Source organism: Muntiacus reevesi, chromosome 2, assembly GCF_963930625.1.
Source record: "Muntiacus reevesi chromosome 2, mMunRee1.1, whole genome shotgun sequence".
NCBI classification, from domain to species: Eukaryota; Metazoa; Chordata; class Mammalia; order Artiodactyla; family Cervidae; genus Muntiacus; species Muntiacus reevesi.
This window is the reverse complement of record NC_089250.1, coordinates 10,315,434-10,437,329: the sequence shown is the minus strand read 5'-3', so window position 1 is coordinate 10,437,329 and position 121,896 is coordinate 10,315,434. Positions and strand designations below refer to the sequence as shown.

Genomic DNA, 121,896 nt, shown 5'->3' with positions numbered 1-121,896 from the left:
CTCTTGGCAGGCAAGACAAGATTCTGCAACAGGGCAAACAAGAACAACAGCAGAAAAAGGGGGGAGGATACAAGGTGGGGTAGAGGCTGAGGTCAACCTGGAGGGTCCCTTATCCTAGACGGCCTTGCCTGTCAGGTCTCTTCCTCGTGACCTCGTCATGGATGGGGTCCCTGACAGCCTTGCCTGCCCGGTATTTTCTTCATGACCTTGTCACGGGCGGGACCTCCCGTAACGGCTCCCGGCAGTTTTTCAGTTTACTGAAGGGTCTGAACTGGAAACAAACACATAGCAAATGTGAGCAGAAAAGTCAAAGGAAAACCCTATACAAATGACAAGATTAATCATGGCTATGGAATTGAGATTGACATTCCAGAAGGCCATAAAACCCATGAGGCCTATAATCACAGAAGCAATTGCAAAAGTTACCCACAAAGAACACAGGGGATGAGGAATTAACCACAAGAAAACAATGACCATTGCTGTTGATGCAACAGTCACATTTTGAACAGTGTTTTCTAATATTGCAGAATACTGATCCAAATATGTGAAAACCTGGTTGTATACCATTAGGGGAACTTCACACTTCTTGGCCATGTCTCGGAACTGGTGTAATATCAGTTTCTTATTAGTTGAAGAAGACATACTCATGGTTTGAATGAAGGCCTGGGAACAAATGATTTCCTGTGATGATGTAATATGAATGTTATACAGAAAAAGTGGAAATTCCTTTTAAAAAGTGCATTTATTGCTTAGAAAATCTGTCTTATCATTTATATCGTGATGGAGGTTTCCCATATATCTTATATATTCTCATAACCAAAATTCTGTAAGATTTATATATATATACTCACTGTTTTCAAAATCTGCCAGACATTTTGCCAATTGTTGCCTAGTATCTTTATCCCAGTAGTCAAGAATCTCAGTAATGATAACCATAACCCTGGGACCACAACTTGAAAAATAGTCTTCTTCTACATTACAATATTGTGTGGTGTAGGAGTCGTCCCTTGCCAAATTTCAGAGGTCTAAACCTTCCTGCACTCAGAAACACCCATATATACACTTATGATGTACGAAGTATAGGAGCACTGCAAAAAACTTGGACTCGGTGCTTGTGAGAAAAGGACTAAAATGTTCTCTAAAGAACAGATTCACTGGATTCCATATGTAAAATAGATAGCCAACAGGAATTTGCTGTATGGCTCAGGAAACTCAAACAGGGGCTCTGAATCAACATAGAGGGGTGGGGTTGGGAGGGAGTTTCAAAAGGGAGGTGATATTTGTATACCTATGGCTGGCTCATGTTGAGGTTTGACAGAAAACAACAAAATTCTGTAAAGCAATTATCCTTCAGTAAAAAAATTAATTGAAAAAGGAATAGATTAATTGGATGGATATCAGCTTTATGTTCATCTTGGAGAAAATTACCTGGGAGGCAAAAGGACTTTTTTAATGAGGAACAGTTTTGGTCAGGAGTTTCCTGCTTCTTCAGTCACCATAGACAGACTACTTCTCTTTTCCCATCCATGGCCATAAATGCTCCAAAACAGATGATGTTATGAAAATAACAAGGGAGCAGGATTGTTCCTATATAAATGCAAAAGTATTGTATGGACGTGAAAGAGGTCGGGTTCTCTTTATTATTATGAAAGAGGTCATAATTCCTTTATAGAAGGTCAGGACATTGGTGATGGTGGTGATTGTAATGGATACTGCCACTTTTGAATAGACATTGGACATTGGCTCGCTTATACTATCCGTGAGGCTGGTCTTCTAGCAGGCAGAAATCATGATAAACATGTCATCGACTCCAACACCTGTTAGAGAAAGAGACAGTCTCCGCATTTTTTAAACATCCCTTTAACATTAACAAGATCAACTCAAAGAGTTTTCTTTGCCTGTCAAGGTCTCACTGATCTTGCGGTGTGCTTGTGTGAATGAATGTCATGTCCTGTGCAAAGCAAGTGATGAGTCCTGCACTGGGGTTTTGTGGTGCCTTATAATGACGGAAGCCAGACCCCAAAATGGAAGCCTTGTCAGGGTTTATATACCGACTTCCCAATGCCAAGAGACACCCAACATCCCTGCGAGGGGAAGGGCCAGAAATGGGCGACGCGTCTGGACCAAATTTTCCTTTCTCGGTCACCTTTCCCTGGTCTCTTTGACCATTCCATAATTGCCCGGGGAATTAGAACTACTAACCTAACCTGTCGGATCATAAACTTTCAAGGGACTTGTGATCCATGCCGTTACTCTGTACTTTTACTTAGACCTCAAACTATATGGATGGAAGCGCCTAGCCTTGCTAGGAGCTGGAAGTTACAAGAGCACGTTTGGGAGCAAGGCGGAGCTCTAGTTCCAGGAACGTCTCTCAGGCTAGAGGTCATTCTTTTGGCTGGCTGCCTCAGGGTCCAGAGTCCTAAAAGTAAGTCTTTGTCATGGCTGTGCCTCTGATCTATGTGGGTAGAAGCCTTGCTGGTGACCATGAGATTTTTGAATACACAGATCGGGAATTGCAGGATCTGGTCAGCTTGGAATTGTGGTGGGCTTCCTTTGGTAGTGCTAGCTCTTAGCAGACCAGAGAAAGCTCTCCAACGGCTGTGTCTCAACTCCCTAGATATTCCTTTTGTGGAATCTGTGGGAATGAACTGGACGGATTGGCCCTAGTAACTTGAGGACCGAAATCACTTTTTCCTCGCTGGCTGACCCTCCACTCCCCCTTTTGCTATCACATATACTGGTGTGGTGACACTCAGAAGAGATATCTTGGATTTTTTGTTCATCTCTTTATAACTCAAAGCTTCTATTGTGGTCAGGACTGTACTCGGGAATGTGCACAGGCACGTGGAACATGGATGCCTCCCCTAGAAAACTAGCTTGGGAAACGTTCCAGGAAAGCTACTCTGCTCCACCCCAGGTGGCATCAGAGGAGGAAGGAAAATCAGACAAAGGTCTTAATGGTGAGGAACTGGACATCAGTCTGGGATGCCATCAGGTCTACCCCTGGTGCATCTCCACCCCACCTCAGTGCTTGAACCGGGAGGGACGGGTAAGTCACCTGTGTCGGTAAGGGACAGACTAAGACCAACCAGGGAAGGAAAGCTTCAACGAAACGTCTGTCTACACCTCCATCTAGAGCAGGGAGGGACACCTCCGGTGGAAAGAAGCCACGGCTGTGGGTGCTGCTTTTTTCTCTCTTACAGATGGGAGCTAGCAGATCCAGAACTACCTCTTTAAAATCGTATTTTCAAAACAGGGATAAATTTGACTCTCAGAGTTTAAAAAAGACATGCCTGGTCATTTTGTTTGATATCGAATGACCATGGTATCCTTTGGAAGATGGGGAAGACTGGTCAGCTGAAGGGTCTCAATTATAATATTCTTTTACAGTTAGATCAGTTCTGCAGAAAACAAGAGAAATGGGTAGAAGGGCCATATGTGTTGCTCTGTATCTCGCTGTGAGACGTGCCAGACTTATGTCCTAAGGGTGCAGATTTTAGTGTGAAACCTTCAGCTGCCTCCTCTTCTCTTACTTTGCCCCTGTATCTGGGGCTCCCAACTAAACAGGCTGAGTCAGGGCACCCTTCCAGAAGGGGTTGCCTCAGTCTCAGTAGAAACTGAAACAGTCCCAATTCATAGAAGCCTTTACATGACTAACTTTATGGCCTTACTCGGAGAGATGTAACATGTCTTGGGACAGATGCTGACTCCTGACTCGAGAACTCGAGTTTTGGGAGAAGCTACTATTTTTGGAGATGAATGGCTTAAGCATGAGACATGGGGAAGGAGGGAACACAAAATAGCCCTCCTCCCTCCTAGGAGCCAAGCAGTTCCCATGATGAGCCAGACTGTGACTATAGCATGCCTAAATGAAGGTGGGATCAGAACCACTTTGCCAGGTGTATTCTTGAAGGACTCAAGCGAGTGCACACTAGGACTTTAAACTATGCTAAGTTGGCTGACACAGAACAGGGAGAGAAGAAATCTCCTGATAAATTCCTAGATAGACTACAAGAAGCTCTCCGCAAGTTTGCTGACTTTGATCCCAAAAGTACAGAGGAAGGAATAATCTGAAAGATAGATTTCTCACTCAGTCAACTACAGGTTTCTGCCATAAGTTATGAAAACAGACCTTTGGACCAAATCAGTCTTTGAAAAACTGTCACAGCTGGTTCAGCTGGAATATCATGGTAAAGAATACGGGGAGGAAAGTAGAAGGAAAAAAAAAAGAAACAAACAAAAAAAAACCTGGCAAAAGATTCAAGCCCCAACAATGGCTGTTAGATCCACTCTGAAACAGACTGAAAAGTGCCCCGAGTATCTGAGGTGAGAAGGGGTGGACTTGTTATTACGGTGGAACGGAGAGGCATCTAAGCTGTACCTGGTTCCATGTCCGGGTCTATAAAATGACCACACCTGAGGAGAGATTACCCTCTGAGACATAAGCGCCAGAGGTTGGACCCTCAAGGCAATTGGGACTGAAAGTGCCTGGGGGTCCCTACACGAGCTCCCATTCTAATTACACCTGTGGAACCCTGGGGATTAATAACTCTGGCGGGGGGGGGGGGTGGAGCAGTCGATTTATTTTCTTTTGGACAGTGGGGCAACTTTCTCTGTGCTCACTGAAGCCCCTCGTCTGCTTTCCTCCTGATCCACTACTGTAATGGGACTGTCAGGATGAGCCAAATGCTATTATTTCAGTCATCTTTTAAGTTGCAACTAGGGCTCCATGCTGTTTTTCTCACGAGGTTCTGATCAAGCTGGAGTCTCCCTCGCCCCTTCTAGGGAGGCATATACTGAACATGGTCCAGGCCTCTGTTTTCATGAATATGGAGCCTTCTTAAGTGAACAAAATGTAAATCCTAGAGTGTGGGCTGATGGAAAAACTGTGAATTGAGCACAAAATGCTGTTCCTGTTGTTATCAAGCTCAAAACCCCTCACCTATTTTCACATCAAAAGCAGTATCCACTAATCCTGAGGTTAAGGAATGGGCGAAACCTTACTGTACGGACTTCTCATGATGTAAGTGGGATCTCACACTCTAAAGTTCAGAGCAACAATGCTCTGTCTTAAAGTTACTGTAACTCAAGGGGTGTCACAAGTTCTAGGAATAGAATATTACATACCCTGTTCCTGGAGACCCCAATCTTCAGGAAAGGTTGAGAAGGCTAATGCCGTTATTGAAGGACATCCATGTAAGCTAACTCAGGAAACCCAGGACAGTTGGTTTAAAGTTTTACCCATGACTTCAACGAGGGCTTGAACTGCCCCTAAGAAGAAGGGACTGTCTCTACGAGACTGTTTTCATGCACAGATATTGTCATAGATCCTGAAACCTTAGAATTAACTATGTGACTCAGCTTTCAACTTTTCAACCTCCTAGTCAGGGAAAGGCATTGCATGGTGGGTTCCTCCACTTCAAGGAAAGGAGTTTCTTCAGCTCTGCAAATACCTGCACTGACAGCAATTGTATATGATGTCTCGTCTTGATCTGATGACATCTAACAACCCTAAAATGGACTGATGTAACTATGGACATAATGTGACTTTTAATTTTGATTATGTTTTAACTTGGTTTGATGGGTATTTTGCCTTACATTTATAACTGTAAAATGGGGTTTGTTTCTAACCATCTGTAAGCTTGTAAGTTACAAATGGTTGTCCAGGCTCCTACAAGTGCCACAGCCTCCTCCAACTATTACTCGGGGCTGCTGGAGCAGAGACCCTCAATATGACGGTTAGGAGAATATATTGTCTCGACAACTTAGGGACAATGCCCCTCAACAGCAGGACGTAGTTATGGAATGAAAACGATGGCCCTTTCCCTTGGCAGCATGATCCTCCTAAAAGAAATGGGGGGAATGAGAGAGTCAATTCCTAGGTAGGTTGATAAGACGGCCAGGGCCCCCGAGGAGGAGAAAGGAGTCCAGAGCCCCCGAGAAGGAGAAAGTGGTCTGAGGCTCCCAAGGAGAAAATGACAAACGGCCTTTTCTGCATTGCATTGTCTTAGTGACTATGACAGTGCGTCTTGCTTGAGGACCTGTTTCTCCTTAACAGGAGCCTTCTCACTACTCTCGTCACCTCAAATGTGTATCATGGGAGTGGGTCTGGCAAGATCTTTCTGTTGTTCATTCTAATCTTGTTCATTTAAGATGTGTTGTGGGAGTGGGTCTGATAAAAGTATATAAGGCCTTGATAAGACTAGCTAGGGGGGCGCTCTGCCTCCCCTTCTGATGTCTATGTCAGAAGCTTTCTCTGTCCCTTTTTATACTTTAACAAAGCTCTGCCACACAAAAGCTCTTGAGTGATCAAGCCTGGTCCCTGGAAGAGAAGAAGCTAAATATTCTTTGGAGATCACGAATCCAACATCATTCACCATAAGCTATCATACAGTTAGCCTGTTCTTGTTTTTTCCTATTCTAAATCACACTGAAATGAACATCCTTATTCTATTTTGTGAGCACCTGTCCAATAATTAGGACAAATTCCCAGAAGTGGAGTTGGCAGGTCAGATTCCATTTTAAATTTTTAAGTCTTTTGATTTGTTGCAAAGTTATATTTTATTTATTTTTTTTATTTTTTTATTTTTTTTAATTTTTATTTATTTATTTATTTATTTTACTTCTTTCTTTACTTTTGGCAGTGGTGGGTCTTTGCGGCAGCACTGGCTTTTCTCTAGCTGCGGTGAGTGGGAGCTACCTTCTAGCTGCGGGGTGCACGCTTTTCATTGTAATGGCTTCTGTCTTTGCAGAGCGCAGGCTCTAGGGCACTCGGCTTCAGTAGTCGTGGCTCCCAGGCTCTAGGGCACAGGCTCAATAGTTGCAGTACTTGGGCTTAGTGGCTCCAGGGCATGTGAGATCTTCCTGGAACAGGCATCAAATCTGTGTCTCTTGCGTTGGCAGGCAGATTCTTTACCACCAAACCACCAGGGAAGCCCCAAAGTTATATTTTAAACGTGTACCAATTTACAAATTTCCCTCAGCAGAATGTGTGTTTATTTGCATACAACCTTCCCCAAATCTTCAGTCTTGCTGTAATATTCATTAATCTAATAAAAAGACAAGGTGTCTCACTTTTGGTTTAATTTGCATCCCTTGATTAATGGAAAGATCAAATATTTCTTTCTTATATTTTCAATGACTAGTGTTTTGGATTCTGTGTGTGTTTGTGCATGGGGGTGTGTGTGTGTGAACTACTTGTTCATGTCCCTGGTCTGTGTTTTCCATTTGGGGTACTAGATTTTTCCAACTCTTAAAGGCACATAAGACAGAGGATGAGATGTTTGGATGCCATCACCGACTGAATGGACATGAGTTTGGGTAAATTCCGGGAGTGGGTGACGACAGGGAGGCCTGGCGTGCTGCAGTCCATGGGTTCACAAAGAGTTGGACAAGACTGAGTGACTGAACTGAAAGGCACGCAATTCCATTTGATTTTCTTTTTCTCCTGATTCCTCATTGTGGATCTGTAGAGTCACCTATATATAACTATTTTGCCTAATCTAACACAATACCCTTCCTTTACCCACCCCACACCCCCACATACACAGTGTGCAGCCTCGTGCTTTGTTTTACTCGCCTAGAATAAGAAATGGCGAATTTGCAACTATGATCAGAAGTGGCACCCCAATGTACAACATCAGGCCAAAGCCACTCACCACTGCCAAGGCAGCAGAAATGACTCCAAAGGCTGTGGTCCACATTTTGTTTCATACACAGTCACACCTGTAAATTTGGAGGGAGAAGTCATGGAACTTGTGGTGGTAGCTTCCGTACTGAAATTCCAGCAATTCATAGCATTCTTGACTCGAACACCTCTTCAGAGGCCTCTTGCAGAATATTTCCCATACCTGCCTGCTGGAGAACTTTAATTTCCAGGAACTAACCCAGACCAACTGAACAGAAGATGGGGAGGGGGGAGGCGTGGACAGAAAAGTTGGGAATGTGTGCTGTTAGCAAGCTATACTGATTGCTTCTTATGCAGCGAGCCAAACATGAATCCACGGACTGGACTCTCAAAACCACAAAGATATACTAAAGCACTGCAAAGAGCTAATTCCACTCTGATCTTCAAAGGAGCTTGAATGGAAGTAAGCAGTATGAAAGTGCCCAATGGCTAGGTATCTTCTCACCCACTTATGAGTCCAGTTAGCCATAAACACAATCCTAAGTATCTCCTGTATGTCAAAGCTGGTTTAATATATATTGTGACTAACAAAAAGAATGAAAGCTTTCTTCTAAAAGATTTCTGTGGTTCTCCTCTGCTAGAGATGTGTGTCCTAGAAGAGAGGCTGTGTGTGTGTGTGTGTGTGTGTGTGTGTGTGTGTGTGTGTGTGTGTGTTTGTGTGCCCGCGCGCACACGCGCTCAGTCAATTCAGTCATGTCCGACTGTTTGTGACCCTATGGACCCTAGCCCACAGGCTCCTCTGTCCATAGGAGCCTCCAGGCACAATTAGTGGGGTAGGTTTCCATGCCCTCCCTCTAGGGGATATTCCCCACCCACGGATCAAACCTGCATCTCCTGCATTGAAGGTGGATTCTCTACCACTGAGCCACCGGGGAAGCCCCAGAAAGGTGACTACTAATTATGAAAAAAAAAAAAGTAACATGTACTCCATTTTGAATAACACCTTATGCTTGTTTCTTGGTTGGACCAACAAAAATGGGAATATATACACAGCATTTTAAAAAGACTGGATTCAATACTTTAACTCCCCAACAAGCACAACTTCCCGTCTTAAAATATTGACGACAATCTCTAGGTTTCTGTTTTACTTCACTGCTAACTTCTTCAAAACAAATGACTGATAACTGCCTCTGGAAACTTATACTATAAGAGCGAAATTAAGTTTGGCTTGAAGACTAGCAAAGTCAACTATGGAAGTGGAGCTAATGGTTCCCAAAGAGCAAGAATATAACTAAGACCTTGTTCGTGCAAGGCCACATTAAAATAACTAAATTTTCCTCTTATTAAAACAGCTATGTGTGTCTATATTTCACTTTTTCTCAAACTGCTGGTGTTATCAGTTAAACTCAGGGCCCCAAATCAACACACACACGCACACACACACAGAGTATTTTGTTTTGATTACAGAAAAAAATTTGATTACAACCAATACTTTCTTAAAGCAACAACCTTGGTTTACAGGCGTTTAAGTTAAAAGTACCACAGATGAACCTTGAAATCAGAAAGATTAACAGGATAGAAGCTACCTATAACATTTTTAGCTCTATTCCCTCTTTCAGGTTTCTGGATTGTTGGTATAAATTTTTCAGAGGATGGGGGGAGTGAAGTATATTATCGGCTAGAGGGATTATTTGACTTTGACTAGTTGCTGTATTGACTCTCTAAATGAACTTTATTTTAATGTTCAATAGGCAATGGAAGGGAAGACATGTATATAGAACACTAGTGAAAACAATTGCAGATTTCCTAGTCCCCAAGAAGGACTTTGGTTAAGCAGTTTATCAGAATGACTTAGGAGAATCTTAGAACTTTAGATTCGCGCAATCCTGGAACATAGCTCTGCAGACTCTGAGCTAGTTTGTAAAGAAGTTGCAGAATCCCTGTGTCTAAAAATTTGTACATGTGATTCCACTGCTCAGGCGGACTTGGGCATCGCTGGCAGCAAAATGACCAATCAAAACAGTTCACTAGAAAAACAAACTACACATTGGAGAAAGCATAAATCAGGAGAATCCTGGTGGTCCAGTGGTTAGGACTCCTTGGTCCTTTCACTGTTGGGGTCTGGGTTTGCCCCCCAAAAAAGGCATCAGTGGAGGAAATGAAGGATAATAAGCTACAATATATACATAATATAAACACCCAAACAATAGAAGGAAGTGCTTCCTTGTCAGCAATTATTTTAAATCTAAACAGATTAAACTTTCCAATCAAAAGGCAGATGTTGTCTGAATGGATAAAACAGCATGATTCAACTATATGCTACTTACAAGAGATTCCCTTTAGATCCAAAGACTTAAATAGATTGAAAGATAAGAGGAATGAAATAGATACTCCCTATGAGTACTAACCAAAAGAGGCTAGGAGTGCCTATCCTGATAACAGAAAACAAAGACTATTTGAAAAAAACTGAAAGGAAGGGAACACTTCCTAACTCTTTTGATGGGGCCCTGTTACACTGATATCAATTCGGACTAAGATATCACAAGGAAGCTACAGATAATACTTCTTATAAATATGGATACAAACATCCTCAACAAAATTCGAGCAAACACAATTCAATAAGCATATTAAAACGAGTATACATCATGACCATGTGGGATTTACCCAGGAATGGAAGAGTGGTTCAACATGGGAGTATCAATCAATGTAATATAGCACTTTCTGAACAAAGGATAAAAAACCATATAAATCTCTCAAAAGGTACAGAAAAGGCACTTGACAAAACTCAATGTCTTTTCATGATTAGAAACTCTCAAAAACAAAGAATGGAAGGAAAGTTCCTCAAAATTATAAAGGCAATTATGAAAACTGCACAGCTAACATTATACTCAATGGTGAGAAAAAGAAATCTTTCCCTCTAAGATCAGGAACAAGATAAGGATGCCCACTTTCATCAGTGATATTCAAAGATGTACTAGAAGTGCTAATCAGAGTAATTAGATAGGACGTTGAAATTAAAGAAATTCATGAAATGTTGTGAAGTAACTAGCCTCCAACTAATAAAAAAAATAAAGAAATTCAAACTGGAAAGCAAGAATTTTAACTATATCTTTTTATAGATTATATGATCATATGTATGAAAACTCCAGTGATTCCAAAGGAAGCTAGTCAAGTTAGTAAACAAATTCAGTAAAGTTGCAAGATACAAGATCAGCACATAGTTTTCAGTTGTTTCCATGTACAATGAACAATCCCAAAAAGAAATGAAGAACGTGATTTCCTTTAGTGTTTAAAATAATGAAGTACTTAGGAACACTGTTAAACAAAGAAGTGAAAGACTGGTACATGGAAAACTACAAAACATTGGTGAAAGAAACTAAAGAAGACCTAAAATAACGGAAAGACTTTCACAGTCCATGGGGAGGAAGACTTAATATTGTCAAAAATGACAACCTCGCCTAAGGTGATCTACACATTAATCACAATCTCTACCAAAATTTCAACAGCTTTTTTTCAGAAATGTATAGGTCAACATGCAGATACATATGGAATTAAAGGAGCCCTGGATATTCCAGAATAACCTTAAAAGAAAAAAGAAATGGACAACTGAGATTTCCAGATTTCAAAACACGTAACAAAGCTACAGTATTTAAAACAGAGTGGTACTAGTATATGGACGGACATATAGGCCAATGGAGTAGAACTGAGCCTCTAGAAATAAATCCATATATCTATAGCCCATTGATTTTTGACAAGGATGCCAAATCCAATCAACTGGGAAAGAGTAGTCTCTTCAACAAATGGCACTTGGATGACTGGATTTCCATATGTACAAGAATGAAGTTGGACCCCTACTTCACATCATATACAACTATGATTAAAATTCGCAACCACCTAAATATTGCAGCTAAAACCATAAAACTCTTGAAGGAAACAAAGTAAATGCACACAACCTTACTTGCTGATGGAAGCTTACATATAACACCAAAAACACAGGTAAAAAAAAAAAAAAAAAACTAAATAAGTTGAATTTCATCTTAATTAAAATCTTTGTATATTCAAGGGCATTATCAAGAAAGTAAAGAGATAATCTCGAGAGTGAGAGAAAATATTTGCAAATTATATAACTTGGTAAGGATTTTATATCTACGACATCTACTCATCAACAACAGAAATCAACAACAAAGGGACAAACAACTTCACTAAACATGAACAAAGGTGGGAATTCCCTGGTAGTCCAGTGGTCTTTCACTGCCAAGGGCCGGGGCCCAAGTTCAACCATTGGTCGGGGAAATAAGATTCTGCGAGCCTTGTGGCACAGCCAAAAAGAGGGCAAAGGACTTGAATAGACAGTTCTCCATAGAGGATATGCATGTAACCCCAGTCACTCAGCTGTCTGATTCCTTGTGACCCCTAGCCACCAAGCTCTTCTGTTCATGAAATTTTCAGACAAGAATACTGAAGTGGGTTACCGTTTCCTTCTCCAGTGCATCTGTCCAACACTGGGATCAAAACCAAGTCACTTGCATCTCCTGCACTGGCAAGCAGATTCTCTACCTCTGCGGCACCTGGGGAGCCCCAAATAAGATACACAAATAACCAATACAAACATTAAAAAGATAATCACGGGTAAAATGTGGAGAAATTGGAAAACTTATACATTGCTGGTGGGATATAGTATGGTGTAGCCTCTGTGAAAAATAGTTTGATGCTTCTTCAAAAAGCTAACCAGTAGATTATCATACAACCCACTAATTCCACTCCTAGGTATATACTGCAAAGAACTGAAAATGGCCTTAAACAGATTTGAACTCTACGCTTCACTGCAGCATTATTCACTATAGACAAAATGTAGAATAAAAAAGCCTTCCTCACCGAAAAATGCAAAGAAATAGTGGAAAACAATAGAATGGGAAAGACTAGAGATCTCTACAAGAAAATTAGAGATATCAAGGGAACATTTCATGCAAAGATGGGCTCAATAAAGGACACAAATGGTATGAACCTAACAGAAGCAGAAGATATTCAGAAGAGGTGGCAAGAATACACAGAAGAACTGTACAAAAAAGACCTTTATGACCCAGATAATCATGACGGTGTGATCACTCACCTAGAGCCAGACATCGTGGAATGTGAAGTCAAGTGGGCCTTAGGAAGCATCACTGTGAATAAAGTTAGTGGAGGTGATGGAATTGCAGTTGAGCTATTTCAAATCCTGAAAGATGATGCTATGAAAGTGCTGCACTCAATATGCCAGCAAATTTGGAAAACTCAGCAGTGGCCACAGGACTGGAAAATGTCAGTTTTCATTCCAATCCCTAAGAAAGGCAATGCCAAAGAATGTACAAACGACCGCACAATTGCAATCATCTCACACGCTAGTAAAGTAATGCTCAAAATTCTCCAAGCCAGGCTTCAGCAATACGTGAACCGTGAAATTCCAGATGTTCAAGCTGGTTTTAGAAAAGGCAGAGAAATCAGAGATCAAATTGCCAACATCAGCTTGATCATCGAAAAAAACAGAGAGTTCCAGGAAAAAAAAAATCTATTTCTGCTTTATTGACTATGCCAGAGCCTTTACTGTGTGGATCACAATAATCTGTGGAAAATTCTGAAAGAGATGGGAATAGCAGACCACCTGAACTGCCTCTTGAGAAACCTGTATGCAGGTCAGGAAGCAACAGTCAAAACTGAACAGGCTGGTTCCAAATAGGAAAAGGAGTATGTCAAGGCTGTATCGGAGAAGGCAATGGCAACCTATTCCTGTACTCTTGCCTGGAGAATCCCAGGGATGGAGGAGCCTGGGGGGCTGCCATCTATGGGGTCACACAGAGTCGGACGCGTCTGATGCAACTTAGCAGCAGCAGCAGCGAGGCTGTATATTGTCACGCTGATTATTTAACTTCGATGCAGAGTACATCAGGAGAAGCTCTGGACTGGACAAAGCACAAACTGGAATCAAGATTGCTGGGAGAAATATCAGTAACCTCAAATATGCAGATGACACCCCCCTTATGGCAGAAAGTGAAGAAGAGCCAAAGAGCCTCTTGATGAAAATGAAAGAGGAGAGTGAAAAAGTTGGCTTAAAGCTCAACATTCAGAAAACTAAGATCATGGCATCCGGTCCAATCACTTCATGGCAAATCGATAGGGAAACAGTGGAAACAGGGCCTGACTTTATCTTTGGGGGCGGCAAAATCACTGCAGATGGGGATTGCAGCCATGGAATTAAAAGACGCTTACTCCTTGGAAGGAAAGTTATGACCAACCTAGCCAGCATGTTAAGAAGCAGAGACATTACTTTGTCAACAAAGGTCTGTCTTGTCAAGGCTATTGCTTTTCCAGTAGTCATGTATGGATGTTAGAATTGGACTGTAAAGAAAGCTGAGCACTGAAGAATTGATGGTTTTGAACTGTGGTGTGGAGAAGACTCTATAGAGTTCCCTCGGACTGCAGGGAGATCCAACCAGTCCATCCAAAGGAGATCAGTCCTGGGTGTGTAATGGAAGGACTGATGATAGAGCTGAAGCTCCAATAGTTTGGCCACCTAATGTGAAGAGCTGACTCATTGGAAAAGACTCTGATGCTGGGAAAGATTGAGGGCAGGAGGGGAAGGTGACGACAGAGGAGAAGATGGTTGGATTGCATCACCAACTCAATGGACATGAGTTTGGATAAACTCCGGGAGTTGGTGATGGACAGGGAGGCCTGGTGTGCTGTGATTCATGGGGTCACAAAGAGTCAGAAACGACTGAGCGACTGAACTGAACTGAAAATGTAGAAATATGTCAAGTACCCATCAACAGATAGGTAGAGACCAAACATCTGAGATCAAGGTATTGCAGGGCTGGAGTCCCTCCAGAGATTCCAGCATAGAGTTCTGTCTTTTCAAGCTTCTGGGGTTCCAGGCATCCCCAGGCTTACAGCTGCATCCCTGCTATCTCTGCCTTCATCTTCATGTGGCTTCTCCTCTGTGTTGTGTCTCTCCTCTTTTGTCTCTTGTGAAGATGCTGTTAGCTGGATTGAGGGCCACTGCGACCCAAGATCTTCTCACCTCGAGATCCTTAACCACATCTACAGAGACACTTTCCCCAGAGGTAGTCCTGGTCACATGTTCTGGGGGACACATCCTTTGGGGCCACCATTCAATCCATTTTCTATGTATAACGTAGCCCTCATTTTAGGAGATTACTAAGGTCACATATAGACTGGCACAAACAGCCTTGTCAGTGGGTTGTCAGAAGAATGAGGATGCTGGAATCACTTGGAATGGATCAAGGCCTGGCTTCATCAGGTGAGGGGGAAATCACAGGGAGGAGAGCATCATGGGTCTTGTTTTTGTTTCCAAAATACCGCATCGGGTTGGCATATGAGATGCACCATGGGGGCCTAGTGTGTTGTCAGTGCCTGGTGGGGGTATTGGACTTGGGCCAGGGCTGCGGGTGTCAGGGGGAATTAGTGTGGAGACTTGTCGTAGGTTCTGGAGGAGGGGCTGACAGTCACTCAGGCACATGGAAGTGGGAGCCTGAGAGGCACAGTGTTTCCATGCCCAACTTGGGTCCACACGCCCAAGTGCAGTAAAGCCGGTCTTCTGACACCAGGCTGTGGTGAAGGTAAGTGAAATGTTCATTGTAAAAGCAGCAATATGTAGAGGACAGATGGTTTGTGATTTAAAACCCCAAACTCCTTCAAGGGTTTCAGCAAAGCAATTGCAAAGGACAAGTGAGGGAGGGGGGTCACAGGTGTCAACTTAAAAAAATGCACAATGTGAGAGTTGCAAGTTAAGTTATATTTGGGCAAAATGAAGACTGTGGCCTGGGAGATAGCGAAACTGCTCCATAGAGGCAGGGGGGAAGGACAGTATAGATTTGATTTTGGTAAAGAAGGAATACATGCAATCGAGTACATTTTTTTTTAATAGAAAGTTTCTGCCAGTCTCATGAAGCTTCTGCTAGCCATGAGAAACCATCATCACCATGAAGGATTTTATTGTTCTATATGATGAGATACAGGAAGTGAGCTTATAAAATCACCTCCTGAGAATATCTACCTGAAGACCAGTCCTGCCAGTTCCCTGCTTCCCCAGAGCACAGAGTGCCTTATTTCTGCTCTCCACCCTGAGCTCCTTTCAGGGGATGCTGAAGACCAACAGCTACAGCAGCACATGACTGAGTCCTGGCAGAGGGAGATGGAAAGTGCCCATGGCAAGTGTCTGTCTGCAGCTGACACAGGGCGCATGATCAGCTGGCACACAGTTCTGGTGGATGGTAAGGTAGCACAGTTAACACACATTTTTAGGCCCCAGGAGCTCCGGGGCAATGTGCTCATGATCGCCAGGTAGTTAACTTCTTCCCTTTGGTGTCGGCTTTAGCATCTGCAAAGCAACTCAGGAAGTATGCATCGGAGACCGTCAATCTAGATATTTCAGAGAAGGGCTACAGCAGAGGATATAGGGGAAGGAGTCTGTCCTGGGAAAACCACATAGAGTCCTATTTGGTCACACCAGGTATCTGAGCTCAGCAACCCTGAAAGACGGGGCTGCCTCCTGGGTGTGGGGGGCAGCAGGATCACAGTCCTCTGAGGGGCCTGTTAGCCCCCGAAGTGAGATGGGGATGCACTGGCTGGACAAATGTGGCTGGCCTGGGAGAGGGACCTGGGCTAGAAATGTCACTGGAATTATCACAGGGAGGAAGAGCCAGAGCCAAGTGGGGGAAAGCGGATCGTAACAGACTCCACGCAGGTGACTGTGGTCCTGATGGAAGCAGTTCAGTTCAGTTCCGTTACTCAGTCGTGTCTGACTCTTTGCGACCCCATGGACTGCAGCACGCCAGGCCTCCCTGTCCACCACTAACTCCTGGAGTTTACTCAAACTCATGTCCATTGAGTCCATAGTGGTATGCAACCATCTCATCCTCTGTCATCCCCTTCTCCTCCTGCCTTCAATCTTTCCCAGCATCAGGGTCTTTTTGCAAGAGTCAGTTCCTCCCATCACATGGCCAAAGTATTGGAGTTTCAGCTTCAGCATCAGTCCTTCCAGTCCTTCCAGGACTCATTTCCTTTAGGATGGACTGGTTGGATCTCCTTGCAACCCAAGGGAGTCTTAAGAGTCGTCCCCAACACCACAGTTCAAAAGCATCAATTTTTCAGTGCTCAGCTCTCTTTATAGTCCAACTCTCACATCCATACGTGACCACTGGAAAAACCATAGCTTTGACTGGTCAGACCTTTGTCAGCAAAGTAATGTCTCTGCTTTTTAATATGCTTTCGAGATTGGTCATAACTTCCCTTCCAAAGAGCAAGCATCTTTTAATTTCATGGCTGCAGTCAACATCTGCAGTGATTTTCGAGCCCAAAATATAAAGTCTGTCACTGTTTCTACTGTTTCCCTGTGGGGAGCCGGCCTGCTTAAGGCCCAAAAAGGCCCTGGGAAAGCCTTGAAAGAGGCCATTCCCTGTCCTGCCACCCCATGATAAAGTAGTAAAACATTTGCTGGGTCTCCTTTGTTCTTCCTTGAGAAAAACATAGTAGTGACCTTCACTTAGTGGTTTATCTTGGAATGCCAAAAACAAGATGTAAGCTTCTGCAATCACGTAAGACAAAGAATTGTATTGATGTGACAAACACCAGATGGCATTTTTTATGAACTATGTTTTCTGCTTGTACTAGTATAAAGGTAGCTGTTTTACTCAATAAAATCGCTGACTTGCCTAAAGAGCATTCAGCCCTCTCGACCCCATTCTTTACTTTCAGCTCTTCTTTCTCAGGCTTCCGTGCCATTGCGATCGCGACTTGTTCATTTTGCCGGCTGGTCCCGGCAGGTGGCGCCTGAACACGGACTCGATCGGACTACAGGGTCGCAGCCGCTGAAACCTGAGTACAGAGGGGATCCCGAAAAAAAAAAAAAAAAAGAAAGAAAAAGAAACGTGAGTACGGACTTTTTTCAGGGCGGAGAGGGTTTTTTAGTCGAGAGTATAAACAATGGGTCAAGGTAGTAGTAGAGAGCTTTTTGTAACTATGCTTAAGACTATGTTAAAGGAAAGAGGAGTTACTCTTGCTAAACATAAATTAGAAAAGTTTTTGTTGTTTGTAGAAGAAGTTTGTCCTTGGTTTCCTGAGGATGGGACTGTGAATATAGAAACTTGGAAGAAGGTAGGGGAGCAAATTCAGCAGTATTATTCTTTACATGGGGCTGAGAAGGTACCGTTAGATGCCTATTCATTACGGACACTTATCAGAGACTGTTTAGACCCTGAAAATGAAAGCAAAAAATTGGAGACTGCGTTAAAGAATATAATTGGCAAACCTCCCACGTTGCCTACTGCTCCTCCTTTGGAGCATGGTTCTGATACAGCAGAAACCCCCCCTGTACAGAGTTCCTCTGACTCTGATTCTGAATTAGACCCTGCTGAGCAAGCAGATGATCTGTGGGAGTTATTTGCTGCTGAAAAAAACCGCTGTTAAAACACAAGCGGGCTTATCCCCTTTTTGGGAGGTTAAAGAATTGCTTACAACTGTGACTAAACGTCTTGATACTCTTAACCTAAAGCTTTTTTCCCAGTCTTATGTCCCTCTAATCAGTTACCATCGCAGCCTCCGTCCCTTATTGCCGGATTAGACCCACCGATTGCTGATATGTAAAAGGGGTCTGAGGCTCCCGCACAGGCATTATCTGTAAAAGCACCTCCGAACTGTCCCCCCTCCAACTTGCAATTCGCCAGGCGAGGCAACAGGGAGAAACCTTGGAAGGATTTCCTATCCTTTTCCCCGTCCTTGAAGACGCTCAACAAAGAAGGTATTATGAACCCCTGCCATTTAAACAAATTAAAGAATTAAAACAAGCCTGTGCCCAGTATGGACCAACTGCTCCTTTTACTATGTCCATCATTGAGAATTTAAATAGTCAATATTTACCTCCTAGTGATTAGAAGCAGGTCTCTAGGGCCTGCCTCTCTGGGGAGATTATTTGTTATGAAAATCAGAGTTTGGAAAACAACGTGGAACTTATGCGGACAGAAATAGAAAAAATGGACTACAAGTAGGCTTTGAAGTGCTTATCTGCCTTTTCCGGCCTGCAGGCTGATTTACAGCACTATGGCCTTCAAATAGCTCCTGAGAAAGTTCAACATAGCCCACCTTATTCTTACCTAGGTTTTAGACTGGAAAGGGAGACTTTTAAAGCTCAAAAATTGGAACTTCGTAAGGATAATTTGAAAACATTGAATGATTTTCAGAAATTATTAGGAGATATTAATTGGATTCGTCCCTATTTGAAAATCACTATTGGGGAATTAAAACCTCTGTTTGATATCCTTAAAGGACCTTCAGACCCCACGTCGCCTCGGGTTTTGACTGATGAAGGACGCCAAGCTTTAAATATAGTAGAAAAAGCTTTGGCTGCTCAAACAAGCTCTCATTGTGATTATACAAAAGAATGGGGTTTGTATATACTTCCTTCTAAATATACCCCTACAGCTGTTCTTTTTCAAGATTCCCCTCTTTATTGGATACATTTGCCTGTTTCCCCTGCTCCGGTGCTCACCCCTTATTTTGATCTAGTCAGTAATCTTATCGCCAAGGGCCATCAAGATTCCAGAGAATTATTGGGGAGAGACCCTTACTTTATCTGTTTACCATTTACAAAGGAACAACATGACTGGCTATTCCAGTTGAGTGATTCCTGGAATGCAGCCCTAGCTCATTTTGCCGGCAGATTAGAAAATCACTTTCCCGCTAATAAGCTGCTACACTTTGCTAGTCAACACGACTTTGTGTTTCCCTCCGTAGTTGTTTCGCAGCCGCTTACAGACGCAGTCACCGTATTCACCGATGGATCCTCAAACGGGAAGGCTGCTTATGTTATTAATGGTACTGTTACCTCCTGGTTTACAGGCTGTTCCTCTGCACAAGAAGTAGAATTATGCGCCGTGTTTGCTGTTTTACAACATTTTGCCTCTGAACCTTTGAATGTTTTTTCTGATAGCCATTATGTTATTAGAGCTCTTAACCAATTGGAAACTGTTCCTTTTATTTATACTGTTAATTCAGTGATTCAGCAACTGTTTCTCGATATACAAGCTCTTTTACATCAAAGGACTTACAGCTGCTTTTTTGGCCATATTCGCACTCATTCGAATCTACCTGGAGCACTTGCCTCTGGAAATGCATTAGCTGATTCAGCCACTCATATTTTCCTTTCCCAAACCCAACTCGCAGAACGTTCTCACCAATTACATCATCAAAACAGCAATACCCTCAGATTACAATTTAAAATACCCCGTGAAGCCGCCAGGCAAATAGTTAAACGCTGCTCTGTTTGTCCTCAATTTTTTTCTGTTCCTCACTACGGTGTGAACCCCCACGGCCTCCTTCCCAACCATTTATGGCAGGTGGATGTTACTCATGTTCTTCCCTTTGGTAAATTGAAATATGTTCATGTTAATATAGATACTTTTTCTGGATATATTTTTGCCTCTTTACAAACAGGAGAAGCAGCTTGACATTGTATCGCACATTGCCTTGCAGCTTTCTCCGTTATGGGAACTCCAAAGACCATCAAAACAGACAATGGACCTGGATATACTTCTGCCGCTTTTCTTAATTTTTGCTCCCATCTCTCCATCTCTCTTAAAACAGGCATCCCCTACAATCCCCAAGGCCAAGGCATCGTTAAACGAGCTCATCAGACATTAAAACACCAGCTATTAAAACTAAAGAAGGGGGAGTTATATCCCCTCACACCATATAATTACTTACATCATGCCCTTTTTATTCTTAATTTTTTAAATTTGGACTCTGAAGGCAAGACAGCAGCACAGCGATTCTGGTCCCTAGCCGCTACCAACAAACCTTTCGTGACTTGGAAAGATCCAATTACTAATCAATGGCATGGCCCTGACCCTGTTTTGATATGGGGGCGGGGACATGTTTGTGTTTTTCCACAGGATGCTGAAGCACCGCGCTGGCTCCCGGAGAGGCTGGTACGCCAGACGGAGAGGGTCGCTGACTGCTCGAATGGAGAGGCTGCAGATACGAGAGAGGAATGTTCTGCCAACAAATCAACAACTACATGAGTTCGTGGAACGAGCAAGACACATTGCTGCGGATACAATCAATCCACACTCTTCCCCATCCTACCTGGTGCTTGCATTAGCATGCGTTGTTATGAATCAAGCCTTTCCTAGCGCTGAAGGAAATGTTTTTCTCTCTTGGGCTCATTCCTATGCTGATTTTTATAATACCTCTGTTTGTTGGGTATGCACTGCCATGGCTTTGTCAGTTGTAAATGGCTTACCATGGTGGGTGTTGCCAATAAGTCAGGAAGAATTACCTGCGGTGTGTGAATTTTTAAAACAAATATAAGCAGATTTACCCTAGCCTTAATTCTCTTAATATTACAGCTTTGACCTGGTGTAATTTGAAACCTTATGATTCCCGGATAAGATTTGATGCCAACCAAAGTTTTAAGATGATTTCTGCTGCCTTTAATCAGTATGTTAATTCCTCCAGTAAGGGACAAGATCACCCCAGCCGAAATTTTGGGGACTATTATCAGATTTGGGATGAATACTTTTGGATGACCCCGGAGAAAGGACAGTTGCTGAAACAAGCAGACATTTGCTGGGAACAACAAGAACATCAACCCAACTTTGGAAAAAGAAATTTAGCCAGACATTTGTTAAAGCATATGGGTATTACTCCTAATTCTTTGTGTGAACGCATAATTGATGTTACTTTTTCTGTCAAAACATCCACGCCTTGGCCAGGATCTGATTGGCTTTATAACCCAGGCATCAGATGGGTTGCTTCTAACGGAACAAAATGGATTTGTGGTCCTAATGTCTGCCCATGGCTGCCTGTGGGCTGGGTAGGACGGTGCAGCCTTGGATTTGTGTTTGCTCCTGGCCGCATTAGTCATAAGCCCATCAAGAACCCTGCCAACCTTCCCTTTTTGAAAGCGAGATGGTCTCAATCTGTATTTCATTGGTATGATTATTTGACAGCAGTATTTGTTCCCTCTATTGGGATGGTTGACATAATGGCCCATGTAGATGCTTTAACTAATTTTACTCAGCAAGCCTTACTAGATACAAAGAAGGCTATTGAAGCTTTAAATGAAGAACAGAAACAAATGAGAAAAGCTGTTTTACGAAACTGAATGGCCCTAGACATTATTACTGTTGCTCAAGGTGGGACCTGTGCTATAAAAGTAGAATGTGGTGTGTATATCCCAGATTTATCTTCCAATGTGTCTGATGCTGTAAATGATCTTCAACATCAAATACTTTCTATGCAGGATTCCTCCCTTTCTTTTTGGGAGCAAGTTAAATCCTGGTTTGAGAGTGATTGGTGGAAAAACCTGCTCATAGTGTTTGTTATTGTACTCTGTTTTCTTTGTTGTGGACCATGTTTTTTTACAATGTATTATGAATTTAGTTACTAAAAGAATTATGAAGTTTTCCAATATTATGAAAAAATAATTTTGTTTTCCTTTTTCTCAAGGAATGAGTAGGGAAGCTCAGCTTTTTAATAAATAAAAAAGGGGGAGATGCGGGGAGCCGGCCTGCTCAAGGCCCAAAAAGGCCCTGGGAAAGCCTTGAAAGAGGCCATTCCCTGTCCTGCCACCCCATGATAAAGTAGTAAAACATTTGCTGGGTCTCCTTTGTTCTTCCTTGAGAAAAACATAGTAGTGACCTTCACTTAGTGGTTTATCTTGGAATGCCAAAAACAAGATGTAAGCTTCTGCAATCACTTAAGACAAAGAATTGTATTGATGTGACAAACACCAGATGGCATTTTTTATGAACTATGTTTTCTGCTTGTACTAGTATAAAGGTAGCTGTTTTACTCAATAAAATCGCTGACTTGCCTAAAGAGCATTCAGCCCTCTCGACCCCATCCTTTACTTTCAGTTCATTTTTCTCAGGCTTCCGTGCGGCTGCGATCTGGACTTGTTCTCTTTGCCGGCTGGTCCCGGCATTTCCCCATCTATTTGCCATGAAGGGATGGGACGGGATGCCATGATCTTAGTTTTCTGAATGTTGAGTTTTAAGCCAGCTTTTTCACTCTCTTCTTTCACTTTCTTTTTTTTTTTTTCCAATTAGCAATAATCGCGCCTCGGATAAACCTCATTGGCTACGATACTGCCACTGCGCAAAGCTTCCTCTTTCACTTTCATCAAGAGGCTCTTTAGTTCTTCTTCGCTATCTGCTATAAGGGTGGAGTCACCTGCATATCTGAGGTTATTGATATTCCTCCCAGCAATCTTGATTCCAGCTTGTGCTTCATCCAGCCCAGTGTTTCTCCTGATGTACTCTGCATATAAGTTCAATAAGCAGGGTGACAATATACAGCCATGAGGTACTCCTTTTCCTATTTGGAACCAGTCTGTTGTTCCATGTCCAGTTCTAACTGTTGCTTCCTGACCTGCATACAGATTTCTCAAGAGGAAGGTCAGGTGGTATGGTATTCCCAACACTTAAAATATTTTCCAGAGTTCTTTGTGGTCCACACAGTCAAAGGCTTTGGCATAGTCAATAAAGCACAAGTAGATGTTTTTAAGGATGATGGAAGCAACTCTGAGCCAAGAGGAGAGGCTGTCAGGGGCTCAGCTTCATTCTCTCGCTCCTTTGCTTATCTGTAAATTCCTAATCCTATAGTGAGGAGCCTGGCTCGCGCCATCTGCTGTTTATCAATTTATTTCTCCTCTTCAGATTGTATGTAAGGTGGTTTCAGCATTGTTAGCTGCTACACCCTGGAAAGAACTCCATGAAATAAAGCCCACTGTTTATGGAAGTCTATTGAAAATAGGACACTGAAAGATGAACTCTCCAGATTGGTAGGTGCCCAATATGCTTCTGGAGATCAGTGGCGAAATAACTCCAGAACAGAATGAATTCAGAGATGGAGCCAAAACAAAAACAGCACCAGCACCTGACTGGTGATAGAGGCATGGTCTGATGCTATAAAGAGTAATATTGCATGGGAACCTGGAATGTTAGGTCCATGAATCAAGGCAAGTTGGAAGTGGTCAAACAGGAGATGGCAAGAGTGAACATCGACATTTTAGGAGTCAGCAAACTAAAATGGACTGGAAGGGGTGAATTTAACTCAGATGACCATTCTGTCTACTACTGTGGGCAAGAATCCCTTACAAGAAATGGTGTAGCCATCACAGTCAACAAGAGAGTCTGAAATGCAGTACTTGGAAGCAGTCTCAAAAAAGACAGAAGGATCTCTGTTTGTTTCCAAGGCAAACCATTACCGTGAATATCACGGTAATCCAATTTTATGCCCCAAACTGGAATGCTGAAGAAGTTGAAGTTGAATGTTTCTATGAAGACCTACAAGACCCTTTAGAACTAACACCCAAAAAAGATGGTCTTTTCATTATAGGGGATTGGAATGCAAAAGTAAGAAGTCAAGAAACACCTAGAGTAACAGGCAAGTTTGGCCTTGGAGTACAGAATGAAGCAGGGCAAAAGCTAATAGAGTTTTGCCAAGAGAACACCATAGTCACAGCAAACACCCTCTTCCAACAACACAAGAAAAGACTCTACACATGGACATCACCAGATGGCCAACACCGAAATCAGATTGATTATATTCTTTGCAGCCAAAGATGGAGATGCTCTATAGAGTCAGCAAAACAAGACCATGAACTCCTTATTGCCAAATTCAGACTTAAATTGAAGAAAGTAAGGAAAGTCACTAGACCATTCAGGTATGACCTAAATCAAATCCCTGATGATTATATAGTGGAAGTGAGAGATAGATTTAAGGGACTAGATCTGATAGACAGAGTGCCTGATGAACTATAGATGGAGGTTCGTGACACTGTACAGTTTCAGGGAGTGTTTGATGGGAGGATTCCTACGTGCTGTCTCTCATGAGCCCTTTGTCCCTCTTCAAGCAGAACAGCACGCTGCTCCCAGGGACTGAGGTCACTGTGTGAGGCAGGCTTGGGTCTCCTTTAGTAAACATTCTCTTTAGGACAAAACTGCTTAGTCTCCTTCCCCTTCCTTGAGATATGGATTGCCTCCTGACCTTGTGACTAACATTATCCCTTGTTCCCTTAGTAACGGTTGCTGTACGTTTGGTTTTCTGATCTCTATCATTCCTGAAAGAAGCTTCTTGTACCACAGCCTATATATACTCATAGGAAAATCATTAAAGCACCTTTGCTCCATCAGAGCTTAGATCCCCGGGTCTTTTTTGTCTCTCTCTCTCTTTTTCTCTTTTACTTTCTTATTGTCGACTCCGTACCACCAGGTTCCGGTCTATAAAGGACCCCAACAAATGGCGCCAAGGAACAGGGACACTGGTATAGGTGGCGTATCGGGCGGAGTGACTCGGGGACCTATTGAGGTCGGTAAGTACTAGGGCATGGGTCAAACGGCTGGCCAGCCCCATTATTTTTCTACTTTACTTCACCATTTGTTTACATTTCAGGGACTTCTGGTTTCACGCCAATGAATAGAGGCGTGCCTTCAAACAGTAGTTGAACATAATCCTTAGTTTCCTGATAAATGCAGTTTTGATTTAGAAATTTGACTCCGGGTCAAAGAAAATGTCAAATGAGCAGCCAAAAAAGGAAATAATATTCCACTTGATCTCTAGCCCCTATGGGCTCTTATTAAAGCTGTAATTCTGCCATTTCAAGGTACATTCTAGCCCTTCCAATATTCAGCAACAGACAGAACACTTATTATATAAATATAAATTACATGATTAAACTTTACAAAAGGCCCAATTAAAACAATACAAAATATCTCAAAATTTTCTCACTAGCCCTGCCCCGGCTGCTCCAAATGCTTCTCCTCTGCCAACAGTCGCAACTCCAGAAGTCTCTCCTTTGTTGGAACCTAATGAAAAGTTATGCTAATTTTTAAGCTAGATTAGAAGCTGCTATTTCCCGTACTGTAATCAGAGAAGAAACCAAAAAACAGCTGGAGAAATTACTTGTTTATGAGAATGCAAATCAGAAATGTCAAAGAGCTATAGCTGCAATTGTGAGACTAGTACTATTACTGATTATTTGAAGGCTTGTCACAATCTAGGATCAAAAACTTTAAAAATGCAAATACTAGCTGAAACAATGGCTACTACCTTTCAAAAAGGGAAATGAAGGATGCTTTACATGTGGAGATAAAAACCGTTTAGAAAGGGACTGCCCTAAGAAGGCTAATAAAAAAAAACCTCCAAAAATTTGCCCTTGCTGCCAAAGAGGAATGCATTGGGCCAAAGACAGTTAATTTAAATTTGATATTGAAGGAAAACCTATTCCAGGAAACTCCAAACAGGGGACCTCCCAGGTCCCCTACAACAAAAACCAGGGGCAAATTCTATCTTTTCCCTCAAACCCTCAACGTCCAGCAGTACTCCCATTAATATACCAGCCCTAAATGATTTTTTCCTTTACCCTTAAGCAGTCCCTTCTAGAATACCTACTGGACTTTTTGGACCCCTGCCCCCACAAACCTTCAGTCTTTTACTTGGCTGATCTAATTTGGCTTCTAAAGGAATTACTGTTCACCCTGGAATAATTGATTCAAATTATAAAAGAGAAATTCAAATTATGATGTCAGCTCAGATTCTATGGCAATTCAAAAGGGGGGACAAAATTGCTCAACTACTTCTTTTGCCTTACATTTCTATTAACTCCTCTAATAATGTACAGACAGGCAGATTTGGCAATACAGATCCAAAACAATCCTTATGGACATCATTGATATTTAAATATGTCCGACCAAATATAAATATCAAAATTAATGGTAAAAGATTTTCTGGTCTCCTCGGCACTGGATCTAATATTATTATTATTTCCAAACACTTGTGACCCAAATCCTGACCTATACAAAAGGTCTCTTGCCAAACTGCAGGAATTTCTCAAACCAAAGTACAAGAAATTTATCAAAATATTCAAATCTACCCATATGATAGACCAAAAGGCCAACCTACAGCATTAAGACCTTATGTGATAGACGCACCCTTAATCTAATAGGAAGGAACTTACTTATGCAATGGCAAACTCAGATATACATCCACATTTCTCCTAGGGGCCACTGCTCATTGTTAAACAAACAAAGCAAGTATTAAAATAACTGAGAAAAATTATGAGCCTATTTAGACAAAGCAATGGCCCCTTATGAAAGAAAAATTACAAAGCTACTAAAGAACTTATAAACACACAATTAAAATTGAAACATATTGAGGAATCTTGCTCTTTTTGGAACTCTCCTACTTTTGTTATAAAAAAGAAATATAACAAATGGTGTCTCTTAACAGAGTTTAGAAAAGTTAATTCTTTTATTAAACCTATGGGTGCATTGCAACCAGAGATCCCATCACCTACTACTATTCCTCAAAATTGGCACATTATTATTACTGATTCACAAGATTGCTTTTTTAATACACCTTTACACCCTTTAGACCGGGAGAGATTCACTTTCTCTCTCCCTTATCCTAATCATATCGGGCCTCATAAAAGATTTCAGTAGACTTTGTTACCTCAAGGTATGCTTAAAAGTCCTGCTACTGCTGCTGCTAAATCACTTCAGTCGTGTCCTACTCTATGCGACCCCATAGATGTCAGCCCACCAGGCTCCCCCATCCCTGGGATTCTCCAAACAAGAGTACTGAAATAAGGTGCCATTGTCTTCTCCATAACAGTCCTAGTATTTGTCAAAATTTTGTAGCCAAGGCTTTACTTCCTATGTGACAGCAATTCCCTCATGCATATATCATTAATAATATACTATAGCTACAAAAAGGAGAAATGATATTTTTGACACTGAATGGCTATGATATTCTTTAGACTCTGGAGAAAACTGATTAAAATAAAATCTTTTTTGAAATTGCAAAACCGGTTCTTCTTGCACGTGCAGTTAGGAAAATGTTAACTTGTTAAAATATTTTTTTGGAGCTCCAGTTCTGCCTGGGAAACAAAAATAGGCCTGAGAAAAAGCCTTAAGTTAACTCTTATCATGTCCTTGGGATACACAGCCCACTCTATCTAGGACTCCAGCCACTAACAAATTGGTGGAGCTCAAAATAAATAAATAAAACAAAAAGGTATTTTAAATTTCAAACGGAGAACTATGCCTATGTATCTAAAATTATCTATGTCTCAATGTATGTCTTTGTTTCTGGATAATATAAAGTTAATAAGCGCTATTTAAATTCAACTTCACATGAACTGAAAAGTATTCAATATTAAATATAATGTTTATTTAAATATAAATATAATTTAAATATAATTATTTGTTAATCTAATTAAGACATGTCTTAAGTCATCAACATTATATAATACTTTTGTTATGCCTTGGTTTGGGGTAAACTAAGTTTGTCAACAAAAAGGTAACTTTATATATATATACAAATATATAGATGAGATGAAAACTTTTAGATAAGCTCTATTAGAAATAATTATATTTTTAATAGAATAATCTATTATCTATAATCTAAAGCAATCTCTTAGGATTGGAGTGACTTAGGTTGCTGGAGTTGTACTGAACTAAATAGTGGAAGTTTGTTGAATGGCTGGGTCATTTCCAAATGAAGTGGGATTTTGAAGCATTAATTGCTGAACATTGGCTTACTCTTACAACGGATTTTTCTTGCAGAAGAGCTGAAGAGATTTTGAGCTGTTAATGAATGTAAATATATATTTGTATAAGAATGGATATATATAATATGATTTGATAAATATATTCAATGGTCTACAAAATGCTAACATACAAGACATTTCATGGTTGCTATAGAAAAGTAAAATATATGCTTTCAATAGAAAGATATAAGAAATGGCAAATAAAATGATGAATATAAATTTTTTTAATTGTTGAAACATTTATTATAGAATAAAGGAATATTTGCATAGGTTTTGGTAGGCTAGTTTTTAATTGTCGTTCTAGCTACAGCAAATGTCCTTTCTCCAAATTAGGCCAAATTAGAAACAAAAGAAAAATTCTGGGAAAACAACATTTAACAGAATTAACTTTGGTCAGCAGATACATTCAGACTGCAAATATAATAGAAAATGCAGTTGAAATGCTTGGGTGGATCACAATGAAAACCACAAAGTATGGTGTGTTTACTTGAAATAAACGTTGCATTTGTTTATTGTGCTATCATATTTTGTTTTGGCCTTTTAACTTTTAGGGATGTTTAGTGCTGGAATTTTAGAAGGGCTTGTGACAAATGAAGGAAAATTTTATGGCAAATAGATGTGACTCATTGTCCTGAACTTTCTTCCTCTTCCTTCTTACATGTCTCGATCAATACAAATTCTTCTTTTCTAGGGGCAACACCTCTCTAAGGTAAGACTACACAACATGTTATAACCCAGCTATCAACTTACTTCACGATAATGAGAACACCTAATTCTATAAAAACAGACAATGACTCTGCCTATATTTCTAAGCAGTTCAAACAATTTTTACACTCATTCTCTATTAAACAGATTGCAGACATTCCTTATAGTCCACAAACACAAGACAAGATTGGACAAACACATTACACACTGTAACCGCAAATAAAAAAGTAAATAAGAGGAAATACCCAGGAGCACTTTTGGCTTCCTTGTCCAGAGCAAACTTTACTGGATTCTGGCGTAGTGTAGTCTCTAAGCCTATAACTTGTTGGTGTGACTTTATTTCTGTTCCCAATCTGTAGGATTCTTAAAGCAGGGCGAGAACAGCATAAAAAAAAGACACCATTTCCCGAATGGATTATTTGTTCCTAAGAATATCAGAAATGTGGAATGTTTGCCTTCTTTTCAGGTCTGTCTTGGAAGTGTAGTCATCCTCTTTAACACACTGAACAGTGAGACTCAACAGTTGCTAAGCTGCATTTCTTTTTCAAGGACAAGGTCAAATATATTTGGATGTGAGCAACATTTCATTTGTCAAGTTGTTCTGCATCACCTTTTCAATTTCACTTAGGAAAAAATATTTGAAAGGTTACTCCTAATCCTTTGCCCCAAATAACACAAACCACAGCCAAATACCAGTCCCAAACAGATTTCTGAATGATTTTTTTCTTTTGGACTGAAAAATTTCCTAAGAATGTTTTCATCATTACTGCTTTCCTCTCTTTTTATGACTATTGTTAATATAGCCTTATTTGTTTTAAACTTTTTAAACTTACCACAAACAGAGGTTTTGACAAAAGCAAAAAACAAAAAACAAACAAAAAAAGGAAGTTTTGAAACATTAAAGGACACCTCCTTTCCTTTGCCCATTTGATATCAAGACGGGTTAACTAATCAATGGAAATCTAAGAAACTAATCTTACAGGGAAAGGGTATGCTTCTATTTCTCCAGATGGATCCAACGAGTTCACATGACTTCCTCTTCAGAAGATTCAACCTAAGGGGGCCCCCAGCATTCAGACTAGAGATGAAACAGCAAAAAACCCAGGAAGAAAGAATTCCAATACAAGCTGTGGCGACATTAAAAATTTCCAAAAAACACCGCACTCGACGCCATCAACCTTATGTTCTCCCTTCTTGGGGACAGATAAAAACCCTTACTAATCAAACTGAAAATCTGATTTCTCAACAAGGAATGCCTCGGAATCCTGAAAACAATTTTCTTCGCTATGCTTGCTTTGCTTGCTTTTGCTTCCCCCGCTCAGGCTGACTTGATTGATCACACTTACTGGGCTTATATACCTAACCCCCCTTTTTTTATTGTAGGTTGTAAAATGGACAGATATAGGACAAATCATATCCACTAATGAGTCAACACATATGCCCCCTCCTTGAAACTTGGAGGGGCCCTCTCATCCTGAAAAAAAAGAAAAACTAGTTAATATCTTTCTAGGTTATGAAATCCTTCCTTTGTGTATGGGTACAACAGAATTATGCATAAACGTTAGCCGACAAACTTAGGCCTTCCCCTGCCTCCAAAAGAGGATTTTCTGATGTTTCTCGGATTACTTACTGCTCTTTCTTTGTCCATGAATCATGTTTATACTACTAAAACTTTAAGAAAAGAATTAAAGAAAAAACAAAGAACACTATGCAAAGGGTTTACTAATAAAAACTTTAAATATATTCCTGTTCATTAAGACAAATGTCAGGCAATATCAAGAAAATTAATGTTTAGAGCTAATCATACAATTGTCGATTGGGGACCCCATAGTATGTGGTTATCGAACTGCTCAGATGATATTAACAATACTATGTATGATCATATTACTCAAGTAACATGGAAGGTTACTAATACTACAATGGAACATTACCATGATAGAGGACTTCTTGGCCAGCTTGACGATGGAATGGCCCCCACCTCGTCCTCGAGTCATCCTTGATAAACAGATTGGGCCTAAACAATGGGACACCTGAAAACTTGCTGCAAACACCGAAGAACTTGGGACTTGGGCCAGACATTCCCCAGGGACCAATCATAGCCATCAAATGGGTTGGAGATCAATGAACAGATGTAAAAAAATACATGATGCTAAAACGTGATTGAAATTCTACTCAATTTCAGGTTACTCCTGTTCATTTCTATAATAGTGGCTACAACTGGAAACAAATCAAGTTTCATATACAAAACATATATGATAATGCCTTTCTGAATGTACAGTTATTACAAAAAAAATATGTGAAACCTTTTCTAACAATCTGACCTCTTCCACTTGTATGAGAACTTTAGCTAAACAATTAGCTGATCAATTATCTGGGCTAGACCCACATGAATGGTTTCAAAGCCTTACTCATAGCATTGGGTCTAGAACTATAATTTTGGTGATTGTCTTAACAATTATATTTGTTGTCTACTGTTGCCTTCATGCAAAGATTGTCAAAACTGAACAAACTCTGATGGTCAGAACTCTTCTTCCAAATATTATAAATAAATAAGGGGGAATTGTCAGGAATGTTTGACGGGAGGATTCCTACGTGCTGTCTCTCATGAGCCCTTTGTCCCTCTTCAAGCGGAACAGCACGCTGCTCCCAGGGACTGAGGTCACTGTGTGAGGCAGGCTTGGGTCTCCTTTAGTAAACATTCTCTTTAGGACAAAACTGCTTAGTCTCCTTCCCCTTCCTTGAGACATGGATTGCCTCCTGACCTTGTGACCAACATTACCCCTTGTTCCCTTGGTAACGGTTGCTGTACGTTTGGTTTTCTGAGCTCTATCATTCCCGAAAGAAGCTTCTTGTACCACAGCCTATATATACTCATAGGAAAATCATTAAAGCACCTTTGCTCCATCAGAACTTAGCTCCCTGGGTCTTTTTTGTCTCTCTCTCTCTTTTTCTCTTTTACTTTCTTATCGTTGACTCCATACCACCAGGTTCCGGTCTATTAAAGGACCCCAACAGTACAGGAGACTGTGATCAAGACCATTTCCAAGAAAAAGAAATTAAAAAAAAAAAAAAAAAAGGTTCTCTGAGGAGGCCTAAGAAATAGCTGTGCAAAGAAGAGAAGCAAAAGGCAAAGAAGAAAAGAAAAAATATACCTATCTGAATGCAGAGTTCCAAAGAATAGCAAGGAGAGAGAAGAAAGCCTTCCTCAGTGGTCAATGCAAAGAAATAGAGGAAAACAACAGAATGGGAATGATGAGATCTCTTCAACCAAATTAGAGATACCAAGGGAAGATTTCATGCAAAGATAGGCTCAATAAAGGACACAAATGGTATGGACCTAACAGAAGCAGAAGATATTAAGAAGAGGTGGCAAGAATGCACAGAAGAACTGAACAAAAAAAAAAAGGTCTTTACGACCCAGATAATCATGACGGTGTGATCACTCACCTAGAGCCAGACATCCTGGAATGTGAAGTCAAGTGGGCCTTAAGGAAGCATCACTGTGAATAAAGCTAGTGGATGTGATGGAATTGCAGTTGAGCTATTTCAAATCGTGAAAGATGATCCTGTGAAAGTGCTGCACTCAATGTGCCAGCAAATTTGGAAAACTCAGGAGTGGCCACAGGACTGGAAAAGGTCAGTTTTCATTCCAATCCCTAAGAATGGCAATGCCAAAGAATGTACAAACGACCGCACAATTGCACTCATCTCACACGCTAGTAAAGTAATGCTCAAAATTCTCCAAGCCAGCCTTCAGCAATACGTGAACTATGAACTTCCAGATGTTCAAGCTGGTTTTAGAAAAGGCAGAGGACCCAGAGATCAAATTGTCAACATCCGTTGGATCATCGAAAAAGCAAGAGAGTTCCAGAAAAATACTATTTTTGCTTTATTGACTATGCCAGAGGCTTTGACTGTGTGGATCACAATAAACTGTGGAAAATTCTGAAAGAGATGGGAATAGCAGACCACATGACCTGTCTCTTGAGAAATCTGTTTGTAGGTCAGGGAGCAACAGTCAAAACTGGACATGGAACAACAGACTGGTTCCAAATAGGAAAAGGAGTAGCTCAGGCCTGTATATTGTCACCCTGCTTATTGAACTTATATGCAGAGTACATCATGAGAAGCTCTGGACTGGATAAGGCACAAGCTGGAATGAAGATTGCCGGGAGGAATATCAATAACCTCAGATATGCATATGACACCACCCTTATTGCAGAAGGTAAAGAAGAACTAAAGAGCCTCTTGATGAAAGTGAAAGAGGAGAGTGAAAAAGTTGGCTTGAAACTCAACATTCAGAAAACTAAGATCATGGCATCTGGTCCCAACACTTCATGGCAAATAGATGGGGAAACAGTGGAAACAGTGGCTGACTTTATTTTGGAGGGCTCCAAAATCACTGCAGATGTTGACTGCAGCCTTGAAATTAAAAGACGCTTACTCCTTGGAAGAAAAATTATGACCAAGCTAGACAGCATATTAAAAAGCAGAGACATTACTTTGTCAACAAAGGTCCATCTTGACAAGGCTATGGTTTTTCCAGTAGCCAAAAAACTGATGCTTTTGAACTGTGGTGTTGGAGAAGACTCTTGAGAGTCCCTTGGACTACAAGGAGATCCAACCAGTCCATCCTAAAGGAAATCAGTCCTGAGTGTTTGGAAGGACTGATGTTGAAGCTGAAACTCCAATACTTTGCCCACCTGATGCAAAGAGCCGACTCATTGGTCCCGGGAAAGACTGAGGGCAGGAGGGGAAGGGGACGACAGAGAATGAGATGGTTGGATGGCATCACTGACTCGATGGACATGAGTTTGAGCAAGCTCTGGGAGCCGGTGCTGGACAGGGAAGTCAGGTGTGCTGCAGTCCATGGGGTCATCAACCGTCTGACACGACTGAGCCACTGAACTGAACTGAACTGTGATTTTCCAGTAGTCACATATGGATGTGATTGTTGAACTGTAAAAAAGGCTGAACACCAAAGAATTGGTGCTTTTGAACTGCACTGTTGGAGAGACTCTTGAGAATCCCTTAGAGCACAAGGAGATCAAACCAGTCAATCCTAATGGAAATCAATTTTAAGTATTCATTGCAAGGAGTGATGCTGAAGCTGAAGCTCCATTACTTAGGGCACTTGATGCAAAGGGCCGAATCATTAGAAAAGACCCCAATGCTGGGGGTCATGAAGGCAGGAGGAGAAGTGGATGACAGAAGACGAGACGGTTGGGTGACATCACCGATTCAAAGGACATGAGTTTGAGCAAACTCCAGGAGATGGTGAAGGACAGGGAAGCCTGGCATGCTGCAGTCCATGGGATCACAAAGGACTGGAAGCGACTGAACTACAATGGCAATACATAAAACTGATAACCAACAAGGACATACAGTATATCATAGAGAATTCTACTCAATATTCTAGAATAACCTAATGGGAAAAAATCTGAAAAGAATGGAAAAAAAAAAAATATATATATATATATATATATAACTGATTCGCTTTGCTGTACAGCTGAAACTAACACAAGAGTGTATGTCAAACTTACTTTAATAAAATTTAAGAAAAATTGTTTCCTGCTGGAATAAGGTTTTATATTCCTTTAGAACAAATATCCACAACTCCTAATAAACATCTCAGAAGCTAAGGGGTCTTTCCTATGACTTCCTCCCATTTAATTTGCAGTTTCATAATGTACCTTTTTATTCATTACAATGAGTCATGAGCATTGAGTGGCCCAGTGACAACCAGTAACAACTAACAAGAGAGAAGAAGCCATCTTCTCTGGCTGGATGTTGCATCTCTAACATCCAGCACAGAGACTACACTCTAAAATTGGCTGGTTTTGGTTGTGTGGCTTTTGAAGGACATAATGTACATTGAATATCTGAGATGGGGGAATATGACACACAGATTATTTCAACAAGAGAGAATTTTTTTTTCAATATTCAAATTATGTTTTTTTTTAAGTTTTAAAACTGAACTATAGTTGGTTTAAAATATTGTGTTAGTGTCAGTTGTATAGCATAGTGATTCAGTATTTTTGCAGGTTTTACCCGAATACAGTTTATTACAAGATATGACTATAATTCCCTGTACTATACAGTATAGCCTCACTGATTATCTATTTTATAACTAGTAGTTTGAATCTATTAATCCCATACTCCTAATTTGTCCCTCCCCCTTTAGAAGAGAGATTTTTTGTAGACTTCTCGGCCTAGGTGAGTTCCGAATGAAAAGCTCCTAACTAGGAATCTTCCCTCCGCCTCTTGAATCTAGTGAAAATAAAGGAGAACAGACTAAAAAGAAGAACTAATGGGAATGGAGTTGGACCCTGTGGGGACCTCCGCATGGCCCCTCCCACTTGTTTGTAGAAAAACTTTAGCCTCCAAGGCTCCGCCAGAGTCCCAAAGAGCAAACGTAATCAGAGAAGTGAGAAGGTGGTGAAACAAATGAAAACAGTTGAACAAGACAAAATAACAACAGTTAAACCTTTGAACAAAGTCAAGGACCTTTAACTCTTCCTCAAGGGCTGCAGAGAACTTTCTGAGCCATATCCGTGAGCTCTTCTGCAGATACTGACACCCGCACCAGGTAGAAGAAGTTAACTGCATGCTGGCTACACCTATGTTTACCCCAGACCAGTTGAAACCTGGTCATGGTTGATAATACTGACTCCTAAAACCACCCAGTTAGCTCACCACCAACCAACCCAGAAGGAGGTACACCAGCTATCAGGCACCTCACACCCGTACCCCTAACGTTCCCTTTCAAAACCCTTCCCTGAATTTGGGGGAGAATAGATACTTGTACATATATGGTGGAGTCACTCGCTGTGCTCCTGAAACTATCACCCTTTTTCTTCATTGGCTTGACTTCAAGATAAAATAAGTTTTTTGAAAAAATGTTTTTTTGTCCTTAGGAAACCTAAGTCACATATTTTTCTTCATTCTACTTTTCCAAAAAGTGCCTTTATTTTTTCGAAAATATTCTATCGGGAAAGGTTTAAGATTTTGTTAATTCTCTCATAAACCAGCCTACCCTCCTTGTAAGAAACCATTAACTGTTTAATATAAAACTTGGGGACATATATTTCGATGCTGCTATCTGTATACCTCCTCCTGTGTGTGTGATTATGTGTGTCTATACCTAGCTGTTTCTCGCTACTGGAAATACGCTGCACAACCTTGTGAAGCTTGCCTTGCTTTAACAATGAATCATTGACATTAGAAGCAACAGCAACAGCAACAATAAAACCCTCCCCTGGAAGTCATCAGACAGTGGTGTCTTTGGAGAAGGAGCCCTCTGTTCTCCTTGCCTGGCCCCACATTGGGCACCTTGGAATAAACACCACACTTTCCTTCATCACAACCTGGTGTCAGCAGATTGGTTTGACTGTGCATTGGGCAAATGGACTCAAGTTTGGTTGGGTAACAAAATCTAACCAACTCCTTCAGGAAGACAGGAGGCAGTGTATAGGTTGTGTTATAGCTTCTCCATAAAACCTAGTCAAGAACTGGAGAAGTACTAGATGATTTCAATAGTCTCCTTAAGATTGATAGTTAAAATAACTGTCTAGTGTGAGGGTTAATTTATGTGTCGATTTGGTTAGCTTATGATACCAGCTGTTTGGTCAAATATCAGTTTGGATGTTTTTGTGAAGATATATTTCCAATATGATTAGTATTTAAATCCATAACTGAAAAAATAAAGTGCAATTCAAGAAAGACAGATTCAGCTTAAACTGAAAGTCTTCTGAGAAAGAGAGGTGAGGGCTTACGAAGACAAAAAGCCACAGGTTGTCAAAAATTACCTGATGAGAACTGGGACTGACTCTCATACGAGTCAGGAAATATTTGGCCTTACAGAATCACAAGGTATACAGGGCAGGGGTGGTACGATTAAATGTATGGTTAAATGTTGCCAAAGACTCCTGCCTGGAAAATCGCATGGACGGCGGAACCTGGTAGGCTGCAGTCCATGGGGTCGCTAAGAGTCGGACACGACTGAGCGACTTCACTTTCACTTTTCACTTTCATGCACTGGAGAAGGATACGGCAGCCCACTCCAGTGTTCTTGCCTGGAGAGTCCCAGGGACGGCGGAGCCTGGTGGGCTGCCGTCTATGGGGTCACACAGAGTTGGACTCGACTGAAGTGACTTAGCAGCAAGACAAGCTGAAAGGATTTGGTGCCCATCAACTTCAAGTTTCCCTGGACTGGTTCCAGAGGCTGAATTGCGGCCACTCTTCTAGGAACTCTTCTAGGAACAAGGGGGGAAACTGTGGGGAAATAAACTTCCCTGGGATTTAGCAGAGGCTCTTTGTCTCTCACATCTCCAGCCATTCATCTAATTAATTGCTCCAACCTGAAAGGATTCATAGTCTCATCTCCCCAAGGAGACTAAATATTATAGCTCAGGATAAGTCCCCCGAAGGCGCTCCGTCTCATTAAGAATTTATATTTCAAGGAGAGATGAGGCCAAGATATGGCTCCTTAAGAGATTTTGTTACCAGCAAAGCCTATGAACAGTTACCAGGTTTTGTTTTTTTTAAAAAAAAAAAAAAAAAAGGAAAGAAAAATGCAACTTACGAATAAAAATACTAACCTCCTTTCCCTTGTGCTTAGTCTGGTTTCTCTTGCTCACAGGGCGATACCTGCAGAGGCCTTGCTCCTGGCCCTTCAAACCGCAGTTGCTGGTGTGAACCGCCTTGGCCGACGCTCCTGCTTAGGGTAGGGGGGCCGTGTTCGTAGATGCTGCCAGGACACCTTAATGCAAGATGGCAACGAGCCCTGTGAGCCCCATTACCTGGAGCAGCTGCTCCCAGAACCCTCCAACTCCACCCCCGCCCCGCTGACGAGGGCCCTGTGGAGCAGCCCCACCCGCGGCCTATTGGAGAGCGTGGGCTGTGCAGGGGGCCTCCCACCTTTCAGTTCCTTAGCTTCTCAACACAACTCATTCCACTGGCAGAGCGACATTGGGCTGAAGGACCCGTTTGGGGTGGGTACCAGCGTTACTTACATATCAAAAGCCAGAGTAAGGAGGAGATCCTTCCCAGGAGAGGAAAAGGCCCTTCACAAGCAGCAGGGACAAGGTTTCCTGCCGTCCTACACCTGCTGGTGTGGAACAACTGACCTGCTCTCAACACACGGCCCCGGGTGCAGTCCTGGGCGAGGGGGCAACACCTGTATGTTTACTGTGAGATATTTAATAAGGACTGTGTCGCTGATCACAATAACCTGTCCGTGACTTCAGGATAAAAGGAACGAATACTGAAAGCCCAGCCAAAAGCAAGAGTGTCTCAAAGAGGTGAGTGACAGTGAACGCCAAGAGGAAGGAGAAATTCAGACAAACAAGGACTGGAAAGCTGTGGCTTTGATTCAGTGACGCGGAAGTCATCAGTGACTTGGGAGCAGTTTTGAGGAAAGAGAGGGAAGACAGTCTAGAGTTGCTAGAGATACAGGCAAACCTTTCGAGAAGTTTGTTGTGGGACCTAAGACTGTCTGGTACCAGTGAGAGGGGAAGAGCAAGGCGAGAAATTTATAGAAAGGAGATTGGAAATCATCATCAGAAGATACAAATTAATGAAATAAAGTAGCAGATCACTGGGCAGTGCAGCATGTGAATCGTGTGGAGAGAGTGAGGGGGAAGGATCAGCAGTCTCACATGAAACTCGAGTTCTGCCAAGTCAGACACTGAGAAGACAGAAGGAAAAGGGGATCAGGATTAAGTGAGCATTAGTGACTTTCAGCTCTTGGAATTGTGGAGGAAAACACTTTCTCCACCCTCTTAGGTTCGGTGTTTGGGAATCTGCAAATTAAATTGTTAAAAGCAGATAACCATGAGAAAAAATACTTAATAGTTTCCTGGCAGTCATGTACACATGTGACATTTGGACCATAAAGCTGAGCACCGAAGAATTCATGCTTTCAAACTGTGGTGCTGGAGAAGACTCTTGAGAGTCCCTTGGACAGCAAGGAGAACAAAACAGTCAATCTTAAAAGAAACCAACCCTGAATATTTTCATTGGAAGGATTGATGCTGAAGCTCCAATACCTGATGTATTGAGCCACCTGATGTAAAGAGCCGACTTATTGGAAAAGACTCCAATGCTGGGAAAGATTGAGGGCCGTAGGAAAAGTGGGCGACAAAGAATGAGACGGTCGGATGGTATCTTCGACTCAATGGACATGAATATGAGCAAACTCTGGGAGATGGTGACAGACAGGGAATCCTGGAGTGTTGCAGTCCCTGGGGTCACAAAGAGTTGGACATAACTGATCAACTGGACAATAACAACAACATGCAAAGCTTCACACAGAAATGTGACTTGAAGGGGAGGTGACAACTGGGAGTTGATATACTACTTAATAAATGACAGGGAGTAGGAGATAAAGGCATCTTCTGAGAAACTGGTGACTTGGGGGAGGAGGGGCACTGACAGGAGAACAAATAACATTTCGGAAAGAAAAATGGTACTTTAGGAGGATATATGGGAGATAGGGGGGTATTGTGAAAATGTCTGTTTGTCTGGTGCTTGGAACTTTTCTCTAATTTTAAGACTTTTTCCAAAACTCAAACAACAATAGATAGGTTGATAGGTAAAGCAAAGGTGAAAAGTCTTAGGCAGATCTTATTTATCTATGAGGAAATTTTCCCTAATTTTAAGTCTCATTCCAAAAGTAAATCAAAAGTCAATTAAAACTGACTCAAATGTATTTCTTTTTAGAGCTGAATAACACACAACTTCTTCATCCATTCATCTGTTGATGGACATTTAGGGTGCTTGAAATACACAGAACGAAAAGAATGAAAGAAATCCACAGACATTTTCCGATTTTTTAAAGCTATGGACATAATTGCAGTGAGCACTGGGGTACATGTGTTTTTTTGGAATTTGCTGTTTGATGCAGAGAACCCAAAGCTGGTGGTTCGTGACAAACTAGAGGGCTGGAATCGGGAGGGAGGTGGGAGGGTGGCTCAGGAAGGAGGGTTCATATGTATATCTATGGCTGATTCAGGTTGGTGTATGGCAGAAACCATCACAATATTGTAAAGTAATTATCCTCTGATTAAAAATAAGAATTAGGAAAAGTTAATTCATTTAAAAGGCAAAGACTCAGGCAAATCTTATTTCCCCATGAGGAAAGATCTATGAATCAGTGTTTAAAGTTACATATAGCAAGTTTTATGCCACTATTAACCATTACAATACCTCAAAACATCGACAGTACCCATAACAACAGTAGCTACATCTTTAGGTCTCTCTATGTATCTATATATATAGATATATATAGTGATAAAAACTGGAAAATACAAAAAAGCTATCAATCAACACCACTAAATAGTAATGACAAGTTTGGTTGTTTGAGTGCTGTTTAAACAGCTGGTATTAGGGCTCAGTTTGAGTTTGTATAGGGCGTCTCGGGGGGCTCTTATGGTAAACAACCCAACTGCAATGCAGGTGACTCTGGTTGATCCCAGGGTCTGGAAGATCCCCTGGAGAAGGGAATGGCAACCCAATCCATTATTCTTGGCTGGAGAATTCCAGGGACATAGGAGCCTGGTGGGCAACAGTCCGTGGGCTCGCAAAGAGTCGGACACGACTGACTAACACTTTCACTTTGAACATGGAAAACTCAACAGTCCTGATGTTTCTGCTTAAAAGTAAGTTAGATGCAGAGAAACATGGCTTAAAATGCCATTTAAATTTTCATGATACACACACAATACAAAAATATTTTCCTTTAATAAAGATTTTCTCATCATTTTTAATGGGAAACAACTAAAATCTCATGGAAACAGTGCAGTAGGGAAATTTTTACTATTGAGTTTTCAAATCATATATTTTTTTCCTTCAAAATCTGTATATATTATTTTGATGTCTCACAGGTAGGTCCTGATATAGATTTGATCTGCCTGTAGATAATACAGAGGACACTCGAGAGAATTCAGAAACAAATTCAGCAGCACCTGGAAAGAGACAGAATTATATTCTTTATCCAAAATACTTGAGTTCACAAAGTATTAGCTAAAACAAACAAACAAAAAAACCCTGAGACCTTTCCTAGTGTTCTGAAGCATGAAACATATCTGTATATGACATGACACAAAACACAAGGTAATTGCATTCTCTGCCCAGGGTCGCTCGTGTGGCTGAGGACCAGAGCCTCTGGCTTCCTCGTGCTTCATTCATTTACTCAGGAACTACGCGCAGAGGGGCTGGGACAGCACTGGAAGTACAAGATGGAGGTGCCCCAGCGCACCCGGAAAACGACACGCTCTAAAGTGGGAAACCGGTGAACAGGCAGCTTCCACACAGACTCATAAACTCTAAGACAGATACAAAAGACGGCACAGGGACACTCAGAAGGGACAGCCAGCTTCGTGTCAGTACTGCCAGCCTTCTGGTGGAGGCGCTATGGAAGCAGATGCCTGAAGGACAGGAAAAGGTACAGGAGACGGAGGGGAGAAGCTCGTACAAAGCCCGCCGGTGAGGACGCGCAGCTGTGGGATCCTACAGTCTGGCTGGTTAGATGCAGAGCTGAGGGCAGAGGAGGGCGGTAAGGAGGTAAGGCCGCCTACTTTGGCAGGACCCAAACTGGTGTGGGTGTTTGGAGCTTTTCCTGAGGCTGAGAGATAAACTGGTGACAAAGCCAGCGACAGAGAAATTTAGTCACCCAACGAGTGCCTGCTACACACACGTGACTGTTGAGTCTGGGTTTCCAGCCTTAACCGCCACCAGCGCCTGAGAAGCGGGTGAACGCCACATTTCCTGAGAATAGTGTCAGGTGCAGGCAGACAGTTCCACAGGGATGGAGGCAGTAGAAGAAGGAAATAGCCAGAAATAAAAGAAATACACAGACCTTTAGAGATTATTTTTCAAGCTACAGAACATGATGAATCAATGAGGAAGAAGGATATTTTTCACTATGACCGCTCATGCATTCACATTTCTCATTAGCTATGTGTAAGAAAAAATATTCAACATGGTGTCTGCTATCCAAACAATGGAAAGAGATCCCATTTACTGCCTTCGGTGTATTTCAGAAATCAATGTCCAAATTTAATTCGTACGTTTTGGCAACATACCTTTCCTTAGTTCTCTAGTTATAATCCAGTCCAGCTCCTGCCATATCTGAAATAAGTCAAATATTATTTATGTTTAAGATAAACAAGAGATACTATCATAAGAATGACATCGAACTTACTAAATGTGACTTTTAAATAATACTTTTAGACACTAGACCTAACCTCAAGATTACTTCAGTAGAAAAAAAAATTACATAAATAAAAGAAACTGAATTCCTACTTATTCTCCTTATAGATAACAGAGCATATTTATGGAATGCTATTTAGATTAACTGATAAAAAGTACAATAAATATCAGTTTGTCGAGTACACATAATGTGAAAGAATGAGGGAATGACCCATAATCCTAGGAACGACCCACAAGATTCCTATCTTCTCCCCTAACAGCTCCTGCCCTAAATATGTACTGAGACCTTTATTTTGATTTCTAGGTGAGGATCGTATTCAAATGGAGGAAGTAGTTTAAAGTCAAATATTAAGAACGAGAGCACATCTGTGGTTTTCTTTAAAGTTTTCCATTTAATGAAAAGACAGAAAGGTGAGAAAATTTACACACAAGAAACAGTGTCCCAGCAAGTTTCAATTCTGAAGATGTTTAGCCAGAGGGATTCTCTTCTAAGTGTGAGTTTCCAAACTATGTCCCATAGACGGGGAAGGTCCCACAGGGGTCACTGCAGGGATGGGGAACAGAGAAGTCACAGCTGCGGGGCCTCTGGCCGCTCTTCAGCTACAAGGCTCTATGCTTGTCTCCGTTTTGTGTAACACGGTTCCCTGCAGGAGTTTTCTTTTTTAAAAGAAAGGTTCTTTTCTTTGGGAAAAAAAACAAACTTTTTTAAAGGTATGTGAGTCATTGATTTAGTCAAAGTTCCTAATTCTACAAAAGAAGTAACAAAGGCCATGTCCTTCTTACTGAGTCCAGAGTCCTAGGCCAGCTATGTTCTTAGATTAAGAAAAAACACATAGATTTTTAAATATAATATAGACAAAATGAACATGTAAAACCTTGTTATACAGTTGAATAATGCTTGTGGTGTGACATGACTTTTGAAGTAAATTATGTGTTTTAAATGCATGAACAAGAATAAATCAATATCAAATCCTATTTGTGGCAGTCAATACAGGTATTTTAGAAAGCATACCTATTTTTTAAACAGAGGTCAGGGAACTTGAAGGAGAGAATCTTTAGCTGAATCAAGTGGGCCAAAAGTGAAGAGATTCAACCTTAAAAGGATGTTCAGTTCCTCTAGATAGAACCTGGCTTGCTAAAATGACTCAGCAATGAATTATCCACCTTTTGGGTTACTGAGGACAAAACTTAAAACACACAACAGATCTCTCTTTACTGTTTAGCATACTTCTATCCAGGCTCGCATCATTAGTTGGTATATACAAAAAGCATGAGTGTAATCTCAACTATAATCTAAATCTGGTCAGAAGTTGCAGTTGACCTTCATTTCCTCAGTCTGAAGTTTCAAGGGGAGCATCCGCTACCCTCCTCATGAGAAGCAAGATTTACCTAACGGGTGAGTTTGGGACAAGGAACGAAGAAGTGCTTGCTTGGTTCCCAATCTCTTCTTTGAAAAGATGTATGCGCGCACAGCACCGTGAACTTGGGTCTGCGGTAGGCAGCCCACCCCTGGGACGGGGGTCAAGCCTTTGCTTTCTCCCCTTAGGCCTGTGTCTGCGTGGGCAGGTCTCTGACTTGGGATGAAGTGTCTGGAGGCCCGCTGTGACTGCACAGCTAGAGCACGTCCTCCAGGTTCATGGCTCTCAAGTACTACGACCCAACGTAGCTCCAGTGCTGTCGAAGAAACCTTAGATTGCTCTTCTATGAGAGCAAGAAGCCAGATGAGAAAACAGGTTGAGACTGCATGTAACAAGGGCTGCTTTTCTCTGCATCACCATCATGGAAACACCATCAAAAACCATAAACCCGTGTGCATTGACGGAAATGGACATTTTAATCACAATGATTACACAATGAAAACTAGCTGCAATTTAAAGACTCCCCTTCATTGCTATCTCAGTCATCATTCATCCAGGTGAAGTCAAGACAGAGACAAAAGTGAGTTTCATTTACAAGTTTTCAATATTTGATTTAACTACAAACTTAGAAACATTCTACAACTGCTCAGCAAGATATGTTTTAGACATTTAAATCAAAATTCTGTCAGTAAAATAGCAATTAAAGATGTACTCTTGTATAATAACAAAAAATGTTAACCTAAAACCCAAAATTAATCTTTTGATTATTACAAGTTTGTTTAATTCATAAAAATGACTTATCTAGGATTCCTTCAAATAAAAAACATCCATATGTTATTAGCGTTTAGATGCCAGTCAGTCACTTATGGTTAGGGTTAGAAAAACTGCGGTGGGAGCAGCAGAGCCTGGAAATGATTATGAACCACTGCCAAAGTGAAATCAATTGCAAAGTTAATCAAACATCTGAAAGTACACTTTCGGTTACTAGACAATAAAATTTCATTTCTAAAGTAGAATTTCAATGCAGGTTTTAAACAAATTTAAGAATTTAAGAAGTATCTCTTACAAACGAGAGATTTAGAACAAAAAAAATCATTAAATGTCTCCTTGATTATCACAGTTGATTATGGTTTTACTTAGCATGCATAAATAAAAAAAACAACTCGGAAGTTCACCAAATTAAAAATAAGGATCATTTATATCAGAAATCTGAACCCCAGTGAAAAAAATAGAACAGAACTAACCTTTCTTGGTCAAGAAAGTCTCCACGCTGCCATTTGAACGGCGTGGAGTTGAGGTAGAAAACCCTACGTTTGCTCCTGAAATAAGATTTGTATTGAACCCTGAAGTAAGATAGAAATTTCCAACAGAAGAGGGCTCCAGGACTGACCTGCTGCTGAGAGTGCTGAGTAAAGATCTCTTCTGCTGTTTCTCCACCTCAAGTTCGGTGCTCATCTCTGCCAGCCTCTTATTATTCCTGGGGAAGATGGAAAACACCAATTTCATTCATGTTTCCCTAAGTGACTTGCATTTTGTAAGTTGCCGCACAGTAAATGGAATTCCCATCACACTGTGAACACTGAAAGCACAGAGCAGACCTGCTGTAAACAGTGACAGCTCTGACCTTGTTCTAAAGAATGTGTGTCTGGGGCTCCTCAGGTGACAAGTCACAGCTGCGAGAGGAGAGAAAGGGCGTCAGAGAGAAAGGGAGGTGGGCTCACAGCGACACCTGCTGCCTCTGGGACACGCCTGCCCCCAGAAAACAGTTCAGGGATGAAGAAACACGCCATCCCACAAATCCATTTTCAAGCGTTTCCTTTCACCATTCTTATATATACCTTCCACTCATGACCGTGGAGAAATTAAGCACTTGGCTCTGAGGAATCACCTAGAGCCACAAACTTGAGGGCAATGGGTGACAAAAGGGCTAAAACAGCCCCAGGAACAATGACAAGTATGCCCTGCTTTTCCAAAGTTCATTTTATGTTACTTCACTTCGACAAAGGGCCTACATCAGTACCTGTATCTCATAATCAAAAAAAAGAAAAAATCTGAAGAGAATTTTTGGTTTCATTTCAAACGGCAAAAAGTCAAAACAGCGTTCAGTGTACGTTTTAGAGGGAGAGGCACGGCGCTCCCCATGCAGGGAGACTGGCCCCACCGAGCGCCTTCCCCGGAAGCCACACCCCACACCCCAGCATCAAGTCCCACAGCCCTGAACCCTCTCTGGGAGCACCTGTGCTTCCCTTGTGTATGCTTATTTTGGGCATCGACTAGCAGAACGTGCCCTAGGTCCCTGCTCCTTTGCTGTATGCTCTCTGGGCTTGTGAAAGGCGTCCTAGGAGTGCTCTGCTTTCAGAGGCGGGGAAGCCTGGACTCGGCACTGCAGGTGGGATCTGCCCTTTCCAGCCTCCAGACACCCCCTCAGTCAGGTCACCATGCCAGGGTCAGCCACTCTGTGAATTACCCGGCCTTTCACCCCTGCGTGAATGTTCCCCGATTTCACAAGCATGCTTTTACTTAGTGTAGGAAAACTTACCAGGATATCTTATTACTCATTTTTCTTAGGGTGCCCTCTAGCAGTGACTGACTAGCTAGCTTTCCCTTCCTACTAATCTCAGGAACCTGGCTCTATAAAAATTAGGCTTCAGAGACAAATTAATGGACTAAATTTATCTTCTGTGATTCTGTGTTTTGACTTACTTGTCTAGTTCATTTTCCAATGACTTTCTAACTTCTAGTTCCCCTAAGTAGAGTTTCTTATACTTTTCCATCTCTACTTTCTTATAATCTTGAGAAGTTTTCATCCTGGATAGTTCAGATTCCAAGTCTTTAATTCTGAGTTCCATCTGACTTCTTATGGAAGCAATATGCCCCTCTTGGAACTGCTCTGAGATTTCTTGACTTGCTGCTTGTGTCTAAGTCAAATTTAAAAAGATACATTTTTTAAATGATTATAACCTGAATAATGATATTTGTTCCATTTAGTTTTGAGTCAGGAATTCAGAGAGTGATTTTAAATGTGAAAATAAGAAAAGAGGAACTTTAAAATAATCATCGTCAATGTGACATGAATTAAATCTGAATTATAAAATAAATGTGGAATCAATGTTATAGTAGTACTTAAGGAAGCGGATGATTCAAAGATTAAGAGGATGAAGTGAAAATTTAGAAACTGAACAAGACAAGAATAATTCAAGAGGATGGTACCAGTTCTAAACCACATATTTGTTTTCCCCGCTCATTGTCTTGTGTATACCAATTGGTCTTATAAGTAAAAGGATTCTCTAGTGAGAAGCATTCTGAAAGATCAATTTAGTGATAACTGTGATGGAAACTGAAATATTTACAAGGAGAAACAAGTGTGCCCCTCCTTCCAGAAATCTACAGAACACACTGCTCTAAGGGAAGCAGAGGAAACACATAAGCTGTATCCATCCAAAATGTAATTTACAATGAGGTGAATTCAAGCACATGACAGATCAACAAATTAACCTGCAAAAATAGGTAGACTTCTTTCCATTTCTCTGCGAGGTCCTGTCTCACTCTTTCTTCAATCTCCCGTTTATACTGCTCAACTTGAGTGCGTTCTATCATCTTCAGTTCTGCATGACTTTTGAGTTTCACTACTTCTTGATCCAACTTCTTGCTCTCTTTCTCTAGTTTCTCAAATTTCCTTGGCCATCCTTTCATTGATAACAACTCCCGTTGAAGAACTTGGTATGTTGCATCCAGGTGCAGACACTGTGAACAGGCAGCTCCCAGCTCTGCTGGAAGATGATCAGTCTGCAAGAATAAAACAATACCATTTAGTTCTGAGGAAAGTGGACTGAGCACAGCCTCGCTCAAACCGAGGATCAAATATATACGATGGTATCTGTATTGGAGAATGTAGGGCCTGGAATAACTCAGAGAATCAAGAAAGAAGTTCAAACCACCAAGAGTCACAAAATATACTCTTCACTATCATCTTAGTATCACAACATTTGCACTTGATTTTACACTCTTTTCTTGTTCTACAGTAATACTTTTCTATCTTTCCTCTGTAGAATGACTGGAAGCCACCTCCTAGTAGAATGCCTCTTACCCCTTTCTCCCATCTTATCCCATGGTTTTTAAGAAGTTTGAGGTATCCTGTATTGAGTTATCTAGGGCTGAGTTAGTAAATGCCTCCCAAAAGAAGATTGTGAAAATAAGACGCTAATGGTTAAATCTTGTAAATATGGATTCTAATCCAATAAGCCTTTTCCTGAACTACAAACAGTTTTTGCTAATTTGAAATGCATTCCAAAGAGAAATGATTCACAAGGTTAAAGAAAGGTTAAAGAAATCCCATCTCCTAAGAGTTTAGTGAGATGATCCATACATTTTTCTGAACAACAAAAAAATGCCTCATTCTTGTAAGCCTTTCTTACTTTCCACAGAATAAGAGACATACCAAACAAAAGAAAGAAAAAATATTTACTGGAATAGCAGTGACACTGAATTGGAAAGAACTTTCCTTTAGACAGAATGATTACTTGGTAAGTCGACGTGATTGGAGCTCATGGTTTTCAAACATGTCTCCAAATTCTTTGACACTTTTCTCATGAAATTCCCTCTCCTTAAGTATGTGTTAGTCCTAGTAACTGATTCCTCCTGGACAGAGTCTGGGGAAACTGCTGTGTGAGTTTTAAAGCTAAATAGCTTCTGAATGTTGCTCTGTGGGGAAGCCAACTCTTAGACTCAGTCAACATGCTGGGAAGAAGCACAGCCCACACACAGAGCACATGTCAGTGTCCCCACTGACCGCCCCCACCTAACGGCCCCTCCAAAAGCCAGCTCCAACACCAGACGTGTGCATGGGGAAGTCTTCAGAGGACTCTGGTCCCCACCTTCACGACATCCCGGCTGATGCAACTGGAGAAGAAATGAGCGGGGCTCACTCACTGAGCCTTGGCCCAGCGCAGACTTGTGAACAAAGCAAACGCTGTTCTGAGTCACTGGGCTTTGAGGTGGTTTCTAATGCAGTTTGTTAACAATAAATAACTGGCATAGACACTGATATTAAACATGAGGTTCAGTTCAGTTCAGTCGCTCAGTCACGTCTGACTCTTTGTGGCCCCATGGACTGCAGCACGCCCGGCTTCCCTGGCCACCATCAACTCCCAGAACTTGCACAACTCGTGTCCATCGAGTCGGTGATGCCCCCAAATGAGGTACTGCTGTTAAAAAAGAGCTGAAACATGTGAGAATGCCTTTGAACCTGGAGGTAGGTTGCACTTGAATGGATGCAGAGAAAGAAATGAAAACCCAATGGGCTTCATGACATTGTACACAGAAGCCTGATGGTCCTTGAAGATGCTGCCGATGATGGCTTCTAGGCAAGAGAAGAAACGGACACTGAAACATGGGAGGCGGAGACTCTTGCTCTAAAGCAGCTGAAAGTAAATCAATGAGAGGGGTAAGCTATCAGAGAAATTTAAAAGTGCTATTAAATATAAAGGGACCAAGACTCACTGGGTTCAATATCTGTATCCCCTTTACAGCATCTCCACATGTCCAATTGTCACAGGATGCTAAAGGACAGAAATGGCTTCTGGGCTAAGATCAAATCTAGGGTGCTGCCAGGTAAACACCTGTAGACTGTAAGTGTAAGACCCTGGAAAGACTTAAGGTGGTGCCTCAGATTCCTTAAAGGATCTTAAGAGGAAAAGAACGCTAAATGTGTCATCCTGCAAAGTTTCACAGGAAGCCCAAGGTGCAGGGCTTCTTTCAGAAAAGATTTTGGAGGGTAACTTTCCCAATGGCGTGAACCCCAATGAAATTCACAGGACACTAAGAGCTTTAAAGAGAACCTTGGCAGCAAAAACACTGCTTGTTTGTTTGACCTAACAGAGACCAAGTGTGAGCTGCCCACTCATGTCTGCCTCTGTGCCCCACAGATTGAAGCCCACCAGGCTCTTCTGTCCATGGGATTCTCTGGGAAAGAACACTGGAGTGGCTTGCCATTTCCTTCTCCAGGGGATAGGGCTTCCCTGATAGCTCAGTTGGTAAAGTATCCGCCTGCGGTACAGGAGATTCTGGTTTGATCCCTGGGTCGGGAAGATCCGCTGGAGAAGGGATAGGCTGCCCACTCCAGTATTCTTGGGCTTCCCTTGTGGCTCAGCTGGTAAAGAATCTGCCCACAATGCAGAAGACCTGGGTTTGATCCCTGGGTTGCAAAGATCCCCTAGAGAAGGGAAAGGCTACCCACTCCAGTATTCTGCCCTGGAAAATGCCATGAACTATATGGTCCATGGGTTCTCAAAGAGTCAGACACGACTGAGTGACTTCCACTGTCACTTTCTCCGGGGGCTCTTCCCAACCCAGGGATCAAACCTGGGTCTCCTGCATTGCAGGCAGATTCTTTACTGTCTGAGACACCAGGGAAGTCCAACCGAGAGACCAAGACATACAAAATGAGAAGAGGCCTTGGGATTTTCTTAGAAGTTCAATAAAGAGGAATCTGGCTCGGAAACAGAGTCACCTACAGACAGAGGTCATTTCTTATGAAAAGGACAGCACAGAGCTCAGACTGCAAGCACAGAAATAAAAAAATAATATTATCTTTCATGAGTTCACGAGTGATAAGCATTTGTAGTCAACGGAGTTTATAAACCTGATACCAGTAAGGACAGATTTCAAAATGAATGACTTTGCTTCAAGCAGCTTAAAATGATATTTCATCATTTCATCATTTTTCTAGAATTTAAACTGGCAACATTTATTTGTTAAATAGGTTTTTACACATAAAATTGACCATCTGGTGATGTCCATGTATAGACTCACCTACTGTGTTATTGGAAGAGGGTGTTTGCTATGACCAGTGTGTTCTCTTGGCAAAAATCTGTTTGCCTTTGCCCTGCTTCATTTCGTACTCCAAGGCCAAACTTGCCTGTTATGCCACATCTCTCTTGAGTTCCTACTTTGCATTCCAGTCCTCTATGATAAAAAGTACACTTTTTTTTTTCCCGTGTTAGTTCTAGAAGGTCTTGTGGGTCATCATAGAACTGCTGAACTTCAGCTAAAGAGTTCTAAAGGACAGCACGGAGAGATAAGAAAGCCTTCCTCAGCGATCAATGCAAAGAAACAGAGGAAAACAACAGACTGGGAAAGACTGGAGATCTCGTCAAGTAAATTAGAGATACCAAGGGAACATTTCATGTGAAGATGGGCCAATTAAGGACAGAAATGGTATGAACCTAACAGAAAGCAGAAGATATTAAAAAGAGGTGGCAAGAACACAAAAGAACTGCACAAAAAAGGTCTTCGTGACCCAGATAACCATGATGACGTGATCACTCACCTAGAGACAGACATTCTGGAGTGCAAAGTCAGGTGGGCCTTAAGAAATGAGCAAAGATAGTGAAGGTAATGGAATTCCAGTTGAGCTCTTTCAAACCTAAAAGATGATGCTGTGAATGAGCTTCACTCAATATGCCAGCAAATGTGGAAAACTCAGCAGTGGCCACAGGACTGCAAAAGGTCAGTTTTCATTTCAATCCCGACGAAAGGCAATGCCAAAGAATGTTCAAACTACTGCACAATTGCACTCATCTCACATGCTAGCAAAGTAACGCTCAAAATTCTCCAAGTGAGGCTTCAATAGTACCTGAACCGGGAACTTCCAGATGTTCAAGCTGAATGTAAAAAAGGCAGAGGAACCAGAGTACAAATTTCCAACATCCCTAGGATCACAGAAAAAGTAAGAGAATTCCAGGAAAACATCTACTTCTGCTTCATCGACTATGTCAAAGCCTTTGACTGTGTGGATCAAGCAAACTTTGGAAAATTCTTACAGGGATGGGGCTACCCAACTACCTTACCCGCCTCCTCAGAAACCTGTATGTAGCTCAAGAAGCAACAATTAGAACTGAACATGGAACATCGGACTGGTTGCAAATTGGGAAAAGAGCACGTCAAGGCTGTGTACTGTCACCTGCTTATTTAACTTACATGCAGAGTACATCACGCGAAATGCCATGCAGAAGTAATTACAAGCTGGAATCAAGATAGCCGGGAGAAATATCACTAACCTCAGATATGTAGATGACACCACCCTTATGGCAGAAAGAGAAGAGGATCTAAAGATCCTCTTAAAGAAAGAGAAAGAGGAGAGTGAAAAAGCTGGCTTAAAACTCAACATTGAGGAAACTAAGATCATGGCATCCAGTCCCATCAGTTCATGGCAGATAAATGGGAGAACAATGGAAATAGTGAGAGACTTTATTTTTGGGAGCTCCAAAATCATTGCAGATGGTGACTGTACCCATGAAATTAAAAGACGCCTCCTCCTTGGAAGAAAAGATATGAACAACCTTTACAGCATATTAAAAGCAGAGATATTACTTTGCCGACAAAGGTCTGTCTAGTCAAAGCTATGGTTTTTCCAGTAATCACAAATGGATTTGTGAGTTGGACCATTAAGAGAGCTGAGCACCGAATTGATGCTTTTGAACTGTGGTGTTGGAGAAGACTCTTGAGGGTCTCTTGGACTGCAAGGAGTTCCAACCAGTCAGTCCTAGAGGAAACCAGTCCTGAATATTCATATGATGGATTCTGAAGCTGATGCTCCAGTACTTTGGCCACCTGATGTGAAGAACTGACTCACTGGAAGAGACCCTGATGCTGGGAAAGATTGAAGGCAGGAGAAGAAGGGGACGTCAGAGAATGAGGTGGTTGGATGGCATCACTGACTCGATGGACATGAGTTTGAGCAGGCTCCAGGATTTGGTGATGGACAAGGAAGACTGGCTTGCTGCAGATCATCGGTTTGCAGAGTTGGACACAATGGAGCAACTGAACTGGCACATAAAATACTAAATGCTAATGAAAGTTTTTTAAAGTGTGGCTATAATGACATTTTACTTTCTAAAGATGCTCTAAACTAATTTTCATCAGTGGTTCAAGATATTCCAGGTTTTGTTAAATCACAGCTTACTAAAATAATCTTTGAAAAAATCCCATGCAAACCCCATCTCTTTAAAGAGAAATCCAACCTAGGAAAAAATATATTCTTTCAGAAAGAAGGGTTCTATAGAGACATAGTATTAGTTACTGGTGAAGAGAACAAACCAATATTAAAAATGATTCATTCTCTAAAATCTCACAGAAGGGTTTGGATTACAAGAGAAATTCAGAATTCTCAATCAAACCATTGCTAAAATTTCTAGACTCAAACATATTTGTGTACCAATGTTTATGGCAGCATTATTAACAACAGCCAGGAAGTGGAAAACCCCCCCCAATTTCATTGACAGAGGAATGAACAAACAAAATGTGGTCTGTATAAAATATTGCTTTTCGACTGGATTCTCACAATATTTTAAATTAGAATCTTACTACAAAAATCATTAATTTTATGACTTCAGTCCACTTCTTCTATAAAGAGGAGTTATGCTACCGGTAGCAAGCAATATCAGTAAAAATACAATAAACTCTTAATTTTTTTCCCCAATTATTTTACAATATTGTAGTGCTTTTTGCCATACATTGACATCAATCAGCCATGGATTTACATGTGTTCCTCATCCTGAACCCCCCTCCCACCTCCCTCCCCATCCCATCCCTCTGGGTCATCCCAGTGCACCAGCCCCGACACTTGTCTCATGCATCCAACCTGGACTGGCAATCTGTTTCACACTTGATAATATACATGTTTCGATGCCGTTCTCTCACAATAAACTCTTCAATCAAAGAGGTTTTTCACACTGTCCAAAATATTGTCATATATTACGAGTAAAAAAATTAAAATTCTTCCTCAGTATGACAGAAATTAAGAGGCTGACTTACCAATCTTGTACTTAACAGGTTTTTCTGAAGCTGTTCAATTTTAACCACCTACCTGCTTTTTGACTGTAGTTTGTAACTTGGCATTTTCAATTTCAAGTCTAAAATGCAGATTTAAAATAATTATTCTCACACATAGGTTTTGGGTTTTTTTTTTTAGATATTTTTTGGATATGGACCATTTTTAAAGTCTTTATTGAATTTACTACAACACTGCTTCTGTTTTATGTTTTGGATCTTTGGCTGTGATGCACATGGGATCTTAGCTCCCTGACCATGGATCAAACAAACCCATACCCTCTGCCTTGGAAGGCAGAGTTTTAACCCCTGAACTCTCAAGGAAGTACTTCACACATAGGTTTTTAAAAATACCACACTGTTTCTGAACAAACATCTGCAGTTCAATTATAGAGGATCTCAGTATTTTGAAAAGTAAAGGATTTGGCAATTGCACTGTTTTCTAGTTGTGTTTTATGGACAATCAGCTTCCCTGGTGGCTCAAACGGTAAAGAATCTGCTGGCAATACAGGAGATCCAGGTTCGATCCCTGGGTCAGGAAGATCCCCAGGACCAGGATGTGGCAACCCACTCTGGGATTCTTGCCTGGAGAACTCCATGAACAGAGGACCCTGGTGGGCTATACTCCGTGGGGTCCTAAAGAGTTGGATGCGGCTGAGTGACTAACACTTTCACTTTTCACTTGTGGATAATGTGCAAAATATGGAAACAATGGGGGAAAAATATGCATCTCAAAACAGCTCAAAGCCGAAATGTTACCCAGCTTCACAGTGATGTGTTTATTATCATTACTGATTTAATTCTCGTAGTATACTGTTTATCTGCTCTATACTTCAGTTGTTTTCTGTGCTGCTTTAAATCGTACCTTTGGATGTGATCCTGTGTCTTTTCAGCACATCTCATGGCCTCTGTATGTTGATCCTGTGCTTCTTGCAACTAAAAAGAGAAACAAAAGGAAAAACAACTGTTGTAACTACTGATAACCTAGCGAATCCGCCATCATCACTTTCTCTTTCGTCTGCATATTGCTTACAGCTGCTTTCCTGCCATACAGCAGAGTTGAGTTGTTAGAATAGACACCTCACAGTCCACAAGCTGAAAATATTTACTGTTTGCCCTTTGCAGGTTACTGACCTCTCCTCTAGCACTCAAATACAACATCATCCATGCTTTAAAATAGATTTTCTGAAATAAACACACAAATTTATAAACTGGACAAATGGGGAAAGACAGAAAATTACCTTATGGTAACATATATTTCATTTTATTCCAAGCACCACATCAGTCATCATTTTAAATACCCACATATGTGAATGACCACGGATCTTCCAGTGATTAGGAGAGTTAACACTGCTGTTGGTGACAACCAGATGCTTCAGGGACTAGTGCGAGAGGCAGGAGCTACACAGGAGCTAGAATGCATGGGCTGTGCTCCAATTCCATCAGTTCTGAGCTGTGAGTCCTGGGGCAAACTACTTAACCTTTCTGTATCTCAGTTTCTCCATCCAGAAAATGGAGATAATGGTAGCATCAACCTCAATGGGATGCTGGGAAGATTAAACTGGGGACTATACATAATGTATTGAGAAGAGGACGTGGCACACAGTAAGAGTTGTTTGTAATTGGCGTTATTACGGTCGCTGTATTTTACCTGTAAAACAATTTGGTACTTCAGGCAGACGGCATGACAACGGAAGTGGTCTTCTACACAAGTCACAGTGAACTCACTCTCCATACCGTTGCAAGGGGGCAGTAAGGGGGAGCATGAGGCCCAGAACACACGTGTCCAGTGCTTGAAAACCGTTCACTGACTCCACTAACCAACTAGGACTTCAGTACTTTTCTCCACTTACAATAACTGGTAACTTCCTTCCTCTCTGTCCTACTCAGTGGACAATGACCACCACTTAATATGCAAACAGCACCTCCCGAACAGAGTGGTGCAGAACAGCACACGACCGTCAGAGCAAGGGTGACGTCACTGCCATGGAAATGTTACCCGGCTGCTAAATCAAAGTTCTGAATCAATTCATTCCCAGCAACTGTTAATTAATGTCTAGCAAGTACTCAGATGAGAAAATTAAGGTTACCAGGTATGGACATCAGAAAGCCATCCCCAGAACCTGAGGCTAGGAAGGTTAGAAATCCACAGAGGCCTGAAAGGCTAGATATCCATAAATCCCACTTCTGGCTGCATAATGAAGGAACCCAAATTTACATTTTACTACCTGAGTCAGGGGGGAAAAATGAGCATTTAATTGAACAATTCTCCTCTATTAGACTAAGCACTTTCAATTTTACAATTAATTACTTTAAATACATTTTAATAAGAGTTTTACTATACCAGCATCTCCAAGAAGAAATTATTGGTATGGATGAAGTTCCTAGTTGTATCTTAACAATTGTTAAGCTAAACTATTTTCCATTTATGCAAGACAAGTGCTCTGCATATTAAGAAATACTCCCTGTTAGACTAATGTATACTTAGACAAGATTCCCCCTCATGAAAAAAATGGCAATGTAAAATTAAGGGCTAGATTGTTCTTCACAGACTAGATGACAGGGCTGAAGAGAAAAGGCTCGATGAGAGCTGCACAGTCAGGAAAGCTCTGGAGGGGAGGGACTGGGCACCAGGTCTGAATAAGTGGAGGACTACCCCAGAGGAAAAGAAACTGTGAAGACAGAAAGGACAGTCTGAGCAAAGGTCAAGGAAAGGTGAGATCAGCCAGTGAACTCTGAGGATAAAATCCAACCACAGGGAAATAAAAACATGTCCATCCAGAAATGCGTAACTCAGTGCTCACAGCAGGATTACTAACAGTCGCAAAGTGGAAACAACTCAAATCTCCATCAACTTATGAATGGATTCATATAGCCACGTAATGTTTATTGTTTGACAGTCAACAGAAATGGAAGAACTGATACGTGCTGTAACATGGATGAACCACAAAATGACCTCAAATGAGAAAAGCTAATCCCAAAGGAGCATACTGCATGATTCCATTTATATAAAATACCCAAAACAGGCATGTCTACAGAGACAGATATTAGACTGGGGGTTGCCTGGGACTGAGGGAGATGGCGGGGTCATAGGAGGTAGCTAAGGGATGCAGGGTTTCTTTTGGGGTTGTATAAATGCTCTAAAATTGACTGTGGTCACAGGTGACACCTATCTAGACTAAGAGATACTGAACTACACACTTGGAATGGGTGAATTATATGATACATGAATTATATCTCGATAGCTTTTTAAAAATCCAAAGGCACCATCTAGATAATCTTCTTAATTCTCTATTTTTGATGTAGGCATTATACTCCATCTGAGTACCCCATGCTTTTACAATGTATCAAAAATGAAGAGAAGGCAGTGCCTAACTTCAACTGGTTTGTATAATACACTGTCCGCACATTATTCTGAAATGCACAAAATAAATATATACAGAACTGCACAGCCATTCAGAAAAGTGAAGATGAGAAATGATAATTTTCTGGAACATTCCATTAAACATTATCCTCTGATTTTATCTGGCTTGCCTCATCATGGTAATACAGGGATCACGAAATAAAATATTGTTCAATCGAAAAAAAAGTCTCTCCACAGATGTATAGAACAGACTTTTGGACTCTATGGGCGAAGGCGAGGGTGGGATGATCTGAGAGAATAGCATCGAAACATGTATATTATCAAGTGTGAAACAGATCGCCAATACAGGTTGGATGCATGAGACAAGTGCTCGGGGCTGATGCACTGGGATGACCCAGAGGGATGGCATGGGGAGGGAGGTGGGAGGGGGGTTCAGGATGGGGAACACATGTAAATCCATGGCTGATTCATGTCAATGCATGGCAAAAACCACCACAATATTGTAAAGTAATTAGCCTCCAACTAATAAAAATTAAAAAGAAAAGAAAGAAAGAACTCCAAAAAAAAAAAAAAAGAAACATAAGTCTCTCAAGTTGTGTGATGATGCACAATTCTCCACTTTCCTAAAGGTATATAATATACAAAAACAATATATATAATGCAAATGGCAGAATGAAAGTCAGAGTTTAAGAAATGAGTGCACTTAAAGATTAAAAAAATTATAGTAAATTACTAGTAATGCATATAAAAAAGGAAGCTGTCCATGAAAAAGAGAGTCCTAAAACACTTTATCCTATGTATTCACTGTCGACACATTGAATTTCACACATACCTGACTTGTGAGTTGATGTAAGTTCTTTAAATCCCGTGCCTCAACTTCTAACTTGGCATGATAACGTGACATGACCTCCAGGGACAGCTCCGACGCAGACTGCTTTTTGAGGCTATCAGCCAGTTCTTGCCGAAGTTGTCTCACAACTGCCTAATAAGATGCTCTGTCACTGAGTTTATCAAATCACTTTACTATGACGTTGTGTTAGTAATACATAACACCAACATATGGACTTTGAAAACTATCACCACACACAGCAACTCACCTCTGTCCCTCCTCCCTGAATGTGGTTGCAGACCCGGAAGGGCCCCCCACCGGCCTTCCTGATATTAAGTTCCTCAGACGAAGGAGGCAGTCCCACTGTCCACGCCCTGCCCCTCCCGATAAATCTGCAGAGCTCCACCACCTCACGTCCAGAATGAAACAGGTGTGTAGGTGGGACAAGCAGTGGAAAATTCCACCCTGTGGAAACATTTCTCCTCTTTCTTTATTAGAGGCTTCGATTAACATCAGAGATCTTCACATATTCAATTCAGTGCTCAGATCTTTCCAATAGATTCCTATCCCAGCAGTAAAATGAGGCCATTCCCTTGGGGCTTCTCTGTCTGATATCTGGTGGTGTGTCTGTGTTAACCCCAGACCCCTAATCTCCCCCTGCTCCCCGCCTCTGCCCTTGGCTGACCACCAGGCCCCCCTGCGGAGCACAGGGGCTCTGCTCAGCGCTCTGCAGTCACTGCCTGGGAGAGGACCTGGGAGAGAACGGATACGTGTGTACCTGCACCACCGGGCCGGGCACCCGAAACTGACGCAGAAGTGTAAACCAACTACACTCCATCACAGAAGAAAAACACAATTTCCAAATGAGGTTGCTCCCATGGCCCTCAGGGAGCCTCGATAGCCTGGCCTCCACCTGCCTCTGGACCGCAGCCCCTACAGCCTGCTCCCTGACTCCCTCCATTCCTGCTGCTCTCAAGTCCTGCCACCCTTCATTTTTAGTGGACACGCTTGTATCTAAACGGTAGTAACTGATACTGAATATGAGAACTATGAGTAAATTGTTTGTAAACATATTCTAAGTAAATAGCATAAATAGCAGTGGGAAGATTAAAACAAGAAGAGCTTGGTTAAAGCTCACCACTTGAGTCCCAAATTATGATTTAGTGACAAGTATATTTAAATGACTTGTCAATGAATTCTCAATTTAATGGCAACTCTTTAAAGAGTAGAGAGGTCGTAAGAATAAATGATTCAAGTCTGAAATGTTTTCCAAGTTAATTCAAATTTACATGAATAAAACTAAAGTTATACTAACAAAATGACAGAAAGGTATGACAAGCTACTGAAGCCAAAGTACTATATATAAGAGATAGCATCTGGGAAACATGGAATTGACCGTCAAGGCAATCCACGTAACTGAAGCTTAATTTCAAAATATTCGGTTTAGGTTTGAACGTTTCTTTTATCTGCTTCATCATGATACTGACATGTGGTTACATAGAGATTAAAATTATTTTCTGAATAGTAAAAGAGTAAATTACTAATACCTGTCTATATTAAAAATTTAGAATTTAATCTCTTAACATTTCATAAGCAACACGATGTCTCTACTCAAAGTGAAGCATCTCTCTCGGGTCTAATTTTTATTTGCTGGATACAAGGTGTGCTTTTTAGTCTGTTTTAGAGACCATAGATTCATAGCCTGTGTATTTTTTATATTCAGCTAGATTCAACATTTAGGCAGAATTAAGAATCACTTTGAATTTTCTTTCAGGAAGTCTGAGAATTATTTCTCCTTCTGGATACTTACTTTTCTTTCTGCTTTCTCATTTTCATACTGACAGTCTCTCTTCTAAATGATTCAATTTGTTGATTAACTCCTTGTTTCTTTCCTCCAGCATCAGACCTTGTTTCTCATGTTCAGCATGAAGATTTTTCACGATCTGCTGAAACTGGTCTTGGATGCTAATGACTGTCTTCTCTTTACTGTCGGCTCTATTTTGTGCATTATCCAGCTGTTGTCGGAGCAACATGTTTTCACTCTGGAGTTGAGATAACCTCTCCTCTAAGGATTCCTGCTTTCCAAGGTATTCCTTCACTTTGCCTTGTTTGTTCTGATACATGTGTCCAATATCCTGCTTTTGACACTCCGCTTGGCGTAAGTCTCTCTGGACACGTTCTAACATCAAAGTCTTTTCTCTGAGATCATATCTCGTCTGACGCAGCTGGATTTTTAGCTTATTGAATTTATTTTCCACTTTAGAAAGTTGCTGGGAAAGCATCTCATTGTCACTTTTCAGCTTAGCCATATCGAACTTCATTGGGTCCTGCAAGCGTAACCTCTTGTCTTTTGCTTTCTGGGAGGCAAGTGACAGGTTTCTTTGTGATATCTGACCTTGATCATGATTGTGTATGGCAGCAGCCAGTCTAGAGTGGTAGGATTCCACTTCTGTTTCTAGTCTTTCTTTGCTTCGCTTTGCGTTCTCCAGCTCAGGGTTTAGCATTGTATTTTCAGCTACCGGAACGTTAAGCTGGCCAGTATGCTGGAATATGGTCTTGGACAATGTTTCCTTGTTCAATTTTATTGTGTCTATTTCCAACCTTGGCATGGCAATTTCATCCTGCATGTGGCTTTTGCACAACAGACCTTTTGCTTTTCTACCACTATCAGAAACCTAAGTGAGACAAAAGAGACTTTTAGTTAGTGCTCAATAAAATGACATTTCACCATTTCCTCTGAAATGAAAGACTAACCTGTATGTTTAGACAGTGAAAAGACTGCACCAAGTGGATCTCCAAATGGAAAAAATAAGGTTCGATACAAACCTCAGACCTTATACAAGCAGAAATTCCCAAAGGTTCAAAAATTTAATTGAAGACAATGAATCCATGAAAGGAAAAAGAAACCCCAAGGAACTTTTCAAGAAGCTCAGAACTGGAAAGGGTTTCTCTGAATTACAACAAACCCAGAAAGCTTAAAATAAAAGATTTATAGATCTAACTACACTTAAAAATTGCATCTGATGTGGTATATTTATATAATGGAAAACTACAAAGCCATAAAAAAGAATGAAATAATGCTATTTGCAGCAACAAAGATGGACCTAGGCATGATCACACTAAGTGACGTAAGTCAGACAAAGACAAGTCATACTGCTTATATGTGGAATCTAAAATGAACTTATTCACAAAACAGAGAGAGACCCACCGACGTAGGAAACAAGCTTACTCACCATACGGGAAAGGGGTAGGGGAAAGGATAAATTAGGAGGTTGGGTTTAACATATACCATTATACATAGACAAGTGTATATAAAATAACCAGTAAGGATCTACTGTACAACATAAGGAACTACATTTAATATTCTACAAGAAGAATCTGACAAGGAGTGTGTGTGTGTGTGTGTGTGTGTGTGTGTGTGTGTTAGTCAGTCAGTCATGTCCAACTCTTTACGACCCCACAGTCTGTAGCCCGCCAGGCTCCCCTGTCCATGGGATTCTCCAGGCAAGAATACTGGAGTGGGTTGCCATTTCCTCCTCCAGGGGATCTTCCCGACCCAAGGAGTGAACCCAGGTCTCCTGCATTGCAGGTGGATTCTTTACAGTCTGAGCCAGCAGGGAAGCCCCATGTACATAATATACACACACATATACATATATGTCTGAATCACTGTGCTGTGTACCTGAAACTGACGCAACATTGTAAATCAACTACAATTCCATAACAATACCACTCGCCACCTTTAAAACACTGCATCTGATAGCTCCTACGCAGCTACTTCAAGTAAGAGCCTTAGCTCAGTACATATTTAAATAGATGAAATTTCATGCAAAAATTGTTTTCTTGAGAATACGCTACCTCTCTAACATTTTAATAGGCAATTGCAAGACTTATACCTATTGACAACTGTACTAAGCACTTCTACAAACATCAATTAACTCATTAGCGATAGTGATTCTGGAAAGGAAGAAGTTAAAACTATGTAAGTAAGCTGCAGGCTTTTCACCAGGTCTTCTGACTCTACTAGTCCTCTTATATCAAACCACAGTCACTTCCCTAGTACAAACATATCAATACAAAATAATCCTGCTATTTCATTCATGGTACATACACTAATGGTAAATAAGGCAAAATTTAGAGAGCTCTTCTCAGAGAATCATGAGATTGTTTTCTGCTGCAGTAACTTTCATTATCTCTTTATACTGTTTAAAATAGTAAGATGGAGGAATACAATGAGAAACATAATTATCACTAGATGTATCCTATGGCATATCTATCACTGTTCTCAAAAGTTCCTTGTACTGAAGGAGGACACTGCACAGAGCAGAGGGTTCGTTTTCTCGGATATACAAGAATGACTTCCAAAGTATGGTCTCTGAACTGCCTGTACTTTTCCTCCTTACCTTCAGTGGAAGTGATAAATTAACCTCATGACCAAGGAAGGGAAATCACTACTAAATACCAGAACAGCTACTGTCAGTAGCAAGTTTTTTTTTACTTTTTTTTCCTTGGTGGGAGGGGACTTTCATAAGTTTATTCCAAAGAAACAATTTTTTAAGTGTACAAAAGTATTTTTACAACTGATGTCGCAGTTTTTACAAACTGAGAAACTGTAAACGATGTGAAGAGCCGTTGACAGGGCACTGGTTACAGAAACGAGAGTGGAGCCGGGGGCGGACTCTGACTGAGACACCGGAGGTGATGCGGGCGAGGAGGGGCGCACACGCTCCCCCCAGAGCACGAGGACATGGTGTGCAGCGCAGTTGACGGGGAGCACACGCGGTCTGCCCGGCCTAAACCGCAGTCAGGGTGCCTGCTCCTTCGAGACAGTCGCAGAAATTTTGAGATTAATTCCTACAGAAAATATTAAAGGCCTCTCCTTGGATGAGGCCATGGTGTGTCCCGACCTGACTGCTGTAGACAAATGGATTTGAATTACAAATAGCACTTTCCCGAGCTCTTCCCGAGAGCTTTTCGTTGTGGGAGATCTGCTGCTAGGACCTCGGGGATGGGACCCGGTCCGTGTCTGAGAGGGACATTGGGTGGGGGAGTGAGTTCCTCTGCTCTGAGATGCCACTCGAGAGCTCTGCAGAAAGAAGGACAATCAACTTCAAGAGTGTCTGGTTTCTACCAACTGCTGGAAAAATCCACGGGGAGCATTCCTGCACCTCTCGAGGATGCCAGTTAAACACACGTATCCTTGAGGACTCTACTGTGAGGGAGAACCCAGCTGGGAAAGCTGGAGCCAGCTCTGAGCTGTTCATGGGGCAGGTGGACTGGAGGGCTGACGGGCACAGAGGGAGGGAGGGGGTCCACGACCCTCAGCCACCTGCCAGATGGCAAGGGGGAATTTTTAGAGTAAAGCATGTCGCCACCCGCGGAAGCAGTTTCAGATGACTGAGTTAAGTCATCAAGGTTATTCACGTAATCAATTTGGTCTTTGACCTACACTTAAATAATACTGTTTCACAATGTCCTTAAAATATGTATAAAATATACCAAGTGTACCAAGGTGATAAATATCTTAATCAAAGCAAAAGAAGAGGCTTCTTAAAAGAACAGGTTTTTATCAACAGGATAACTTTATCAACAGAGTTTCTAAATTATGTTTTCAACGTAAATGTCCCTTCAACAAAGGAAGATTTTCTATGTTGCCACTATTCCTTTTACAAACTATTTTTTAGAGGATAATATATTTTTAAGTTAATTTTTCTTTTTTTTTTTACTTTACCTTCTTCTTTTCATATGCTGTTTTCCTTGCAGGCCTAAAAAAAAAAAAAAAGATTCTTTTCAGGCTTAAATTTAATAACTCAAAAATATAAACAATACCTAAATGTTTTTTTATATAACATCTTTGCATTCACAAGTAATTTCTATAAAAGGATGAAACAATAAAAAAGAGTAGCACTAAAGGACAAAGAAAATATATCTGTAATATTAATAAAACATTAAATTTAGATTAAAGGAAAAGAAAAAACCTAACATTACTTGCGTTATGTGACAGAAGCGGTTTACCAGGGTTTCCTGCAGTTGTCATTTTTAATGAGAACTAACTTTTATGGCAATGAAACCTATCTCGGAAGTATTCCTTAAGTCCTTATAAGAAAGAAACCCATTTTTTATCACCATGATATTAGCTTTTTGAGGGCTTATTATGCGACGGCTATGCATATTATGCATTTTAATCCTCATGATCATTCTGGGAGAGAGGTAATATATTAGACCCTTTAGATAGGAAGAGATGGAGCAAAGAAAGGCTGAGGAACGTGCCCAGGACCACACAGCAGTTCACCAACAGCCCAGGATTCAAACCCCGGAAACTGGCCTGAACGCTGCTGTTCCAAAATATGCTGAGAACGTGATATTGAAAAGTCTTTTTAAGTAACATGATACCAGATGAACCTATATTATTATTTCAAGTCTACCTACAACTACAAATGATAATTCTGAATCTTAAAAACGTATTTCTAACAAACAAAAAGACTAGATGTAGGCAATATTGGAAATCTACTTTCAATAAAGATTTGTTTTTTGTAAAGAACTTCACCAATACAGATTCATTCAACCATTCTGCTGTTTCTTTATGCATCTGACATACACTTGCTGAGCACATAATATGTGTTAACGACACTTTTAGTACAGGAAGCATGATTTTTGTCATTTAGATCTTTATCATCCAAAGTAATAAACTGTAAAAGATTGTGAATTGTTTCTATTGAAAATAAACAAAATCCTCCCCTTCTTCCTGCAAGCTATAAACAACTATGAAGTTAATATGATGTGATGTTTCAGAGTACCTTACAAAATCATAGCTACCCACGATGATACTATCAATTAGAATCAACAAGGAATGATTAAATCCTATTCAGTATAACCTAAGCATTTGTAAATTCATGATTATATAATTTTTTAAATGTATGTATGATAGAATTAACTTAAGTAATCATCTACATATTTGTTTACATAAGAATATTACACTTCAGAGCCAATGAACAAGCCCTTACCAAAAACTACATATGAACAGGAGTACATTTGTACATAATAATCATGTACAATAATAATAATGTACAATTAATTTATCGTAATAGTTTAAAGATTATGTCATACAATCAATAAGCTTTCTAATATTGGAAATGCAAATAAGATTATACTCAACAGACACTTCCTCCGCTGGCTCATTTTCAAAAGCATACACACTCTACAAGCTCCCCTCTTAACACGAAACAAAAAACTCATTTCAACTCCACACTCCTCTTCAGTTACCATCCAGGTCTCCATTTCTGGCCCAGGAAACATTCCCTACGGAGATGTTTACATGTGTTCACTGCAGTCCAGCTTCCAAGTGGACTCTTTACTGAAACAACTTCCGGACAAAGGCACGGGTCCTCTCCTTAACCTCTCTGCCATGTTCATCCAGTAGAGTTGAGGATTCTCTTCTCTTGGCCCGGATGCTATATTATGCTGCTCTATTTCCAGAAGAAGTATTCAGTGCTAATATTTCTTCCCCTAGAAATAAAGAATCTGTCCATGTTACCTGCTGTCATCTTGATCCACCTTCCTTAAAATGCTGTCATCGTTCACGTGCAGCAGACCTTCAGTCAGTGAATTGGTCTTTTCAAATACTGGTGCAGTCACACATTCTTCTGGTGTCCATTTGTCATTGTTCTTTTTCTCTATTTCCTTCCTGGGCACGCCAGGTTCACCACTTGAAAAAATCCACAAAAAAGCCAATGTTTTCAAATAATTCGATTAATAAAGAATAAAAAAACAATTTTTGTAAAATTCCAACTCTTACCCATCTTAAGTCATTGATTAATTCACAAAACAGATATGAAGTACCAACCATATGCAAGAAAACAAATTCTTCCTTCAAACACAGATACACAATTATGATACAATATGATATGGAAGAGCTGACATACGAAAGTGATAAGTGAAATAAGGAAGGCTTTATGGAAGAAGTGAAGAGAGGCGGTCAAAAGGAAGAGAAAAGCGAGAAATCATTCTACTGGGAGATTAGAATGTCAGTACACAGATCAGGTACATGGCATCTGGGTTGCTTCCTAGGAAGCTGGAAGGAAAAGTACAAAACACATGAAAGAAATTAGAGAGATGCATCTGGAAAGACACTGGGAAGAACCTCAAGGGCTACACTGAAAACCTCAAGTCCAAGCACAGTGATTCTTAGACATGGGAGTCATGATTAGATTTACACAATATATAATTCTTTGCTTTTAAAAACAGTAATGTTTAACCTAGGAATTTCCCTGGTACTCCAGTGCTTAGGAGTCTACCTGCTCATGCAGGGGGCACAGGTTCGATCCCTGGTCAGGGAAGACAGCACAGCCTCACGCAGAGCAAGGAGTCCTGTGCTCCACACCCACTGAAGCCAGCGCCCTAGAGCCCACGCTCAGCATCAAGAGAAGCCACCACAGTGAGAAGCCCAAGCACTGCAGCTGCAAGGACCCAGCGCAGCCAAATAAATGATTAAAAAAAACCCCACAAAAAAACCTCAAAGGAAAAAGTAACACTTAATTTAGATGGTTTTTAAAATGACACGCTGCACATCCACTGTGAAAGAAGAAATCAAATTTAGTGGGGCGGGCGGTGGGGGGGCAGGGTACTTGTAAACCACCCACATGGTGGGGTGACGTCAGCATCATGGATGAAAGGCAGGCGCCTCATCAGTTCTCCCGCCACCAACAGCAATCTGGCCTCCATCCATGGACATGCTCAAAGTGCTAGGAGAAAACTGTCAACCGAGAGGACTCGATCCAGAAAAGTTGTCTTTCAGAAATGAAGGAGAAACAAAAACTTTCCCAGACAAAGCAAACCTGAGGGAGTTCATCACCACTAGTCTCGCCTCATAAGAAATGCTGAAAGAAGTCCTCAAACTGAAATGAAAGGATGTTCATTAGTGACATAAAATAAATTTAAATATACAGCACACTGGTTAAGGCAAGTGTGCAGTCAAATCCAGAATACTCTTATATGTAACATGGTGGTATGTTAACAAAGTAACTAGCATTAAGGCTAAAGGATAAGAGCATTCAAAATAACTATACCCCTAGTAAAATATAAAATTCATAAATCACAAACATTAGCTCAAGTTAGAAATCATTTTACCGGAAAATAACAAATGACCTACTGTTAAATACTGATATAGGCTTACCCATCAGGACCTTTATTCTCCATAGCAGGAAACTCCTGCTTGTTATTTCCTCCACTCTTTCTCTGCTGAATCAATCGACTCTCAGCAGCAGCATCGCATATATTGTCTGAAACTTCCACTTCACTACTTTTGTGCTTCTTTTCGTCTTCAACCTTTAATGAAAGTTTGACACTAAGAATAATTGCTATTACTTAATTCTAAAGACTCTGTTTTCAATTTATTACTTGACTGAGCATTTGCCCAGATTTTAAGTGATAAAAATATTTTTGTGCTTACATTAATTTTATCACAAGTCACTGAAAGTTTTGTAAAATGTGCTTCTTTCTGTTTGAGGGAAAGAAACAAAATTCCCAAAATTTCAAGAAAGGCTTTCTTAATAAGATACAATTATTCACAATCAGTCTTCCCCATCTGACTGGCAGAGATAGAGAAATAAAAACACATCACATATGTCCTCTTCAGTTTTTAACCACCTGGATTTTCCACTGAACAGTCAGATGTAGAGGATGTGACACCTTAGTGCCTCAGAAACAGAAAAGCAGCTTTCTTCTTTCTGCACTAAAGCTATTCTTTCCCCACTGCCTTTTCCAATTCTTTTTTCATTTGGATCCAGGAGACAGCAAAATATCTGATGGTGTTCACTGAAATATGTGAACCAAAGTTTACCAAAACACAAGGAGCAGAATGAAACTGAGGAGGTGTTAGTGTGGAATTCTGGAATATAAGGAATGCTTCCCAATCCCACATTCAATAACCATCCAATTTTATAGCTAGAGGGTATACAAATAACTATCTATCTTTGCCCCACTATTTACCAATAACAGCTTTAAAATCAAAAAAGGTTAAATGAGTTGTTCAAAGCCCCTAAAGTGGCATTCCCTAACATTTTATGGCACCAAAAGAGATGATACAATTCTGTCATCTTGAATCTGATAAAATTACCAAATGAATTCCTCAAATGAATCAGGTAAGTTAAAAGCGTGACTTTGGCAAAGTAATTTAATTCGTTAATTGGGGGTAGGGTTCATTCTCCTTTTTCTTTAAAGGAGAATAGCTACTTTTTCCTCTTTATTTGTCTTACACAGAAGAGGAAGCACATTTAAAAACCTACTACTGAAGAAAGAAAAATCTCACAGCATCTCAAACCTCAGTTTTTCCTTTGGAGATAAACACTTGATTATTTTCTCTTTTTTTGTGCTGAGAGTTTATACTATCTATGGGCTTCCCTGGTGGCTCAGATGTTAAAGAATCTGCTTTCAATGCAGGAGACCTGGCTTCGATCCCTGGGTTGGGAAGATCCCGTGGAGAAGGGAACAGCTATCCACTCCAATGATATTGTGGCCTGGAGAAATCCGTGGATAGGGCAGCCTGGCCAGCTACAGTCCATGGGGTCACAAAGAGTCAGACACGACTGACCAACTCTCGCACACACACACATACTAGCTATGTGACAAAATCACACATGTCAAAACTTACTACATCTTAGTAAACAACATAGTGAAGCGGTCTCTCTCAAAAGAGACATCTGCGAGTGGTGATTAAAGCATATGTGGGAGCGCATGTATTTGTTATTAAAAACATCCTGAAGTGGCCATGTTGGAAATCTAAGTGCCCAGGGACTGCGGAAAGCAGAGAAGATGACATATATTCAACCACAATGAAGAGATTAGAGGGAACACGTGTTCATGTCCCTTCTCTCAGTTTCTGCTTTCTTCCCATTCTGTGGAAATACAACTTATATTTAATCCAACAGAGTTAAAAAAAAACCTGCAAAACCCTCGTTGATCATACTCCTTAAACACTTTCCTTGGTGCTTATTCTGGCTCAGAAGGTCACATGGGAAGGAGCTAAATGAGTTTCCCAGTCCATATGCAAGACTGACAGAGACAGAATTAGACTGATTGAAGGACAAAAGCTATGAAAACAGTTTCCTGAATTCCTATTATGTGGAAGGCAGAAATAATCTATTTCTACACAAGTACCTATTTAGATGACCCCACTTTATTCATAAGGAGAAAATCAAAATGGACCAGATCAGCCAGAAAGGGCAAAACCAAAGCAAGAGCAAATGAAACTCTACCTCTTTTGGAAGTTGAATTTTCTTTTTTCCCAAAGCTAACAACACTACTTGTAACATGTCTATTTCATTCTTGAACCTCTGCATATCCTTCTGTCCATTCTTCACTTAGATACACTTTGGATGCTCTGTGACTATTTGGTGGAGGAGAATTCCCATTTTCAAATTCGGCTTCCACGCTTTCATCGTCACTAGCACTGCAATTACCTGCATGCAGGAGCTTCTGGAACCAGTCCTGTATTGGTTTGCTTTTCTTTTCAGTATTTTTCATGACAGCAGGAGTACCGTGACTTTTTATTTCAATTATGTGTTTCATCTTACCGGAGCAGACAAGCCACAGACTACACTGACGTGTCTATCCAATGTCTAATTTCCCATTCATGGGATTTTGCCTCATATTGTCTGATATTTGCATATCAAACTCTTGGTCTTCTTTCACTTCAAATGTAACTACCTGCTCCCTTACTTTTTTATTTTCTGCATCATTATAAAAACTCTCCTCATTTTTGATAAACACATGTTCAATATCTAGTTTATCACTTTCAAGGTCTATTTTATTTTCCCTGAAACAAAGCTTTGAAGATGACTGACAAGCGTATCCCGGTGACCCATAGTTCATGCGACGAAAAACCATTTTCGAGACTGGGTTCTTTTTGTTCAGGACATACTTGGAATTCTAGAGACAGATACTCCAAATGCATCTTTCTCCCCACAATCAGCTATATTATTTGTCATGTTAGGAGGTATTTCCTTTCTTTGCTCCTTCTTTAAGGTGATCATATAGTGGCTCCTCCTTAGGACAGATGATAATTTTGTATTTCTCACAAATTTCACCTAACTTCTGCTTTAAGTCATTTGTGATGGTTCTAACTTCTCTTTCCATTCTAATTTGCCATGTTTGATCCACATTTTTTCATATTTCTCCACACAAGGAGGCCTTGAACATACAGATCTGTCCTGTCTACCACATTCCTTATTCATTTCTGGTTCTTGAGGCAATTTTTGCAGCTGTAAAAGTGGAAGATTAATTGGGTTGATTTGATTTTCAGGTGTCTTCTCTGTCAGGGTACATGTGTGCAAAATAATATAATCCTTAACTAATAGTATGGATAAATAAAAATCAGAAACTCATTACAATTTTACTGTTAAACTTCTTCATTTATATGTAACCACTCACAAATCACCAGATCACAACTAAGAAGTGAAAAATAACTTGCCTTACCGGAAAATAGGAGAAAAACAGTAACTCACAAACCCAATTTTGTCACTGCTTGACTGAATTAAACAATTCATACACGTTAAATCTACCAAAAATGAATTAGATGATTTTTAATGCTACAAATGCTTCTTCCCTTAAAAATAGTTCACTTCACAATACCGTATATGGGGAGTCCCTACAGCATGCCTGTTAAAGTTTTGCTTTTCTTTTTTAAGGACTAATATCTGGAGAACAGACAAACTTTATATGACCAGGAGCCAAAATCAATTAACACTAATCAGAAAGAGGAACCAATTCCTCAATTTTAATGTAAATCATATATCATGATAGTGCTGTACATCAGTACATATTGCCTGCTCACATTCAGCTCTGTGTGTGCTAGGTCGTGTCTGACTCTCTGCCACCCCAAGGACTGTAGTCCCCCCCCAGGCTCCTCTGGCCACGGGGATTCTCCAAGCAAGAAGACTTCAGTGGGTTGCCACACCCTCCTCAACCCATGCCTTCCCAACCCAGGGATCGAACCCAGGTCTCCCACATTGCAGGCGGATTCTTTCTGTCTGAGCCGCCAGGGAAGCCCGACCACACTGGAGTGGGTGCCCTATCCCTTCTCCAGGGAGATTTCTCGACCCAGGAATTGAAACGGGGTCTCCTGCATTGCAGGCAGATTCTTTACCAGATGAGCTACCCAGGAAGCCCCAACAGTCAGTTATACTATGTTCTAATATCCACCAAAGAAAGTGGATAAAGCATTTTTAGTAATATCTACTGATTTCCCACCCTGAAAAGAAATAAATTCGAACGTTATTATTTGTACCCTAAAAACAAAGGTCCAATCTAGAAGGTTCGATTCTCTTAATAGGCAACTGGGTTGATTCTATGACTCCAATCTCTCCCTGAATGTTCATCCCTAAGTCGATTATGCCGAGATCACAGGCAGAATGAATCGTTCATCTTGACGTCAGTGACTGGCGATTTCAATGGAAAACCTTGAGCCACTGGGAATGATTTCTCTTTACATGTATCTAGGTCAGGGGCCGTCATATTGTTCAGAATTTCAACTGCTTAATCTTACGATTCAGTCTTTGATATCACCTTCTTAATCATGTAATGAAGTTATAAAAATGGCAAAAGTAAACAAGTCAGGAAATTTTTTTCCCTCAATTCCAAAGACGAGCTATAAATTATAATAGATTCGAACAGTATTTTAAGTTGTATAATAAAAGTGCTATAAAAACTATTAAATTATTAAGCTATTAAATTAAATTATTATATTAAATAATATAAAAACTACTAAATTAAAAAAATTAAATTATTAAATTATTATCTATCAATTCTAAAAGCCTAATTTTGAAAGCCGATTTTGTTATGGACTCTGTTACACACTGTATTGTGTTGGTAAAGCATAGAAAATGGTATTAAACCAGAAATTTAAATTTCTAGTTTACCTCACCTGTGAATGGTTATTTTCATTTCCATCAAGTTTTTCTTGTTCTTCCTCCAATATCGCTTCCATGTCTAGTTCTCCTGACAAATCTGCATCTTTAGTTAAAATTACTTAGAATATTTAGACAAAAAACATAATCTTTATTTAAAACACAGATTTAAAACATTGTACCAAATGACAGCTTAAGTCGAAAATTTATCTTCAGATGAATATTTACTTGTTTAAGAAATACTTCCAATGATCAAAAACTTCAACAAACCATTTGGGAAACACCAGATGTCACCAGGATACAGGCACACAAACACCTCAAAGATTCATTCATGAATTCATCCAAGCATCAGTGAAAAAAACAATCAGAAACCAAACAGAATTTCAAAATATAGGACAGACATATAAAGTCACAGTATATTCTCTTCTCTACTTCATGACAGTATCTTTTTAACAACATGCCAAGCTTCAACTACATTATTATTCTTAGTTTACAAATTCCTCTTACTTTTTATGCTTTTATCAATTCCTTCATCTGAAACGCTTCCCTGTGCTCTTCTGACAATTTACTTTTCATCTTTTAAGACTCAACCTGCTTTGTGAAGTTGCCCTTGATTACAGCTATCTTTCCCCAGATAAATAGGTCTCTCTTTCCTTGTAGCTACCTTAGTACTTTGTAGATTTTTCTAGTGTATCTTTATAGACTTCTCTAGCGATCGATATACATCTAAATTGTGAATTATTTCTTCACATCTCTATCCTCTTGGCTTCTAGACTGCAGAGGGCATGCTGTTTAAAATCACCTTAGTATGAATAGTCTTTATTTTTTTTTTTTCAATAATTACTTGTCTACCTAGATCTCACAAAGAGTCCCAGAGTTCTAAATATAATCCTGCTATCCACTCTCAGATGTATGCTAAATACTAGCCTAAACAAACTTGCTTCCTCCAAATTCTCTTTGTTATTTATTATACTACTATGGTCAGAGGGAGAATGCAGACACCTTGCTAAGAGGGAGTGTTTGGCTGTAGCTTGCATAAAAGGAGTCACCACAAGGTAGGTTTCGCCACAAACTCGAATCCGGATCCGTCAGAATGATGGTAAGGCCGTGCCCAGGTGGCGCACGGCTGAGTGCCCTGGGCTTCTGTATTACCTTGTTTGCTTTCTCTGTTTTCTGGCAGCGGAGACTGGCCCGGGTGATGGGGCATGGAATTCCCTACCAGAAACATCGCTGCGTTTTTCATCTTTTCTTTATCTGTTGCGGTCTTCTGTCCGAGTTCTGTGGGTGCTGACTGATTTTTGGTCACCAGTTGGGACACCAACGGACGCCGATCATCAGCTTTCAAATGCCCGGCTCTTTGACAAGTCTCACTACTGAGGCTCCAACTAGTCGAATCCCAGTCTGAAAAATGTGAAAACAAAGTCTCCATTCATCAAGATCTGAGGAAGAAACAACTCTGACTACCTCGTACAAAGTCTTTCTTCAGAGAATCAGTTCCACATCCTTCTTCCCCTCAAATTCACTACCCTTCAGAGGTGACTCTATCTTTCATGCCACTGTCAATCATGAAGAGATGTTAACTAGGATGTCTCATTTCTTCTACTTTTCAATTTTCTAGTATTACTTTGGTTCACTCAATCTTTATTACATACTCTCTATTTCATAAGAACTTTATTATTATTTTCCTTCAACATACAAATATTTTATTAACAAAATTTATCTCTAATTTATTTTATGTTTAATTTTGCATGATGATATTGTGTATTCTAGAGACCATGGTTTTAAAAACACTTTCAATGAATGGTACTACTTTAATTAATGGTAGAAGCCTAGACAACATATTATAAAGCAAAGACATCACTTTGCTGACAAAGGCCCGTAGACTCAAAGGTCTGGTTTTTCAGGAGTCACGTGTGAGAGCTGGACCATAAAGAAGTCTGAGTGCTGAAGAATTGACGCTTTCAAACTGTGGTGCTGGGGAGACTCTTGAGAGAACCCTGGACAGCACAGAGATCAAACCAGTCAATCCTAAGGGAGATCAACCCTGAATATTCACTGGAAGGACTGATGCTGAAGCTGAAGCTTCAATACTTTGCGCATCTGATCTGAACAGCTGGCTCACCGGAAAAGCACCTGATGCTGGGAAAGACTGAGGGCAGGATGAGAACAGAAGGGCAAGCAGAGAAGGGGGCGGCAGAGGATGAGATGTTTTGGACAGCATCGCTGATTCAGTGGACATGAACCTGGCTGAACTCCGGGAGATGGTGAGGAACAGAGAGCCCTGGCTGCAGTCCATGGGGTCACAAAGAATCAGGCACGACTTAGCGACTGAACACCACCACCATCAACAAGTACTTTAATTTCAACGAGACGGTCTTTCCTCGATGTACATATATCTTCAGAACTCATTTTGAAAGCCTTGGAGAAACATCATACCCTGGAGAAGGAAATGGCAACCCACTCCAGTACGCTTGCCTCTTGCCTGGAAAATCTCTTGGACAGAGGATCCTGGCGGGCTACACTCCATGAGGTCGCAGTGGTTGAACACAACTTAGCGACTAAACAAAAACATCATAAACTTATATAAGAAATGATAGCCTTGTGTGTGACTAATTGTTTCCATGTGAAAATAGGTAAGTCTAGGACCACACTGGATCCAAAGAGCACAGAGGGCCATGAGACAGGAATGAATACACCACAAAATACTAAAACTGCTAGATCTGAATTTCTTAACAGAAGTCAAAGAAACAAGCAAGAAATGTAAAAGTGAAACTAAACCCTGTGTCAACACAAGGGCCCCTTTATCACTTTATATACAGCCACTTCAATGGTTTAAAACAGTGATTCTCAAGTGTCCCCTCAAAATCGCTGAAGTCCAGAGACCCATCGGGTCAGGGGGTACAAGAGGTCAGAACTCTTTTCACAACAACACTAAACGTTACCTCCATTCTCATGCTGTTCTGTGGGCAGTGGCATTCTTCAGAGACACGATATGTGATATCATAACACTAAGGACTAATGGAATTAGCAACTATGATGGTGTGTGCTTGTATTTTAGGTTTTTCTGTTTTATTTTCCAATACAGTGAACAACAATAAACAAAGTTCCTTGGAATTCTCAATAATTTTGAGAAGTATAAAAGGATCCTAAAGCCAAAAACTTTCAGAATCCCTGTTTTGAAAGATTATGTCTATCGAATCTAAGGTATGATTACTTCTCCTACTCCTAATAATCAAAGACACCACAAACACACACACACACAGTCTGCTAATCAAAACATCTGACTGGCCTACATTCATCTGTGTAAGAACACTAAAATGAAATAATTATAAGCTGAAATACAACTGACATATTAGCAAGCGAAGCTTTACTCTAGGGAAAGGTCAGAGTTCAAAAATAAGCATTTTTGGACACTGGAAAAATCTTAGGGTCTAATAATAATTAATCTCTGAGAATTCCTGAGAGTATAGAGATTCCAAACTGAGAATTTAATGGATAACGAAACATATACACAAACATCTTGAGTTCAAGCTTACATTTTAAACATTTCTTGTTCATATGCTTGTGAATATCTTTTCTTTTAAAACATGGGTACCAAAAATAACATTTTCCTTATGTATGTCCAATTCTTCAATTAAATTTGCAAAAAGAAGTTAGGAGTACGAAGAGCTAGCATTTCAAATATTTCAGTGTCCCTCTTTCCTGAAGGGACTTCCCTGATGGCTCAATGGTACAGCATCTGCCTGCAATGCAGGAGCCAGAGTTAAGTGCGTACCGCAAAATTTACCTGAAATAGATGTTTGTGGATCCTTCGTTTCTACTGTTTTATTAGGAACAGAATCTTTCACTCCGACTGTGGGCTGAATGGGTTTGGAAACAAGTTGATTAACAAATAATGTGCATATGATACAATCCACAGTTCATAAATCAAGATAAAAGCATAAACATTTTTACCTTCACATTAGGATATTTCTCAGGAGACTCTAAAAGGCAAAAAGGACATAGAGTTAATCACATGTAAATATGAAAGCCAGCCGTACATTCATGCAGAGTTAGTACCGAGCAGAATCCTCGTGCTCAGCCTTGACACTGAATACATCCGGTTTCAGTGTCTCGTTTTTAGGGAGATGTTAGGACACTGGCAAGACAGACTTATGAATCCATTACAGACAGTGAAGAAAAACAGGAATACAGGGTTACCAAAACATGCAGTAAGATTTCAAAAGTAACATCATGTTTTCAATGACTTTAGAAAATATTAAAGAGCACACAGACCAACGTGAACATGCTGACTGATGAGGAGAAAATTAATCTTAATCAGAGGAGGAAACCATGACCCCAAGAAGATAAATGTGAAAGCTGATGGTAAAATGCAACAGTATATCTTGAATCCAAGACAAGAGTAACAGTTACACCGTTATACAAGTATTTAACATGCTCTTCAATCTGTCCAGTCATGTAAGAAGTGCACAGTTGGGATGACAGTTCAGCCGAAAATGTAATTCATTTCTCATCAGAGAAAGCAATGACCTGACTAGCTCGAATATACACTTGTAGAAAAACGTTTCATAAAAGTATTCATTTTTTTCCACACCCACGTGGGCTACTGCTATGCCTGCATGTCTGGGCTCCTCTAGTTCAGCCATCTTAAAGTTTCTCGATCCACTCACGCAAGAAGGCATGTAAGACACACCTACGAAATAATGCCCCAAAGATTTTCAACATTGAAATACAATGATCAAAAAGGAAATAATAAATTTAATTGCCACACAATTATTAGATGTTAAAAATCTTGCATGTTTTAAAATCAGTGTAGTATTTCTTGAAAATACCAATTCTAGCATTTAGGGAATGAACCCTATCAATCTGTTTTGTTTCAAAACTTAGTTTGGTTGGGTACATCATGCTAATGCTTAAAAGGATTTCTATGAAACTGTCAAAAAATCAGTTATCTTCTAAAAAACAAGTCAATCCCTCCATATTCAAATCAATCTAATTTGAATAACAAATACCAGTACAACATACATCTTTGATGTCTATAGCTACTTGGAGTGGCTGGGGTTGACCCTACTTCTAGCACCCCCTCCCACCTCCAGGATTCTCTGGAGCAATAATGATCTTATCTCTTTTCAGGGTAAATACACTGAAGTCATCTAGAAGGTGTTCTCTCAAGTGCACCATCAACTCCAAACTCACCTCCCTAAGGCCTTCCTTTCCTCCCTTTGTCCTTTCACTAGAGTCTTTCCTCTATGAAGGATAATCTCTGGATCCGTGGTCTTAACTTTCCCCCTTTACATTCTTTCTATGGATCATCCCACCACTTCTTTTGCCTTCTTTGCTTAGCAATGGTATCTTACACCTATAATTGCTACTTCAACTCTTTGCTTTCCGCTGGCTATAGACATGCTCAGAAAGAAAAACAAAATAATGCTCTCCCCTGATCCTGTTATGTCCTGCAATAGCCAGTGCTCTTCTTCCAGATTTCTCTAAAAGCAAGGCTAGACCCTTGCTACTCGGAGAGCTTGTTAGAAATGCAGGATCTCAGACCTCGCGCTCAGCATGTCCACTTCACACAGGGTCCCCAGGCGCCTAATTAAAATTTGAGAAACTGGTCTACACAGTCTGCTTCTACATGACTTCAACTTAACCTATTCTCCTGAAATCTTAGCCTCAACTTCCTCACTCTAACACTTCCCCCCAAACAGAAACTGCATGACAAGCTGGAAACTTTACAGTGGACTCTCTATCAGGCTGTAGGTGCCTTGATCTCTCTATCATGTCCCCCGCTCTCTCCTTTCCAGTTCTCTTATTTTGGCCTATGTGACACCGTCCTATAAAGCAGCGACATTTTGTAGGATGTCAATTTGCAAACATTTACAGCTGAGCACCTATGCCCATGTTCCTCCACAAAGGATAACGCACAGCCCCAAATGACTTCGTAACAATGAGGAAAACAGAAAGCGGGGGAAACTTTGCTGCTCTTCTCTGACAAGTTTAGGTGCTAGAAGTTCACTTCACAGTCACCGCCCACGTCAAATACTCCCTTTTCCTAAAGACCTATCTTACTTACGGCCCCTCCCCCATAGGCCCTTGCTTCCTTTTCCTTCATTTCCTCCCTGTGCCCTCTGCCTCTGTCATCCTCCATTCCCTCTTTCCTCTTATTTCTCAACCTTCCTTTGGCTGTTGAGTATCTTGAAACAGAACCAATAATTTTTTCTTTTGTCCATGTGCCATGTGGAGTCTTAGTTCCCTCACCAGGGATCGAGCCTCCACCCCTGCCCTGGACAGTCTTAATATTTGGACCTCCAAGAAGTCCAGGAACTAATAATTTAGCTCCTTAAACTGGATTCTCAATTTCAACTGTGCCTGACACCTGATAAGATACACAATTTCCCTCCTCTTCTCAGCTTTTTCCTCCCTATGCATCTGACAGGTGGGGTGTTTTTTGTTTTTTTTTTTTTTTTGCCTGTTAGAATATTCCCATTTTAAATCAATGTTCTGTCAAATAACCTTTCTATAAAATAGAGCTCTTACCTTCTGCTTGTCCATTTAATGTATTTTTTCCTCTTTCATCTCCAGATAAATGATCCAGAAACTTCTGTGGAACACTCTCAGAGATACTCTGTTAAAATGAATATTGAGTTCCATGAAGGTTTCCTAATGTCTTCTTAAGAAAATACCCTACTTTTAAAAACTGCCTACATTTAACCCAGTTAAGACAGGTTTTGCCAAGATCTCACAGCTGCCAACTGACAGAACCTGGATGCTGACTTCATACACTGCTGGATCACCAGGCAGTGGCTGCCAGCAATGAAGACATCAGGCCCTTCCTATCTCCTTCCATAGCTGCCACCTTCAAACAGGGCATCGTTACTTTATGTTACCTCAGGTATGGCTGCCATAAAGGGGCTCTGCCCTGCTACTTAAGTTGAGCAGCTCAGTCATGTCCGACTCTTTGCGACCCCATGGACTGTAGCCCGCCTAGCTCCTCCATCCATGGGATTTTCTTGGCAAGAGTACTGGAGTGGATTGCCATTTCCTTCTCCAGGGGATCTTCCCGACCCAGGGATCGAACCTTGCTCTAATACGTTGTAGGCAGACGCTTTACCATCTGAGCCACCAGGGAAGTCCCCCTGCTACTTAAACAATCCAAAATGGTTTGTACTTATTAAAACACTGCTAAAGCAAACTGCTGCTATTACAATCCCACATATTTATTACTATTCCCCATGCTTTTGCTTCTGTTGAAATGTTTCTTTCAGATTAATCTGACAATCCAAACACAGTAACACTTTCAAGTTTCAAGCACTATCTTTCAAGGTCCAAGTGATAAAAAACCACAATTCAACCTGTTTCTCTCTGACCCTCTCTAGCAGGTTTACAGATGCGTATGTACCAAATAAACATACATTTGGCTGGGAGATTGGGACTGACACATACACGCTACACACTATTGTGTATTAAACAGATAACTGATGAGGACCTGCTGTCTAGCACAGGGAATGCCACTCAATATTCTGCAATGGCCCATATGGGAAAAGAATCTAAAAAAGAGGTGATAAACACACACACACACACACACACACACACACACAAAACAAAGAAACACTGACCTCACACACACACACACACACACAAAACAAAGAAATATGTGGCCATGCACACGCACGCACACACACACACACACAAACAAAGAAACATGTGGCCATGGACTGACCTGAAACAATCTTTCAATATTCAGATAAATGTAACTTCAGAACTCAAACAGATTCCTTACCATCTCTAAGCCTTGGTTTCTGTACTACACTGACTCCATTAGGTGAACCTTGCAAATGAACAAAAGTGTACTATGTGGTAATATTTAGCAGGGAGTGTAGGTTAAAAGAAACAACAAAGTTTTGATGGGGAAATGCAAAGGTGAGAAAGTCACAGCATCTCCTGCTTTCATGTTCTTATTACTCAGGGCTTACATTTCAAAATAGTAACAGAAGACAGTACCTCAGAATCCCAAGGCGATTCTGTGTCTTCCTCTTCTCCCAGTCCTACAGCTGACATCATGTCTGTAATATGCAGTCACAGATACATTAATGAGAACATTCACTACTATGAATTTTAAAGACATATGTAAGTCTATCTCTATCCACAAATATTTCAATAAAATAAACTAGCGGAAAAGAATTTCAGAGGGTTAAAGCATTTTCAGGAATATAAAGTTGGTAGTAGGTAGGACACTTCGGAAGAAAGAGAGCAAAAGAAATGTACTTAAAACAAAATGGACATCGTATTTGGATCCATACCCTTTACATGTTTTTATATTTGCTTTTAAGTATAGAAAAAATTCACAGACATTCACTAACTTACCATGTTTATTATTTTTGTGTGCTCTATCAACAGAAGTCAAATGGTCATGACTTGCTTGTTCTTGGGGAGCCCTTTCAATAATAGAAGTATCACTTTCTTTTTCAACAAGTTCTGGTTTGGGGGCTCCTTCCTATAAAAACAAGACAAAATGAAACCAAAACCCAACCTCAGAAAACATACTCATTCATTTGGTCATTCAGTCCATCAGTAAGACGACAAGCAATCACTGGGTCTAGGACATCCTTTAGGATGTCCCGGGAGGAGTTAGAACTGTAAAGAAAAGTGACTCTGCTCTGTGTCTGGGTGAGGCAGAGACACATGAAAGCAAACAAGAGCAGAAGAGGATCCGTCGGCAGCTCTGCAGCTGAGGGGCAGAGAGTGCAGCACGGGCTCCAAGGGGCGAGGAGGCGGGAGGACCCGCGAAGCGCACGGAACGCTGCGACAGGGGCTGTGTCTCAGAGACAGAGCGTGCGGAGCCGGGATGGGAGGGGGGTTCCAGGAAGGGCGGCCCGAACCCACAGATGCGGTGTGCACCAACGTCAACAAGTCATGTGGAAAACAGATCACAGTTACTGGGAACTGTATCGAGAGACAAAACTGGAGCACCAGGTTCACACAGGAAGAAGCAAGTGTCATCTTCTTCCTTCAAGTGACGGGGATCTACTAAACAAGTAAAGGCATTACATCAACACAAAAATATTTTATTTTATTAGGTGCCATGCTTTTATTCAAATGAAAGGGAAAAGACTGCCCTGCACAAGGAAGTAGCAAGTTCAATTTGGTTCAGTCCCTCAGTCATGTCCGACTCTTTGTGACCCCATGGACGGCAGTACGCCAGGCCTCCCTGCTCATTGCCAACTCCCAAAGTTTACTCAAACTCATGTCCATTGTGTTGGTGATGCCATCCGACCATCTCATCCTCTGTCGTCCCCTTCTCCTCCTGCTTTCAATCATTCCCAGCATCAGGGTCTTTTCCAATGAGTCAGTTCTTCGCATCAGGTGGTCAAAATTTCAGCTTCAGCATCAGTCCTTCCAATGAATATTCAGGACTGATTTCCTTTAGGATGGACTGGTTGGATCTCCTTGAAGTCCAAGGGACTTGCAAGAGTCTTCTCCGACAACACAGTTCAAAAGCATCAATTCTTTGGCACTCAGCTGTCTTTATAGTCCAACTTTCACATCCATACTTGACTACTGGGAAAATCATAGCTTTGACTAGATGGACTTTTGTTGGCAAAGTAATGTCTCTGCTTTTTAATATGCTGCCTAGATTGGTCATAACTTTTCTTCCAAAGAGCAACTGTCTTTTAATTTCATGGCTGCAGTCACCATCTGCAGTGATTTTGGAGCCCAAGAAAATACAGTCTGTCACTGTTTCCACTGTTTCCCCATCTATTTCCCATGAAGTGATGGCACCGGATGCCATTATCTTAGGTTTTGGAATGTTGAGTCTTAAGCCAACCTTTTCACTCTCCTCTTTCACTTTCATCAAGAGGCTCTTTAGTTCTTCAATTTCTGCCATAAGCGTGGTGTCCTTTGCATATCTGAGGTTATTGATATTTCTCCCAGTCATCTTGATTCCAGCTTGTGCTTCATCCAGACCAGCGTTCCTCATGATGTACTCTGCACATAAGTGAAATAAGCAGGGTGACAATATATAGCCTTGATGTACTCCTTTCCCTATTTGGATATTTGGCCTTGGAGTAGAGAATGAAGCAGGGCAAAGGCTAATAGAGTTCTGCCAAGAGATCACACTGGTCATAGCAAACACCCGCTTCCAACAACACAAGAGAAGACTCTACACATGGACATCACCAGATGGTCAATTCCGAAATCAGGTTGACTATATTCTTTGCAGCCAAAGATGGAGAAGTTCTATACAGTCAGCAAAAACAAGACCGGGAGCTGAGTGTGGCACAGCACATGAACTCCTTATGGCCAAATTCAGACGCAGACTGAAGGAAGCAGCAAACATGACAGTATAGTACAGGAGGGCAGTAAAGAGGAAAACAGAAACCAAAAGCCTGTAAGCAAATCTCCACGTGGGCAGTAAGCACACCAGACACTGTGCATCACCCAAAGTGTCCATGCAACTGCAATTAAAAAGCTAATTTGGCGTTAAAAACAGCCAAACAGAAATGGTAACAGTCATTCTAAAACAAACTGCACAGCCAGGAGGAATGAAAAGATTAGCAAGAATATTTTAGAAAGATTACTCTGGCAGCAACATAAAAAAGAACATCAGGGTAGCCAAACTAGAAAAGAATATTTCAAGATTATAGGTGAGACAGTGAGTTATGGTGATAAGATATGAAAACTGATAAGCAGGCAGAAAATACTGAACTTCCTGAGTGACTGGAGCTGGTAATTTCAAGGACGTTTGGAGTCCAGGATCTTTCCTACTGTGGCTGAAATTCAGGGATGCTGTCTACTAGGATGGGGAGGACAGAAGAAGGGACAGCTTATAAAGAGTCAGGGATGAGGGAAGCGTCAGGGATAATGCCTTCAGTTTGGGGTATAATAAATTATTTTGAGGCATGCAAGGGACTCAGAAGAAAGGATTTGGGTAAAAACATTTGAATTAGAAATAGATTAACTTCTTCAGGAAAAACATATACTTTAATTATTTGTAAAAGATACTAACTTGGTATAATTAATGCAAACCTAGGCAGAATTCTGAACTTTTGAAAATAAAACAATACCAGGGGAAGAAAACTATGAGATTAAAATGGTCAATTATATATTTCAACATGTTTCAAGGATATAAAAATATACTTTTTAAAAAATATGCAAATACTTGTTTCTGACATATTACCATAATAGGCATTTTTAAGTTTAATGAAAAGGTTTAATTGTAAAACACCCATTCAAGATGCTACAAGAAGACTCTGTTTTAAAATTGATCTTAAAAGACAAGTTTTAATTTGTAGAAGAGAAATGTTTATGTGAGGATGGAATTATGAGGCATTTTAAAGTACTACTGTGACGTAAGAAAGAAACAGAAAACCCTACTTGAAAAGATCTCATTCAAAATTGATGGAGAAATCAAAAGGTTTACAGATGAAACAAAAGTTAAGAGGGTTTAGCACCAGCAAACCAGCCTTACAACAAATACTAAAGGGACTTACAGCCAGTAAACACAAGAGAAAGGAAAGATCTACAAAAACAAACCAGAAACAATTAAGAAAATGTCAACAGGAACATATATATCAATTAGTACTTTAAATGTAAATGGATTCAATGCACCAACCAAAAGATACAGAATAACTGAATGAATACAAAAACAAGAGCCATATATATACTGCCGACAGGAGACCCGCTTCAGACCTAGAGACAAATACAGACAAAGTAAATGAATGGAAAAAGGTATTCCATTTGAATGGTAACCAAAAGAAAGCCAGTGTGGCAATCCTTATTTCACACAAAACAGACTTTAAGATGAAGAATATCATAAGAGACGAAGAAGGACACTACATAATGATCAAAGGGTCAATCCAAGAAGAAGACATAACAATTGGAAATATTTATGGCCCCAACATAGAAAAACCACAATACACAAGGCAAGCAGTAACATGCATAAGAGGGGAATTCAAAAGCAACACAGTCATAGTGGGGGACTTTTAACACCCCACTAACACCAATGGACAGATCATCAAGACAGAGAATCAGGTAAGGTGAAAAGACAGCCCTCAGATTGGGAGAAAATAATAGCAAATGAAGCAACAGACAGAGGATTAATCTCAAAAATATACAAGCAACTCCTGAAGCTCAATTCCAGAAAAATAAATGACCCAATCAAAAAATGGGACAAAGAACTAAACAGACATTTCGCCAAAGAAGACATACAGATGGCTAACACACACATGAAAAGATGCTCAACATCACTCATTATCAGAGAAATGCAAATCAAAACCACAATGAGGTACCATTACACTCCAGTCAGGATGGCTGCTATCCAAAAGTCTACAAGCAATAAATGCTGGAGAGGGTGTGGAGAAAAGGGAACCCTCTTATACTGTTGGTGGGAATGCAAACTAGTACAGACTATGGAGAACAGTGTGGAGATTTCTTAAAAAACTGGAAATAGAACTGCCATATGACCCAGCAATCCCACTTCTGGGCATGCACACTGAGGAAAGTAGATCTGAAAGAGACACGTGCACCCCAATGTTCATCGCAGCACTGTTTATAATAGCCAGGACATGGAAGCAACCTAGATGCCCATCAGTAGATGAATGGATAAGGAAGCTGTGGTACATATACACCATGGAATATTACTCAGCTGTTAAAAAGAATTCATTTGAATCAGTTTAATGAGATGGATGAAACTGGAGCCCATTATACAGAGTGAAGTAAGCCAGAAAGATAAAGATCATTACAGCATACTAACACATATATATGGAATTTAGAAAGATGGTAATGATAACCCTATACGCAAAACAGAAAAAGAGACACAGATATACAGAACAGACTTTTGGACTCTGTGGGAGAAGACGAGGGTGGGATGTTTCGAGAGAATAGCATGTATATCATCTATAAGGAAACAGATTACCAGCCCAGGTGGGATGCATGAGACAAGTGCTCGGGCCTGGTGCACTGGGAAGACCAGAGGAATTGGGTGGAGAGGGAGGTGGGAAGGGGGATCGGGATGGGGAACACATGTAACTCCATGGCTGATTCATGTCAATGTGCAACAGAACCCACTGCAATGTTGTGGAGTATTTAGCCTCCAACTAATAAAAATAAATGAAAAAAAAAAAAAAAAGACAGAGAACCAATAAGGAAACACAAAACTTCAATGAAACATTAGACCCAATGGACCTAGTTGATATCTTTAGGACTATCCATCCAAATGCAGAAGAATACACTTTGTTCTCAACTGCACATGGAACATTCTCCAGGAGAGATCACATCTTGGGCCACAGACCAAGCCTCAGTAAATTTTAAAACATTGAAAATATGTATCACGTATCTTCTCTGACCACAACACTATCAGACTAGATATCAACTACAGGAGAAAAATGGCAAAAAACACAAATTCATGGAGATTAAACAATTCATTACTGAATAATGAAAAGGTTATTGAAGACACAAGCAGGGAAATCAAAAGTTTCCTAGAAATAGATGACAACAAAAAGACGATCACCCAAAACCTATGGGATTCAGTAAACGCACTTCCAAGAGAGAAGTTGATAGGAGCACAATCCTACCTCAAGGACAAGAAAAGCACTGAACAGGCAACACTCTACATTTACAGCAGCTAGAAAAAGAACCAAACCCCCTAAAGTCAGCAGAAGGAAAGAAATCATACAGATCAGAGCAGAAATAAATGAAAAAGAAAATGAAGGCAACAATAGCAAAGATTAATCAGACTAAATACTGGTTCTTTGAGAAGATAAGCAAAATGGACACACCACTAGCCAGACTCATCAAGAACAGAAGGGAGAAAAATCAACTTGACAAGACTAGAAATGAAAAAGGAGAGGTTACAACAGACGACACAGAAATGAAAAGGATCATAAGAGAACGTTATGAGCAACAATACGCTCATAAAAGGGACAACTGAGAGGAAATGGACAGATTCTTAGAAAAGTTCAACCTCCTAAAACTGAATCAGGAAAGAAATAAAAATGACAAACAAGCCAATTACAAACACTGAAATAGAAAGTGTTATCCAAAATCTCCCAAAAACAAAAGCCCAGGGCCAGATGGCTTTGCAGGGGAATTTTGTCAAACATTTAGAGAAGAGGTAATGCCTACTTTTCTGAAACTCTTCCAAAAAACTGCAGAGGAAGGAACACTTCCAAACTCATTCTATGAGGCCACAATCACCTTGATACCAAAACCAGGCAGAGACAACACAAAAAAGAAACTTACAGGCCAATATCACTGACAAACACAGATGCAAAAACCCTCAACAAAATACTAGCAAACACAATTCAACAACACATTCAATAGCTCATACACCATGATCAATTCGGGTTTATGCCAGGGATGCAAGGATTCTTCAATATGCACAAACCAATTTCAATGTGATGCACCATCTTAACAAACTAAAAAATAAGAACCATGTGATCATCTCAATAGAGGCAGAAAAAGCCTTTGACACAGTTCAGCACCTGTTTATGACAACAACGCTTCAAAATATGGACACAGGATGAACCTATGTCAACATAGTAAAGGCCATATAGGATAAACCCACAGCAAACATTATTCTTGATGAGGAAAAATGAAAAGCATTCCCTCTAAGATCAGGAACAAGACAACATTGTCCGTTCTCACTACGATTATTCAGCATGGGTTTGGAAGTCCTAGCTATGGCAATCAGAAGAGAAAGAAAGAAAAGGAATCCAGATCTGAAAAGAAGTAAAACTCTCACTTTTGCAAATGACATGATACTACACATAGAAAACCCAAGAGAAACTATTTTCTAGTAAAAAAAAATTACTGGAGCTAAACAGTGAATTTAGCAAAGTTGTATGATACAAGGTCAATACACAGAACTCACTTGAATTCCTATACACTAACAATGAAAAATCAGAAAGTGAAATTAAGGAGCCAATCCCATTCACCACTGCAACAAAAAGAATAAAATATCTAGCAATAAACCTACCTAAGGAGACAAAAGACCTGTATACGGAAAATTCTAAGACGCTGAGGAAAGAAAAGAAAGACGACATAAACAGGTGGAGAGATATTCCATATTCCTGGGTAGGAAGAATGAATAGTGTGAAAATGACTATACTACCAAATGCAATCTACAGATACAGTGTGATCACTGTCAAATGACCAATGGCATTTTTCACAGAACTAGAACAATACATGCAATGGACTATTACTCAGCCATAAAGAGGAACACATCTGAGTCAGCTCTAACAAGGCTGACAAACCTAGAGCCTATTCTCTGGAGTGAATCAAGTCAGAAAGAGAAATATAAATATCATATACTATTTGCACATATATGGAATCTACAAAGATTCTGAATCTACAAATGTACTGATCAATTTATTTGCAGGGTAGCAATGGAGAAACAGACATAGAGAACAGACTTAGAGACATGGAGGAGGGGAGGAGGGAGAGGGTGAGATGGATGGAAAGAGTAACATGGAAATATAAAATTTCATGTGTAAACTAGAGAGCCAGTGGGAATTTGCTGTAGGACTCAGGCAGCTCAGAAAGGGACTCTGAGACAATGCAGAAGGGTGGGATGAGGAGGGAGGTGGGACGGGGTTTCGGAGGGAGGGGACACGGGTGTAACCATGGCTGATTCTTGCTGATGTTTGACAGAAAACAACAAAATTCTGGAAAGAGATTATCCTTCAATTAAAGAATAAATACATTTTCTAAAAACCCCATTTGAAAATTTCCTCGTCTTCTTCTTTTCTAACGGCTCTAATTTTCTATCTATGCCTTCTGCAAATGGCAGATAAAGATTGAAGGAACAATCTAGATATAAAAAAAGTAGTAAAGCTATGATTATCCAAGTTGGAGATTTCAAAGTTTTCAAATACATCTATGATTATCAAGCAGGACTCAATATTCACATCAGGAAAAAACAAATGAGCTGCAAAAATCAAGTAACCACAATGACTGAGTTTTAGATATGGAAGAATTCGCATTTTTGTTTAACATGTGTAACAAAGAACTGACATGCTAATTTAACACCTATAAATACTGAAGCTAATAGTTTCTTAAAAATAAATTTCTTAAAAATAAAACTTAACTTAAAAATAACTTCTTAGAAAAAACTCTTAAAATTTTACTCTTTAATAAAATTCTTAAAATGGAATATACTTATTACTATAGATATTTTAAAAAGTAAAAAAATTATCTTTCTGAGACAATTTTACAAACTGTTGGTAATTCTTCTTTCCTTATGATATTATAACAAGTAGTCTACATAAGAAAAAAATCATGAATTGTGATTTCATTCATTTAATATGTGCAATTGCCCATTACTTGCAGATATTAGGAAAAGATAAATCAGAATCTCTCTGGAGGTGGGGGGGGGGGCGGAATTTCTACACTTTTTTTTTTTAAGACTGTTGCAACTTAAAATTTTCTTATGTCATGAAGAGAGTTTAAGAATCTCATTTATATAATTATAAATTATAAGTTTAGTAAAAGAGAAGATAAAATGCTTACTTATTTCCTCTTTATTTTCAAAAAGATCCAAAACCTCCACCAAGACTATACCAAACAGCAAGATAAATTAGTTAAGTACATTAAGTATGTATCAAACAGTAAGTTAGTAACCACAAGAAACGGAAGGGCCACAAACTCTTCATTCATAACACAGCTGCTAAGGCCTAAAACAGAGCTCAGCTAGAACTGCCTACGAATGAAAGTTTTCCTAGATTAAATAGAAGACACTGCTTCATTCATTTCAAAGTGAGAATTTTTTTAAAAAGAAAAATCACTTCAAATTGAAATGAACTTCCAGAGGGAACTATATTCAATATAGATATATACATATACAAGTGTAACCAAGTCACATTGCTATACACCTGAAACTAACACAGTATTGTAAATGACTACACTTCAATTAAAGAAAAAAAAAACCAAAAACCACCACCAACCTCGAAAACAACAACCAAAAAACCTAAGGATCAAATTTTCTTTCAGTTCTTCATAAAACTCGGCTATATGTCATTCAGAAGAGTCTAACTATTGAGTTTTCACGACCTCACTCTCTCCTAAGTTGAATTTCAAATAATTCATCTCATATTTATAATATAGAGTACCTCATCTGACTTACCCTCACTATGTCTGCTGTGTTTGTAAAATAATCTGTTTTATCTTGACCTTCATTCCATCTCATATTCATCTTATCCTTCTTAAATGAATTCTTCCCCTTCATCGCCCTCCCCATCTTCATATTCATCTAGCTCTTTTTCCTAATTGCTTTGTAATTCTTTTCTTTCTAAATGGCATACTTAGTATGCCAACATTTATAAATCTGAATCATGCAGATATATTGCTCTTACTATCACATCGTTTTGTATCATGACATTGAAGCCTTCCATTTCCATGGTGGAATCCTTTTTGTCATCATAAGGATCAAGGGAATGGTGTGTGGAAAAGTACAGGGGAAAACAAGAGTTAAAAACAACACAACTTACCTTTGCAAGACCAAGGCCTGCTAGAGTCTTGAGTGGTTTTGGAAGAGGATCAGGCCTTGGAAAGGCAGGATGAGGGAAGCCCTGGACTCCGGGTGATGGTTTGGGAAAGGTTTCAAGCACATCTTGAATTTCACTATCAGAATTATTGTTCTCAGAGAAGGTGGTACTCTCCCATCTCACAATGCCACTTTCTGTTTCTAATACAGTAAAAACGGGAGAGTACATGAGAACCTGTGTAATTTCAAATCAGTGAATAACACCAGGAGGACAGTCTTCAAATAACTTACCGTTTCTCTTGGATTGCTGAAAAGCCTTCAGTAGCTTTGCTAAGTTTGGTTTCGGGACATGCTGGAGAAGAAAATAAGAGCTTGAAGCATAACAAGTATCAACTGAATAAAAGAATCATAATCCCCCACCCCCCATTACTATATGACCTAACACAAAGAGCACAGGCTCTGGAGTCATTCAGGTGTGGACTCAGATCCCAGTTGGGCCCCTGACTAACCTGCAGGCACACTGAAACCACAATCACAGAAAACTCGCCCATCTGATCCCAGGACCACTGTCTAACTCAATGAAACTGAGCCATGCCGTGTGGGGCCACCCAGGACGGATGGGTCACGGTGGAGACGTCTGACAGTATGCGGTCCACTGGAGAAGGGAATGGCAAGCCACTTCAGTATTCTGGCCTTGAGAACCCCATGAACAGTATGAAAAGGCAAAATGATAGGATACTGAAAGCCGAACTCCCCAGGTCGATAGGTGCCCAATATGCTACTGGAGATCAGTGGAGAAATAACTCCAGAAAGAATGAAGGGATGGAGCCAAAGCAAAACAAGACCCAGTCGTGGATGTTACTGGTGATAGAAGCAAGGTCCGCTGCTGTAAAGAGCAATATTGCATGGGAACCTCGAATGATATATCCATGAATCAAGGCAAATTGGAAGTGGTCAAAAGGAGACGGCAAGAGTGAATGTTGCCATTCTAGGAATCAGCAAACTAAAATGGACTGGAAAGGATGAATTTAACTCAGATGACCATTATATCTACTACTGTGGGCAGGAATCCCTTAGAAGAAATGGAGTAGCCATCATGGTCAACAAAACAGTCCCAAATGCAGAACTTGGATGCAATCTCAAAAATGACAGAATGATCTCTGTTAGTTTCCAAGGCAAACCATTCAATATCACGGTAATCCAAGCCTATGCCCTAACCAGTAACGCTGAAGAAGCTGAAGTTGAATGGTTCTGTGAAGACCTACAAGACCTTTTAGAACTAACTCCCAAAAAAGACATCCTTTTCATTATACGGGATTGAAATCCAAAAGTATGAAGTCAAGAAACACCTGGAGTAACAGGCAAATTTGGCCTTTGAGGTACAGAATGAAGCAGGGCAAAAGCTAATAGAGTTTTGCCAAGAGAACACACTGGTTATAGCAAACACCCTCTTCCAACAACACAAGAGAAGACTCTACACATGGACATCACCAGATGGTCAACACCGAAATCAGACTGATTATATTCTTTGCAGCCGAAGATGGAGAATCTACACAGTCAGCAAAAACAAGACCAGCAGCTAACTGTGGCTCAGATCATGAACTCCTTATGGCCAAATTCAGACTTAAATTGGAGAAAGTAGGGAAAACCACTAGATCACTCAGGTATCACCTAAATCAAATCCCTTATGACTATACAGTGGAAGTGAGAAATAGACTTAAGGGACTAGGTCTGATAGACAGAGTGCCTGATGAACTATGGACAGGAGACTACTTGTATAGGAGACAGGGATCAAGACCATCCTCACGGAAAAGAAATGCAAAAAGCCAAAATGGTAGTCTGAGGAGACTTTACAAATAGCTATGGAATGAAGATAAGCGAAAAGCAAAGGAGAAAAGGAAAGATATTCCCATTTGAATGCAGCATTCCAAAGAATAGCCAGGAGAGATAAGAAAGCTGTCCTCAGTGATGAATGCAAAGAAATACAGGAAAACAACAGAATGGGAAAGACTAGCGATCTCTTCAAGAACATTAGAGATACCGAGGGAACATTTCATGCAAAGATGGGTTCGATAAAGGACAGAAATGGTATAGACCTAACAGAAGCAGAAGATATTAAGAAGAGGTGGCAAGAATACACAGGAGGACTGTACAAAAAAGATCTTCACGACCCAGATAATCACAATGGTGCGATCTCTCACCTAGAGCCAGACATCCTGGAATGTGAAGTCAAGTGGGCCTTAGAAAGCATCACTACGAACAAAGTCAGTGGAGGTGATGGAATTCCAGTTGAGCTATATAAAACCCTGAAAGATGATGCTGTGAAAGGGCTGCACTCAATATGCCAGCATTTTTGGAAAACTCAGCAGTGGCCACAGGACTGGAAAAGGTCCGTTTTCATTCCAATCCCAAAGAATGATCAAACAACCACACAATTGCACTCATCTCACATGCTAGTAAAGTAATGCCCAAAATTCTCCAAGCCAGGCTTCAGCAATACATGAACGGTGAACTTCCAGATGTTCAAGCTGGTTTTAGAAAAGGCAGAGGAACCAGAGATCAAATTGTCAACATCCACTGGATCATAGAAAAAGCAAGAGAGTTCCAGAAAAGCATCTATTTCTGCTTTATTGACTATGCCAAAGCCTTTGACTGTGTGGATCACAATAAACTGTGGAAAATTCTGACAGAGATGGGAATACCAGACCACCTGACCTGCCTCTTGAGAAACCTACACACAGGTCAGGAAGCAACAGTTAGAACTAGACATGGAACAACAGACTGGTTCCAAATAGGAAAAGGAGTACACCAAGGCTGTATATTGTCACCCTGCTTATTTAACTTAAATGCAGAGTATATCATGAGAAACGCTGGGCTGGAAGAACCACAAGCTGGAATCAAGACTGCTGGAAGAAATATCAATAACGTCAGATATGCACATGACACCACCCTTATGACAGAAAGTGAAGAGGAACTAAAAAGCCTCTTGATGAAAGTGAAAGAGGAGAGTGCAAAAATTGGCTTAAAGCTCAACATTCAGGAAACTAAGATCATGGCATCTGGTCCCATCACTTCATGGGAAATAGATGGGGAAACAGTGGAAACAGGGTCAGACTTTATTTTTGGGGGCTCCAAAATCACTTGAGATGGTGATTGCAGCCATGAAATGAAAAGACGCTTACTCCTTGGAAGGAAAGTTATGACCAACCTAGAAAGCATATATAAAAGCAGAGACATTACTTTGCCAACAAAGGTCCATCTAAGTCACAGCTATGGTTTTTCCAGTGGCCATGTATGGATGTGAGAGTTGGACTGTGAAGAAAGCTGAGCACCGAAAAATTGATGCTTTTGAACTGTGGTGTTGGAGAAGACTCTTGAGAGTCCCTTGGACTGCAAGGAGATCCAACCAGTCCATCCTAAAGGAGATCAGTCCTGGGTGTTCATTGGAAGGACTGATGCTGAAGCTGAAACTCCAATACTTTGGCCACCTCATGAGAAGACTTGACTCATTGGAAAAGGCCCTGATGCTGGGAGGGATTGGGGGCAGGAGGAGAAGGGGACGACAGGAGACGAGATGGCTGGATGGCATCACTGACTCGATGGACGTGAGTATGAGTAAACTCCGGGAGTTGGTGATGGACAGGGAGGCCTGGCGTGCTGCGATTCACGGGGTCACAAAGAGTCAGATACGAATGAGCGACTGAACTGAACCTTCTCATGGGGTAAGCATTATGACAGATGACATCAGAAACCCCAGATGCTCCTCTCCTTACCCCAATTGACTGCTCTACAAATACTATGACACCCACTAGATTATTTTCTCGACCAAAATGTTCTAGAAAAAAAATTTGTCCCTGGTTGTTTAGAGCACTACTGAAAAACTAAGACATTTAAATTAATCGCTATATTCTGAAATTCACTTGCATGATTTCTACATGCATGAATTATCACTTGGGAAGGGAAATACATAAGTTTAGATTTTAGTAGATCCTTATTTGGATAGGTTACAAGTGCAAACAGGATAAGCTACTTCTATTCTGTTTGTTAAACAGCAAAAGACAAATGATTGTTTCAATTTGGCTCCTTCGAAGAAAAAGGGAGAAAAACCAAGAGTAAACCTGTAGAGAAATGATCATGAATGAAAGCCACAAACACACTAAACAGAAAGCCATAATCAAACATGTTCACAAGAGACAGAGATGGACTGAAAGAACAGACACTGAAGGAAAGTATTCTGCAAAGAAATATTAGGTTAACAGTAAAAAAGAGAGAAAAAGGTGGGGGAGGAAAAGAAAGCAGAGAGAGAGAGACATTCCTAGTCAAGCACAAACTTAAGGAAAAAAAAATAAGCATAATAAGGTTTGTGGAAAAACACGAACATTTAAAATTTATATACTGTAGATCAATAATATATCAGTATTCTTAAGGATATGCTATGAACAAAGCCTCTGTTTTATATGCTTTTATTAATATATAAATTACACATCTATATTGTTCTGCAAATTTTATGAAAATGTCAACATATGTTGTCTATAAAACATATATTTAAGACAGAGGGTTTTGTTCATAATATATCCCTAATATAGTGATCTGTATTACTGTAAAACTTTTTGTTTATAAATACTACCGTATAAGAGTTGAATTTTGCCACTATAAAAAGTGTCATTCGATAAGCCACACACGGTCATCTATCACTACCTGAATGTTGTAAAATATTACTTGAGAGAGAGAAAAATTGATTAAGAAATATTCCTAACTATTCACTGGGAAAAAGAACTGGTAATCAAAATTCTGAGGAGAATGTATGGCTTGAAAAGAAACATTTAATCGAACACAAGATGGGGCAAAAAAGGTCAAAAATTTTCACCTAAATTTCTCATCTCATTTTGAGTGGACACTGAAAAGAACACTGTAACCTTTCACTTTTCACGTATTTCTTATTTATTTCCTTGTTATGCAGGACCCCCTTCCTCAACATAACACAACTGAACTATATTACCTGTAACATTATATAGGATACCGTTTGTCTCTTTATTTATTCACATTCAAAAACTATTAACACGGTTCTTACACTTGAGACCTATGCTACATGCTCCAGGAGATGCACAACTGTTTTCTGAACTCCACTAGCTTACACTGATACGGGGCTATAAGATGAATACTTAAATCACAATAATACAAAATGTCTGAAATCCGAAGTTTTAGAATGTGACACAGGACTTGGGGTAGGTCTTTTTAAAACTACAATAGAAAAAAAAAAAAAATCCCAAGCTGCAAATTTGGTCTTACGGTTATTCACAGTCTCTGCTTCTATGAAGGGAAAGTCGCTCAGTCGTGTCCGACTCCCTGCAACGCCATGGGCTCTGCGGTCCATGGGATTCTCCAGGCCAGAACACTGGAGTGGGCAGCTGTTCTCCAGGGGACCTTCCCAACCCAGGGGTCGAAGCCAGGTCTCCACCACTGCAGGCAGATTCTTGACTGTCTGAGTACTGCACTGTGAGTACTGCAAAAGTCATGTCCTTATGGTTTAAAGTTCACAGTAAGACTCTTTATCCTTGACCAAAATGCATAGTTCCTTCATTGTGGGAAAGCTTTTCCAATACAATTTTCCTGTCACTCTGTATTTTCCAGCCCATTGTTTTCTTCACCCCACCTTCATTATTCAGCAAAGTTAAAAAGAAAAAAAAAAATCAACCAGTCATATTTCCATAAAATAGTTTGCTCTGAAGAACGTTCCATTATAAACATAAAACAGTGAGAGGGACACCATTGCTGAATTTAAGAGTAAATACTACATGAAGCTAAATTCAGAGTATGGAAACTAATTTCACAAGAGGGCACTTTACCTTGGTTTCAAAATCTAAGACTTCATCATCTGACGGAGGCCATGAGTCAGCACCAGGTTTGTTGGAAAACCTTTAGAGCATAAACATACAACAAAAACGAGTGAGTTCATTTCTTTAAATGAAGAAAAAAAAAACAAGTGAAAGTTTGGCTATCTATGCAGCAAACGAAGTTTCTTGACATAATTAAAATTTGGCCTCTGTTTTCAAACATTTTTTCTAAGATATTTTGATGTGGACCATTTTTAAAGTCTTTACTGAACTTGTTGCCATGCTGCTTCTGCCTTGTTCTGGCTCTCTGACCCCGAGGCCTGCGGGACCTCAGCTCCTCTGACTGGAGACTGAACCCACAGCACCGGCACTGGGAGGAGAAGTCTTATTCACCATCTTACCCACTGCACCCCAGAGAAGGCTCCAAGAAGATGCTGGTTACCTGTTTCTGCTCCCATCTCTCCCAACCTATGACACACCTAGGGAAGCCTCATCCTTAGTTTCCACTAACAAAGACTGACAGCCAATATACTGGCAGAGCCTGAAAATAATATGTTTTCACCAAGTCCTAATAGCTGAAAATCTAACTGATGGACTGACATAACTTTTGTTTGCCCAAAGTGGAATAAACCTGATGACTCAAAGCAGAAGGATATGCTGTTCCTTCTCCATTGTCTGTCCCTGGTTCAGAGACTAATCTGTGTCCATCAGAAATGGCAGTCTTGGTCCTGCAGCAGGGGAACCACTTATGGAGAAGGCCCCATTCCTCCCTTTACTGCAAAGGGGATACAGGAGTCCCCCACAATGTCTAAAACTGAAAATGGACACAAGTCAGAGAACAATTTTACATGTTTCACTTATATGCTAGACGGGTACTTCTCAATTTCTGCTGAGGGACACGAGAGTGGATGCTGGAGCCAGGCAGGCCAGCTGTCAAATCACAGGTCAACTCATTTTAACCATGGACTCATGGGTCAATTCATCAACCTCCCCGAACCACAGTTGCCTAATTAAGTAAAAGCAGGATACAGTTATTTACAACGCTGCTCTGATGACTCGATGAGGTCACAGATGTTACGCCCATAATGCAGTCTCTAGCCCGGAGTGGAATGCTCAACAAACAGTAGCTTCTCCTCTCTGTGTGTTCTCCTAGTAACACGTACAATTTTTAAAAATCCGTCAAATCCTACCTGCTTAAAGAGTCTTCTTCAGAACTCGTATCTACTATTAAAGAAAAAAGGAAGACACATTTTAAATCAACAAAAGAAAAATACAGACTATTCAAACCTCAAGACTGATGTTTTGTTTAAAAGGATTCCTTTGGGACCACACCTGGAGACCACACTAGAGGGAATAGTGATTGTACTATACTCATGGGCCATTAATGCCTAAGAACCACTCGTCTCCTTGATGGTCATCAAAGGCAGAACAGAAAAAAAGAAAGAACTGCTGATACAAGGACCATAATCCTAACCAAACTCTAGGAGACTGACAGAAAATGATACTACACCATTAATAGAATCAGTACTATAAACTGACAATAGCACACTTGAACAGCACAGTACTTCTGGACGTCCATTCCCTGGAGCAGTGAACAGAGCCTACAGGTGTCTTGCTGGGACATAACACAAATTCTCTGGCTCTTCAGTTCAGGATGAAAATGCCCTATCACAAGGAAGCGTGGTCTACAGGCGCTGAACTTCAGAGCGTGGTAAAACATAGGAAACAAAGTCTTCCTGGCCCTCTTTCCAAATGCAAGAGAAGTATGAAAGATGTAGTGATTCCAGGTTTAGCAAGGATAATCTCTTGAAAGGGGGGTGGGGGAGGGTAAATGGGTAAATGGGTGGTGAGGATGGGGACTGGACTTGCAGTGGTGAGCATTCTGCAGGGTTCACGGAGGCTGAGCATTTTTAATGTTTTAAATATATATGTGTACATAGTAATAAATGTGAAAAGTATAATCTCTTGAGACTATCACCTTCCATTGATCAAGAGTATCTGGACCACCTAGAGCAGGATGGTCCAAACAGTGCTGTGTTCTACTGAGGGCAATCATTACATCAATCCTCCCCATTATATGGCAAAGGTTGAGAGAAATCATGCTTTTTCAGCTTGGAAGGCATTCGTCATCAGACCCTAAGCTGATGAATAAGGGGAGGGAGGGAAGGAGAGAGGAAGCTATGGACTCTGGTGCTGTTGGACAACGTTTCCCGTGCGTCATCATGATCTGATGCTGGAGGGATGACTCACGTGCAGTGACTCCACGGGGAGAGGAGCACTGCAAGCTTGAGCCTGGACGGCAGGAGCAGTGACTTTCAAATGTTTGCACCCTGTGACATCAGAACAATGCTTAGGACATAAAAGACACTTGAAAGTTATCTTTTTGGTGAACAAATGAACAAATAAATAAGAATGTTTTCTTTGAAAACTCTGTTCAAAAACTATAGAAATTAACCAGGGACAACTCTATTCTATTCTGAGCATACTGAAGACCAAGACCCTGTGTCATCTCTGTATCGCCGCTAACGGGTAAAACCAACCTACAGAAGTTCTTTGGTGGATGTTGTCGCTGTGCAGTCACTGAGCCGTGTCCGCCTCTCTGTGACCCGATGGACTGTAGCTCACCAGGCTCTTCTGTCCATGGGACTCCCCAGGCAAGAATACTGGAGTGGGTTGCCATTTCCTTCTCCAGGAGCTCCTCCCGATCCAGGGCTGGAAGCCGTATCTCTGGCACTGGCAGGCGGATTCCTTACTGCTGAGCCCCTGGGAAGCCCCCTTTGATTAGACAGCGGTGAACTAGGTTTAAAGGAGTTCTCAGACAGCTTGGACAATGTGCTAGATGCCACATCGGGGGACACGGTGGTGTTTTTGCCCTTGTGAAGTGCGGTGGTTCTTTTATTAGAATCTGCAGAGTCCCAAGTTGATCTATTTGAAAATCTATTATGATCATCTTTTAAATAATGGCAACAGAACATGCTGTTCTTACAAAACTATACTATCATGACAATTATCCAACACACAGAAGAAAACATCTGGTTCTAATGAAGTCAACCTATCTCGCTCTTTTTGGATCTGTGAGGAATAAAATTGGTAATAGAGACCTTGTTGACACAATAGGCAAAATAACCGGTGCTTCTCAACGAGGCATCGCTTTTCTGATCTGTACTATTGGAAGGTATCTTCCGAAAGTAATCTCTTCCTGGTACACTGCACACTGGTTCAGCACTGCAGTTCTTCTTGTTTATCACTTCTTATCCTACCAGGAAGGGACTGTTGAGGTTCCCAGTTCAAACGATGGTAACTTTTTTAATGAGACCAATCACTACACAGTAAGTAATAACTACTCATTCACTAAATGAAAACTATTTGTAAAAATTAAAGCTCCACTTTTATAAGAAGTCCATTTGCTATAATAGGATTACAGATGAAATATATATCATACTAACTTAAACATTTTTTGTAATGTACATAAAAATCTAATACAGGATTTTAGGGGCTGTAATTAAATACATGGAATGCTTTTCAGACAATACTGTCTCTGATGTTAAATTACCTGCAATTAACTTCTTTAACAATTCTGAAGACTAGACTATTAAGAAATTCATTTAAAAACACATGCAATCTACACTAATTTTATCGTAGTTCTTTCATTATTGAAATTTCCTCACTCCTACTTTATCTATGGTAGAATCACCAAGAGTAATTCATTATTATCAGATGACATACCTGGGTTGCTCTTTTCGGGAAGAGTTTTAGGCCTCTTTTCTTTATATTCAGAGATCAGTTGGCAAATGCTATGTGTTAAAAATGTGATAAACAATATTTTAACACTAATATGAAAAAAAACTACCAAATATGTTAAATTCTTAGATTATTTCAGACAATGTCAGCGATAATATTAAAACTACAATTGTCCCATACATTTCAAGTTTCTAAGTTCTACCAAGTTTTATTTAGCATGTATTTAAAGGAGAAAGAAAAGGAAGATGATGTAGTCATGAACTGAGGGCAACAGAGCTCAGTAGATTAACCAGATTTAGCTTGGCATACGAAAACTCTTTCCAACTCGCAAATCCTAGCTCTGTAACCGACTGCACTTTGATCCGAGAGAATTGCTTCCCTTGAGTTCAAAGTCATCCTCTACACAACTGGGATCTTACTGCCTTATTTCACAAGGGGATTAAGAGGAGTTAATGAGATAATATATCCCCAGAATGCTTGCAGAAACAGTCAAAGAATGGAATAATTTGCTCTTGAACGTTATTGTTGGAACTACTTTGGAATTCCAAATAAAACCAATGTGTGTTTTCTTATATGTTTAGCATTCAAGGGTTTCAGGAAACTGTTATTAATTATGGTGATTAGTGATCTCTGTGGTTTGTAATTTAGGGAATCTCAGCTCTTATATAATTTGTACCTAAATTTACTTATAAAATATGAACTCACTACAGGAGGTAACATAATTATCCCCCATTACTGTAGCTAATCACACCAAGCACAGAAAACTAATCACAATCAAGACCTGGCCTGGACCACTACTCTCCCTTCTCTACCTGCTCAAACTCTCAACCAGCAGATCTTTCTGACAATGATGCTTAATCTCCATGTTCATCTCTGATTCACGTGGAAGACATAACCCTACTCTTACAGTGGATACTGGCAAGTCCTAGGCAGGGCTTACCTCTCTGAATTCCTCCGAACTAACTTACTTGAGATTTAAGGAGGTCTGGTGAATGGGTTCCTTGTGAGACAGACTCAGAAAACATTTACAGTTGAGGCAGATAAATCCTTTGGAAGATTTTCATTATTGCAGGAAACAGATCCCATGAGGGGCCAACCCTCCATGTAACCATGGAATCTCAGGCAAGCTGACACCCACTACTCTGGGAAGGATGACAGGGAACCTATGACCTAAGGAAAGGTGCCCCCACAGGATAGAGGCTGCCTGCACCGAACAGAAAACTCTCACTGGTCATGTAACGAATGACAGTTAAAATTCTTTTTGGGGCAGTTTAGTGATCACGGGCGTTTTAATGTGAACACTTACGTATTAAAACCACCAAGAGCAGCATATTCTTCTGCAGTCCTTCCAAAGACATCCTGAGAAAAGACGTCAGCACCTCGCTGAAGGAGAAGACTGACGACACTCACAGACTCATAACTGACAGCAAGGATGAGGGCGGTTCTAAAAGAACAGAGAGACGGCGTCACCCTCAGGAAGCTGAGGGAACTTACAGAAACAGCTCGTTTGGTGTGCTTTACCAAGGTGACATCTTGCCGTTTACACGCTCAAGTGTGCATCCTTGTAAACGACCTCCAAGGCTAAACTGAAGCGACGGAAAAGCAGCCTCCTGTCCCGCTGGGATGGCACGGAGCAGCACTTACTATTTCAAAAGTCCCTGATGGGGACTTCCCTGGTGGACCAGGGGCTGTGACTCCAGGCTCCCAAGGCAGGGGGCCCAGGTTCCATCCCCGGACACGGACCTTCCTCCCACATGCTGCAACTGAGAGTTCCCACGACTAAGACCCCAGGCAGTCAAATAAATAAATGCTTTTCAAAAATAATATCAAAGTCCTTGATGGACAAGAAACTGTGCTGAGGTCACTTATCTGAGGCAGGTGAGTATTTAAGGAACGAATCCCCCATTTCCTCCTTAGTCTGATATATTATGCTTCAAAGTCAGCTACAGGGTGGGTTAAGCAAAGGCTACTTGCTGGCTTAAAACAAAAATATTAACAATAATGGAAATAAAAATAGTCACCGTGGCACTTAATGATGTGGACAAGCATGTGCTCTTCACTAAATGAAATACTATGTAGACGCACAGCCACCTTTGAAGGATGCATTACTATTTGCCGTTTTGTATCAGGAAACTTATTTGCTGATGATAAGTAATGTGCCAAGGTCATAACCCTAACAGGGAGGAAAGCTAGGAGCTGAACCCAGTCTGAATCTAAAGCCCATCATTTTCGTCTGTATCATCCACCTCTGACTTATCTTTGTTGAAGCAACTGTTTATCCAATTAAACCTATCATTCTTCCTTCTACCTTCACTTAAAATGAAAACATCAAAATGTACTAGAAATAAAAAGGGATAAAAACTGATGAGCCCACAGTATCTGGTGACAGTGATTACTAATCACTTTTTGTTGTTGTTTAGTCACTGAACTGTGAAGGACTCTTCTGCAATCTAATAACATCAGTATTTTTCAAAGAAAGTAATTGAAAGCAAAGAGTCACCCAAAAGACAAAATCAAGTCCTTTATGTTTAGTGTGCATCTTTTAAGGAAAAATATACACAAAGTAGAGGTTAAACAATCATTATAAAAGAATTAAGAAATTCGATACTGTCATAAGGTAAACTAAAAAGCAGAATCCATATTGTATAAAGCTAATGAAACTAGTATGAAATCCCTCAGCATCTACAAGATCAACCAGAAAAAAGAACAGGTTGCATATGACATCACTCAATATTATAAAGGAATACGAATCCTGCTATATATCCCTGCTATATAGTTTTTCACGACTCCCAGTCAGAATAATTGGTTTTCTACCTAACTGATAAAGTGTTGATCACAAATGAAACCTTTTAAATTTAATCTTTATCTTGATGTTAGCACCCAAGAACAGCACTAAGGTTTTTAAAAAGAAAAAGAACAACTGTACCTTTTCATCTTATCAACCGCGTGTACATTTGCTTCTTTCTTTACTAAAAATTCCACCATTTGCTGTTTCCTTTCATTTATGGCCAATAATAGTGGTGTGAGGTCATCCTGTAAAACAGGAAAAACCATTTCGAATGTACCCAGTTAACCTATTTCTAAACTGAACTGAAAATCATGCAATAGATTCTCTGAACTTAAACATATAATTCAGAAAGCAAATAAATGGGAGTCCCTCCTCCTCAGCCCCGGCGCGCCTTCTATCTCTTCAAGATGCTCCTCCTCCTGGCCTTCCCTGGGCGTCCAGGGGCTAAGATTTGAGCTCCCAAGCAGGGGGTCCAGGTTCCATCCCTGGTCGGGCAACTAGAGTCCACATGCCGAAACTCAAGATCCCACGTGTGACAACTAGACCCAGTGCAGCCAAATACGTCTTTTGAAAAGCTAAAGAATAAAATGCTCCTCTTCTTCCTCTTCCAAAGATGAACCACAGAGTCATTCTCTAAAACTCACTTTCAACATTTACTGGTTCCAAGGATCTTTGCTTCTATCATAGTATTTATCAGGAATATTGCAGTATTTACTTGCTCTATTACTAGTCTCAACACTCCTCCAGAGAGAATCAATTAGCTACTTGATTTAGTAGCTGCATATTTTAGGAACAACGCTGAGGCAGGAATACATCATATTATCTGTGGCATGCATAACCTATCCAAGGATGACCAAGAGTAACCTCATGAGGTTCACAGACATTCCAATGGGAATGTTATCCTCTACATGAACATGCAAAGAGAAAGGTTGTTTTCTTTTCTTCCAAAAAAACCAACTGTGGGCACCATGTTTCTCGGCTTTCTCAGCAAAGTCTCCTGATATTTAATCTTACTCATTCTCCTTTGCTTGTTCCTTCCCCCGCCCTTAAGTTAAACTGACAGGTCAGCATTAGCTAGATGCTGTTTCAAGCAGAACAACAACGCTTATCTTCAAAGACCTTTCTTGACGGCTCTCATGTGATGACCTCCAGGAGGAAGCTTCCTTAATCCCTGAGTTCTGGTCTCTGTCTTGCTTTACAGCTCTTAGTGAAGGATTACAAGATAAGTTACCAATAAATATGCACTCAGCATTTTCTCGGGGAGTTGCTCTTCCGTGAACTCTCCCCACGCTCTCTCTCATAATCCTGTGTGTCTGGGAGACTCATTCAGTGTGAAACCGCCACAACCAACTTAAAAATTCTAATTTGAAAAATTCAATCCCATCCTTAAGAGATTCTTTTAAAATATGGAATCAATTATAGATTAATTAGACTGTCTTTAAAACTTTGAAATAGTTATCAAAATAAACTATAAATCAAGAAATGGAAACTCAAATGCTTCTGGAGAGGGAAACCTGGTGACCTAAGTGAAAAAGCCAGGTAAGGCTGGCAAACCCGCAAACACACGCCCCATACAGAAGGGGAGGCCTCCACATGCAGATCAAACAGGAGAATGGGCTCAAGGGGGACCAGATTTGGGTCTCTGAGAAGCCTGAAATGCAGACATCTGCATGAGTTTGCTAAATTTTAAATGTTGACTCAGTTTGTGGAATTAGGTAAGCTAAACATAACCAAGGACCACATTTGGTCTGTAGCCCATTTGTGCTTTTACGTTTTGCTGTTTCCAAACAGGTGGGCATAAAGCAAATATTTGTATGTGAAAGCTTTCCTTTCTTGAGTATCATGTGTTTCACAAGAAAAGTGGGTCTCAACATGTAATAAAAATTGCTATTGACTCATAATTTTATTAAAATAAATTTAAAAAACAAGACAAAATTCCCACTTGAAGAATGTTTCCACTGCTTGTTAAAACTACAATCTCTTTCTAGAATTCTCCCAGATTATTAACCAAATGGATAATGAGTTCCTAAGACTGCTGAAACTAAATGATTAAAACAATCCCCATCTGTACTAACTTCATGGGTTTTGATGTTTAAAGCTGTCCTCTCGCTTATGCCAGGATGCAGCAAATCTAACAGACACACTGCAAGAGTCTGTCCTGCTGACACCAAAAGAAGGCTCATGAATTACCGTTACCGCAGTCAGGAAAACCCTGTTGCTAACAAACATCTGTTGACCTAATGACCTGGTTGGTAACAGAAGCTGTAAAATTCTTAAAGGGTCAGATGAAGTGACTTGGCCATGAGCAAATCTCTAAAGACTCTTGGAGTGTCACTGAATAATTAGTGGTTGGAAGAAAAAGGAGTTATATCACTCAAGCCAATAGATATTGCCAAAAATGTTCCTTTTAACTTCTCAATCACAGAGGCAGAGGAAAAAGTCAGGCTAATATTGCTGCAAAGGAGGGAGCTGACGGAAGTAGACAGCATTGATCAAACTCCAACTCTTCTACAGATTACTTATTGTTGAGACAGGTGCACTAGAAATTATACTTAATCACTCCATAGTTCTTCACCAAGGATCCTATCAGAATCTCAAGGAAATATTTCTAAATACACAAGTCCAGGCCTTCCTCGATTTATTCCATCAAACTCTTCAGGGAACAGCCTAGGTTTGTAAATTTTTTTATAAACTTTCCCAATGGATTGTGGTTTTTACCAGTACTATCTAGCTGAGAATTAGCCCAGCAAACATTCCAGTCTCATCTCTAACCCACATGGCCAATTCCTTCTCTTACTTGAGGATTTGAAGAAAAAAGAAAAGTGTAAGAGGCAAGAGTCATCAAAACAATTAAATTTTCCTGGGTAAATAATGGTAGAACAGGGACTAATAAACACAAAAGGCAACCGGATCTCATTTTTCATAAACCCCTTCCTTTCCATCAAGACCTTCTAGATTGAGAGCAGAGTCTAGACTCTTATCTAACTGGCTGTTTCTGCCAGAATAGGATAATATTTCTGTTCAATATTGGTTCTTTTCTCTTCTTTCCAACTTAATCACCGCCTTTTCACTGCTGATCTGATTTCTGCAGAGTCTTCCTAAAACTCATACCTAGGCAAGTCTCCAACTCATTCAATCTCTTTCTCAAAATAACAACTATTATACCTGAAACTGAAAAGCACCTTACCAAAATATACAAACTGAAGGGGGAAAACAACAAAACCAAAACCTCAGGACTTCTGTGGTGGTCCAGTGGCTGTGTCCCAGTGCTCACAGTGTAAGGGTCTGGGTTCGATCCCCAGTCAGGGAACTAGAGTCTGCATGCTGAAACTAAGGCCTAGCACAGCCAAATGCATATTAAAGAAAAAAAAAACCCCTCTTCTTGGCATTTCCCCAACTGCCAAAATTCCAGCCTGATCTGCGTTTTTCACCTGCTCGCTCTTTTTCCTTTCCTCTTAGCCTCTGAAGCCTTGGGCAATGAGAAAGAAATCATTTTTATGTAAATCATTTTTTCATAAAATTGGAATGTGCTAACAACAGCAACATATCTATTATGTTGTCAAATGCTTGTTTGAGTTTTAAGACAAAGTCTACTTCTCCAAGGCAAATTTTGCATTACTGTGTTATTTTAGACTAATTAGAAAAAAAATTTTTTTTCAGTAAGGGAAAAATGCTTGGAAAAAGTTTTACCTTTAACAATTGCTGTTATCACAAATATCTGCCATAAACAAAAAAGAACGCTTTGCTCTCTAATGCTTCTTGAGCAATATCGTGATTTAAAGTGACATCTTAGACAATCAAGTGCTTTCAAAATATTTTCACTCAGGGAAGGCTGGAGCTTCCAAGCAAGGAAAACTGCGCCCAGCTGTGAGAGTGGGGGAGCTCTCTCTGCAGCTCCTGGCGGGGCTGCAGCCGCAGGAGAAAGAGCAGGAGGGGCAGCTTCACCATCACCAGCTCCCCACACTCAGCTGCAGCCCCGCCGAGCAGCCCCCTAGGGCTGAGAGTGGGAGACCCGAGCTGTGCACCTGGCGAACCAAGTGGTCACCAGCACAAGTGAACGCCCTGGCTGGTGTCAAACATGACCTGACCCACTTGACCGGATCTCAGAACAGGGGTCCTGGAGGGCTCAGGGCTCCAGGCCTGCTGCCTCCCCGGCCCACTTGCACCCCCCAGCTCCCCCTGCTGAGCACTGGTTCTCCTTCCTCCTACCCCCATCGCTCCCCCAGCAGCTGCGCCCATTCCCTGAGCCCCTGGAAGCAGCCACCCACCACATCACTTCACTCTCCCAGGCCTTCAGTTTTTGTAGAACTTGAGCCTACCACCCATTCCTGAGCACGTTCTAGTGGGAAAATCTTTCTTCTGGGGATGAAGGCGGCTGAGAGAGACAGCGCTGCCGTTCCTGCGGGCTCTGACATGTTCCACCCACCCCCCGACTTGGCTTTGGAGTTGTTTCCATGGTAACAGGGCCTGCTGGACACTACTCAGTCTACCTATTTACATACTATTATCAATAAAACACTACAGTTTAGAAAAATGCTTTGCAAATATTTTGTCAATAGAGTTAGCTGACGATACCTCGTTCCTGGCTTCTATATTGGCGTTGTAGGAAAGCAGCTTTGCTGCCAGTGATGTATTCTGGCAAAGGACCGCGTGGTGGAGCGCGGCGTTGCCACTGGCGTCCCTGACGTTCGGGTCGGCGCCCTCCTCCAGCAGGAGAGTCGCACACTCCTCCTCTTGGCATTCTACGGCCTGTCAGCGTTGTGCCAAGAAACAAGAGTGTGAGTTCTAGGAATTCACAGTAAATAGCCCACAAGTTCACCAGTTCCCTCTATTTCAACGAGATCAATTCATTGTTAGTCTCAGTAGTTAAATCACAGCCATCTCATGTGGACATGGTTCGCTGCCCCATACCTTTATCAGCGCGGTCTTGTTTTCACTGTCACAGAGGTCAAGCAGGCATTTTCTCTCCAGGAGGAGAGCTACCACCACTAAATGGCCATTGGCACAGGCCAAGTGGAGGGCAGTCCTACAAAAGCAAGACAAGTTCTTAGGAAAATGTGGTGTAGCTGTTTCAAAACAAACAACTCTTTGTGTGATTGAAAACACTCAACAGCATAGTACTCGTATCCCTCTAAAACAAATATTTCGTTTTCTTCTGGAGAAAGAGCAGGATATTATTCATTTAGCTCCTCTTGTTGCCGCTACTGCTGCTAAGTCGCTTCAGTCGTGTCCGATTCTGTGCGACCCCATAGATGGCAGCCCACCAGGCTCCCATCCCTGGGATTCTCCAGGCAAGAACACTGGAGTGGGTTCAGCTCCTCTTACACAGTAATGAAAGAATAGTCTACTTGAATAGAATGCTCGAGACTTTGATATTCAGCTCAACTTGAGCTTACATTTGACTTTGTCACTTATTAGCTGTCGCTCACCCTCTCTGTACCTCAATTTCCTCACCAACAAAATGGAGAGAGAGGAGTGGGTATCTCACAGGACAGCACTGCGATGCTTAAATCAGACCCATGCACAGGGTTTAGAACTGTTCACGGCACAGATAACAGCTAGTAATTGCTAGATTATATTATCATACTTACTACTATTACTACTATCTTACAAGGACAACATCTGATGAAGTCAAAGGACATTACACCTCCTTTGCAGATGTGTTTAGAGGATTAGAGACAACACTGTACTTCGATGATTCTAATATGCTCGTTTTCTCACATGTTAACGTCTCTGACATTGGAATATAATTTATAGTTCACAGGCTTTACAACTGTAAATTGTAGCATTTCTGTTTGTTCATTTCTCGTCTTTCCGGTTGTCTAATAACCATGCGGGGTTTTCATCTAAGTTTCCTTAGAGATGATGCATATTATATATTATTATATAATACAGGTGCACAACACAGTGATCCCCAGCTGTGAACGGTTACACTGCATTTAAAGTGACTATAAAATATTAACTATATTTCCCATGTTCGAAAATATATCCTTGTAGCTTGCAGGATTTTAGTTCCCTCACCAGAGATTGAACCCTGGGCCCAGAGCAGTGAGTCTTAACCACTGGACGGCCAGGAAATTCCCAAAATTCCCTTGACTTCTGAAAAGGCTGAAAGTTGTCACGGGATACCAATCCTCACAAAAAACTCTAAGTTAAATTGAAAGTGACAAATTGTTTTTATCTGTGCCACATTCCTATGAGTGCCAGAAAGACAAGCCCTGTCTGCTCATCTGACTTCCCTACAGACAGCTTGCTCTACAGAGATTATCAAATTTGGGGGGTTGCTAAATCAACTTGCAGATTTCTGTTTTTCTTCTTTTTGTTTTTTGGTGCCGAAACCCAGGAAACTCCACACTTCTTGCCTTTGAAATCACTCTTAGAAAGGTCCTTGGGGTGGGATATATGTATATTCCCAACCGATTTATGAGGCTGTACAGCAGAAACCAACACAACATTGGAAAGCAATTACCATCTAATTAAAAAAATATTAAGGTTAATAACCAGTACAACTAGAAAAAAAAGAAGGTCTTGGTCAGTATGCAAAAAATGTATAAATAGGAATTTCAGTTTTCTTCTGGTACTTTTCTCATCCTGTGTGTTTAAAATTTTTGATCCATACTCCATTTGAAACTTTTTGGTGAGATAAAAAAAATCTAGTTACTTTTATCTAAATAGTTACCAGGTTATGTCTACACCATCTACACATAATTTATCTTTTCTGATAGAAAATGTCACCAGCAAATTTTGATATCTAAAAGGGCAAATCTTTGCCTACTACACAAAACTTTTAATTTCATCACAACAATTAAAGACAGCATGTGTAACCCAAAATCTTTAAAACCACGATCTGTTTATTTAGTTTAAACATGGAAAGACCACATACCCTAGGAAAATGCCCTCCTATGCAAGGACACAGCCAGCTTCCTAGTTCAAAGCTGTCTTCTAAGGTCCTTCAGCAAGGAACATATACACATAAGCGTACACTGATATAAAACAGATACTGCACTGCATCTGAAGAATTTTTAATCCAGAAGTTGACCTGCCATGGAGATTATTTTCTCACTATGCAGTATTCTGTAATATGTAACATTATGGTATAAAAACGCGTACATTAAAAATAAGATGCCGACAACATCAAAAACCTGTCCACTGCCAATATCCATAATGAATGATCAATGGGAAGACGAGTTTTCATAAATCACATGAGAAAAACAATGTGAGAGCTAGGGAGTTCCAGAAGATTTCTTGAGGGCTATAGAACTTGAGAGCTCTTACTCAAGAGGAGATCATGTTAACGCATGCATAACAACGAATGAAGAGGAGGAAGAGGAAGAAGAAAAAAAAAGATGCTATTCATGTTTTATTTCAGATCTGTGATTACTGACATTCAGGTAAATAACTTTAAAATGACCAGTAAAGTGCTCTACAAGGGGAATTATTAGCAGATCCGAAAGTAACTAAGGCTTTTGCAGCCTATCAAGGCTGTGGGGCGCTGGATCCCACAAAGGTGTCTGTGAGCTCTGGAGGGGAGACTCCCAGGAGGGACCCCTGCCAGGCCCTCCCTCCCCGCTCACCTGTTCCTCTTGTCCTTCTCGTTCAGGACATTCTCTCCGAGCAAGAGCACCTGCCGCACTTTGGCTGCGTTGCCCACGCTGGCAGCCTTGTGGATCTTCCCGAGGTCCTTGTCTCGGATGTGGTACCCGGGCTGGAAGCTGGTTTTACGATGACCTCTGTCTCTCCCCAGGCTGATGGAGGAGCTGAAGGGTGACAGGCCCTTCTTACTCCTGAAGCCAAAAAGCTTCTTCATCGCAGAGTCTACAGACTCCAAACACACCTCAACTCCCCCTCGGCTCTTCGCGGTCCCCTAAGCCCAACACGAGCACTAGAGGTAAGCCAGAGCCGTCCCGCCACAACCTCCCAGCTGGGAAGCTCAACGGTTTGGAATCTTGCATCCCAGAATGATCGTCGCTAAGCAACATCTCTAAACACATTGCCCGTGTGCCAGAATGCCCAGTGTGCATGTGCAAGAACTGGAAATGCATTTTTTGAAAGAAACAAACAATATCAATAAACCCTTACCAAAGGTAAGAAGGAAAGAGAGGAAACTGAAAGAAACAGAAAGGAAAGTGACATTACAACACATACCTTAGAAGTAAAGAAGCATAATCATAAGGGACCATTATTATTGATGAACAATTGCAAACTGGAAAACCTAGATAAATTCTGAAAAACATACAATCTGTCAAGACTAAAACAAGAAAAAGTAGAAAAACTCAACACTCCAATAAGAAATAAGGAGATTCAAATATTATTTAAAAAAAAACAACCTCCCCAAAGCTAAAAGCTTAGGACCAAATGGATTCAAAGAGCAAATCTACCAACATTCAAGTAAGAAGTAAAAGTAAGACTATGCAGAAAAAACACTTGACAAAATTCACAACCCATTCATGATTTTAAAAAAATACAATAAAATAGAAATATCCTCAATAAAGGTCATTTATAAAAAGCATGAAAAGTGAAAGTGATAGTCGCTCAGTCGTGTCTGACTCGTTGCTAAGGCATGGACTATACACTAGGCCAGAATATTGGAGTGGGTAGCTTTTCCCTTCTCCAGGGGACCTTTCCAACCCAGAGACAGAACCCAGGTCTCTCGCATCGCAGGCAGATTCTTTACCAGCTGAGCACCAAGCAAGCCCAGGAACACTGGAGTGGGTAGCCAATCCCTTCTCAAGCAGATCTTCCTGACCCAGGAATCGAACTGGGGTGTCCTGCATTGCAGGTGGATTCTTTACCAACTGAGTTAACAGGGAAGCTAGCCTACTTGGGGCAAGTGTCTGATAGGAGGAAAAGCAGGGAGCACGAGGCTTGGACCAGGATGGCTGCCATCTTTAGAAACAAGGAAGCCCTCTGTCCTGAGACGGACTCACGCTGAGGCTTGGCAGAAACCAGCACAGCACTGTAAAAATACCAAAGCAAACCCTCTCCCTCCACCATGCTGCCCCCTTCACCCACAGCCTGAATGGTGCTCAACCCAGAACCAAACCCCCTGAAGGACCTGCCCAGCCCCACGCCCTCCTCCTCGCCACAGCCTAGACTCTGCTCCCGCACTCTGTGGAACTCTTCTCCTCTCTGCCGCCGGAGTGGAGAGGAGCCGAAATCAAAGAGAGGAGCCGAAATCAAACGGCTCGCCTCCAGGGGAAGGGGGAGAGCTCTCAGCACTGCAGGTCACGGGTGCCAGGTGGTAAGGCTCAGAGAAAGCTGCCAGTGCTGCTACCAGGGCATAAACATCACGTGGTGAGGCCACGAGCTGGATCCTCACTGGAGGGAAGAAGAGCTCAAGACCCTCATCTGTCCCCACAGATGGGAGGGGGCGGGTTGCCGTGCATGCAGCCACGGGCTGTTGTCACTTCCCGGCGGGGAGGGGACTCCTGCCCCGAGTCTGTGTGGCTGACACTGTGCTCTGAGTAAACGTATCCCGGGTGTGGAGAACAGCTGGAGCGCATGTTCAGCCTGCCTCAGCCTGGCTCCCAGGAAAGAGCAAGGAGCTTTTTTCTCTTCCCAGGTAGTGGCTGAGGCTGGGAAGAAGCAGGGAACACACATTGGCTCAGCACATTCTGATCCAAACTCACAGTGTAGTGTAAACCTATCATTTCTGATCCCGCAGGACAGGCAACGGCCAACCTGAAAGGCGGGGAAATTGGCCCAGGTGTGAACCTGGGTGTGTGCCGGGCGGAGAGAGAGGATTCTTTATCATGGACATGGATAGGCCCTGGGTGGGGGTGGGGGCTGTTTTCAGCCCGTGAGTGAGGCTGAGGGATGGGAGAATCATTCTCCGTGATCGAGGCAAGTGCAGCCTGCAACTCCAAGCGGTCCTTGGGCTGCCGTGTCCACATTTGCTCCCTGGTTCCTTTCTGAAGCTGTCAGAGCTCAAGAAATCTGTCTAAAGGGAGCTGGGATGCTGGCGTTCAGATGCTTATTACATAAACCACATCTGTAGGAGGGGAGAACCCAAGGGCCTTGTCTGGGCCCCCAGCTTTGAGAAGAGAGATCACAGTCATACGCGGATAAGACAAAGATCGTTTTGAATGACTAATCTGGCTCTGCCCCTAAATGAACCGCAGATATTTCAACCAATTTATTTTCTCCATTTGTCTATGGATCCACGTATCTATCTCCTGTCTCCTGTGATCTCACCCTGCAAATTAGACTGTTTGCCTGGGGAGGAAGAGGGATAGATCATGCCTAGCAAGGCCGTTCCAGCCCCGATCTGGCACTAATATCAACTAATCCCCACAGTGATAAGGAAAAACCAAGGACTGCAGCAGCAAGAGTCAGATTTGGTGGCAGGTAGGCCGTGCATGTGCAAATCCCAGCTCAAATATCAAGTTTAAACCCTCAGCCTCAATTGTCTCATCCCAGCATCACTTTACGAAGCTGTGGGTGTTGGAGGCTATCACATAGAGTGAAGGGGCATTTTGTTAAGTGTACACGTGGCAGCAATCACTACTCTTATTAATTTGTGCATTATCACTGTTTCTGCAGAATCAGGGACGTGCTGTCACTAGGTGGAACGCCACTCTAGAAAGGGTGGACATTAGATATAATCAAGGCAAGGCTGGGGAGGAAGGAGGGGTCCAGCTGCTCTGGAGAGTGGGCAGGAGGCCAGGAGGCAGTGGCCCTGCGACAGCTGGGCACCAGGCCCCAGACCCCAGGATGGTGAGTAGAGGAAGGCTAATGATGAAGGTTCTCGACTGAAGAGGAGCAGGACTCAGGCCTAAACATTTCTGCCTGGACAAGACAAGGTACCAGTGGACCAGGGCCAAGGAATGTGCTGTTGAGGAGGGGACAGCGGGGAACCCACCTCTCTGCTTCCTCCAGCAGAAGCTGAGCAGCTGCTCCCCTCAGGGAAGGTTAAGTAGCCTCACCAAAGCCACTCTGACAGTAAGTGATGGATCCAAGGTGGAAAACTCAATCGTCTTTCCTACTGTATAGCACGGGGCACTCTGATCAATGGTATGTGGCAACCTTGGAAAGGAAGCGAGTTTGGAATGAACACTGGAGTCTGTGTATCTTTTTGAATTATAGTTTTCTCCAGGTATATGCCCCAGAGTGGGACTCGTGCATCATACAGTAGTTCTATTGCACTTTCAGCTTTTTAAGGAACTTCCATACTGTTCTCCATAGTGGCTGTACCAATTTACAGTCTTCCCACTAAGGTAGGAAGGTTTCCTTTCCTCTATACCCTCTCCAGCCTTTATGATGTGTAGACTTTTGGATGATGGCCATTCGGACCAGTGTGATGTGATACCTCATTGCAGGTGTCGGGCACCTCTCTGATAATTTGTGAGGCTGAACATCATTTCATGTGCCTATTGGCAATCTGTATGTCTTTGGAGAGCTGTCTATTACGGTCTTCTGTTCATTTCTATTTTTTATTTTTATTTATTTGTTTTGCCCATTTTTAAACTGGGTTTTCGGTTTTTTATTATTTTGACATAGAGCTACAAGAGCTATTTGCATATTTTGAAGATTAATCCCTTGTCAGTTGCTTCCTTTGCAAATATTTTGTCCTCGTTAGCTTTTTGTTTGGTTTATTGTTTCCTTTGGTGTTGAAAAGCTTTTAAGTATAATTAAGTCCCATGTGTTTATTTTTGTTTTTATTTTCGGTACTCTAAGACATGGATCAAAAAGGATATTTCTGCAATTTATGTCAGAGTGCTTTTTTTTGGCTGTGCCATGCGACTTGTGGGATCTTAGTTCCCTGACCAGGGATCGAACTCAGGCCCACAGCAGTGAAAGTGCCATGTCTTAACCCTTGGACTGCCAGAGAATTCCCTCAAAGAGTGTTTGGCCTATCTTTTCCTCTAAAAGTTTCCATGTAGGTCTTTGATGCATTCTGAGTATACTTTGCTGTATGGTATCAGACAATGTTCTATTTCATTCTTTTACGGATCTGTCCAGATTTCCCAGCATCACTTATTGAAGAGGGTTTTCCGCACTGTCCATCCTTGACTCTTTGTCATAGGTTAAGCAACCATAGGTGCACGGAGAGAAGGGTCCACATTATGTTGTTGAGTCCTCCTACCCCAGATCTGAGCTTTCCATCTCTTCCAGCATTTACGGTTTTTCTCATTCAAGCACGTACAGTAAATGTGCAGGCAGATGGAGGGGAGGGGGCGTGCAGCAGCCTCAGGAGAGCCGCTGCCACCGGGAAGAGGAGAGAGGTTGGCTGCAGCAGAACAGGGGCTGGGCTTCTGTCCAGGACGTCGTAACAATGTTCTTACACAGCTGCATGTTTATGTAATACATATGAATGTTTCCTACAGAACTATTTTTCTATATCTTTGAAATGCTTTAGTTTAAAAATATTTAGAAGTCAAACTAAATATTTTAATATTTTAATAGAAAAGGATTTTATTGCAGATACAGTGACTTCATATTACAGTAGTTAATTTTGATCAACCAAATGACCATAATTTATGTATATCTTGAATAGAAAACTATATTTTTTCCTGTTTTTTTAAACATATAATACATTTTAGAGTGTGATGACATTTCAGTGAGGAAAAGATTGCATTCACAAGGGATACGATACCATCCTCCCTGAGTCCACAGTCCTAAAACACCACCACTGTCTAGACCTCCCTCGCGGTGGAACAGGCCCTGACAAAAAGGCTTCCTTCCACTATCCCTTATCGCTAGTTGAAAGTCACAGAAAGTGTAGAGTTTCTGGACTGTCTACTTCGACCCACCATCGAGAATGCCAGTGACTAACCCCATAGCACTAACAGTGCCATGGTAAAACTACACAGCCCTGACTTTGCATTTTAATCTCTGTAGCTAAGGTCAGAAGTGCAAGATTAAAATTGCTTTATTTTACCATTTTCCTTGCTGAGAACCCCATAATCTGGTTTGTTTTTCAGTAGCAAAATTAGGAATTTAACTCTGGAAGTTACCACTAAAAAAAAAAAAAAAGTAGTCTTTTCCAACGTGTTTCCCAGGCATTTGGCACACAGACCTTCATTAAATGCTTGTGGGGTAAACAGAATCACAATCCTCATCTATTGAGGGGTATACAGCCAACGAGCCACAATAAGTTACAGTGTCACACTGGTTTACTTTAAAAGACGTTCTTTCAATGAACTCCAGGAAGAAAAGCAGTCTACACAGCGAGGGAAGCTGTAGCAATCTTGCTGAGGAGTTTGCTGAGAGCTCTAACTTTTCCTTCCAAGAATCGGGACTTTTTCTCGGCGCCTCGTTGCTTCTCTTCAGTGACTTGAAGCGCTTTTGTCAGGTGGGCATTTTCCACATAGAGCTCCTTGAGCAGCAGATCAGATCCTGTGCTCTTTCCAAACGGGAGAGGGGAGAGAGCCGCAGTGTACGGCACGTCTCACGCAGGCACGCCACGCCACCAGCTCTCCCTTCCTATTCCTCCACACGCGTTCAGGCTAGCTTGGGGAACCTTACAAATCAGGGACATGTTGGATGTAATGACAGGTTTTGTGATCCTGGCATGAGAGAGGAAACTGACGAACTATGTGGTAGAGAACATTTAAGCCACCTTTGTACAAACTGGGTACAAGCTTGTACAAATGAAGACAAGAAGACCCAAATCTGGAGACCTCCAAAAGACAAGAAGGAAATTGTCAGGAGCACCCAAACTGTTTGGCTTATGTCAGCGGGCTCTGCAGGCCCACCGTGTCAGCAGGACGCGCCGAGGCTCCTTGGTGCCACCCACACGACACCGACAGGGGCTCCAGCGACGGGGACACAGGATACACGCTCAAGATGCAAAGACGCAGGGCTCCCAGCTTTGGGCTTTGAAAGTCCGCGCTGAGTTCACTCACTCAACTAGCTACTGAGCAGCTCTGCGGGCCAAGTGCTGCCCGGCCGCGGCCCTGCTCCCACAGGCACGTGTTCTAACGGGAGGAGCCAGCAGGGCACGCAGGGTCAGCTGGCGTGTTCACAGAGAACACAGGCGGGGGACACACGGCTGAGCCTGAGGTGAACAGACAGCCCTGAGAGGAGCATGGGGGAGGTGGGGGAGGCTGCCTGGGTAAACCTCCCGGGCAGAGGCCGGCACATGCGGGGGTGATAAGAACGGCCAGGAGGCCCGTGAGGAAGGCAGAGCTGCCAAGTCGGCTGGCCAAGGGCCCGAGGGGAGGGGGCCAGGTCCTGCAGAATCTCGAGGCCACCAGAGAAGCTGCTGTCTACTCTGAGGATGTAGCCCTGGCATGTAGGAGCCTCAAGATTTACCTGGGGTTGAGGTTTTGCCAAGAGTGACTGGGGGGTAGCGGGGTCACCAAGAGCCTGACGGCTGGGAAGGAAAGTGAGGACCTGGGGACAGATGAGGTTGGAGGGCGGCGGTGCCGGCAGGACAGGGGCTACACAGACGGGGAGTGGGGGTCTGGCGCGGGCAGCCTGCAGAGAGAGACTAGAACTGGGGACCCGCGGCCCAGGGCGCTCCAGATAAACCACATTTGGTCCCTGTGTAGAGAAGTATTTCCACAGATGCTCACATTTCACTTCCCGGAGCACCAAGCAGACCTCATAGGACAGCAAGGCCTCTCTCTCCCCTCTCTCCCTGCCCTCCTCTCCCCTCCTCAGCACTTCCGCAGGACACAGGGTTCTCTTGGGTCCTGTCTCCCTCATCAGCTACCCGGTCGCCCAAAGGAGGCGTCCATCACTCACCTGCTCCTTCAGCTCACCCACTTTCTCATGGAGGAGCACTTCCATGTTCTTCCAAGTCATCTCCACCTCCTCCACCTGCTCTTCTGTTGTTTCCAGCTGTTTTTCATGTACTTCCTGAATGAGAGGAGGTTAGAGATCAACACGGTTCACTTTAAAAAGAGTCATCTCAGGCTTATTTACTTTAGAATGGAAATCAGCTGAAGTGCACACTATCTGAGCATCTGCCTAACCTTTCATCCATAGGAACGGATGGTTAGAAATGTCTCAGAAGCCACAAAGCTGCATTTCTCACTGTAGTGTGAGCAGATAACAGACTCCTTGTCCTAGGATCTTAATCCTAGATGACTCAAAGGTGAGTTTCCCCAAACATGGTAGCCTTTCTAGTGGATCTCTGACTAAATTTCCTTTGTCAATAATCCGTCCTAGCTTAAATGTCTCTCCAGCACAACGTGTCTGCATAATGCTATAAGGATGTTCTTCGTTAGAATTTGTGTTTTACAACTGGCAGATTTTACCCACCTTTCCCATCTTGCACAGATTCCTTCCTCAGGAAGGCACCTGGCCCTCTGCCCCTCCTCACCCTCCCACTGACCCATGAACTTTGAGGACCCAAATGTGCTTCCCAGGCTCACACTTTGAGGTGCTCCCTCACTGATGCCTCAGAGACTGCTCTGAGGTGGGAACCACTGCCTCCAGAGGTTCAAAGAAATCGAAGCACAGAGGGCCAAATCACTCACTCAGTTAAATCACTCGGCTCAGGTGGTGGAGCCAGGATCCAGTCCCCTGCAGTGCACGCTCTGAGCCACTCATCTGCTGTCCTCTTAAGGCAGCAACTCTGTTTCTCCATGAGAGGCTGGCACACAGTAGGGCTCCCCAAGTCCGTGCAGTCACTGTGCTGATCTCATGTCCAACCAGCCCCCTACTCCTTGCTGCTTTTGAACACGCCAAGCATAGCCCACCTCAGGACCTCTGCACCTGCGTGCACTCCTGAAGAGCTATCCCTGCCCATCTGTCTGCTGGGGCCCTTCTATCACCACGTTTCAGACCTGGAAGCAGGTCACATGTGTGGCTGACGGCAGACACACTCAGCCAAGAAAACAGGCTGGGGGACTTCACGGTCGGTCGCTCAAGACCCACCAGTTTCCCGCAGAAGCTTGGTACCGTGGCTTCCATAAGCATCCCACTTGGCGGGAGGGCTGTCGGGCCGTCCTCCCGTTGGCACCTGGGCAGCTTGTGGCTAAGTCACCAGAGATCCTACTCACCCTCCCCGGCACCCCCAGCTGGCCCCCCAGCCCTGCCCCACTCACCTGTGCCTCCTCCTAGAGCCGCCAAGCCGCCCGCTGCTCCCCTTCCAGCAACTGCTGCAGCTCGGCCACGCGGCCTGCAGGCACGCGCTGTGCCATCTCCTCCTGCAGCTGCTGCACCCACTGCGCGAGCTGGGAACGGGCCAGCAACAGCCTCTTGGTGGCTCCATACCGCTGCCGGGGAAAAGGCACAGCAGTTGTGGGCTGACTGCCCAGACCTTCAGGGTCACCACCAGACACAGAAAACTGCATCTCTACCTGGTAGGCCACCCCACAAGGTAAGAGCGTGTTCAGGAAAGCTCATGAATTCTGAAGAGTCCATTTATCTGATGCCCACACTCCATTTTCTAGTAGTTCAGACGGTAAAGAATCCGCCTGCAATGCAGGAGACACAGGATACGTGGATTTGGTCCCTGAGTTCGGAAGATCCCCTGGAGGAGGGCATGGCAACCCACTCCAGTAATTTTCCCTGGAGAATCCCACAGACAGAGGAGCTTGGCAGGCTAAAGTCCATGGGGTCACAAAGAATCGGATAGGACTGAGTGACTAACACAAACTCCATTCAGGGGCTTCTGCACCCTGAGAGCCTGGAAGGTCTGCCTGTAGCCCTCCCAGTGTCCTCAGGCCAGATCCTGGGAGGATCAAGTTATTTTGTCCTGTTTACCTCCTGGGTTCTTCGCTGGGTTTAATTCCTTCCATAACGGGACCCACACCAGCCGCGCACAGCAGCCTCCCTCTAAATGTAGAGCTCACACTCCTGAGATGGAGCTTCACACAAATCATGTTTTTCTCCTCTGCTTTTCTCCTACCAATTGGTCAGGAGGCTGAGGGTCTGAAACCCTCTGCGCTCGGAGCAGGGTTCATGCACAGCTAAGCAAGGGCATCACTGTCACCCTAGGGCAGGTGTTCCCACCTTATCAGCCAGGCTCGGGGAGAGGCAGGCAGCGGTGGGAAGACGCAGATGGGAACTGCAGGTCTCTCCAGGGTACAGCAGGTGTCTGAGAAACCAGAGGCGACAAAAGCACTCCCAGAGTGAGTGGGAACTCAGCAAGGACACCGGTCGGCCGGTGAAAATCTACTACGCTTCTAAGTTCTGACAGTGAACGTGCAGAAACCCACGTGAGAAACAAAACACTGTTTCCGCCCCGGCCTGGAAAGAGCTTGGAAATCGTCACCCCCACCCTCCCAACAAGAACAAAGAAAAAGCGGAGTCACTGAGAGTCAACAAGTCTTCCGAGATCCATTACAGAGCTGAAGTCACAGGGCAAACCAATGTTCTCAAAACCGGAAAGAAAAACAGGCGAAGAGCGTCACAGCTCACCAGGAGTCAAAGGCTGGAGGCCTAAACAAAGTGGCTTCTGTGGGTAGAACCGGGCCCACAAAGTCACCACTGTCTGGAGACAAGGCTGCTAACAGGTCATTAAGGGTAAATGTGCTCACAGGGTGGGGTCCTAGCCCAACGGGACAGTGACTTTATAAGGAGACACAGTGAGAGGGGGCTGCCCACAAGCGTGGAAGAGCCTCATGGGAACCAAGCCAGCCCCGCCTTGATCTTGGCCTTGAGAACCTTGGGACAACAAACTCCTGTAGTTTAAGCCGCCTGCTTGTGACAATCTGTATGGAACCTGAGCAGACTAGGACCTCGACTGTTCTGAAGTGCACAGAGTGTTCTGCTCTCTGCCCTCAAGGGAAACCTCCTTCTCTACCAGGCTGGAATCAGTGAGGGGAAGGGGATAACCAACTAGGGCCGCTCTAGCTGTTCTGACTCAGGGTCACTCACCTACTGGAGTGGCTAAAATAACAGTGACAACACCCAGTGTGGACAGGGATGTGGGGCAACTAAACCTAGCATACACTGCTGGCGGGAACATAAACTGTTAGTAGCCTCTCTGGATAACAGCTGGGCAATTTCATATAAAATTAGACATGCAACTGCGGTACAGATCAGTAATTGCTCTCCTGGGCATTTATCCTGTGAAATGAAAACCTACATCCACACAAACACCTGCCTAGGAATGTTCATTGCAGCTTCTGTGACAGCCCAAAACTGGAATCAGCCCGGCCATCCTTTCAAAGGGGAACATTAAGACAAGTTGGTTCTAAATTGGGAAAGGAGTACATCGAGGTTGTATACTGTCACCCTGATTATTTAACTTGTATCACATGAAATGCTGGGCTGGATGAATCACAAGCTGGAATCAAGACTGACAGGAGAAATATTAATAACCTCTGATATGCAGATGACACCACCCCCATGGCAGAAAGCAAAGAGGAACTGAAGAGCCTCCTGATGAAAGAGAAAGAGTAGAGTGAAAAAGTTGCCTTAAAACTCAACATTTAAAAATCTAAGATCATGGCATTCAGTCCCATCACTTCAGGGCAAATAGATGGGGAAACAATGGAAACAGTGACAGACTTTATTTTCTTGGGCTCCAAAATCACTGCAGATGGTGACTGCAGCCATGAAATTAAAAGACGCTTGCTCCTTGGAAGGAAAGCTATACTGGCCTATATATCCATATATCTAGGCCAACCTAGACAGTATATTAAAAAGTGTACAAAGGTCCGTCTAGTCAAAGCTATGGTTTTTCCAGTGGTCATGATGGATGTGAGAGTTGTACCATAAAGAGAGTTGAGTGCTGAAGAATTGATGCTTTTGAACTGTGGTGTTGGAGAAGACTCTTGAGAGACCCTAGGACTGCAAAGAGATCCAACCAGTTCATCCCAAAGGAGATCAGTCCTGGGTGTTCATTGGAGGGACTGATGCTGAAGCTGAAACTCCAATAGTTTGGCTGCCTGATGCGAAGAACTGACTCATTGAAAAAGACCCTGATGCTGGGAAAGATTGAAGGCAGGAGGAGGGGATGACAGAGGATGAGATGGTTGGATGGCATCACCGACTCAATGGACATGAGTTTGAACAAGCTCTGGGAGTTGATGATGGACAGGGAAGCCTGACGTGCTGCAGTCCACGGGGTTGCAAAGAGTCAGACACGGCTGAGCGACTGAACTGAAGACAAGCTGTGGGACATTAACGCCTTGGAATACCATCCAGCGACAGGAAGAAAGAAACTGTGGACACACGGCAGGGAATCATGCTATGTGAGGAAAGGCAATCCCAAAGATCTCATTCTGAATGATTCCTTTTGTGTCACTTGTGTAAAGACACAATTTTGGAAATGATGGACAGTTAGTGGTTTTCAAGGGTTGAGGCTGGGGTACGTGGGCAGGAAGACAGGTGGCAGACGTAGTTGTGAATAAACAATATGAAGGACCTTGTGGAGCTGCAGCTGTGGTTGTGGAGACATGAACCTGCACAGGGAATAAAACCATGTAGACCTGACACCCACATGAGTACAGAAGTAAAGCTGTGGAAGGATGTGGCCTTTCCGGGTGGTTAAGAATCTGCCTTCCGAGGCAGGACACTGGGGTTCCATCCCTGGTTGGGGAACTGAGGTGCCACGAGCTGTGGGGCAATGAAACACTCCCCCAAGAAAAAGAACCCTCCCCCAAAACTGGGGAAGTAAGACCTACGGAGTGCATCGATGTCAATAGCTTGGCTGTTGACAGTGAGCAACCAGTCACTGCTAGCCTTGGAGGAGGGAGGTGTGGATCAAAAATGGGAGGTCTGCAGGTTTCCTCCCGAGCTTCCAAGAAAGGAAGGCAGCTGCCAACACCGAGATTCCCGCCCAGTCACACCCACTTCTGATTTCCAGGCTCGAACACCGTGAAATCCTAAGTTATGATGCTTTAAGCCGCTGACTTCCTGGTAACTCATCACCACAGCAATGGAAAATGGATGCTCACTCAGAGCAGCCTGCCCAGGGCAGAGGGCAGAGGGCAGCCTTCAACTGCGCATCAAGGTCTGTGCTCCTAGGAAGACCGGCCTTCAGAAATGGGAGAGAATCTGAGACATTTTCAGATACACAAAAACTCAGGCAATGTCCTCCAAAGACACTTTCACGAAAGACCACACAATAGAGTGAAGAAGATGGTCCCTAAAGAAAGCATCTAACCAGGCATCCAAGCTGAGAACCATTCAGTAAAATGCCTGGTCTGGAGTTTTGAAAAACCACCATGTCCAAACGCCTTGAAGCAATCTACCAGGACAGACCCAGGAGGAAACATAAGATCTGTACAGGCCTGTAACAAGGGGTACAGATGTCAGAGAATGGAGCCTTCTCCACCCACCCCCTGGGGCTGAAAGCTGCAAACACCTGTCTCAGTCCCGGCTGCAGCCTCAGCTGTGACAGCACGTGGCTGGTGCCCAGGAAACCCCGTCCAATGATCCAGACACCACTGAGATGGGAACCGAGACGTTAGCTGTGGGGCCAACAAGCCAAGGTGTGCCGTGAGTCAGGAGAAGCAGGGAGGACAAGCACAGCCCGCCGGGCCCAGGACCTGGTTGGAGCACTAGGACAGCACTGGGCTCCTGTGCCTGTCCCCAGGAAGTGCCCAGGACAGACGGCAGAGAGGGTGTGTGGCCGCTGGGCTGCTCCCACACTGAAGGCCCCCGAGTGTACCTGGGGCCTGATGTGGACGCGCAGGTCCACTGGGCCCGAGACCAGCCTCTGATCGCAGCTGCAACAGTAACAGTGGGTCCAGACGTTCACCTGAGGCTCCGTGCCAC

The 121,896-nt window shown here is 41.6% G+C and overlaps 1 protein-coding gene and 2 pseudogenes across 1 annotated transcript; all 3 read right to left on the bottom strand.

Annotated features, from left to right (window-relative positions):
* Window positions 1-341: 341 nt before the first annotated feature.
* Window positions 342-11,782, bottom strand: LOC136158989 (patched domain-containing protein 3-like; annotated as a pseudogene).
* A 3,615-nt stretch (window positions 11,783-15,397) lies between these two features.
* Window positions 15,398-109,601, bottom strand: LOC136157099 (ankyrin repeat domain-containing protein 26-like). Its single transcript, XM_065919131.1, is given in 31 exon segments — window positions 15,398-17,497; window positions 44,898-44,984; window positions 46,211-46,425; window positions 47,003-47,293; window positions 53,373-53,418; window positions 54,201-54,271; window positions 57,532-57,681; window positions 57,797-57,937; window positions 59,339-59,372; window positions 59,374-60,203; window positions 63,260-63,293; window positions 65,063-65,233; window positions 66,701-66,852; window positions 71,447-71,550; window positions 72,582-72,830; window positions 75,217-75,289; window positions 75,384-75,412; window positions 76,024-76,122; window positions 77,964-78,051; window positions 79,428-79,489; window positions 79,791-79,920; window positions 88,913-89,109; window positions 89,200-89,260; window positions 94,755-94,824; window positions 95,933-95,966; window positions 98,469-98,536; window positions 101,410-101,516; window positions 105,847-106,020; window positions 106,183-106,297; window positions 108,846-109,028; window positions 109,417-109,601. Coding segments are annotated over 31 exon segments (4,278 nt in total). The 5' UTR covers window positions 109,506-109,601; the 3' UTR covers window positions 15,398-17,373.
* Window positions 22,704-22,785, bottom strand: LOC136161964 (U4 spliceosomal RNA; annotated as a pseudogene).
* Window positions 109,602-121,896: the final 12,295 nt, after the last annotated feature.